We start from the raw sequence: 103,915 nt of genomic DNA on the forward strand, positions 1-103,915 counted from the left end.
CTGGTAGTGAGACGCTTCCTGCCTCAACTCCTCCATGCCATTTCAGAGATTAGATGCTTTCCTACGAAGGTGACTAATGATCTCTAGCAAGGACGCTTTACGGGCCTCAACTTCGGCAAAGGCCTTCTTGACATGCTCCATCGTAGTCTGAAGCCTGAAAATTTTATGGAAGGCCCGTTCGCCGAGACTATACCAAGCGTGGGCCTCGTTCTTCGCCTTAGCCCAACCATCCATAACCTAAGCCAGGAAATCAAGCCCCTGCCAAATGAAACTGTTTAGACAGAAGAAAAAAAGAACTGCTACTATAGATCAAAGAGGAAACAAAAAGCCCTACCAGAGAAATGATGCTCCTGAGTTGATCGGCCACCTCTCATATGGTCGTGGCCCGAGCGAGATGTGGAACGGCCCTCTTGACCTCAAGGTGCCAAGCCACTCAGTGGCCCAAGGGAAAAGGGTTGGGGGTGCTGAACGTTTGTGATGTCGAGGGCCCCTCAAACTTGGGGTCGTTAACTTCCCCACTCCCCGGTTGCAAGAAAGGACTAACGTACAAAATCAACCCACAGGGAAACCTCCTTGAGGGCGGCATCCTGCTTGGAAAACCCATTGGGCGAGAGGAGGAGGCTAAAGACTCATCCTCACTAGTATCACGGAGTCTTCACAAGAAAAGTCGTTGGGGGTGAGAGGCTCCTCACCATCAAAGGTTGTAGCAAGGCTAGAGCCTGAAGAACGAGGTTGTCATTAGCGCTACTCCGGACGATCCCCTTCGTCTGGCAGGAAAGATCCTCAAAAGTCAACGAGTGACGAGCCCCTTAGAGGCGACGAATGCACCATTGGTCTCCTCAAAGTGCTCCACAACAGCAGGCTCCTTGGGCACACTAGGTGTCGAGTGCTACAGGGCCTCAAGGAACGCCGCCTCTAACTCCGCAATGTCTTGGTTGGGACTAGCTGCCATCCCCCGATAGCCTCGTAGGGTGGAATGGATGTCTAGGCCAGCGTTGAGATCCTCTCGATTGGGGGCACCTCCACATTCCTCAGGGAGACTTTTTCTCTACCCCTCCCCCCGACGAGGCATTAGAAGGCCTTTTCAAGCCTATAAGAGAGGGGATCCCTCAAGAAATGGTGGCTCACCACATGAGACCGATTCAATGCCACCAAGAACGGTTGATGTTGGCCCTGGTCAAGAGGGCGTCAGTCCAAACCTCTTCTTGGTGCTTCTGGACCCAAGAATATACCAAATGTATGCGAGCTAGCTCTCGCTCATAATGGTCCACCGTGTTCTTCCTGTCGTTTAGGCGGCAGCTTTGTTGATTGGAAACTCTCATCTTTAGTCCGACAAGAAGAAGAATTTGAAAGTAGATCTAAGGAGCGAAGAAGAGGAAAAGATCTAGGTCGAAAAAGAGGGTGTCGATTGAGAAACTCATAAACTAGAAACAAGGTAAGGGTCGTTCAGAGAATAAGATGAGGATTTAAACAGGGGGAAGGCATCGATTGAGAAGCCCTAATAGGAAGTTGACAGGACGTGTAGACGTGACCGTTGCATCCATTCCCGAGACGTGGGAATATGTAGCAACAATTGAATTTAAGAGGGTGAGTGGAAACGTGCTAAGGCGACAAAATTCCCGCCACGCCCATGTGGCAAAAATTAGTGGGATAACTGGAAATGGGCTTTTGTAACTAGCTAGGCTCGTCCCACTTCATCGCAATTAGAACTAGAAGCTTGTGACTTGGAGAGCCAGGAAGTGAAAGGAATGAGGCTCAACTAGCCTAGGAAGAGAGGAGTAAGGAACGTACTCTTAGACGCGACACATTAATGAGAGAAAGGTTGGTCGAGATCCTGTCCTTGACATGATCAGCCGCATTAAATGTGAAGTCGAATGGCCCACACTAGAGGTTGAGGAATAGTGGGTGATCATTTTAGAGGCAGGAAAGTCAGAGAACTCTCCAGAGATAGGGGTATAAATAAGAGAACGTTGAAAAGTAAAAAAGATTAATCACTATCAGAAAACTCCTAACTCTCTTTATCTTTTGTAAATGCTTGACGGTGTTCGAAGCTGGTGGCTATAAAAACTGCCTTAACAATATTATTTGAAAGTCTCTACATTACACATCATCTATATAATATAATTTGATTTATAAGATTCAAATTATAAGATGATGTGTGATGTAAAAGCTTTAAAATAGAGTTATTCTAAACTTAATTGTGAGTTACACTCTATTTTTACGATTGATCATTGATTTTTTAAGCAAAATACTATTATATTTTTTGTTGTAATAAACTCTATTACTGAAATATGAAATCTTATAGGGTGTAATAAATCCGTATTCTCTTATCTTTTTAAATACTTAAATCTTGTCATTGTAAAGTTAATATCAATACCATATAAAAGTAAGGAAGCTTTGGTTACTAACCCCCTTTGCTTTGACCGATTTGAAATTCATTCGTTAGGCAATCTTATTTTTTATAAATAATAGTTGGTTGTTATTTGTTACTTTGGATCGGATATGTCAACGAAATTAGGGGTGTACAACGACAGGATTTGTTTCCGGTCCGGTCTGAAACCCACAAATTCAGGTGAATCCCTGCGGTTAAAAAAAAATAGAGTTAAAACCTAATGTCGGTTACAATCCAAGTATCCAATATACCTGCCCGGTTTTAAAAATCCGAGTACGGATTCGGATATTTCGGGATATCCAAATCCCTATCCGGATGCATTGCCATAGACAAAATGCTGACGCGGATTGCTACGTGTAGATGAAATTAGATCAAAGGGAGCGTATGCGTGGAAGACCCTATAAAATATCCAAACTGCCCCTTAAAAATATAAACATCACAATTCAAGCCCACCATAGTGCCATACCATGCCTTCCCCTTATTTGAAACCCATTTGGCTCTTCGTCATCTCTTTATTATCAAGAATACCGTCAATGGCAACAACAACAATGACCAGATACACGTTTCGAGGGGTCAATGACATTGTGAAAGCGTTTAGAATACGAGGAAGAGTAATACTACATGTACTTCTAGTTTTAGTTATAATTTTACGTATAAGATTTGGTTTATTAATTTTTTTAATTCAAATTTCATAATTTTTTGTATATTGTTAGTAGACACGCCAATACGTATTATTATGTAAATAAAAATTATAAATACAAATAACATTTTTCTACGAGGAAATAGATGGTATGGCAGATTGGTGGGCTCGGGCTGTGATGTTTAGATTTTTAAAGGTGTAGTTTGGGTATTCTAAATGAAAAATTATCAAATAGTTCCAAAATATAGATAATGTGGCATTCCCAACCTATTATAACATGTCATGACATTAAAAATAATTGCGTAAGCATTAATTTTAATGACATAGCAATTTGTGATAAATAGGAAGTATTATCATGTGTTCGTACTCCGAAATTACCTAATAATTATTTATTTCATAGCTTCTTCCACGCTTACACTACAGTAGCCTAATTCCATCCACATATAACAACCCATGTTAGCACATTGTTAGTCAATAGAAAAAATGACAACGAGTGTTAGTAAAAACAAAAGAAAATTACATATGTAACGAATCTCAAATCGAGCTACACGAGTTAAGGACCAAATCTCACTGAAAAAGTCCAGCTTCTCTATAGAGAAAGAAAGTCCCGCTTCTCTCTAAAAAGAAAAAGAGTATATCCTCCTCTCCGTCTTCTTGTTCCACTATAGAGGAGGATATAGCCTTGGCTCTCCTCCTCCTCTCCGTTCTATTTTTGACACCGACTTGTTTATAAGTTTTTCTTTAAACTTTTTTTGAACATTTTCTCTCCATTTGTTTGGTCTAGGCTTGACCTATAGCTTTCCCTTGACCGATTGTCTACACGCATCCCATCATGCATCTTCTCAGCCACCGGTCTATTGATACAATGCGGAACTGTAGTGAAAATCTTGGCACGTTATTCTCACGCATGGCTTAGCTTGCACGTGACCATTGTACGTTGTCATTTCAAAACACCTCTAACAGCTACACGCGTCGTACAAATAGTTTTGTCATCCCATTATCACCAGTGCATGGCCTCCATGCACCATCATAGGGAGGCCATGCACCATCATAGGCGGGCACAGAGAAAATTACCAACCGGCGGTTTAGGCCCATCGATGTTGTCTATCCTACTATATTTTTACTTTTCCTAATTGAAGATTTTAAAGATGAAGACATCGGTCTCTTCTGTGAACATCTTAAGGCCAACAAACGACCGCCTCTAACGGTGGCACCACAGTTAATACAACGAATTGTAAAAACCATCATTTAAGATAGCGCTACCCTCTTTGTGAGGAATAAGTATAGATTAATTTTTTTGTTCCAAAATCCTATTTATTTTTCTCTTTTGAAGTGCATTTGTTACGAGTGTTTGTTGAGAAACACCGCCACCTCTTTGTGTATCTTAATCTTTTTATATTAATGAAATGCAAGTTTAGAAGGAAAGGGGGCGCGCGGGGGGAGAGACTTATAAATAGGGATGTGCTGCGCATCAGTCAGTAGAGTGTGAAGAAGATTTATTCCTTATAAATAACGCAAGACTCATTTCGTAACCTTATGTTATGCAAAGATCAGTACACAGCGAAAATCATTTATACAAGTCGAGAGCCAAACTAGCGCTAGCCGCTCTTTAGCTTGGGAGAGAGAGAGAGAGAGAGAGAGGGAGAGAGGCTACACTTCCTCAACCCTCATCAGACACCCCGCGCGAGAGGGGAGGTTCGATATTTTGGTCTCTCTCTCTCTCTCTCTCTCTCTCTCTCTCTATATATATATATATAATAATATATTCGTTTGCTTGAGGACGTAACTTCTAGTTCTGTAAGCCCTTTATGCCCGTTCAATTTGGAGTGCGCCTGGTGTTATAGGAATCCTTGGGCTCCGTTTGTCCCGTCCGAAAATTTTCAGCAAATAAATCAGATCAAGTTTTATTTGTAATTCGTTTTTATCTTCGTCAACGTTTTTTGACTGTTGTTCCAAAACGGAGCAAAAAGCCTTGGAGCTACCAAATAGAGCTTCAGTTCTAGGTTAGAGAAAAACTGGTTTAACATATTTACTTTGACTTGGCATTGATTAACGATTTGGGGCTTGGAGATTGCAGTCATAAGTCTTTGTTGGGTGTAATAGTTTTGTGATACAGTTTCTGTCATATCTTGCTCAAAAGCATTTCATTGATTCCCAAATTGTTCGCAAACGTTAGATTTATATCTTGATTAATAATGATAATAAACATAAGATTTTTTGTGGGTACCTAATTAACAAGCTGTCTTCCGAAACTTATCAGTGAAGCAATGACACTATCGGAGGAGGAAATCACTAGGCTTTTCAGGATCCGGAGAACGGTGATGCAAATGCTGAAGGACCGCGGTTATTTTGTTGGGGACTTTGAGATTGACATGACCAAAGAGCAGTTCAAGAATAAATATGGGGAGAGCATGAAAAGGGAAGACCTTGTTATCAATAAATCCAAGCGAAATAATAGCTCTGATCAGGTATGTATTTAATCAATCAATACCTCCATCGATGTTCCTTTCGTATTTGGTGAACTTTTGTGGTTCTTGTGGATACTTGAAGTGAGTTTTCCCATGAGTAGTGCTACGTATACTAACAATTTTACGTACAAAATTGTCATTTTTTTTTAAATTTTAGTTTTTATAATTTTCAGCATATCAATAACTAACACAGAGAAATAAGTTTTTTGTAAGTTTTTTTTAATTACAGTAGCATTTTTCTTTTCCTATTGCAGTAGCGTATTATTAGTTTGATGTGGTTTGTGGTTAAAGTAAATGTGACTGACAAGGTTTTTTTTTTTCAAGGGAAGAAGATGATACTCCAATTTTATTGATATGCTATCGCTTACAGCTGAATAAAACATTGGGTTTAAAAGAAATCCCAAACCAAGACTTCAAAACCTTATTCTATCAAATCAGCTAATTTATTAACAAAAGAGACCAAAATGTATATCTATACAAATACAACCGATGAATGATACAGAAAAATTAACTCCATCTAAAATTTGATACCTGCTTTGTCAACCATCAAAATACCATACAGATTATAAGGCAGATGACAAGATGAGGAAAAAGATAAGTTGTGATCAGCTGCACCAAGGTTTGCAAGTCCATCAGCTACTCCATTACTCGATTTCATCTCACAAGACAAGATTGTTGCCAATTCAAGGATATCCTCCCAAATATCTATAAATTGCCAAGGATGTTTTTGCTGTTGATGAAACCAATTTACTGCAAGTAGAGAGTCTGTTTCTGCTTAAAAGATCATAAATGCCCAGCTGACAACACAATATCAATCCAGCTTTAAATGCAGACAGTTTGCCTGAACATTTGTGCCAACCCCCTAGAAGAGCAAGAATCCATGAATGAGCTGACCGAAGATGATCACGAATTATACCACTTCCAGTGGACCTGGATTGCCCTTAGGGCTCGATCAGTATTAAGTTTCATTTTTCCAATGGGATTAACCACTTGACTAGCTTATGCCTTTTCATTTTTACCTGCAGTATAGGAACGTGCAGTATTTCCCAAGGATGTAATATCATTTGACTTTGATAGAGCCTTTCCAGGCTTAATTATCAAGTTCCACTCTCTCAGCCATCTAAAACCCTTCCAAATGACGAAAGAAGAAGATTTTTGAGCCCCTTCATATCTTGCTGAGTCACGAGCTAACCACAATTCTTAAAGATTTAAGCAAGGTGTTAATTGTGCAAGTAGTATTAATTGGCTTGAACGCTCGAAAAAAGACCACCATGTAGTCAATTTATCCTTCCATCCGAGAGCTGCCAGGTAGGAAACTGGAAACCCCAAAAAGCTGGGCAAAATGAGACCAAACAGATTCAGCAAGAGAGCAACCATTAAAGACATGGCAGTCAGATTCAATTGCATCATGTAAGCAACAACTGCATATTGAGGCCCAAAGAATGCCACATTGCTGCCCATTAAGATCTAAAGCATTACCTCCATTCCACAATTTGCAGATGAAAAATGAAATCTTGGTTGGAAGCACAGAATTCCAAATGAATTTAGCGAAAGGAAATGGAGGAGAACGAGACCTCAAAAAATCCCATGCAGATTTGTAGTGAAATTCCCATCATTTGTGTGCTTCCAAAGTCTAATACCATTTCCAATCTTCAACTTGATATTAGTGTTAAGAGCATCACGCATGAGGCCTAAAGAAACCAAAACTCCAAGCTTTTATGTATGCCAAACATTAGCACTGGAAAGGCTTTGATTTGACATGTCGAGTTTGAAACAAATAAGCCCCTAAAGGCTAGAGAACCATCACCTGTCTAGTTATCAAACCAGAAATTTATGGTGCCTTGTCTAGCTTTCCATAGACTTTCAGATTGTAGAACTAGCAGAAAGTGATAAAGGGATCTCCAAACATAAGAGTGCCATGGTCTGGACTGACAAGGCTTTTTATATAAAGCCCTTCTCCTCTTCACTCAAAGAGGTTTCCTTGTCTTGATACTAGGATTGTGGCTCTATTAGAGTATTCTTGGTTGAATTTGTCTTTCTGATTGTTCTTGTTTTGTTAGTTATGTTTGGGTTTATTGTTGTTCATATCAGTGCCTGTGGCTGACAATTATATCTGTAATAAAGATATAAAAATGTAAGGGAGTGGATCCTTAATATACGTGTTGGCTAGCACTGTTTAAGTTTTTCTTGCTTCTGGTATGGTTTAGATTTTTCTCAGTGCAGAATTTCCTCATATTTACTTTTACTTATTTGTCCGCGTGTGTGTATGCGTGCAGCGTGCACGCATGTTTTCGAATGAGAGTTCTTAGACTGTAAGTCGCCATCTGCTGATTTATTTTTCACTGCATTCTTTTGTTAGTCTTCTTATTCGTTGTTTCTTGTATACCAGATTTATATCTTCTTCCCCGAGGAACCAAAGGTTGGTGTTAAGACAATGAAGACTTATTCCCAGCGCATGAAATCAGAGAATGTCTTTAGAGCAATCTTGGTTGTTCAACAAAATTTGACGCCATTTGCTCGGAGCTCCATAAATGAGATTTCTACAAAATTCCACTTGGAGGTTTTCCAGGTGAGAGATTGCTTTGATGATGTTGTAAGAATTTTGTGGCTTTTGAATTACATCTAGCACCTCGCTTTTTTGTTGTTTCTTGCAAAGGAATCTTAGTACCATAAACATCAGGGCTATTCAATGCCTAATTAAATGTCTCCCAAGGGTCTTTGAGGCTCTGATGGTTTATTGGCTAGGTTCATCTCTCTTTTTGTTTTTTTAATGGGCAATTGATGGTATGGCAGTTGGAATATAGTATGTTACAATAGAAGTTGCACTTGGGATGTTTCTCCAGTAAGTCACCCATTCTTCTAACTTAATGATTGAAGGAAGTTTGTTAAAAGATATCCCAGAAGAAATACTGTATTTGCTGTTACATTTAGTGCAACGCTCCAAAAGAAGGTCCAAGCGACATGGCTTATACTTCAAAAGAACTAGTTAATAACACAATTGGAGCCCCATTAGAACCATTATAAAGAGCAAGAACTTCTCCCTTCCAAGTAATGTGGGATCTCATACGCCATCTACCATTATCACTTATTGAATGAGATATCACATTTAGTCTCCTTTGAACTGATTTATTCTAAAGTTGATGAATTTATATTGGGACATCTTTCTGACACATGAACTGTTGCCGATATGATTTGAGTTGTTTTTTGGTGGCATTCCATTTGGTTGCTATCTACGGCACATATTCAACTACTGCTGGGTGTGGATATTTCCCTGATTCTTATCTGGATCTTACCTTATTATCAACGACAAATTGCATCTATAGTTAATGGCGTGCATTATTTTTTTACTAATTCTATAGTTTATTGGCATGCATTATTCTTTTTCTTTTTTAGTTTCTACTTCTTTTCACTAATAACCAACTCATTTATACAGGAGGCGGAGTTGTTGATAAACATTAAAGAGCATGTACTTGTTCCTGAGCATCAGGTGCTTACAAATGAGGAGAAGAAAACTTTGCTGGAGAGGTACACTGTGAAAGAGACACAGGTCAGTGACTCAGTATGTTTTAACATTGCAGTTCAAATACTTGGAAATGATAAGAGTAACGTTTCTTAGCATCTAAAAGATTAGTTGCTCACACCAGAGGACAAAATATGCCATAACCTACTTATAAAATGCCATGATCTGCCACATAGGTATGCACACTAAAAAAAAATTTTAGTTTGAATATGACTAATGGTATGCAAAATAAATCATTAGCATCAATTTTGTGGAAGGTTCATGCTCCAAATCTAGAAATTCCTGAGAGTCCGATATTAGAAGTAAATATTACATAGTCAACATTTCTGTTACCAAATTAGCATCCATTTTGTGATAGGTTCTTACTCCTGGGTTTGCTTAAAGTTTAAACCCTACACAGGGGGTTCTGTTACCACATTTTAAGCTCAATTTGTTAGGACATGCAAGCCTACATATCTGTTGTAATTCACAGCTTTGTGCTTTTAAGGAGGAAATTAAATAACGAGCAAACAAGGATTTCTAATGATTCAAATGTTTTGCTCTAATGAAGGGCATTCTCACGGTCAGTTACATGGTCCTGAGATATTTTGAACCCTTGTGTTTTGGTGTTAATTATTCATATAATGTGAATCATGAATTATTTCTTCTGTATCTCTAGCTGGACGTCAGTCTTCTGAATGCATACCTTGTTTTGCATCTGTTGCACATCATAATATTCTGATGTTTGCTGTCTTATGTTATGATTATATTGAATTCAGCTGCCTCGTATTCAAGTGACGGATCCTGTTGCGAGATACTATGGGCTGAAGCGTGGACAGGTTGTGAAGATAATCCGACCAAGTGAAACTGCAGGACGATACGTCACTTACCGATACGTAGTATAAATACAAGTTGAAACACGGCTCGAGTTCAAACTGCTCTTTGCCTATGTCGAAATGGCTGGAGAACTCAAATTCTATGACATGATTTATAATGGGGGATATTATCATATAAAGACAACGCTGGAACTCATTTATGCCCTACTGCTCAGTTGTGAATCCCGGTATTTGCTCTGTGGGAGTTGTTTGTATTGCAGTTGGGATGGTAATCTCATGTGTGCTTGTTTGCTGTGTCCATGTCTGGAATGGGGCATACCCATTGGTAGACAGAATTGGAACAACAAATAAATTTCAGAAACTTTTTCTCTGAAGAATTAAGATATTACCATATGGTCAGAAGAATTGTGCTAATATTTAAGCCCCATCGGTCCAAAGAAGAAAATTTGAAGCTGATTCATGTTATGAACAACATTAAAAATTAGCAATGACTAGTTTTCCATAGTTTGGCAGTCATCACTCATCATCATATCTTTATTTCTTCCATACAGTTTTTTAAGCACAAGTAAGCAATTGCTACTTTTGTGGCTTTTTTTAAATTTTTATTTTTAGGCAGGACTATTCAAATCCAATCTAGACGATCTGTTTAGATAATGAGATAAGATAAGATAAGATGATATGAGATTGTTTGTGAGTAATAGTGAGATTATTAATTAAAATTAGATAAGGTCAGACGAGATGAGATGGTTTCATCTCACTTCTATGTTCAAACTGGGCCAGTAAAAGTTGTGGGCTTTTTTGATGGGCTCATTTCTTCTTTTTAAATGAAGGGGAAACTAATTAAAGAGGGACTCAATAGATGAACTGTGGTTTTAAATTTTTAATTGGATACACAATGTGTGGAGATTAAAATAAAAATATTAATAAGGAAAATCTTATTCAGAAGAACTCAACTTTCTTTTTTTCTTTTTCTAAGCAAGCTTGCGTGTTATAAATAGATAAAATTATTACAAACTATTAAGGATGGTCTTTCCACAATATACAAAATAGTAGAAAGAATAATATATAATGAAATACTACCAAACAAAGAGTTTTTAGCTGCCTATTGCTCAACCGAGTGCGCAAATTGATTTTGGAATCGATCAATCTTGTGAAAGCTCCAGTCTGAGTGAGATTTCAAAGAATTTGCAATATCTTCCGAGATATGTGCTATTTGTCAGATCTGTTCTTCTTTATAAATAGAAGAAATCACCAACTGAGAGTCTCCTACTAGAGAGATAAAAGGATGGTTGAGGTGTTTCGCCATTTTGAGAGCTAACTTTGCCGCAAGTGCCTCTGCCATTACCGGGGTCATGGAAAAATTTGTCTCGGTCCAGATTTCGATGACTTCTCCAGTTGAGTTTATGCTTACAGCTGAAGCCAAAGATAAAGAATTTATGACTGCTACATCAAAGGAAATACATATCTGATTCGTGTGAGATTTTTTCCATTCCTTCTCCACTTTGGATTCAAGCTTTTCTTTCCATGCATGAAAATTTTTTTGATAAGAGAGAGATTTAACTATTGTGAAAGATTGTGAAGTAAGAGTTCCTTGCAATTATAGACTTGGTCATTTCGGAGCCTCCAGATGAAATCTAGAATCAGACCAGCAAAAACTTTGAACGGGTGATCTTCTTGGGATGAAAGACCGAGTTTTTTCCAGGGGTATAGTATAATCTAGAACCAATCCTTCATTGAATTTACCGCCAGGGAAGATAGATTTAAGGGTCATCTGCTACAACTCCAGGGAATTCTGGTTATGGGGCATTCAATGAATAGGTACAGGAGAGTCTCTTCTTTTTCATCAAAGAGAGGACAGTTTATGGAATGAATGCTCGGAATGAACCATTTGAGGCGCTCTCTTGTTGGCAAAATATCCCAAAGTATCTTCCATAAAAGGAGTTTGTGCCTGTCATGGATCCTGAGTTTCCAAATTTTCCCCCATGATATATCCAGAATTGCTTCTCTGGGGTAGTTTGCGATATTTGATGCAAGACGGTGGGCACTTTTAACTGAGAAAATCTCATGTTGAGTTTTAGTCCAAATATCACAATCATCAGCTAGATTGGAGATGGGTAAAGGAATTTTAAGGATTTATTTTATGCTTTCTTGTTGGAACAAGGAATTTAGCAATGGGATATTCCAAGATTTATCATTCTGATTAATCAGGTCTGAGACCTTGAGGGTAGTCGAGAGATCAGCTGAGTGGGTGAGGGGAAAAGGTATAAAGTTTTCCATAGTCGGGATCTAGGGATCTAGCCAAGCTCTCACAGACAAACCATTTGCAATTTTGAAACATGTACATTTTTCCAGTATTGGTCTTGTCTTTAGAATTCCTTTCTAAAGACTCGAGTCAGTTACCTTTTTGGTTGCTAATTCGAAGACGCTTGATTTCGAGTATTTCTTGGATAGAAGCTTGTGCCAGATATTGTTGCTTGGTTGGCTCATTTCCCATGCTATCAAGGCTACATTCATATTTTCTATCAGTCTTAATCCCAGCCCACGATCTTTTTTTGGTTGGCAAATAGATTTCCATGATTTTAGACAAAGTTTTTGCTTTTGATCGTTTAATTTTTCCCACCAAAAATTTTTGAAGCTAGAGTTTAGCTTCAGAAGAATTCAATTGGTTTGAAATTTGAATACTATATTTACCTTAGGCGGCCACCAGCAACAACTTATCCACCTCCTCCCTCTGAGTACCCAAGTGACAACAAAACATTCTTAGGCTGTAGATAGTCCAAGAGAGACACAAATGAAAAAATGATAAACTTATAATTAGTCTACGCCTATTTTACTTCTCTACTTAAAATGAAGAGTATCTATGTAAAATTGAAATTATTTTTTAATTAAGTGTCACAACTATATTGGTTGATTTAGAATGAGTTGTAGAATAGTTATAAAAGAGTTGTAAGTATATTGTTACCCGACACAAATTGCGATCGTTTGACCAGTGCATGAGCCACAAGCACACTCATAATATCATATGAGTGTCATGCAAGTGTCGTGATTCTACATCCAATAGCTACACGAGTGATAGTAATGAATTGAGTAATGTTGGATACAATCATAAAGTATGTAAGTTTCACGCACTATTTTTTAAAAAGAATAGAGTCTATTATTAAAAAAATTAATTTTTTATATGAGTCTCATATTTATCTACTTTTTTTAAATGAAGTATGCATAATTTATACATCATTGACGGCAAATATCTCTCATTTGTAAATAAAATCTCGTTCTTTATTTTTTTTTATCTTCTTTCTATTATTGATTGTAAGTCCTCATTTCTTACTCTTATATCTATCTTATATCTATCATTTATTAACTGAGTAATCTTACATGTATTTATATTTATATTTATAATTTTATTTATAAGATAAATTTTACTTGCAAATTTTCATAATTTTCAATGAATTAATAATTAACATGCGAAAACATAATTTTTTTATAAATTTTTCTTAAGTACTTATTTTAATTCATCAATCGTTTTAAAAATAATTAAAATGAGATATTATATATTTCTCATTTTATTTCACAAACTTGAAGAAATAAGAGAATTTTTTCTTGGTTTTTGTATGCTGAGCTCGGTCCCATTAGGGTTCTGAAATTATTTTCGCTTTGGGCTTTGTTTTCGGTTCTGTTGATTGCAGGAGGGTTCACAGATTATTAGAGTGATTCAAAGCAAGTTAGGCTTCGACAAAATAAATTTTAAGAAAGCAGGAGTTAGGTTATGGCGACGGAGTCGTCGGAAGGAGAAGATGAAGGGAAAGTTACAGGTGGGAATCCGGTGCTGATAGTGGAAGACGACCTTAGAGAAATGGGGAAGAAGGCGGCCTGGAGTGTCAGCTCTTGCAAGCCCGGCAATGGTGTCTCTTCTCTCCGCGACGACAACCTCGAAACCTATTGGCAGTAATTAATTACACCCACACCCCCCAAAACCAATCTCTCTGATTTCTTCCTATTTCTATCTTGAAAACCTAACCATTGCGTTTCTTCTTACATTTTTGCGTTTATTCTTACATTTTTGGGTTTCAGATCAGATGGTGCACAACCCCATCTGGTTAATATTCAATTCCAAAAGAAGGTTAAGCTTCAAGTATGTGATATGCAGATTTTGAGCTTAGATTTTGCTTGATTCTTCTTTTTTCTTTTTTGTTAACTAGTAGAAATTAATGGGTTTGTTTTGTTTTGAAGTTAGTTGTTCTTTATTTGGATTTCAAGCTTGATGAGAGCTATACTCCGAGTAAGATATCCATTCGTGCCGGTGATGGCTTCCACAACCTGAAGGTAAGTTCTCTGCTTCGGACTATTGATAATACGCCTGAGTGATTACGTCAATAGTGATTTACATCTTTTGTTTTTAAGTGGAATCTGTTCTCCAAGTCAATTTGGTTAATCTGCTTGTGCTCGCTGAAAATATTTTTAGGAGATAAAAACAATGGAACTTGTCAAGCCAACTGGTTGGGTTTATCTATCCTTGTCTGGAAATGATCCTAGGTAAGTGACTGAAGCCATTTTTACGCGTTCTAGTTTTGCTGTTGTTCTTTCAACCACTCGCATATTGATTATCTTTCCTTCCTGGAAATGATCCAATGTAGCCTTGCATTTGAGAACTTCAGTAAATTCCTATGAAGAAGCTGTAGCTATTGGTTATTATTGATATAAGTCCTCAAGACAAGATAGAATATATGATCAATATGTTCTCTAAAAGATGATGGCCTCTCTACACTTGCCATGCACTTAGATGGGGTTGCTGTAAATGTGCCAGAATAGACAAACGCGTGGTATATTGCCAAAAAGAGGGAGAATTGTAAGGCAATTCCTCTTTTATATTTTGAGATCAGGTTTGATGTTATGCATTTGCACTGGAACTTTGCTGCTGTGGAGTTTCCAAGTGAAAATCGATTACCATGTGATTGAACCATGAGAATGCCTGAGATTAAGGAAATTGATTGGGATTTTTTAATCATGTGTGGTTTGTATTCTTTGTTTACAAGTAAAAATTTATTAATATCAATAGGCGTAACCAAGTACACTGGATGTATACAAGAGAAAACACTAAGCCCATAATGTGTGGTTTGTATTTTTTTGCACTGATTTTTGTATCATGAACTTTATATCCACATTTTCTGCAGGGAAACTTTTGTCAACACTTTTATGTTGCAAATTGCTGTGTTGTCAAACCATCTGAATGGGAGGGATACTCATCTACGCCAGATCAAACTTTATGGACCTCGACCGTGCGTCTTCTTATGGTTTTTATTTTTTTTCAGCAATTACTGATCATTAATATTTTAATGGATAAGATTTTATGCTCCATTGCAGGAACCCTATTCCCCATCAACCATTTCACTTTACTTCGAGGGAGTTCATTACCTACTCTTCTGTGAGATGAGAAAGGTGACACGGCAGAACTTTGTTGAGTTCAGTAGGAGGAAAGCATGCTGCTTACGGTGACCGGATCATTATAAAAACCATGGGGATAAATCTCTAGTTATGTATATTTGTGACATTTTATTTTCTCAATTCTAAAATTAATACAATTTTTGTACGGTCCCTTGTTGCCAGAAATCTTGGTAGTTTGATTTGTGAAGTTTGTGAAGTGGTTGCTTAGTGTAGCTTGAATTTGTGGCGATTCTGCTGTTGCTTTATTTCTTAATTCCTCCTGACGTTTCTGGCATCTTCAGAAAAGACATTGGGAATTTGGTTTTGCTACTTGGCATTCAAGGTTTATGCCAAGCGCAAGAACACCGTACGGGTAATGTTTCCCAGGTTCATTGTGCCTCATAAAGCTTGTTTAGAAGATCTTGGAATAATTCCTTAAATAATGCTTGTTTCATGCTTTTGATCTGAGGAGAGTTGTACCTACTTTGTTTGTTTCTGTTTTTTTCTTGTTTGTTTGTTTGTTTGTTTGTTTAAGTAGAGGGCGGTCATGTAAAATATGAGATTAAGGTACTTTAATATTGCTTGATTGTAAAATAGTTATATGGATATCATTAGTTGTGGCTAATATCATATGCACACAAAATGGAAGAGGACTGCTAGGTTTTCAAAGGTGTCTCATAACTTATAAACTGATATGATTAGATGCAATATATTAAATCTACTTTACAGAAAGAAGAGCTTTATAATTTGATGTACTATAGCAAGTTACATTAGTTTGTGAGATAATTCTGTGAACCAAACATTTCTCAAATGGAAATGCTGCCTGACGATTGTATGTGCAAATAACTTGAGATCTAATTCACAAACTACTTGTTAAATCTTCCTGATGCAGTGTGCGGCATGATGAGACAAGTCTATTTGCTTCTGAAATATGAAAATACCATTTCATTTTTGTAAAGCTTGTACCATAATTCATTGGGAAAGCAATAACAGAAACTTTGAGCATCCCATTAAGTCAGCCACGAGCAAGAAATTATTGTGTTCAGCAGTTTTTTTTATCTAAGACTTGAATCGATGGTTTAAATTATTTTTCTACTTGATTCTTTAAGAATTGGTAGAACTAAGTCCCGGTTAAACATTGGACTTGGCATGTTTGGACAGTCAAAGAATTTTCAAAATTTCTCATAATTTTATTTCTAAATATCACTTAAACACAATATTTTTTCATCAGCTAATACCCACAAATAATAAAAGGATAGTTAATACCCACGAATGATAAAAGAGAATTGTTATATATAGAAAGAAATTATACAAAAGTAAATTTACAAACTAATGCGGATTTAAGTGATACGTTATATCTACTTTACATTAAAAATAATTTTACAATCATGATTAAGGAAGTGTTTTTTAATGTTATGAATTTTTTTATTTTTTAAAAATATTTTAAAAGTGTTAAAAAAATCTATGTAAAAAAAGACACATTAAGAGCAGCAACCCCAGCGGTAGCTCTAGCATTATCCATATATATATATATATATGTATTATATTATTATATTTGGAGAGATGGTATTATTTGCAAGTAAGAATCGAAGTTGTTTTGGAATGGCATAGATTGTGTCACCCAAAGAGGAGCCATATCTTACTTACTTACTACTCAACGCAAATAAAAGATAATATTTGATTACTTCATTCATCGTGTCTTATATCATACTCCAACACCTTGATTTTCATCCCATTATTGCTTTTTTTTTATTATTATTTTAAAGTAATGCCAATTATCATCCTCTCTGCACGCTATATCAAACTATCGAAAATCTATTTTTTATTGTTCACTTAATTGCAACAACTTGTTTGTCAATCCTATATAAATATTTTTAGAGCAATACTAGTTTTCATTCCAAGGGTCCACACAAGATCTCCACTTACTCTCAAAATCTCGGAACGGAATTTAATAAACAAAAAACTTCTAATCATCAACAATTGTCTTCACTTTTAAGCAAGTCCTGAATTCTCAACAAGCAATCAATTGTCTTCCCTTTGTGTCTCTAACATCTCTCATTCAATACGTTGGGATTTTTTTGGTATATACTTTTGCTATTTTGCCATTAATTACTCTTTTTTTAAAATGGGTAGTTTGTTAGTTTAATCGATTGGATTCTTTCGATAGTAAGATATGATAAAATGAGATGAAATGCGATGATTTTAAATAAGTTGAATAAAATATTATTAGAATATTATTTTTTAATATTATTATTATTTTAAGATTTAAAAATATTAAATTATTTATTATGTTTTGTATGAAAATTTAAAAAATTTATAATGATGAAATCATTTCTTTATCCAAACAAGTCCTAATACTTCATCCAAACCATTATATCAACTAAAATGACTTATTAAAAATATAATTTTTGTATATATAGATGATAAATCTTATATTTATTCATTTTTTTAAAAGAATACATAAAACTTACACATCTAAGATTATAAATATTATTTCTAAAAAAGGAATTTAATAATAAATGCATGAACACGGGTAAAGAAAAAAACTAACATTTTCTTTTAATTGATGGTTGTATTTTAAGTAAGTTTTTTTTTTCATTTAAGGAATTGCCCATTTAAACTCGCCATATAAACTGGCAGTGTAACTAAAGATGAGAGATTTCAGTAGTCTTAAGTCGAATATGTACACATAAATAACTTTAAATTATTTTTTAATTTAATTTCAGTAGTGCCAGGTCGATGGAACACCATTCGAGTCAAATTCCCAAGGGAAAAGGAAAAAAAAAATGTGGGAAAAAAGAAACTACAGGCTGCACATGATTCTCAGCTGTGAACGGCCATGCGTGCGGAAGAGCATATTTATATTCCCAAAAATTAGAGAAGAAATTCAGCAAACGGAGAGCACTATCTCCAACCAACATGGGTTTCATTCACAGGCTGGTTTGGTGTCAAAGCTACTCAAGCATACGGCAAAGGCTTGGAAGGCAGAAAGTGGGTAGCGATAATCCATGGTGAAGATGTCTTTTCCAATCTTTCCAAACTGCAAGATTACCTTTTCTTGCTCTGCAGCTGAAACATTGTGGGATGGACCCACGGATGCCACAAGCTGGAAATTCTTAACAGAGGCCACAGTAACACGCCCCCTGAAATTCAAGCACCAGCACTGCAGCTGCTCATGCCATCTAGGAGCCTTGTTCTTAAGGACCAGGGGCTCTCCCAGGCCAGGGATTGATCCCCGTGGCTCTGAAAGGCTTGTGGAGCTGAAATCTGTAATCGAATCCTTTCCTTTCGGACCTGGTAACGGAGAAAGCAGTTCATCAAAGGAGTGCGGGAATGATGTTGGTGTTGGAGCGTTTCCGCCCTCCTCAATAGAAGAGACAGGTATGGAGTTCATGACACAATGCATTCTCCTTGGCCCCCTTGTGCGAAGAACATTGAGCTCGTAGGAGATTGTCCCTACACTATAATTACACGCTGGAACTCGTGGAGACACCTGCTTAGAATGGAATCTTCGACTGGATCGACTATTTAGTTGAACCATGGCTTCACATGGAGGTTGGCTGTCATATATGGTGAACTTTGTACCCAAGAAATTAGACCTGACAAATATTGGTCAATGAATTTTAGAGGAAATGAATGAAGAAGAGAGGGCGAAGGAGCAGGTAGCAAGTTTAAAAGCCAAGACTTGCCTCAGTTTACCAACATATGTACTGCTGGCCCTAGAAAAATCATCCGCAACCAAAGATATAACAAAGTCGGTGCTTGTTGCCCTTCTGATCTTTTTGGCTGCTAACAACAATTTATCACTCTCATCTTCGGCTGTCAATTTAATAAAATCATAAGTGAGAACCACGAAGGAGCTGGTATTTTTTCCCCACCAATGGAGGAAAGAGCTGATATTTTTATGTTAGAATTGTTAACGAAGAAAACACAACCTCAGAAATAATTCATATAAAATTTATCTATTTCCATATTTGGAAAATCAGTAGTAGTGCTACCTTAAGTTCCTCAACTGAATAATTCAGGAATAGGGTTCACGATGAAACAAGCAATAATCTTTTGTGTGTACAACTCTCCAAGCATAATAATATCAAAATCAAGATATGAATGATTTGAAGACCAGAAAAAATGGAGTACAAAATTCTCAAGCAATAAGTCCAGGTTCATTAAAAAAAAACTCAAATTCATTTTTTTTTTATCCGCAGAAATAGCTCAAATTCATTGAGAATGAGAGAAAATAAAATTACTCACAAGGCACTAGACCGTAGTACAGACAATACGTAGAAGTGGCTCTGTCCCTCTTGATAAAGCACTGTATTGGAGACTCGCGAGGCCCCGGCTATTCAAGCACAAAAAGAGTTAATGATGATGGGAAAACACAATCGCCAGAGCGAAAAGAAAAGAAAAGGAAAAAAAAAAAAAAAACAACAGAAAGCAGAAAACAAGAAGGGAGCATAATTACCTGCTTCAATGAGATAGGAAAGGTGAGCCTTCCACATTGCTCAGGAGTTTTGACAATCTCCCTAGTAATTACCCTCCATGACTTACAAACAGAAGCACAACAGACCACGACTGCCCGAGCAGGCCACGATGTCTCGCTCTCTTCTACCCTCCGGATTATGTCCAAGAGCAATTCGGGTGGTAAATTCGACCACCGGCCCTGCTGCTGAATTGATTCGGACGAGGTTGCTGGTGCTTGATCAGGAGCAATATGCGACCTTGTCTTTCTATGCCAAATCTTCCTTTCCCCTCTTCTCCTTGACATGCTTCCAATTCCATCCCTCATCTCCCGCAGCTCACGAACAATGCTTCTAAGGGACATCTTAATATATCATATATTGCCCCTCTCCCTCACTATTCCACTGCAAGCCGATGAAAATAGTATGAGATGCAGCAAAAACCAATAACCAGTTAGACCAATTCCAGAAGTTTTTGAAAAGAAGAAAAAAATCGTAGATGCTATCTGTTTTCTACTGCGTACGCAAATCTAACTTTTTTTTTTTTTTCTTTTGAATGTTCTGCGTATAAAGTCAAGTCAGAATTTACTCATTTAGTTTCAGAATGTGAGCTATAGGACGTATACAAGCCCAGTCCTTTCAACGCAATTAAACCTTACTACGCTAAAATTCAAAGCATTTAATAAGGTTAGGTTAATCACTGTGGAAAAAGACAGAAAATTTCCGTATTTTTCTGGATTTAAGTTTCACAACCAAACTTTTTTGTTCCGAAACCAATCATAGCCCCCAAACTCGTTAAAATCTCAAACGGAATTTTAAAGGGAAAAAAAAAAGAGGAAGAACTATTTGTGAAAGCCATAAACTCCTAAAGATAAGATTTACAAAACGTGAAGAAACTAAATCAATGCAAAATATACGATTTCAAAAACCAGAAAAGCAAAATCAATGCTAAAGAAATGAACAAAGCTTCATAATCCCAAGGGCAAGGGCAATAAGAAATGTGGATCCAAAAAAATCGAAGATCATAAACAACCTGTCCAGAGACACCTCACAACAAAGCACACGGATCGGATCGGATCGGATCGGATCGGATCAGAAATCCAGAACCTTGATTTCTTTCACAAATGTCATTTGGAGGACACAACCGCGGGTCACCGAGAAACCGCTCAAAATGCCGGATCCAGACAGAGAGAGAGAGAGAGAGAGAAATGGTGGAGGCTCCGTCACGGCGTAGCACGCAATCGCAACCACCTGAGCGTTGTTGAGTCGTTGCCTCCGCCACAAAAGCTACGGTGCCGGCTCAATCACCGCAGTGAAGACGAACGACACCACAACCGCAAGGGCTCAGCTTCTTCGTCTGGATTAAAGAACTCCGGCACCCATATCCAAAACTCTCTCTCCCCCTCCCTTAAAAACCGGATCCAAGGCCCCCGACCCCACCCTACCCTTCTTTCCTCTATTTTTTTTTCTTATTTTCTTTTTCTAATTCAGATTTACTCAGAGGGAATCTGTGGTCTGCTTTGCTCGTAACTTAAGTACACGTGTCCATCGTGACTTTTCTTTCTATAAATAAAGTTCTTAAACGTATTACGTCTAATTATATTAATTTATAAATTTCGTTATAAAAAAAATTATAAAATTTATTTTTGTGAAATAAAGAATTTCATTTATCTAAAATTCGAAAAATTTCAATTTAGAATAATTCAATCAATTTTAGATTCCATTTAGATTCAGACTTAATCTCAACTCATTTAATCATTATAATTTTTTTAAATTTTCATACAAAATATAATAAACAATTCAACTTTTTAAAAAATTTTAAGACAATAATAATATTAAAAAAATAATATTATAATAATATTTTATTCGACTTTCATCGCAATTCATTTTATCTTAGTGTATTTTTTGAATAGTTAACCAAACTGCTTCTATAGGCCTATATACGAAGACAGAGTTAAGCTAATTCTAATTAATTCAATACAATATTTATTTATTTAATTTGTATTTGATAATTAAGTTTTTTTCTTTTTATTTCTTGTTACAAAATTAAATATCTATTAACTTTTTTTGTCACTGGATTAAATAAGAATGGTAGAAAAGTAGAAAGATAAATATGTAGTTCCTTATTTTCTTTAATTGAGCAAAAAAAGAATAGGAAATGGTTGAGTATTTTGTATTAATTTTGTGAACGTATACAAAAATACTCTATTAATTAGATAAATGTATTGCTTGATTTATTGAATCGCTTATAACAGTTAGATCTACCAAATTATAGATTTAAATCCGCCCGAACTTAGAGATTAAAGCGAGAGATGGATATACAAAGTGACCCTAACTAATATTAATTGAGCATTTATTTGAGCAAGTAGAAATATTGAAAGGTCCATATTATGTGTCTATCTCTTTTATTTTAAGATCTAAAAGTATGTCTATTTGAAAGTTGGATTGAACTAAAATCAACTCAGTTTAATCTAATTTTAAGTTGAATCTAATATTCAAATACTCAACTCTCCAATTATTAAACTTATATCAACTTAAAATCTCTTTACATGTGGGACTCACAATCTTTTACAACTCAACATCTCTTTATACGTGAGACTCACAACCTTTTTCAACTTCTCACAAATACATTTAAACTCATCTTAACATCTAAACATATTTAAACTCATTTTAAGTGGCTCCGACAAAACTCATTATATTATCTCAATTCATTAATATTCATAAAGAATTCAATTTATCTCAACTCAACATCCAAGCAGACCGAGGATATGGATCCATAATTTTGGTATTACATTGCAAAATGGTTAATTTTGGTGCAAAATGAGTTCTTCCTAATAAAAGTAATAAATGATATTTGTTCCAATAATGGCAATGTGTTTGCGTTTAACTCTTCTTATTGTTTTACATTAACCTTAGTTTTCTTTTATTTTTTCAATTCAGCAATTCATGTAATTAAACTACATAAAGAAAATGACAATTTTGTCATGTCTTTCGAAATAGAAAGTTCTGAATGAGTGCAAGATGTGATCGTCCATCCATGTCAGGATAGTGAACTATAATTATAATTGAAATGAATGAAAATATATATTAGCTAGCAAGATGTCTCACCTATATGATAACTCTTTATAATCTGAATTATTATTGAGTTTATGCAAAGTAAAAATACTCAAATTTACATAAATTATACTTCCAAGCTTATCTAAGCACAAAAAATAAAATAAAATAAATCAGCCATATCAATTGCAAATGGTAATTTAATACGCGAAGAAATTCATAAAATAAATTTAACCAATAGGCACAAGTTAATAAAGGCATTTTTTTTTATTAGAACTTTATTTTAATTGACATAGGCATGTGTGGATAGTGATATGAGATAAGATGAGATGAGATGAGTTAAAATGATTTATGAATAATAATGAGATTATTAGTTAAAATTATATGAAATGAAGTGAAGTAAGATGTTTTAAATAATGTTTGAATAATATTGGGTATTCTTTAATATTTTAGTAATATAAACCTACTAAAAGTTCTTATTTGAAAACTATAGAATATCTATTCTTAAAACTATGGGTGTAAATCGGTCTGATTCGGTTCGGTGATTTCGGTCCATCATTTGTTTTGAATCGATAGATATCGGTTCGATCGGTCTAACCTAATTATTTTATTATCTTTTTTATTTTTTTTCCAAATAAATTAATAAAAAAATTATTTAAATTATTAAATTAAAATTAAGTGAATTATTAATGTGGATTATATATCTAACTCATTAAAAAAGTATTTTACTATAATTATATTTATATTAATGCTGATAGTTACTACTTATTAACGTAGACTTTACTCTTTAGTATGCATAATTATTAATAATGTCATACATTTTATATATGATTAATGAATATCAAATAATTTCATTATATATAGATTATTTATACTTGCTTGCAACTTAAGTATTTAAAAAGAATGACCTAATTATTTTAATTAAGTATAAATAGTAGAGTATGTATGAATATATGATGTATTAACTATTTACATATAATGACATTAATTATCATATGATTTATGATTTATTATTAATTGATAGTATATATTATTTTATATTTTATATGGTTAATGATAATAAATTAGATAAAAATTATATCATTAGCTTATAGAATTAATATATAAAAATAATATATTAAATTATTAAAAATATTTTTAAATGTATATAGGAGTTCGGTCTTGTCCAATTCAAAATTTATAGATTCTGGAATCAGACCGAATTTTATTAGTCCACATATTTTGAGATCGAAACCGATTGATTCAAAATTCGGTCTGTTCCAATCTAGATCGAAAGTTTCGATCCTATCAATTTTGCTGGTCCGGAGTGAATTATTTATAGCCCTACTTAAAACATTGTTACTAAATGAAGATTTAGAGATTAATTTTGAAATTAAATTGAAGGAAAAAATATAAACTTTGTTTCAGTAAAACAAAAAATAAAATGAAAAAGAAGTCCAAGTGTAGGTCAAACTAAGCCACGTGGGGGAAATACGTCAGATTGGACCCAACAGGGGTCACAACTACACGTGATATAACCCAAAATCTCTCTCTAGTGACGTGGAGGGATTGCAACCTTATCCTAACTGTTACTATTCTCTCGTGTTCAAAACTTCAGTTGCAATAATACCGAGTCCCATTTTTTTTTGGATCCGATCTGAAATTCGAAAATTCACAAACGGTTATCCGTCTGAATTGGAACTAGGCGAATGAGATGAAATCGGATTCATTATGGATCCGATTATAAATTTAGTAATGTAATTGGTTATCCGTAACTGGATATTATCTTAAAAACACAAAAAGTAATCCAATCTTTTTAAATTTTAAAATAAAAATAATATATAAAAATAATATTTTAATTTTTTAATATTTTTATTTATTTTTTATCTTCATCTCTCAAAACTCTATAAAATATATTAATTCAAATCATTCATTACTATTCATAAATTATTTCACTACTTTTAACATATCATATCATCTCATTTTATTATTCAAACCAGATAATTTAATCTCAACATCCAAAACCATGACTTAAGATAAAGGTTTTGTTGAAATCTTAACATTAATCATGCATGCATGTAGTACTTTTCTATTTTTTCTTATTCTTTAAAGCTGCATGATATTTAACCTTAGCAAATATACTGTTTTCAGAAGGTGCATTTCACAAATATCTCGAGTACTTATTCTAACATGTCGAAGTTGTATATATACCAACATTAATTAACATGCATGCATGAGTAATTGTCTCATGCAAGACTATTGGAAATTCTCGGCATATTTTTCACTAATTTTATGATAAATTAATGTTTGGAGTAGCATTTCTCACTAGAGTTAATCTTAATTTCTGGTGCTCGATATACATGTCCTTAGTTTATCATCGACCAAGTAATTATTAAGTAAACTGAAACAATCAGTTTGGATAAGTTTATATAGGAGACATATAGCATTGAGTGTTACATCTTGATATTGTTGTGTTGTGTTGTATTATTATTTATTTTGTTCTTTGTAAATTGACATTTTGCATTGTGATGTAAACGACAATGTAATATGTAGTATGGATGCATTGTGTGTGTTTATGTATTATTATCTATTTTGTATAAAAAAATCCTTTTGAATTTTTAAAAATATTTAAAAAAAAACCTTTTAAAAAGTGTTTAAAATATTTTTTTTTAAAAAAAAAAAGTTCTAATAAACACAGATATTTGATTCAGGTTTACATCTGATTATCGCTCGGATTTTTTTCAGACTTTTCCGGATAGATAACCATCCTATTTTTATAACCCAAACCCGAATCCAGTTATGGTCGCATATCTGGATATTCAAATCCGGTTCTACACCCCTAATTATTTGTTGTAGAGTATAAGTGGATTTGAGTTAGGAGGTTTAGGGAATGTTTGGTGACACATATGCTTTTAGATATTTAAAATTTTTTTTTTCTATCTTAATTTCTTGATGGAAGAACTCTTTGATGCAAATTCTTATTTATAAAAAAGAAAAGAATACTTTTGTGTTGATGAAATGAACTTAAATAATATAACCAATGGAATATAGAATCAAGAGATGAAAATTAGGTAGTCCCACATATTCTCAATAATCCCCTCTCGAACCCTCCTCGTCATGTGCACAAAGATATAAGAAATGTACTAAACAACCTTAACAGTATAATATTGGATTGGATCAAAACATCTAAATCAATTTCCACGTGTCGAGTCACTTCGACCTCGAATTAGAGCATAATAAAAAAAACATATTCTTAACACTTTTCAATGTGCTGTGACATTTCATCGCCATGTTTTAATTTAGGATTTGATAGATAATTAATTGTAGGGTAATAATTGAATGTCGAGAGTTCGGTTTGGATATTAAAAATATTTTAAAATATTTAAAAATAATAATAAAATTTTTTTTCACATCATTTTAAGGAGCAAACTCAGAGAATATAATATCATTTTTTTTTATTAATAATCTATTTTATTATTATCCACAAAAAAGAAATGATATGATATATTCTTAAGATCTAAACTAACCTAACTTTGTAGATTGAAAGTACATAAAATGAGTCATGAGTTGGTGAAGCTTGGATTGGCATTCATGGATGTATTGTTGACAGTTACAAAAGAACAAAGACTAGCAGGCTATACCCCTATAGTAGATCCATGCATTTAGAGGGGAGACCAAGGAGATAACATCTGTGAAATCAAACAGGAATTGGTTGGGCGTTCAACGGAGGAGGAGTTGACCATTGTTGTCTAAGCTTAGTTGTCTTTGTTGGTTGACATTGTGGAGCCAGACCCCTAGTCCACGTGTACATCATCCCCTTACTTTTTACGATCGTTAATTGCTCTAAATTTAATTTAAATATTATAAAAACAATCTTATAAATTAATATAATTTTATTTGATTTGATATATTTATTTTATAATAAAAATAATTTTATAATTTAATAAATTATATTAAAATATATCAATTTATGAAATTATTTTTATATGATTTTTTATGTTTAAATTATTTTTCATTTAATTTTGTGATGAATTTTGTTGGGTTGAGGTGGCCAGCAGCTGGAATCCGTTGGAGGCTCCTCGATTATTCTTTTTCGGTTGAGAAAATTGACAGGGCTGGCATGTTCGATGCAATTGGGTACCCATCTCCATCAAAATGTCCTTTCCATTCCTTTGCCAGCCGATAATTCATCATATATATGCCCCACGACCCACTACATGCACTTTACCACTTAATAATTGAAAATTTATATTTATAATTATAAAATATATAAATATCATAATTTAAAAAAAATAAAAAAATAAATACAAGATTCATATGATAAAAAATTTAATTTTTAATAATAGACAAAATTTTTTTACAAAAAAATTACGCAATTCTAGTACACGCTATAACTGTATTTAACATTACTCTTAATCATTGTTGTGTACTCAATTTTCGTAATTTTAAAGGTCATATTATGGGATATTTGTTTTTGTTCTTGGTTTTGATCATTAGTGTATTTTGATTTTTTTTAATATTAAAAAAATAAAAAAACGCATTAGTGATCAAAACAAATCGAGGGACAAGTTTTCCTAATTTTAAAGCTATACTTGAAAAATTAAAAAAAAAAAAAATCATAATTAGATAGGTTGAAAGTGTCACACTAACACGTGGTATATTCAGCGTTAAATTAACAAGCAGAAGAACAAGCTATACTATATTGATGCTACGCGATAATATTCTATGTAAAAAATGGAAGATTAACAAAGATATATATATATATATATATATATATATATATAATTGCGACGTTTTAGATTTTCAAATATTAATATTGTGAAAGTTGCGAACTCAATTCAAATACTTATAATTATGTAATTAATCCTTAATAATTTACTATGGGATTATGGAAGTTGTAGATAGCCATATATGGCGATGTGAATCTTAACGTTAATTATAATAGTAGAGTTTTCATGTTATATCTATCTCTTTTCGTATAATAAAAAGCATGTGGGTGATAAGAAATATTCCTGATATAATTGATCTGGATTTGAGCTAATTTTCCCCCTTTGTTTTCATAATTACTTGGGAAAATTATACATTCCTGACAACAAAATGACCAAAAGCAGAAAAAAATGTATATATATATATTATATATATATATATATATATATCAGAAATTTGTTTGAATCTAATTTCTTGTCGAAGGAAATTTAAATTTTTGTTTTTTGCAGAAAGCAAATATTTCAAACTTTTGTCAGTATCAATTTTAAATCTTGAAGCAAATTTAAATTTAACTTTTTATTCGAAAGGGTTGATAGTAATACCATCCTTATCATAACGAAATGGATATAAAGAAGAAATAAAAAGAATTCTTAATATGACTTTGTCAGACATGTTTTTAATATATAGGCCCAGAAAAGAGCATATACTATTATATAGATTAAAAACTCTATGTGCAATCACTTTTTCATATTATTTTACGTATTATACTAATGTGATTCATGATTACGTCATTTTTTTTAATTTAAAATAACTTTTTTGATCAATCACATCAATAAAATATATAAATAATATATAAAAGTAACTTTATATAACAGAACTCTTCACCACTTCTTTGATATTAACCTCAACACAAAAGGTTAGCTTAATTCCAAACATATGATATTGCTCTCCATTTGAATTATAAAGTAGACGGATCACAAAAAAGTTATAGAAAAAAAACAAAAAGAGTAGTCTGTGATCTTGAGCTTATCTCGAAGAAACATTTTACTTATAATTTTATAATATATTATAATTAAATTTAAAAAAAAAAACTAAAATACTAGACTTTTAATTAACTAAAATGGAGGGACGTCCACACTAGTACTTATGTGCAGCCCCTTAATTCATCTTCAATAGGCAGTAACGGCGCCTGGCCTTATGGTAGTGACGGAAATCTCATGTGCATGTGTGTGTCAGTGTGCATAAATATACATATATATATATATATATGTATATATATATATATGTATGCCTTTCTTATGTTAGCAGCAGTATATATCCATGAATTCAGCACGAGTGACTCAAAAGCACGTATGCATGCATGAGCAAATGCCCCGCCACAAACTGATCATCATGTTGTGCGCCTTGGTTACTTATAATGTACGTGGGAAAAAGAAAAACATCACACGAACAGAAATTATATTAGCAATAATCGTGGAGTACGTAGGTACCGTACAATTATTTTGAAAAAAATAAGTAAATACGAGATCCGTATAAGAAATAACTAATTTTTTAATAATAAACTTCATTATTTTTCAAAACGATTACGTTGTCTTGCGTAATATTTTACGATTATATATAACATTACTGATGTAAGAAACACAGTTGCTATTTTCTAGTCTCACTATAGGAAACAAAGAGTTAGTATTATTTACTATTAGAACAAAGACTTTTGAGGGGTTGGTCTTCTGAAAATTGCTATTTAGCAGACCAATTTGGTAATCCAATATAACTACTCTAGAGATCTTTTTTGACAATTCTTCTCAATTTATCTCATTTAATTATTATAATTTTTTTAAATTCTCATACAAAATATAAAAAAATAATTTAACTTTTTCAAATCTCTAAACAAAAATAATATTTAAAAAAATATTGTAATAATATTTTATTCAACTTTTAATTTTAATCTTAACTCATCTCATCTTATCTGCGAAAACAAACAAGACATAATTGATTGTTACTAAGCAAACATCATCTTAACCTACTATTAAAAGGGAATTAGTAGTCAGACTTAAGAGAAAATTGAGAATTTTAGAGAATCTGATTAGGGAATATTGGCCTCCATCAATCCTATAACAAATATGTATATGATATAGTATTTGCATTCTATATGAGCATATAAGTATATATGCAAGGGCACATTGGATGGTCGTCCTTGCTTTAAGATTGCAATTCCTTCACCAAGCAAAAAGTACTACTTCACCCACATTAGTTATGTAGAGCATTAGTAGTGGGCTCAACAAACTTTGGCCAAAATTTGATTAGAAAATTCATTTTTATAAATTTAACTAGCCACTTTTCAACAATATCAAATAACAGGTTCAATAAATCTATCATTATTCTATTAAAATACTGATTTTAAACTTTTTATTTATTTTAATTTTAATTGTAATTTGAATATTTATTCGTTATTAAAAAACTATACATTAATTTTCTAATGTTCAAATTATTCCTAACGGATATAATTTTCTAACAATTTTTTTTATAAGGGTCATATTCTTTTAATTTATATATTTTTTGAACTTTTTCCAAATCACAATTTACATTAACCTATTAAACCCAATTTCATATTCTTTTTCGAACTTTTTTTTTACAAGTGTTGCAGTTGCACGCTGGAGTTTCAAAGAGAGGAAAGTAGCATAACTTCTTCATCTTTTTTACCTTTTTCACATTTTCTCTTGCGCGGGAGACCAAAGTAATAGTAAGATAAAATTATTTTATTATGAGAATAATATTTAGCCAACCTCTTAGGCTGGCCAAATTTGGCTAGCCAAATAACTTTAGGCAATATTTACTTTTCATTTGTTGAGTTAATTACAGTAGCTTATTGTGCACCTTAGCTAAACATTGGCCAAATTTTAGCTTTGACGAACCCACTACTAGAGAGGAACTGGCACGGTTAGAAAAATGCTTATTTATAGTTAGTTATTTGTTATAAAAATAATAATTTTCTATTAAAATGAGTATATTTTTATCACAAAAAGTCATTCTTTTTGTGAGATGAAAATTTTGTGTTTGTTTTGAAGTTTAAAATATTAAGTTTTAATATTATTATTGTTTTGGAATTTGAAAATGGTGTATTGAGATTTGAAAAAGTTGAATTATTTATTATATTTTATATGAAAATTTGAACAAGATGTAATAATGAGATGAGATGAGATGAAAATTTTGTATTTTGTTTTGTGTCCCAAACCTGCCTTTAAAGTTGGAGTTTAAGACCTCTTCTTTTCATGTTAAATTATCGCTTGTCCTAAAAAGAATATTTCTAACTGCATGATCAGCACCTAAAGAGATCTCAACAACCGATCCTTTTCCCTTCTGATCACCATAGGACAACTTTAATTTGCTAGGAATCTTACCCAGCTTGGATACTATAAAGAATTGCTTGTGCCACTGCCAGTATATATATCGATCGTCTTCCTAAAGCCTATATATTAATCCTTTTGCTTGACGGTAAAGCTCAGGCTTCTGACTTTTAGGGTTCGGTTGGCCTTGTGTAGCCCTCATCCCCAATATATTCAGATGTTTTAAGTTATGAAAGGAAAAAGAAAAAGAAAACAAGTATCCTGACGTTTTGAAATCTTCTTGGTTTAGCAATCTCAGCCTCTACGTCAGTTAATGGCCGGTAGTCTCTTTCAGTATTTTGCTTACAAGCTTTGATGTTCATCAACTCCTTATTCACATTTCCCACCTAATCCTTAACCCCATAATTATTTCTATCCTTTAACAAACTGACAGCCCGCCATTAACTACCTTTATACATTCATATATATACCTCTCAATTCTCATGATCTTTACGGCCCGATTCATGCATGTGATCTCATATCCATACAAACAGTACTTAAAAAGCTTTTCTTTTTTTGACTGGCCGGGATATCCATGGCTAGAGCTGTTCCAGGGTTCACCTTCCTTTTCTTTGGAGTTCTTGGCTTAATCTTTTTTCCAGCTGAAGCTGCCATAAAGAATTACCATTTTGATGTGAGTTTGTTGCAGGATCAGTACTAGTACTTGGATATATGCACAAAGTTGCATTAATGGCCTAGCTGTTCTTTATATTTATCATCTTGGTTTTTGTGTTGATCTGCATGTAATTTTCTCAGATTCAAGTGAAGAATGTGAGCAGATTGTGCCATGCAAAACCCATCGTAACTGTAAACGGGAGGTTCCCAGGGCCGACTATATATGTTAGGGAGGGAGATAGAGTTCTTATCAATGTAACAAACCATGCACAATATAACATGTCTATTCACTGGTAGGATTATTTTCTGATAACGATTGGAGAAAAAAAGACAAACTTGGAAAATTTTCTTTTTGTTTTTCTTCATTGCTTTGGTGATCATTCTTGTAGGCATGGACTGAAGCAATATCGAAATGGCTGGGCGGATGGACCAGCTTACATTACTCAGTGTCCAATCCAGACTGGGAATAGCTACACTTATGACTTCAATGTAACAGGACAAAGGGGAACTTTATGGTGGCATGCACATATTCTTTGGCTGAGGGCTACTGTCCATGGTGCATTTGTCATCATGCCAAAACCAGGAACCCCATTTCCTTTCCCACAGCCGCACCAGGAATTTGAACTTCTGTTTGGTGAGTTTCAAGGAAATTTTACATCAAAAAATTCCCTTGGAAAAGTTAGGCCATTAATTACTTTCTGTAATTGATCTCGTTTTCTTCTGCAGGAGAATGGTGGCACGCGGATGTGGAAGATGTTGTCAAGCAAGGGACGAACATGGGTTTGCCACCAAATATGTCAGATGCACACACAATCAATGGAAAGCCGGGGCCACTCTTTCCATGCTCTGAAAAACGTAAGCATACTTAATTAATATATATGGGCAACATGCATGGCTGAGAAAAGAATCGAGTTATGCATAGATAGTCCTTATAGAATCCTTCATTTATACTTGCTTTAGATACGTTTGCAATCGAGGTGGAATCAGGCAAAACTTACCTGCTGAGGATCATCAACGCTGCCCTCAACGACGAGCTTTTCTTTGCTATTGCTGGACATAACATGACAGTGGTGGAGGTTGATGCAGTTTACACAAAACCATTCAGCACTCAAGCTATACTTATTGCCCCCGGCCAGACCACAAACGTTCTGGTGCAAGCTAACCAAGTCCCAGGGAGATATTTCATGGCTGCTAGGCCTTACATGGATGCTCCGCTTTCCATAGATAACAAAACTGCTGCAGGAATACTGCAGTACAAAGGCATTCCAAACACATTCCTCCCTACTCTTCCCCAGTTGCCCGCACCCAATGACACCGAATTTGCTTTGAGCTACAACAAGAAGCTCAGAAGCTTAAATACTCCACGGTATCCTGCCAAAGTTCCTCTCAAAGTTGATAGAAATCTCTTTTACACAGTTGGTTTTGGCAAGAATTCTTGCCCAACTTGCCTCAATGGAACCAAACTCCTTGCTTCATTGAATAATATCTCTTTCGTGATGCCTCAAGTTGCTCTTCTCCAAGCTCACCACTTCAACATTAAAGGAGTGTATAGAGTTGATTTCCCTGACAGGCCTCCGACTCCTTTCAACTACACCGGTGCTCCACTTACAGCTAATCTTGGTACTGCCACAGGCACAAGGATTGGCAAGATCGCCTTTAATTCCACAGTTGAGCTGGTACTACAAGACACCAATCTTCTAACAGTTGAGTCACATCCATTCCATCTTCATGGCTATAACTTCTTCGTAGTTGGGACGGGTATCGGGAATTTTGATCCTGCTAAAGATCCGGCAAAGTACAACTTGGTTGATCCAGTGGAAAGGAATACAGTCGGAGTTCCCACTGGCGGTTGGACTGCTATTCGATTCAGAGCTGATAATCCCGGTACTTGGTTTAATTTCAGCGAAGTTCAAGCATTTATAAAATTGATTTATACGTACAGTCACTTTTACCTATTTTTTACTATTTTATTAATGTGATTGATTAAATAAATTATTTTATAGCATAATCAATCAAAGTACATAAAAAATATATAAAAATGACTGGGATGTAAAATTTGTGTATAAAATCTAATTATGTAAGCTACTACTCTGCTCCCTAAAGGCTAAAGTGACTAGTCACTTTGACCACTAGTGTAATTCTTTTTAAATATTAAAAAAAACACACTTTTATACTGTTGGTCAAAGTGAGCGGTCACTTTGACTTTGAGAGGGGCAAATAACATTTTCCTTTAATTATAATGCAACCGGTTGCCTTTGAGACGATATATTATATATATATATATATAAACTTTCAAAATTTAACCCTCATTGATGAACTAAATTATGGAGATTTATTTGTTCTAAAATAATTAGAGGCCTTTGCAATTGCACTAATACTCGTAACGTGACTGTCTAGGCGTTTGGTTTTTGCACTGTCATTTGGAGCTCCATACTGGTTGGGGATTGAAAACGGCATTTGTTGTAGAAGATGGACCAGGAGCCGATCAATCTGTTCTGCCTCCGCCAAAGGATCTTCCACCATGCTAGCTGTTTAAGTTTGAAAAAGCTGAGGGGCCCCTTTGTATTTAAAAGCATTTTAAGTTTGCTTCTGTTCTGCAAAAGTTGCAGGCCAGTGTTTCTCGGGAAAAAATGGTTTCAAGATTTTCTTGAAACTCAAATTGTAATATATATATGTTCCAGGAATTTGTAATAAATGCTACTTGTTTGATTCCAGTTTATCACTTCTAATTACTTCTGAAACAAGTTATATCACCCTTTTGAAAAAGTGATACTCTTCGTCCTGAATTTTATCATCCCTAATCACATTGGATGATATGAACCATTTTAAGTGATTTCGTAGATCAAACACTTCAATTAAAAGTTGCATTTCTCTTACTACCGTCGTTTCTTTTGCTTCAAAAGGAACTGCCGCCCTGATGATGACGTAGTGCCAAAGTCGAACTTGAACCACTGATAATTTAAAGAATCCAGGAAACAATGAAAGAGCCAAACCATAGGAATGTTTGTTCATCACAACCAATATTCTATTCAGGCTAACATTATTCAGCAATCAAGACAAGATTATGATCAAAGCCTGACACAATTTGTATAACCTCGCAACCTTGTAAAGAGTCAAGCAAAATTGGCTCAGCTTCATCACTGGAGCTTCCTAACCCAAGCCTGCCATTCTTACCACAGCCCCAAACCCACACCTCTCCCTTAGATGTGAGAACAGCGGAATGTGCACGCCCCCCTGACACAGAGACTGGAATTTCATCAGCTAACCCTTCAACCATCAATGGGATATGCTCTGGTCCTGTCCTTCCAAGCTGAAAGCTCCGATTCCATCCCCACGAAACAATACCCGTAGCATCTTCTATCGTATCCGATGATGAAACCCTGCAAATTGCCAAAGAATGGCCAAGACCTGCCGCTATAGACACAGGAACAAAGGTTATGTCAACTGGCAACATTCCCAAATCTTGATTTACTCTGCCCAGCTGACCATATACGTTACTTCCACAGCTCAACAGGGTGCCATCACCTGAATTAAAGAATTAGAACATAAATGCAGGCATAACTTATATTCCCATATGCATATATTAACGAAGACAACTATTATTACTTACGGTAGAGGACTGTGGAATGATCTAGCCCACACGCAATGTCTGAGACTGCAACACCCTGTAATTGTTCCACTAAACATGGTTCCCAGACAATTGGCATGTTTTCCTCCTCCTTCATTCCTTCTAAAACCAGCTTCTCGGCAGCTTCGAATGCCGAGCTTGAGAGTTGTCCTTTGTTTTCTGGTATACCCACACTCGAATCCAGTCGAGACCTCTCGAAAGATTCCCCAACCTTCCCTATCCTAGCATCAGCTGAATAACCCCAGACAAATAAATTCCCATCCTCAGTTTGTGCAAGTGTATGCCCCCAACCAAATGACACCTATCAAAGGAAGACGCACCTCAAAAATGTTTCCCATCTTATGTAAAGCATAGGCGTTCAAGTGTTGCACACAATGGTCATGCAGATTATAGTTTATACACCATAATGCTTCACAAGAATATAGCAATTGTTTACTAGTAGCCCACCTTGGCTATCTTTTCTCCAGCAAGCGCTTCAACCCTGGAAGGTGCTACAGCCTCAACGATTCCTTTTCCAAGACCAAGCTGTCCACGCTTAGACTTTCCCCAGACCCATAAAGACCCATCATCTCCAATGGCTGCAGAAATTACCCCGGATGCAAATGCAGCGCAAACATTCACTTTATCCAACCCTTGCACTCTCTTCGGCTCATTCCAAGAATCTCTGCCAAAGCTCAAATTTTGACAATCAGTAATGTACCTTCCAAGTAAAATTGGACATGAACCGCCACCCACAATCAGATTCAGAACACATTAAGCAAACCACGTATCCGACGTCAAATCACTCAAAAGCAACACCAATTTTCATCAACATTACAGAAAAAAAAAATGAAAGAGAGAGATAGAGCGAATCAAACCTGGGAGCAAGAAGACCACGGCCGAGCTGGGCTTCGTTGTTTCGACCCCAAGCCCACAGCTGACCTTGGGAAGTTACAGCCAAAGAGTGGTAGTGTCCGGCACTGAGACTGGTAACATCAGAGGGGAGCGCAGGGACCGGCGTGGGCTCATAAGCGTCAACAGCAAGACCCGTCAGAGAGGAAGGCAGTCCGAGAGCCCCCTGGCTCCCATCCCCAAAGCTCAGCACCGCGCTGCTCATCCATCTTCTTCGTAGCCCTTCCCCACAAACCCTAAATTCTCTTAATTTCATCATTTACCTCATACTTATCTCTTCTTCTGCTGTGTCTTGCAAAATCTTTAATCCCATATGAATTTAAGCTGTCCACAAAAATAGGGACTACATACTTTCTCTTTTTTTTAACTCTATTTATTTTTTTGGATTTAGATGTTAAATTGAATTAAATTGAAATGATAAAATATTATTAAAATATTATTTTTTAATATTATTATTATTTTAAAATTTAAAAAAATTATAATGATGAGTTGATATGAATTTACTTATCAAATGAAGCTTAAATTATCGTCTTAAAAATAGATTTCTCACCATTTTATTAAATATTTAATATTATCCCCAAAGATTTACATGATATTAATAAATATTATGTTCTAAAATTTGAGTTATCTCAAAAAAAAAAAAAAAAAAGCTTTCGAAACGCTTTTATTTATTAAAATCTAGATCGAAAAGGAATAGACAAGATCATTCTTAAAACATATTTTCCTAAACTTCCTGTCAAAATCATTGGAAAATATCGATTATATATATATATATATTTATATACATATATTTCATTTTGCCAAAATTCTATTTTAATATGTAATTGTTAAAATTATCTATTATTATAAAGAAAATAATTTGTATAATTTTAGAATAAACAAGTATTACATATTAATTTTTTTAAAAAAAAAATAGATAAACTCGATACACAAAAAATCTAATTTTTAATAATATATCCTATTTTCTTCAAATAAAATAACAGTTTTCCTTCTCTCTCCAGATAATTTTTCTCTCTATCCAAGCAGCCAGCTATCTCAGTCTCTCCACTCGGGAGGGTTGGAGCTTTGGTTCCTCCCTCCCTTCGACTGTATAGCCATTGATGGCAATGTATATCAATTTTTTTTTTCTAATTTTGTTTTTCTAGTTTTTCGGCTATAGCATCAAATGTTTTGATCTACTGCTTATTAGCCTTTTAGGACTGCCACACGCCCCACCATAAGACTCTCCAACTGTCGATCTGTCGGATGGAAGGAGAAAACTATCCAAACAAGTAGCGCGTGTGTCTCATGTGCCACTTACAGGGCAAGTCTTTTACCGCCACGCGCGGCACCATTATAGTTAGCGGTTTTGGATCTCTTAAATCCAAATACTAGCGTATCGGCTCATATTCAGGTTGTTATTTTCTTATGTTCATGTTTTTCCTAACCAAGGATTAAGATAAAAGTGGTCATGAAAGTCTCATTCAGTCAGACTAGACATACAAAATGTAGCACACAACTCTCAACTGTAGCTTTTAATCATAGTTTTATAATTTTTTTTTCCTTCCATCAGATTTATGGGGTGCGCTAGACCGCTTTAAGCAGCTTACCTTAAGGGAAAATGGGTGAGAGTCAAACTTTTAGCTTTAGATCCTGCTTTTTTATTTTCTCTGGTGTTGCTTTTGTTTGTTTTGAGATGATTGTTGAGAACTTTCACCCTATTGAATCTTATATCGTTGTAACCAGTTAGTTAATTGGTTCATCCTATTTAAATTAGCATTGTTTTCAATAAAATCTACTTTCTGATCAATCATATTTAATAGGTGCGCGTATTAGTGCACATAATCGCTTATAATTAAATTTTTACTAGTTAATTTATGACATACTTACCTTGAAATATTTTTTTTGGGGGGGGGGGGACTAACCTTTCTTTTATCCCAATAATTTTATTTGCTCCAATTGAAACTTTTTTTTTTCCTTCCGAGGGCCGAGTTAAAGACGATATTTCGGATAATAAAACCTAATTTTCCTGGAAGAAAATCCTGAGAACGAAAGAATATCCGAATTTTGACGAGCATAGCAAATACCAGTAACGGCATAAACGACCAGAACCATTCCCAAGTAAGTGTGCTATTGGGTTGTGACTGTGAGTGTGTGTGTGTGTGTGTGTGAGAGAGAGAGAGAGAGAGAGAGAGAGAGAGACACCTTGCTTAAAGAAGATGGCGCTGGTTTCTATGGCATTCTCGCTCCCCACCTTATGCCCACCTAATCTTCGCCGAGTCAACAGGTGAGTTTCTCTATTTTCTACTCAATTCGTCGAATCCCATGTTTCAAGGTTGCCATTATTTGATTAAACCCTCGATCGGTCGGGTTTGCATTGAATCGGAGTACGTTTCGAGAAACTAAAAGGAAAATTAAGTTTTCGGAAACAGGTATAATTCTGGCAAGGCTTATGCAACTGTGGGCAAAGAAGCCTCTACTTCGTTGGGTGTGCGAGTCACAGAAGGAGAAGGGAACTTGCCCAAGGTTGTGCTCACATCCGCTACCGGTAGGTTAGTATTCTTAAGCTCATTCCACGCCTCCCTCTCCTTACATTTATATATGTACGTCTGCTATGCAAAAGGTTGCCCATGCCGTTAATTCGAGCAATTACAATTGGGGATTTTAAGTTTCTAATTTGCTCCCATCTCTTCGTTTCCTGATTTAAGATTAACTAATTATTGTAAGAAAAGTAATTTTAGTTCTTTTAATATATAGCATTAGTGTTTTAGGATAATAGATGCATATATAGCCTTCCACGGATGATTGAATTTTCTGTGTGCAGCGAGGCAGATGTGTACTTGTTTGGAGGCTGTGTCACGTCTTGGAAAGTAGCAAATGGCAAGGACCTCCTTTTTGTTCGGCCAGATGCCGTGTTTAATAAGAAAAAACCAATCAGGTTTGTCTTCCTGCCAACCTCATGCCTTGCAATCTGATTTTTTTTTTTTCATTTTTTCTTTAACCTTTCCTACATTTTTGCTCCTTTGCTGAATGTAGTGGTTTGGGTTATGTGGTAGATCTATGAATGATTTGGATATTCATTATTTGGTTTTTATGTTGATGATTATCTTACAGAAATTAAATTTTCACTTTTAAACTGGGTAACTGATACCAACAAGCTGAAGCTCAGTTAGTGTCTATTGAACTTTGCATGTGATCTCCTGGTAGGTGATCAAGATTTAAAGCTAGTTGACATAATTGCAGGTAATATGTTTCAAGAACAATAATTTAATGAATTTTTAGGTGTTCTAAATTTGAAGAATGACTGACAAAACAGAAAGAAAAAAAATGAGATCATAGATAAACTTTATGACAAAGAATTCTCCCATTATATTCTGTTAGTTTCAGCCTCTGGAAAATTACAATGTCTAAAGATGATTGAAATCTTACATTGCCACCACTTAAGGAAATTTTTATAAAGAGGATTTAAATCTTAAATCTCAGTGTTTTAGGGGTCATAAATTTTTCATTCTGCATATGATGCATGTCTTGAATCCTATTATTACTCAAAAACTTAGGATCCTCAAATACTAACACTGCCTCTCTTGGAATAGTGGAGGCCTTCCACATTGTTTCCCGCAGTTTGGACCTGGCCAAATACAGCAGGTACAGCTTTCTACACTTGTTCATACCCCATTACTAGACTCCATACATATCTTTGCATTCTATACTATATGAATTCAAGAACAAAAAATATATATATATTTTATATGAGATCATTTCATTTGATTTCTAGCACTTCACCTTGGAAAAGTCCGTTTTTGGATCTTTCCATAACTTAGTCACTAGTACCTGGGGAGAGATTTTTGGGTTAGAATGGTTAGAATAATTGCTTTATGGAAAAATTTGAAGTTTGTCTTAATACTGATAGAAATTGTAGTCCAACCAAAAGTTATGGATGATTGAGCTCTTCCTGTCCAGTCAATACCTGCATGAGCCAGAAGAGTTTCTCGAGAATTGCCAATGATTACATTTTACTTTATTCTTCATTCCTGTCTTCTAACTATTATTAATTTTCTTTTCCTTTTTTTTTTTTACTGATGGAGGTTTTTATGTAATTTACAGCATGGATTTGCAAGGAACTTGGATTGGTCCATTGTTGATTCTGAAAATGTGGAAGGAAATCCTGTTGTAACTCTAGAACTAAAGGATAGTACTTACAGTCGTTCCATGTGGGATTATAGCTTTCAAGCTTTATACAAGGTCGGGTGGTCACTTATCTCTTATGCATTTGTTTAAGAAGAGTGTACCCCAATTTTATTAAAGAAAAAAAAAAAATCCCTCACTTATGGTGGAGGAAAATCATGGTTACATTCCAAACACCTTCAGGATACAATATTCAATAAAGCACAAAACCCAGGAGTAAAAAAAAACAAACCTTACCACATATTAAGAACTATACAGAAACTTAAACAAATATCTCATTTACAACTGAAGGCAGGGATGTCCAATTTATCTGTTCTCTTGCTTTGCAAGGCAATCAGCAGCTCGATTTATTTCTCTATAAGCATGCTTCAATGAAATAACCATTTGATTTGACAGCAATTTGCTTCTGTCCCAATCTTCCCTTACTTCCTAATGGACACTTCCAAACCCATGCCACCAATCCACAAGAACTTTAGAATATATTTCAGCTTCGATTTGGAACAGATGAAGTCTATCACAAATAACAAGTCCATCTAGCAAAGCTTTTACCTTTGCCATCATATTGTTGCCCCCACTCTCTTATGTAATTAATGTTCAGTTAGGCTTTCTGTATACTTCATGGTCTCAAATTAACTTGTTATTTACTCAATTCTTTGCAGGTCATTCTACATACAAGAAGCCTTTCAACTGAACTAACAATTACAAACACCGACAATAAGCCATTTTCATTTAATACTGCCTTGCACACATACTTCCGTGTAAGTATCATAATTTCCATCAATCATCATGTTCTTAACCAAAATAAAAATTTCTTTTGATGATACTGTTACTGATAGGTAGTGGAAGAACTTACATATTAAAAAAAGGTATTGGAAGAACTTAAGATTAAAATTGGTAGAAAGAAAATATGAGACAATTGGTAGGTGATTTCACGTTGAAAGTCTGAACATGACCAGGATATTTCATCCTTAACTTACATGGTGTTGTGAATTTGATTTAATTACATGATCTTGCAAAAGTAAACACAAATTAATAACATTCATTTCCACCATCATCATGCAGGCTTCTGTGACAGGGGCATCAGTGAAAGGTTTGAAAGGGTGCAAAACTCTGAACAAAGATCCAGATCCTAAGAATCCATTGGAGGGTAAGGAAGAAAGGTATGTCGTGTTTCAAACAATGAATTTCCCATATTCTATCAAGTAGTGAATTCAACTTAACATGTTTTTTCTTTCTCTCTTTAGTCACCGTCTGGGAAATGTCTGCAATATGTATTTTGTTAGCAAAATAAGCAGTTCATTAATTACAACTGTAACAGTGTTGCTTAGTAACATAAGAAAATTTTTAAGCAAGTTTAAGGAGCCTTTCTTTGCATAGGCATCATAAAGAGGGATATTTCAGAAATTTTATAAGACTAGAAATGGGATCCTGCCATTTGGGCCCTGATTGCGTGTGGTGGTCAGACACAAATGGTTTTGTCCCTAATTTGGAAAAAAGGGATGGGATGCATTGCAACAATTCTTTCAGATTTACGGTATTAATTGCCCAGACTTGAAGTGTGATGAAGACATTGCAACAGGGACGGTATGTTGCAGTTGTGAAGTATAACTTATCCAGATGATTCTAACTACTATGTGAAACTGTTGAGGGTAGCATGAGTTCACATAACTCCTCGTGATTCGCACCAATCTCTAAATAGACTTTTCAAAAGACTTTTTGCATCTTCTGACATTTTTAAATCACAGGGATGTGGTCACTTTTCCTGGATTTGTAGATTGCGTCTATCTGGATGTGCCTAATGAATTGCAGCTTGATAATGGCTTGGGTGATACGATATCTGTCAGGAACACTAAGTGAGTTGTAAACCTTATTTTGACGATTTAAATTGGTATCGCTGAGACATCAATATTTGTTTGTTTAACATGCTTATCTTTTTCCTATGCAGTTGGACAGATGCTGTTTTGTGGAACCCTTATCTGCAGATGGAAGCTTGCTACAAAGATTTTGTTTGTGTTGAGAATGCTAAGGTAGTAAATAGTCATTTTCTTTTCTTAACTGTCAAGACTTGATTAAAAACAAAAGTTTCATATTCTTTTGTTGATACTGACCACAGGCTTGATGATGCATCTAAACTTTTTATTTATCCTCTCCAACTTATCAATTATCTGCATAGTGATTTTTCTTTTCCATGCCTAATTCAGATTGGAAACGTCCAACTAGAGCCCGCACAATCTTGGATAGCCACACAGCATCTTAGCATTGACTGAAGTGTAACTCAGCACTGCTGTTGAATTTTGTACAACTTGTACCACTGTCAATTCCAAAGTTTTTATTTGAGTTTTGCAAACCTTCAGCTATAAAAGGTAATAATCTGGCTTGTATCACTGAACTAGCACGCTCGGGCGATGCTCTTGTATATGACCCGTATATTTGGGTTTTTGCCTATTCTTATGATCAATAAAATTTTGTTTACCGATCAAAAAATAAAAAAATAAAAGCAAATAATCTGGTTTGTTCAAAGTTCTTATTCAAATTGACATATCTTTGATAGGTATTTCTATTTTTCGCATTTTAGAGTCTACTGAGTGTGATCCAAGGCATCTCTCTTTCTCACCAATAATCTCTACAAGAACATTTCCCATTCTTGAAATGGTGGAAACGAGTTCTATCCCGAACAATAATATCCCTAGAATAAATCTTTGAGATGAGCTTTGTAACTATGTGGCAGTCCTCACACACCCGAAGATTCTTAACAATCCGGATGGTTGTCTGCGGTCTAGTGCTTATTATCCCGAATGCAATAGCCAGCTTTTCACTATGATACTGGATTGCTCTCTCTTTCTCCTCATCATATAGATCAAGCAGTAAGTCCCCTGTTGCAGGTTTATACCCTTCTTGCCTTAGCTTCTCTGTAATCTGGTTCCACATCCAATAAATCTTTTCCATCTGTGGATGGCACCCATCTCCAGCTGAAAATTCATGGACAATACCATTCAGGCTGATTGAACTACACCCTGGAAGTTTTGAAACTCCTCTGTGTTTCATCTGGCTTCTCACTTCAACTGCTTGGTCCCATTCCCCAGCTGCAGCATGAATTCTTGCCAAGTGAATGTATCGCCCGCCATGCCCAGGGTCAATTTCAAGCAGGATTTTCCCTATCTGTTTCCCTAACTCAAGATGTCCATGAATCCAGCAGGCGTTGAGCAGTGCTCCCCAAATGGCAGCATTCGGCTTTAAAGGCATTTTCTCGATTAAGTCTTTTGCTTCCATAAGCAACCCAGCTCTGCCTAGAAGGTCCACCATGCATCCGTAATGCTCGATTGTTGGGTTCAACCGATAAACTGTAGTCATGCTCTTAAACATTGACTTGCCATCATCAACAAGCCCTGCATGGCTACATGCAGTCAAAATTGCTGTGAATGTGATCAAATTTGGCTTAATTCCTGCTTTGTTCATTTGCACAAACAAATCAAGAGCTTCTTGCGCCTGCCCATGTATTGCAAAACCATTAATTATTGTTGTCCATTCAGAGGTACCTCTCTTCTCAAGTTTTGTGAAGACTTCTAGAGCTTCTTCCATGTCTCCACACTTACCATACATGTCTATAAGAACACAGCCCAGTATACGATCGATTTTGATTCCATTTTTAGCTATATAGGCGTGAATCCATCTGCCTTGATCCAATGCTCCTAGATGTGCACACGCTGAAAGTGAGATTCCAAGGGCTACTTTGTCAGGTTTGACTCCCGCAATCAGCATTTCACAAAAAAGGTTTAGAGCTTCCTTGTTGAGTCCTGCCCCAACAAAGCCAGAAATCATTGCCGTCCATGAGACCACATTCTTTACTGGCATATTTTTGAAAAATTCAAAAGCCATCTCTAACCTGCCAAATTTTGCATACCCATCAATCATTGAGTTCCAAGAAACAATGTCTCGCTCAAGAAGCCGCTCGAAGAGGAGATGTGCAGATTTGATACAACCAGAGATGGCATAAACATGAAGCAATGAATTTGTGGCATAAACATCCAAGCCAAAGCCTGTTTTTATGATGTGGGCGTGGATTTGTTGGGTTTCTTCCAAAGCTGACAGAGTGGAACATGCTTTGAGCAGGAAAGGGAAGGTGTAAGCATTATGTGGGACTGAATGACAAAGCATTTGATGGTACAGAAGCAGGGCTGCTTCTGGCTCATTGCTGTTTGAATATCCTCTAATCATGGTGTTCCACATGAAAGTATTGGGTCTACTAATCTCGTCAAAAACCTTCCGAACATAAGTCAAGCTGCCAAAATCTGGGGAGGCTGTGGAAGCTAGGTGCCTGCTGACTGCGTTAGGTTCTCCAATGAGACCTGTTTTATAAAGTCGAGCATGAATCTGCTTTATTTCCACCATTTTTGAACATCTTTCAAGCAGACGCAGGCTCTGTACTACATTTGATTCTATGGAGGTCTGATTTTGTAGATTCACTGAAATGGGTTCCATGGAATGGTTGATATGTGATAAAATTGGTATAGGTTCATAACGAGAAGAAGAAAAGAAAAATGAGAAAATGTTTCTATGGCTGTGATTTTATTAGAAAGTAGGATAAGGCTCATGATATTGACAGGAATATCTGGGCTGCTTTTTTTTTTTTAATCTTTGGAGGCCACTTTTGGCTGGTCCCTATTTGATCATCGATAAATCTTCATTGAACTCTTGCAAAATGAAGCTATGCAATTGTTTATCTTCTTCCGCCTTTTTTTTTTTTTCCCAGATGGGCAACAAAATTAGCTTCGAATCTTGATTATGGTATTCAGACCATACAAAATCAATGATCCTTCAGAGCATGTTTCTCAGCTCTTGTCCATCTGAAGGCCCAGAAACAGTGCAATTCAGGGAAATTTTCTGTAACTTGTCAAAATATGGAAACTTTTTTCTGTAAATTCTCGAGGCAATAGAATCCACGCTTGCACAGCATGTCCCCCGCCTTTTGTTGGTTGACAACACAAAACATTCAAAAATCAAAATTGACGTCTTGGCCTAGCTTCTGCTGCACTGACGCGTAGGGCTTGCCATTCAAGTCAACACCATTCAAGGATTCAAATGCATTGTTGGCACCTATCGCAGAACTGTAACGTCCCAATCCCACAGGAGTCGGATAGTTACTTCCTATCACTAACACTCACAATTCAACAATATAATTATAGACTCCAAATTTTCAATATCATAAAAAAAATTTCAATTCAAACTAATTTCCTTAATATAACTAATTTTTCAAAATGTCAAGTCTTCGCAACACAATAAAAAAAAATTGTCAATACTCATCGAGAACTTTCTATGCTTAATCCACTACTCTTAAATCATCTCACCTAAAACTTCAGAATCTTGATCCCCAGATGAAATATCTAAAGCCATCTGAAAAGTATTGTGGAGATAAGGGGTGAGTTATCTACAATTCAGTAAGCACAAATCATGTACTAGGATGTAAACATGAGCATTTATAAAATTCGGTATGCAAAATAAAACATTTGCGTTCAGAATGCAGAAACAACAAATTTACTTTCAGAATGCATAAACAAAACTTGGTACAAAATATCAGAGCGAAATTTTCAAAAAAACAAACTTGTTACCAAAAAGAAAATCTCTTGGCATATCCAAACTGAAACATTATATTCATATCATCTCACAGCATCACATTGGGACAAATACCATATTTAACACTCGTGGTAGGGTTATAAACCACCATTATACCCGTGGCTGGGCCGTATACCATGTTTCACCCCCTTGGTAGGATTATAAATCACCATTATACCCGTAGATGGGCCGTATACCATGTTTCACCCCGTGATAGGGTTATAAACCACCATTATACCCGTGGCTGAGTCATATACCATGTTTCACCCCGTGGTAGGGTTATAAACCACCATTATACCCGTGGCTGAGCCTTAGCAGAAACAGAACAAAATATTATCGGAACATATCACATTCAGACATAGAATCAGAACTTCATGCCAAAGTTTCCAGATGACACATCATATCAGAATAAAATACTGAATAACTTCAGATCATTTCACATGTTCAAAATAAACAAACACCAAAACATATTCATTTATTCATAGCAAAAACTTTTAGACTTTCACATTCGCTCTTTTGTATAGTTCAGAAATAAAATGCACAAAAGTAGCTCATGTCTACACCAGTCATGACAGAAAATACTTTCTCTTATATTGAATTCATACATATGCAAAATAAACATCTGATGTAGTTTTCAGAGTTCTTTTCAAAAATAAATATGCTTATTTCAAAGACAACCTCATTTCATTTCTTTTATGGAAAACTAGTATATGAACTCCGCTTACCTGGACTTTTTAGCTTTTCATAAAATCTTCACAATAGTGCCAAACAAATATCAATTGTCACCTATAGAAAATTCATGTAACTTGAATAAATCTCCAATTTGAACAGTTACTTCGTAATTACACCTGAAATATCTATTTTAATACTTCTAGACCTAAAATTCTCATAACCCCAAAAATACCATCGATTCTCAAATTCCTCAATACCCGCTTAATATCTTTGACTAAGATATTAAATACTAATTTATTAATTATTGAAATCAAACTATAAAATTTAATACTAGATAATATAATATAATAAAAGTAATATACTTTAAAAAAACCCAATGTATAACTAGGGGTATTTTGGGAAATATCCAAATAATGCATGGGTTCAAAATAAATAAAAAATTTTCACTTGCTAATCACTTCAAAACTTCATATTTTAGAAAAAATAGTATTACAAATAATATAATTCAAAACTTTATCTATTTTCTTTATAAGCTATATAATTTTTTTAAAAAAAACAATACTAACACAGACTTTGGGTTAATTTAGAACCCATCTAAAGGGACGGTGTTTTAGAAAATACATATAAGATGCATGGGCTTATTGGGAAAAACTATGAAAATGAAAGGAAAACCAAGTTGTGAAATGCTCTAGACCAAAACAATATGCGACTGAGGATTCCAATACTCACCGAGAGAGGAGCCGCGGCGCAAAGAGCAGGGAGGTGGGCGGCGGTAGAAGGTGGTCACGTGATGGCACTGCACTAAGATCAGAGAGAAAGCCATGAGAGAAAGAGGCAACGGAGAAGAGGCCGTGGGGTAAAAGCAATGAGATGTAGTGGTCTCACCTAGAGAAAAAGCAACTGGATGATGAGAGGTGGTCGGCTGTATCTTCTCTGCAAGTGGAGGCGACGTGGATGGCTAGCGACGCCGTTAGACGTCGGTCGTGCAGTGGGCTGAGAGCACAGAATAGTGCTCTGTTTTTAAGCATGCAAACAGGGGCTGCGGCTGCGACTGTTGAGGTGGTCTTCATGCATGGAGGCTGAGGGAAAAACAGGTTGATGATGGTGACTGTGGTGTACGGCGGAAGAGCTGGAGCTCCAGTGAGGGTCAAGTGGAGGTGGCGCACGGCGAGGTGGAGTTGCGATCCGTGGAGATGCAGTGCATGCACGGGTTGAGTCGATTTTGTATGGGGAGGTGGCTTGAGTTTTGGATGGTGTAGCGGCACTCTATTCTAAGTTAGAGATCACTTCCGTCTTCCACGTACGAGTTCTATCTATATATGGGGACGGTTACAGTGAAAAAAAAAAAGAAAGGAAACATGCGTGAGATTGGTGATGCCTGAACGTGGAGGTGTGGAGAAGTTAATCGTGTGGCAGCCCTAGCTTAGGGTAGGAGACGGCAACCCTATTCTAGGCAAGAAGGATGTGTATTTATAAGTGATTAAAATATCAAAAATAAAACCCTAGAGAGACGAGAGAGACGTGGGCGCGGATGAAAGGCTGTGTCGTGTGTGTGCATGGAGTGGACAAGAGGAAGACTTACGGGTAAATAAAAAATATAGACAGAAATGAAAATAAAATAAAATAAACATGCGGGAAAAAAAATTAAAGCGTGAAGAAAAACAAATAAAAATAAAATGAACTAAAATAAATAAATAAACTAAAACGAAATAAATAACAAAGAAAAAAAAATTATACTTGATTGGATCCAGGTGTTACAAGAGTTGTAGCCTGTAGGTTACAAAACCAAAGCCTCTTGATCTACCACTCTCCCTATCATAAACCACTCTTGCTTCAACAACCTTCCCTTGCTCGGAAAACAAACTCTCAAGTGCCAAATCATCAACATCCCAATCAAGGTTACCAACATGAACACGGTGGCCAGCACCAAAACCTGGCCCACCTCTAATGCTTCTAAAGGAGGAATCCTCCCTCCTAGGTGGAGGCCCAGAATTCACCCTCAGTGCCCTTCCCTCGAGTTCATAGCCATTGAACTGTTGAGCAACAGCGTCAACTTCCTCAACTATAGACATGGTTACAAATCCAAATCCTCTGCTTCTTCCAGTCGTCTTGTCATAAATCACCTCGACCATTTCAACATTTCCAGCGCGTTCGAACAAGCCGGCGAGCTGAGCACTGTCAACACTGAAAGGAAGATTACCGACGAAGAGTTTGGGGTCAGGGGAAAAGCCGACCTCGTCGCCATCGCTCTAGACCTCCTCCTCTTGGTTGAACTCGAACGAAATGGCGACGTTCGGGACGAACAGGGAGGGCGGCGAAGAGTGAAGAAACGAAGCGGAAACGGAAATGGGCTTGCAATAAAGGCTGAGAGGAGAAGGGGAGAGAGAGAACAGAGAGAGCGAAGTGGGTTTGGAATTGTAGGGGAATAGGGTTTTAGGGGCGAGAGATGGGAGGGTGACGGAAGACGCGGTGGCAGACATGGTTTCCCTGCTCTTTTTTTGCTTTCTTCTCGCACTCGTGCGTAAAAAATAAGGCCAAAATTGCATCATAATCATGTGCAGTGTCACGCAATCCTAGCATAGCTTTTACTGGAGTGTGTTTAGATGTTAAAATGAATTGAGTTGAGTTGAAATGATAAAATATTATTATTTATTATTATTATTATTTTAAAATTTAAAAAAATTAAATTATTTACTATATTTTATATTAAAATTTGAAAAAATTATAATAATATATTGAGATGATTTTAATTTCCAAACGAACCTGAAACTACCAAGAATATCCTTACGTAGTCTTTATCTTGATTGTGTCATCTTTAATAATGCCGACTGATGTGGCTTATTTTGAGTAGCTTCATAAGCCAACCACTCAAATAAAAACAACTTAAAATGTGACGCATCAATTGGTATATTTGAGGAGTAATGGTACATATAATTGTGGAGTGTACAAATGTAGTACAGTCGATTTGAAAAAAAATATGATCCATTATTAAAAAATTAAAATTTTTTTTTTAATGTGAATTTCGTATTTATTTATTTTTTCAAAATGATTGTACAACGCTTGTGCACTCACGATTGCAACTATCATTTATCATATTTGAGTTTAATAAAATTCAGAATGAAAGAACATTTATCGCACTACTAAAATCTTAAACCGGAGCTCATTAGAAAGCTACTCAATGTCAAGGGTTATCAGGCATATATGAAGGGCACTGACCAAACAAGCGAATCTACTAAAAACATCTTTAATCCAATCAGTTATTTTTATTTGATCCGTTAGATCTATTTTATAATAAAAGTAACTTTATAATCTGACAAATCACATCAAACTACGTCAGTTTATGAGATTGCTTTTGTGGATTACTTTGTGGCTAGAGTATTTCTCTTTATATTGACAAACTTGCCCGTTGAGATTTTCCAGCAGTCAAAAAGAAACTAAATCAAACGGATGATATTATCAGACTCAACTGATTGATTCCCTTAATTTTAATTTCTTGTTTCCTTTTTCCCCTTTAAAACCCCATAACAGCAGTTGATTCAGCCTTTTTTAGCGATCATGTTGAATTTAGCAAATATGGTAGACAAGGAAAACATCTGATAAAAACAAGAGGAACACTTCACTTTAATCAATTCAATTTAGAAAATCTATTTCTCATTAAATCTTGCCACCAGTTAAGCGAACACAACAGCATATCAGACAGGAATCATTCTACCAAAATGGTAAAATGATATCTAACAAGCCAAAATCCATTAAAGCAGCAAAAAGAAAACAACCCCTCTATGAGCTCAGAACAGCTCAATTAGAGATTAATTTAAACAGAAAAACCCCCTCACTTGGGCGTCAGAAACCATGAGCTGCTTTGCAGTCTACAAATGATTTTCTGACCTTTTCCCTTCAAGAAGCTAGCATAGAAATGATGCACACCAACAGAATAATCAGCAGCACAGAACAAACCCAGCAAGCCCATTTCTTGTTCTTCTTCTTCATTTGATTGGCATAGTAAAGACTGTTTGTTCCACCATTGATAAAGCTACCCACATTGGCCAAGTTCTCTTCGATATCATCAATCTTTTCACCTTGTGTCTCAACCAGAACAGCCATGTCAAGGAAGACCTGATGAAGCTTGTTCAAGCTCCTCTGAATATCCATGACAGCCTCATGCCTCTCTTTACTCCTCAAATTCGTCTCGGTTTTCCCTTCAAATAGTTGAACTTTCACAGCCCCTGAAACCATCTTTTCAATAACCTCCTCGCTTGGTAGTTCGCCGGTTGCAGTATAGTACCTCCTCTTGAGATCTTCCTTATGATCTGAAAGAATATTTTCTCTCAAGGATTGGAAATCATTCATCATTTCCTTAAGTTTGACTCTCAAACCATTTGTTACAGATATCCTTGTCCTATCGACAGGACTTCCCTCTTTATATGCTTCTGAGACCTTGCGATTGGTCACATTGGATCGATCAAGCGCTTCTAGCCTTGCCTTGACAATCATGGCTTTTCGGAGAACTGCAACCATGTCTGAGTCAATTCGATCTCTTAGCCCTCGAAGAACTTTAGCACTGTGGGTTGACTTTGTCTCTTCATTCAAGTGTTGAAGATCAAACAAGAGATTGGTTATCTCTTCCATTTCACCCTTAATTACTCCAACTTCTTGAAAGAACTGAGAGAGGTTCTGTTCCTCAGTGTGGTTGAGTTGGCCTGCTTCAATATCAAGATCTGCTTCAAGGTCCTTCTGGGCCTGTTTCTTCAGTTCCACATAACTTAAGAACGATTGTGTCATAAGATCATTCATCTTTGAAAGAATTTGCAGTACCCACCTGCCAAAATGTCAACAAAATCCATTACAGTATGAAATGCATTCAGAGGTTAAAAACAATTTTTAAAAACGGAGTGGATTTTGAAAGAGAAATGCACGAACTTTACCCTTGAAAGATTGAAGTTTTGGAGGGACCTCTGAGGATCCACTGTTTCCCTTTGAATTGCTGCTCCAAGAGAACTAAATCAAACAGGTAAAAAACATGAAATTTGGGACGTAAACAAGAAAACCATCTAGAAAACTACACATTAAGGCCACTAGAAAATATCAGACAATATGGACAAAATGGGAAACCGTTCTTTCACGAACGGCTCTGGCAAGAATGAAAAAGAAACTACTCCATGAATGACTTGCTCAAATCTTCGGTAATTCAAAGTTCAATTACTAAAGAAAAACCATCAAATACGAAACCAAGAAGGAAAAACGATTGTCGTGACCTAAAAAAACCATGGAAATCCAACGAGTTCAAGACAGGGTTATACAAAAGTAGAATGAAAAACCCCGTATATTACCGATGGAATCAACGGCATTACGGAATCCAAAGAATTCCTAAAACTTCTAAAGCCTACGAAAACCAAGAAGGAAAAGAAAGAAACTCAAAAGTGGGTTTCCGTAAAACCTTGGAGAAATCAAAGGCCTTATCTTGCTCTGAGAAAGCTTGTTGAGTTCCGAAGTTCTTCCTTCTCCCGCCGGGTTTATATAACACGACGGAGTTAGGGGTATAGAAGAAGAAGAAACTCTTCAATTGGGGCTTTAGAGAGTGGGAGGAATTGCCATCATTCAGTTTTCCTTGCAGTTATATGTAACTGTCTCGGTGTGGGTGTTTAAAATTCAAAATTCCGTTGAGAATAGAAATAGCCGTTGATTTGCGAGCAGGCAGTGTTGACATCTGTCCAAGTATAAGTCGGTTACGCTCTGTACACCTTAGACACGACAGCGTTTCATATTTTAGTAGTATATAAATGGTGTATGTATGATCAAACAAAAATTCTTTTCATCAGTTACTATTTATCACTCCACATCTTATGAAAAACACTTTCATATTCTATAAAAAACACCCACACACCCTATTAAAAAAACTATAGGTATAGAGTGCGAGAATAAATGTAATTGATGTATATTGATGTATAATAAATCTCATGATTAAAACAATTGTAATTTATCGATAAGTTTTTCACTTTACCTACAAAAATGATCAAAACATACGTATTGGACCTTCAAACTGAAAAAACAAGATGGCACTTTACATACATCCACTGAGATGGATGAAAAATAACTCGCGCCACACATTCTTGACGACTGAAGTTTTAGAGAATACAAAGTATCATTTTATAATAATTTGAGAGTTTAATGTGTCAATTTTGATACTAAATATTGCTAGTTTGATGTGTAAAATGTAAACACTTAATAGTTTGGAAATAGAAAATGTATTTATCCCATAAAATTTTATTCGGAAAAGATCTTTAGAAGTTCATGTAGAGTAAACTCTAAATATTGACTTATTTGATAATTAACTTCTCGAGATCAATCCGTTTGGATTGAGAAACTATCTCAACTCATCTCATCTCATCATTACAACTTTATCAAATTTCTACACAAAATACAATAAACAATTCAACTTTTTTAAATCTCAAAATAATAATAATATTCAAAAATAATATTATAACAATATTTTATCCAACTTTTAACTTTTATCTAAAACCATCTCATCTCATCTCACTATCCAAACGGGAGCAAATTGGTCTCTTAACGTGTTATTGGACATATAGATTGGAGAAGTGCATGTTCTCTTCAAGTCTCAAATTCCCACAAATCTGAGCTAATGCCCACATCCAGCACTAATTTATGTCAACTTATAACATGGTTCACCCAAATAATCCAATCTCGTACTCTATGTCATCTTTCAAAATGTAATATGTTGGTCATATATAATGCAAGTTTAGTGGAATTATATGTTTTGACATGAACTATAGAAACTGCACAATGCTTGTACAAGTAGACTCGCTTAGTAAATGAGCATAAGATTTTGTTTAGACTCGATTCGTTCAATAAATAAGGCGAACTTGAGTCGATATTTTGCTTGTCAAATTTTATCTATTCCTTGTGAGTTCAACTCGTTTAATAAAACTAATGCTGCAAACAATACATGAAGAGGTAGCATGACAAGTGTTTTTTTTTTTTTTTGTATGGGTATGAAGAGGTAACATGACAATTGTATGGGGGGATAATCTGCAGTCGCAGGACTTACAACTGCTCAACTTTAGCAAAACACTCGTTCAGGAGGAAATCATGAAGCTCTGATGAATATATGTTGGGGAAAGTCCTATAATGGTCAACATGCGGTGAAGATCCAAAGTTGAAAGACCTTACTTTTCTCCCCATCCTTCTCTGTTCCTCAATAAAGAACTCTACAGACTGAAATGGAACCACTTTGTCGGCTGTACTATAGAGGTAAAGCTGAGGGAAATAAGACTGGGTTTTTGAGATGTTGGAAACAATCCTTTTTAACCTCCTGCAAAACAAAACAAGCATTAATTGCAATCAAAATTCTGGCCATTCTACTAAGCAACCTTACATCACACACTTGCTGATGTGGGTCTTTATTTTTTATCTTTTTATTTTTTTTCCCACAGCATGTGTGTGGTGTAGGGTGTAGGGGCTGCTGAGTAGAATTTTTCTTTTATCTAAAACAGCCAGCTACTTATCATCTAGGAACAGGAGGATATGCAGTTGTTTGATAATCAATATGACAGCAAAGTTACAACAACTGCAAGATATTTGCAGAGCATTTAGTAAAAGAATATGGTAGCAGTGTTAAAACATGATAACAACACACTTACAGTTCCACGTCAGGCAGTTTTAGAACCACCGAGAAAAACTTCTCTAACGCAGATAGAAGTACTGTTTCAATTAGTGGAGGTTTATTTTCTTGCATCTTTGGCATGTTCATTTTGCTGTTGAATTCATTCAATTCTCCACTGTCAACTACAGGGTATGCTGCAGAGCTGCGTTTCTGCAGTATTGCGGTCGCAAATCCTGCTGCCCACACCTGCCAAGGTTAAGACAAGTTATTATCTAATATCCTTATACTTGATTAAAATGAAGTGTGGATAACATCCTCAAAGAAAAAACTAATTAATAAGGATGAACTTGAAAGGTAAGAGACTCAAATCAATGTCACCGCCAAGGTATTCAGAAGTGTTACCATGGTAATTTTCCACCATGAGTGAGGGTTTATTGATAAGACTATGGGGTTCCGTCCGCTTTTAATTAAAAAAAGAAAAAGAGTCTACAATCAAAATGATGTAACAAAGGACTGAAATTTTATCTTCACTCAGAGCTGGCAAACGTGGTTGAAGAAGATAAACAACAGAGGTTTCTAGTAACTGAAAGTAAAAGGTTTAAGAGGAAAGGACAGGTAATGGATATAAGAGACAAACGAACTCATTGGTGGCCCTACTCTTGGTTTCCATTATGAAAAATCATTCTCCAAGTCCTGGAATAGAAGTAAGACTCTATCCCCATTCAAAACTTGTCAGAAATCAGAATCCTGAAGCCAGTGAGCCAAAATGGCAATTTGATGATATTAGACCCTTGATCTAGGTTGAAACATTTAGTAACAACAGAGATGGACACTTCACTTTTTAATATAATCATCCCACCCCATGCTCACAAATGCAGTTGCTGTGCGTTAAAGCTGATATTGATGATATTTTCTTAAATAATTATCCACAGATGCAACTCTAGTAAAACCACACAGCAGGGTTACGATGTTGAAACAAATCAGGCAAGGTCAATAATGATTCAGTAGAATCTACTTAGGTCACTTCATCGCTATTTAAAAATCTTAGTTTCCAAGTGCCAGAAAACAAAACTTCAGTTCTTGCTTTTGAAGTGTTGCAGCTCACTGCATTCAGTTAGATTCATGGGACTTGGGAGATTTACCTGGTAAGAAAATGCTTCAGAGACGAGAATCGCATTCCAAGAAGATAAGAATTACAGATGAGCGTTAAAGACAAAGTAAGTGGCCAAGGGATACCACCAAGTAAGAGTTAGATGTAAATTGAACACTTTCAAGGCAAAGCACAGAAGTCCCAAGCCCACTAGATACATTACCAGTTTGCTTGAAGATCCGATTTTCGTCTTTTCTTCTTTTTCGCTTTTTGTTAGAATTAATAAATTTCTTTCCTATGTCAATGATGGCTCAATCAATATGAATCAATGAAAGGTGGAAGAAAAACCAGCATATGCATTGCCACTTAGCTGCTTTGACAACTCAGTTATGGACATTAAAAACTCAGGTAGAAAAAACATATAATTGATAGCACTTATAACCATAATTGAACTTGTTCGGTAGTAACTCTAGTTGCGATTGTTAGCAACAAAGTATCACTGAACTAGCTGGGACAGCCTCACAAGACAGATACAGCAGCCCAAGTGCTCAGTCCACTTTTCACACATTCAGACTCCTACCAAACTGGCCCCGGGTGCCGGGGGGGGTGGGTGGGTGGGTGTGGGGCGCGGCAGGGGAGACAGTTATATGCCAGGAGGTTAGGTACGGCATAGGGGTTACCCACAGGAAAAGGATGCCTAAAACTCAACAGAACTTAACAATCAATAAAAATTATAATAATAATAAATAAATAAATAAACCAGAACTTAAAAGCAGCTAAAAACATTACTGATTTCCTTGCACATGTTTTCATTTTCCTATACTTGCTAAAAAAATTGGTATGCCACTCTGACCTGTTCAATGACCATTAATTCATTTTAGCTACGTTATAGTTTATATACTCTAAGGTATGAGGTGAGTTGGGTTTATCAACCTGTAGATTTGAAGGTGATACTTTACTCGACTGATGTTCAGTCCTTTAACATCATCTATATTTTGTCATTAGATAATTAACCAAAAACAAAAACCACAACCGCATACACATAGACAGTTTTCATCTCAGATGTACATAACCAATGCTATGAAACATCTAAAGATCCATGGGCTATCAATGAAAAGATACTAATTCACCCACAGAGTTGGCAAACATATTTTTACTTTGCGAAAGACTTGGAAAACCATTAACAGAATTTCAACCGGGACGACATAAAAACCTGAGGATTAAACTGGTCTCCTCCTCCCGAATCAACAATGCAGCCTTTGATCTTATCCATCAGGTCCTTTCTACCCTGGAAAGCATTAAGAATGGCGCCATAGCTGCAACATGAAAACAATTATAAAAATCGCCAAAACAGCCCACAAACAAGTATATCCAAATGTGTAAAGCAAAAAACCATGAGAGTTTGGCTAATCAACCTAAGCCAACCCGTGTTGCTAAAAGTGTGAAAAACCAAGTACCGTTCTCTACCGTCCTCCTCCCTCTCCGATACCCACGAAACGAGCTCGTCTGCTAACGCCGACATACGCTGCTCGAGCCTTTGGCCCAAATCAAAGCACAGCAGCTCTCTCACTTCAACCACAAAAGTCACCGCGTGAAGGCCCCTGGAGTTGTACCACTCAACGTATCTCTTCAGGTGCTTGGTCTTGGCCCCGAGCCAACCCAACAACACCACCGTCACGACGCGCTCTTTATCACCCAAAACCCCCGCATTACTCCCATTCACAATAGAATTCCCCGGAGAAAGACTCCAGATGGAAATTCCGCCATTTGAACGGGATAGGAATTGGCTAAAAATATCTGTCGGAATTGGTGAGGTAAAGGGCTGGGAGAAGGAAAGAAACGAGAAGGGATTCGGATTGGCAGGGAGGGCCGAAAATGAAGAGTGAGCGGGTGAAAGAGAGAACCGGGGTCTTATCTCTCGACGAGTGACGGAAGAGACTACGAGCGAGGGTAGTCGGTGTCCGGTTCTGGCGAAGACTTGGCGACTGAGAATGGAATGACCGCAGAATAACTTCATCGGAGCTTCCATCGCCGGAACCTTGAAAATTCGTAGTAGATATAAGTAGAAACCAAACAGGCTGAACAGCCGCGACCTAATTCGGTGCTATGGGGTTGTGATATGGAACTTGAATGCAGGAGCAATGGTACAAGCATATAACCATCATTTTCGTACGGAAAAGGGACACCGTTAGCGCCAGACTGAGGGCACACGGCACGCCATTCTCAGTGATTTTGGAGAATTCCCCGCTATTCAAACCCACCTCAGTTCCGGTCCCCCCACAATTTGGTAGCACTAAAAAGTCTGGTTTTCATGGCTACATACTGATCATTAAACTTTCTACAACCATCCAACAATCTTATGTTTTGATCAATAAAAATAAAAACACATCATTTTAATTCATTCAATACTGATAAACGAATGGATAGAATTGTTAAAGAGATAAACTTGCGATTCTGATTACTTTGATAATAATAAAAAAAAAATCCATATTTATTCAGTTTCGTAAAATATTTTTTATAACACAAAATAATAATAATAATATTTTTTTTTTATATTCCTAAAAAATTACATAAAAATAATTTTATAAATTAACGTAATTTCATCTGATCTGTTAAATTTATTTTATAAAAAAATAATTTTATAATCTGACGAATCACATCAAATCATATTAATCTATATGATTATTTTTATGTAATTTCTTTGTGATTAGAATATTTTTATTTTTTAAAAAATTATACATTACTTCTAAAAATTGTTAGAAAGGTTTAACTAATTAGGTTTTTTTTTTATTCTTTTTGAGAAAGTTTTAACTGTTGTAACGATTCTTTTTTTAAATTGCAACGTTGGGTTAAAGCATTAATATAGATTTTTATTTGATTTGCATGACGTTCCAAATTTTCTAATATTAATCTATTTTGTAATTATGGATTGAAAGTCGTTTATAATAAATTTGATTAATTTTGTACTTTACGTATCCATTCAGTAGGATGGCTATTGAGGTTCCAGTTTTCTAGCTATGATTTTAAATTATGTATATTCGTTATTCTTCACCGAAAAATAGCTCCGATTTTAAGAAACTCATCATTACAGATTGATTAAGATTTTCGACCGTTTATTTTTATGATTTAGAGTGGCTGGAATTGAAAGGTGAGTTGAGTTCATTTTATTATTATTTATAAATTTTAACTCATAAATATTATTATTATTTATAAATCATTTTAACTTATATTATTTCATCTCTCAATCTAAACGAGATTAGCTGTTTCAAATTAGGTGCTTTGGTTCAGTCAGACGGATGCATAAAAAAATTCATATTAATTCATTTGATAATTTTTGTGTGATATTCGAGAGATTCCAAATAAAATAGAAGTGTTTCTTTTTATGGAATTTTAGACTCAACTACTTGTTTAGGGTTGGTTTGAGCCATACGCGATAAATTATTGGGCTATCATATCAGAGGAAAAGTCGAGAAAATTTATTGCATCGATATTTAAACATTGTCTACTGCAAAGGTCAGTCTATATTATGTTAGTATGAGATTTTAAATGTCATTTGACAAATTTAAAAAAAAAAAACAAAATTTAACTAATTTAATATCTAACAATCTTATGCCCTAACGAAGTAAGTGTAATGATTTGTATAAATTTCAAATAGATAAGTTTTATGTAAGTTTTTGTAAAAAAATAAATCACGCCTTAAAAGAGTATAAAAAAAATTATTCTTTATTACTAGAATCCATGTTTTTACAAATGATTTATATGAAATTTGTCTGTATAAGACTTATACGTAGTATTACTATACGATACGTTCTTTATTCTAAAATTATTATGAGTTAAAAAATTCTTCTCATCAGTCACTATTTAATACCCCACACCTCACATCTTATGAAAAAATTATAAATGTGAGGTGTAAGAGTGAATAGTAACTAATCCATAACATTCAATTCAATTATATATAGATGTTAAGACAAATGAGAAAGAAGATGTAGTTCATAGCTCATGTACGTAATTATATTTTTCTTTTAACCTTAAATTTTTGGACAAAAACATTTAAGATTTTTGTACAGAACTCATTGCATAATATGGTTCCAAAAAGACACAAACCGAAGCAAGAAAACCGTTACCTTTGATGGCGTTTTTGTGAACTTCCATCCGACATAATGCAAACTGTTTAATAAAAGAAAAGAGTATAACGATACAGCCGCCATAGCACCCTCTTATTATTCCATATATTTAACAAAATTTCTGTCCTATAGCCTAAGAGACAAAGTATATGACAAAGCATCCTCGATGGCGAGCATGGAAATTTCAGGAAAGACAAGACAACATGTTTTTGCAGTTGTAAATACCCTGGAGACGAGCGTTACCCGCTTAAAACCAATCATCTTCATTGTCATCACCGATGTCTCATCTTTGTAACCATCGTATTCTTAAATTTAAGCATCTGATCCGAAATGGGTGCTTTCAATTCCAATCTCTTTGGATACCCTCTTCCGGCTTTTCCTCGATCTTCTCTTTTATCTCTTACGATTATTTGCTTCACCATCGCACAGACTTCTTGGTGTCCTTGTGAATCAAACGCTTAACACATTGTTTGATTCCAAACTCGAGATAGCCGACTGAGTTTTGGTGTTCTGGGAATGGAGGATTCGCAGTGGTATCGCAGGGCTGCCCAGCCAAGTTCTTCAGCTGCGTCGAAGCAGAGGCGGAGTGGGTACGAACCTTCTGATACGGAGACAGACTGGCTTGAAAGTCCATGGCGTGAAACCAGTCATAATAATGGAGATTTGGACTCTGACCAAGGGCCCAAAATCGTGATGCCAAGAAACACCAGCCCACTGAGATTCAGCAGGAGGCATCATTCATCGAGATTTGAACATGAAGTCTCATCTCCTCCTACAAAGGTTACTACTTCAGTGGCCAGCCCTGCTCGAAGGAGACGCAGCAGCAGCAAGTCACCGTACAAGCCAGTACGGATAGACGATGGTGCTGGTGCTGCTCTTTCACCCCCTATGGGTTTTCAATATAAAAGAAATATTAGTCCCATGTCAAGACCAGAGCGCGACAGCCATGTTTCTCCCTATAAACCAAGGTTAGATGAACGCAAACTGGATAGGAATGATTTTGCAGGGTCGACTAGAAAGCAAAATCACAGAACTCTGAGTAGAGACGGAAATGGAGCTCATCCAGTACAGCTTCTTGAAGTTGATAGAGTGGTAGGTGAGAAAACAAACTACAGGCGTAGATCAGCGACTGCTCCAAGACTGAGGAAAAACGATTATGGTAATATGCTGCAGAGAGAAGAGAGTGCCCCCTCGCCATTGCCAAACATGGTTCGTAAACATAAGGAAGCTGTGAATCATGTAAAAACACCTTCAGTAGGTGAACTCAATGAAATGATTGCCAAGGCAAAGCTTTCTGTTGGTCTTCAAGATAATGCACCTGTACTTGAGAGCATTGAATCCATTTCACCAGGTGATATCTTCTTTTCCAGGGATCACACAGCACTGGCGCTGCAGAAGAATGTTCTGCCCAAAAATAATGGTTCTGAGAGGCATTTCGCCCCGAAGCCTAGAATGATTTCCTCAGGAGATGCTGCTGCTCACCAACGATTTAAAGTAAATGATACTTTTGATCTTAACCCCGGGAATACTCCATCCCGAACTGGTTTTTCGCAAACAACTATTTCCTCTAGCTCTGCTATGAGTGGGAAAAATAGCGGTAAACTTAGCAACAAGAGTAGTAAGATGAGTGATACTAGTGGAAGAACCACTGAGAGCATGAGAAAATTCACAGCCAATAGGAGGAAGAGTCAATCAAGTCCATGGTTGGCTTGCATGAGAAAGGGCCCTTGCAGAACATCAAAATCACCTGAACATCGACCATTTGATGAAACTATGTTTATTGACAAGGCATTTGTGGTTGAAAACCTCAGACAGTTTTGGGCGGATAAACATCAGCCTGGTTCATTGAATGGATTCACTTGCCACAAACAAGAGGCTCAACTTCTTAAGCAAATTGTAAGTAATTGCATAATGGAAAACTCTTTACTACTGTAATATCTGTCTCATCTCAATGGTTATGGGTAGAAAGAAAAAGTATATTTGTAGGCCATTGTAGAGCACACTCCCTCCACACTGTTTACAAGACAAAATTGAATTGTAAGAGAAGTTACAAATTCAATCCTGTCATGTCAACGGTATGGAGTGCGTGTCTTCCACGCTAGTTTGCACATAGGACTCTTCCACAAATTCCATCCGGTTTCACTGGCAAGCTGCTATGATTACAATCTTATTCATCTTTGTCGGTATCTTATGTCATTGTCCATTTACATGCACAACTCATACTATTTTGAATTCCTAGGTGTCCCATGACGTCTGTCCCCACATTTTGCTCAAGGGACCAACTGGTTCAGGGAAGAGAGCACTAACAATGGCTCTTCTACGTGAAATATATGGTGATGATTGTTGGAATGTATGTTCCTAGTCATGAAATTCAAGAAAACTTTTTCTAAGTTTTTTTTGTTCTTATACATTATTTATGGATGCCTAAGCTTGCATTATCTAAATCATATGCAGATATCGCATGATCTCAGATGTTTCCAGATTCAGGTATGCTCTACTCTAATAGATATTGAAATATCTTGTCCTTTTAGTGAGAAATTTAGAAATATCACTAAGGCTATATAATCTGGGAGTAGCACTTGAACTTAATTATGTTTTTAAACTAAAGGGATATTTGGAATCTTCTGTGACCTTATATGGTCGCCCGATAAAATTCAAACCCACTAGCTCTAAAAATACTTGACCGAGATGTGCTGAATCCAACTAGCTATTGTCACAACATATTTGCATGACTCTTGTTTTCAAAAGCCAGAAACTCGTCAGATCTTAGATTTTTCATGAAATTTGGGAGATTTAAAACTACGAAATATACATCGATGGAGTTACATGTAACGAAAATTTTTCATCTTTCAAAGTACTTGAATTCTTCTGTTATGTTTTGAGTCTTCATATAGTACTAAGATAAGAGTAATGATATGGAGTTTGTAAGATTTTTTTGTAAACTTTGTATCAAGTTTTTAGCATTTTTCACAAAGACAACATTTTTTATATTAGTGTTAAAAAGTTATTATGACAAAAAAAAAAAAAAATATGCATTGATCTTGCCCTGGAATAAAGGTTGATTTAAAGTTCAGGCAGCTACAAATAAGTTGATATTGATAATGAGTTAGTAGTTATAAAGGTTTACCTCTCAAACAAGTGTTTGGAGTTCATGTTCTATACTGACAGGAAAGAAGGCCAATGCAAGTAGTCGTTCCATTAACATTCAGCACTCACCATGTGGAGCTCAATGTAAACTTGGAAGCAAATGCTAAATATGCATTAATAGGGTTAGTCAAGGAAATAAGCAGTCAATATGCAGTCCCCCCTGAAGTCAGCAATGTCAATTTCAGGCCAGAATATAAAGGTCAATATTTCTAAGTGTCTGCACAATTTCTCTTGATGGTTTAACTAACTAACACACTCTTAGATTTTTTTTTTTTCACATGGTTTCTTGTTGTTTTCAGTGATAGTCCTATATGAGGTTGACAAAGCAGAGCAGAGCACTCAGCATCTGATGAAGTGGATCATGGACTGTTACACAGAGTCTTGCAAACTCATTCTCTGCTGTGAAGATGATGCAGACATCCTTGAATCTGTGAAAACCCGCTGCAAAGTTATGAAGGTTGATGCCCTTGTTACTCATGAAGTAAGTTTCAGATTGATTTCTTATGTCCACTGTATATTGATAGTTATAGGACAAGGAAAATTACACTTTGCACCCTCAAACTACCAAGGTTTTACACTTCAACACTCCAAAGTCCAAACTACACACTTTGCACAGAAATATCAATTTTGATAATTTTGAGTGCAAAGGGCAAAATCCTTACTAGTTTGAGCGTCAAAGTGTGTTTGTCCCTATAAAATATTAGAATGTTTTATTCTTCCGATCTTCTGACTTCTCTCCTAAACTCCATTCAAACCTCCAACTTCCCAGATCATGGAGGTTCTAATGCAGATAGCAAGAAAGGAGGACTTTGATCTACCTACGACCTTTGCCACTAAGATTGCTACTAAATCAAAGCAGAACCTGAGAAAAGCAATCATGGCTTTGGAAGCATGCAAAGCACACAAGTTAGTTCTTGAAGAGAGAATTAAAAAAAAAAATTAATTTCCAACAATGTAACTATATTTACAATTAGGTTGCAATGCCTGTGCAGTTACCCTTTCGATGATGACCAACCAGTTCCAATTGGATGGGAAGAAGTCCTAGACGAACTTGCTGCAGATATCCTAGCTGATCCATCGCCTACGAGGTGAGTTTTTTTTTTTTTTTTTCTTTATTCTTTAACGAGAGATACAGATCACACAACATGTAGACTTCATATGAACAGCATTTAGGCTGCATTTAGATGTTGAGCTGAGCAGAGCTATTCTTTATGAATAGTAATGAGTTGAGTAATGGAGGGAATTATATGAAGCCCATTTAAACTGAGTTTAAAATGTATTTGGATGTTAAGATAAGTTTAATACTTTTTATGAAAAGTTAAAAAAAGTTATAGGTTCTACTTGTAAAGAGCTTTTGAATTGAGATGAATTTAGTAATTTAAGAGTTGGATATTTAGATATTAGACTCAGCTTAAAATTAAACTGAACTCAATTGAATCTTGCAACCAACGCAGCCTTAATGTCACGAGATTTACAGATTGTATCTATATTTCTTTGAACTACAGCATTTATACCTGATGACTAGTCTTGAAAGTTGAAACAGTAAATGACACAGTTCCTGTTTGAGACTTTGAGACAAGTTTGATGCAGTTTACTCAATATCCTGCAAGCCACGTACCCTCTGTCTCTAGCCCTTGAAATGAGAGAGAATCCTCCGGAGGCTGCTTAAATCTGTCATCTGGGTATAAGCAGGAAGAATTTACTCCAACAATTGAATCATAGGCGTAGATCGAAATGAAGCTTTGTTATAAATCCTACTGCAACTAGCATAGTTTTAATGGCATTCCTCATTTCTGTTTTGGTTTTTTCAGATTATCTTATATACGGGAAAAGTTTCAAAAGCTTCTTTTGGATTTTGTACACCCAAAACTCATCCTCCAGGTGATACATTCAAGATGCCTAGAGTCTAGATAAATATGTATCAATTAAGATACTGACTAAGATTTAACGTTTCCAACATGCAGAAGCTCGTGGAACAGTTCCTTAAGCGAGTAGAGACTAGTTCAAAGAGGCAACTTTATTATTGGCATGCTTATTATGTGAGTGCTATTTCTTTTTCTTACTTTGTCTTGTTTAAAAAGGTGATAATAGCTTAGAATGGCGATGCTACTATTCATCCTTAATGCTACTATCTTTATTACACACGTTCATGTGACACATTTTAAGTGATTTTTTAAGTCAACTATTTAAATGATAATTTACTTGAAATATGACGACACGTTGATTGATATAACTGGGATGACAAGATTAATGATGAAAAATAGCATTTCCCTTTCTTTCTTTCTTTTTTTGAATTGGAAATGGGGTTTCGAATTTCAGACCTCCATTTTGGAGGCTGAGGATTATATCAATCAGACCACATGCTGGCAGCATTTCCCGACTTAGAATGAGACTCTTGTCGGTTTTCACTGGCATCTTAGTTGCTATATAGTCATATGCTTGCTCTGTTACATTTGTGTTGTTGAGAAGGTGATTCTAACTCTCTCAAGTTTGTTGTTGACAGAATAAGAAACTCCCAGCAGGAACAAGTGCTATACTGAAATTAGAAGGTAATATAAAAGGCACTGTTTCATGTCATTATTTATAATGATGCATGCATATCAATCACAGGAACAATACTATTTACTCTTTCATCTTAATCTTTTTCATATTCATTACACTGTCTGATATGACATATTTTAAGTGATTTAATAAACAAACCGTGTGAATGAAAAATCACTCAAAATATACTACATTTATCTGCACTTAAGTACAGGAGGATGAAATAACATTATTTCTCATTTCAATTTGTGCAATTTTTTTTTTTTTCTGCAGAATTTGTGGCCAAGTTCATCAGTATATACAGGAAGAGTTCCAGTAATCGTCAGTACATATAGTTAACACCAGACTGGTTTGTATTGTAGGTATCATAGTCATACAGCTGCAGCTGCTACGTGATACTGCAAAAAGCAAAAAAAAAAATTGAATAATTACACGGCTTGTAGGGCTTTCTATGTGGGGTTTGGTTGGCAATGGTTGAGATATAGCACACAAAACTGCTGCTCTCCAAAACCTCAAATCCCTTATTAAGGTTTGCCGGTGGAGTAATGAATGGCTTTTATATTTATTTGAGTTTCCACCAGCTTTTACTTTTAATAAAAGAATCATCCAAAAATGGACCTCTAAAGCCATCCATGTTCATCCTCAAATTTCTTGTATATATATATAAAAAAAAAAGAAAAAAAAAATCTTCTAATCAGCCACTATCACTACCCCACATTCTATGAAAAATACTCTCACAACTGTACGAGAAATATCCCTATACCGGATTCCCTATAAAAAAGCTGTAGATATGGAGTGTGAAAGTAAATAGTTACTGATGAGTAGAATTGCTCAAAAAATAAATAACGGAGGTCCAAAAAAGCTCCCCCGTCAATATCCATTTATATAAATGTATATAAATTAATAAATAGCTTCGCTCTTCATTATGAAATAAAATTACTTGTATTTTTTTTTTATGGAATGTATATATATAAACCTCACGTATGGGTTACATCTCAACCAAACCGTAAAACCTTATCACCCACCAACTAATTATTTACATCGAAGAATTTAAATTACGAATTTCTATTTAAATTAGTAGAATTTATTATTTTTATTTCCTAAAACTCATTGTCTGTTGACACTTTCACAGCCAATATCTTTCACAAATATAATAAAGCTAAAAGGAATTTAAAAGTTCTATTAATTATGGCTCGTGGTGACCATAATTATTCTAATACACTAGAGCATTTATTCTCCCTCTTCAATTATACCCACTACAACAAGGAATGAACTCCACTGCAAGGAATAAGAACAGAACCACACACACACATAGGTGCATAATCAGCTGTCCCATCAAATTACAACAGCACTTCATTTTATTTTATTTTTTTATGTCGAAAGCCTCTCAAAGGCAGGACACTTCGGATCCACCCTGCAGAATAAATCTCGCTCTTACGAGGTGTTGAACCTTAAACCTTGAAATGAGTGATACTCCAAGATGCCTTCACCACTTAGGCCAACCCCTTGGGGTTACAACAGCACTCAAATATTTCAGTGATCACATTCAACTCTTAACGAAATTGGTTTATAGCAGTTGAAAAACAGAAACTAAATTCCATGGAAACCCATTGTGTTACTTCTTCAGTCAAGATGATCGATCATACACACCATCTAAAATGATACTGCTGCTAAGCCTAAGGCAGGTTTGGTAACCAAAACAAAATACAAAATACAAAATTCTCATCTCATCTCATCATTACACCTTTTTCAAATCTCTATACAAAATATAATAAACAATTCAACTTTTTCAAATCCCAATACACATTTTTCAAATTCCAAAACAATAATAATATTAAAACATAATATTTTAAACTTCAAAACAAAACACAAAATTCTCATCTCACCCCCCAAACCTGCCCTAATTCTCAGTTTTTATTTCCTTCACAAGCGTAAATAAGAGAATTCTAAATCAACCTTGACTTGCAGATTGCAATGCAGGATGAGGCTCAATAGCATATCAAAAAGATTAAAAATATATACTAATTCAACAAGAATGGGTCGTACAACTGACCCAAGATTGGTTTTTGCTTAACTACAGAAGATGCAAAAGCTATAAGAGACCCTTCTGCCTGAAAATGAGTTCTCAAACCCAATTATTCATAGTGATGTACGTGTTTCCTACGAACGTGAAAATATATACAAGCATGTTCAAAGTACGAATTTCCCATTCCACCCTAATAATATTACAGGTCTTCAGCATCTCTTTTCCTCTTTTTTTCTGGACTCAACGCCTTTATAGCTTTTAATCTCTTCTTAAACCCCTACTTGTTCCAGCTGATTTCTTACCAGTATACCTCTGTCACAAAATGAAACATATTGCAAAGAACAAACATATAAGGGACGAATGGCTTAAAAGGACAGGCCACCAGAAAAAGGGGGGGAGGGAGTGATACAGAACAAGTTAACTCACCTGTTTTCCGATATCAAATGGGACGTATTTGTACTTGATCATGTGTAGGATTTGTCGCTTCATTGTGAGCAAAAATAGTACAATCCAGTAGCAAAGCAATATTGGCCAGAACACAGGCACATCCAATACAGGAAAGAAGGTCAGGACAAATGCAACAAGAAATGCCTTTGTAATAGAATACCTGAAATAATTGACCAGGAGGAAGCTAATTGAAAATCCAAACTGCTCTTAAAGAATGATGTGAGTAAAACAATGATGTGTGTGGGACGTAAACAAAGTATGGAAATGTAAATCAGGGAAGTTTTCCGGTCGCCGTATTGAAGAATGAAACTTGAATATGAAAATTAACCATGACTAACATATCAAAAGCCTAAACTAGCTCACCAGATTGACAAATCACCATTAAAGCCACAAAACTAGGAAATTCGCTTACAACACTTGTAGAACTAAAACATTATTGTATATAAGGTATAAAACAAGTATCGAAATATAAAAACATACTTTTCACTTACCAAATTGTTAACATACATGGAGGAATGAAATTTAAATACAAAAAACTAATTGCCAGCATATCAAAAGGCACTAAACTAAGTCACTAGATTGACAACATCAAAGCCATGCAACTCAACTTCTAATCTTAAAATTACGAAAGCAGCACAAGAAAAAAATTGTAGCACAAGGTTCTACCAGGGGAATTCTTTTTTTGATGACATGAAACATCATTAAGGTGGGACCCTTTAGACCCACACTAGGGGGGCAAACCATACCTGCTGAAACTGTGTATCATTTAATCTTGAGGGAACCTTGAGTGTACATCTTATCCCAAGCTATCCTTTAACCACTAGGCTACACCCTGATGAGTATTACTGGAGGAATTAATTTTCTATGATATAGTATTGGAAAGAACGTGTAACGATCCAAGGAAGACCCAAACCGCATCTAGGCCCATACTAAAAAAAGATTAGTTAAGGTTACAACTGGTGCCCCTTTGAATCATTACAAAGGACTTAAACTTCTCCCTCCCAAGCAATGTTCCTATTCGCCACCCTACTATACACAATTACACAATTCAGGGTATTACAATCTTCCCCCCTTTAATTCCTGACTTCCTCTACGGACCATTCCATCATAGGTGACATAGCTCAAGTCCCACACTCCTTGTTGGATTTGGCTAAGATACCATTTGTAACAACCCAATTGAAACAACCCAAGGAAGGCCCAAGACACCTCTGGGCACATAAACCAAAATGAGTAGTCAAGTTCACAATTGAAGCCCCTTGAAATTGTTATAAAGGGCATGAACTTCTCCCTCCCAAGCAACGTGGGATCATATTCCCCACCTTCCTATACACAACCACATAATCCTGAGTATTACAAAACATATTAGAACAGAAAAACACAATTTGAAGACATGAACATAAAAAAAATCAGTCACAACAAGGTAGTACAGGCAAAACAAAACTTTACACACGTTGAGTTAAAAAATATAACCACCAAAAGCATCAGCCTGTTACTTTACAATTGATATGCAGTAAAGGTGACCACTGCAATGTTCAAGGGTAAAATATACGGGCCAACCATGTCCTGGCTAACATGGTTAACTCTTTGCTAAACTGCAGTATTGTTGGCGAAATAGTAATGCTTCTGCAAGGGAACCTCCATTAGCCAACTCGCTAAAATGCAGTTTACAATTTGTGAAAGTAAGCAAAGCACACTCTTGCTCGGAAGTTGGAAATAATAAAGTTTAACAAAAAATAAGTAAAATGCCTTCTAGTTATGTTACAACTAGAATTTGAAGTTCAAAATGAAAAGGCTAACGTATAAGCCTGCATTAAAATACTAACATTCAACCATCTATAAACTTCTCCCACTAAAAGAGAAAATAAAATCATACAAGGTAAGAGAACGGAATGTAGAAAAGTATTGAAACATGATGGTTTACATAATACAGGAGATCATCCCTCCAATATGAACTAATGACGACAACGACTACCAACCCAACAAATAAAACAATGCTCAAGCTCAAGCGGGCCTATAAATTGCTTCTCCTGATGCATTTCTTAAAACAAAAGGTGAATATCCAGCCTTAAACCAATCAAACTAGAAACAGTGCAGTTACTAAACTACCAAAACATGGTACTGCCTCAGGAAAATAGAGTTTGAAAAAAACATTATCAACGGGTGAATTTGCAGAACCTTAGAGGCTAAGAAAACTGATAAAAGTGAGGAATAAATTACCAGAAGTTGAATTCTGGAAGGCGGCGCATGAAAGGTTTAAATTCATCAGAACCTTTTGTTGGCAGAGAAGCCCCATCCAAAGCCTGGAGCTCTGGATCAATCTTTGGTGACAAAAAACCAATCAAGAGATTCAAGACATAGATCCCCACACCATAGGAAATAACATAAAACCCTTTTACAGAGTAAACACGCAAAACGTAAACCATTGCCACTGCAAGTGTTCCTAGCCACCTCTGAAGCGGGTGAGGTGTCGATCGGTCCAGAAAGTACTGAAAAGTCCTCGAAAAATCACTTCTCCACTTGGCAAAAGGCGCAGCAGCGGTCATATCACTTCCCCCTCCCTCCATGAAAAGCTGAGTTGTAATTGTACAGCTTAACTGTAGAAAACCCATAAATAAGTAAATACATCCATATAATACCTTATATCACTCTGAAATTACATGTCATAAGAGAATTAGAATAAAATATAACTAAACCAGTAAGACAATAAATTTTTATTTCAGAGCCTGGGCCTGAGACATACACCCTTTTCGGATCAATCAAGTTTTTCAAATCTCTATTCAGCATTATAGTAATAGGGAGCAGACCACTCAAACTTTTATTCTTCTTTCCTTTCCTCCGTTCACAGCGCTTTACAAAGAGGTAAATTAGGGAAAAAAAAAAGTTCTGAGCCAATTCATGGCCGGCTCGGTTATTCGATTCACAAGTGTAATGAGCCAAAAAATTCCAACCCTAATGCACAAACACGGTTGTAGAAGGAATTCCTTCTCAAGCACCTTATTTCTTTCCTCTCAAGTTTTTCCAGCAACCAGACAGGAGAATTTGAAAGAAATACGATAGAAAATACTAACATTAAAGCATCATCGAGGTTCCTGAGCGAACTAGGTTTTGTAACGAGGTAATCAAGAAAAGAACAGCAAAAAATTATGAATAAGAAGACATAAACCAGAAAATTACCGGGAGATCTGAGGGACTGTAAGCCGAAGGAGGAAGATATTGAAAATTACAATTTAAACCATTCAGTGAGCGATCTCTGAGCTTCTCCTCGTTGAGAATGGAATATGACACAGGAGATTCGAGGCTTTGAACTTTGGAAGAGCATAGCTGTAACTGCACCATCGATATAAATTTATGGAAAAAACTATTTTATCTGCCAAGTTGCACTACCGTTCGGAAAATATTTATTTATTTTTTATTTAATGATTAAAGAAGTAATTTTAAGTATATTGATATATTTTTTTATTTTTTAAAAATATTTAAATATATTAAAAAATATGAATAAAAAAATTTTAAAAAAAAGTTGCAAACACAACTAACGATCAAAGTGAGCGCCCTATAAAGTCGGGCTACTCTGCTGTCCAGAGTAGCCTATTCAAGTTAACCGATTATTACTTTTTGAGTTTTTTTTTCACATTTTTTTAATATATTTAAATATTTAAAAATATATATATATCAATATACTTAAAATTACTTTCTTAATCACTAAGTAAAAAAACAAAAAAACGAATTTTCTTGTCAAGCAATCAAATTGAGCGATACAACTTGAGAGACAAAGTAGTTTTTTCCAAATTTATAATGGTGAGGCACTTTTATAATTTTTAATTTTAAAATGGATTTTCTCTATAAATATTTAATATTTTATCAAAATAAAAACAAATCCCTCTATAAATATTTGATATCTTATCAAAATAAAAATAAAAAATCCATTCAAAATAAAATGGAAAATTTTTTGTTGATAAAAACATTTAACTTCTTATTGTGTTATGTTAAATTGTAAATCTTTATTATTATAAAGTGGATCTAACATATCATAATTAATCTTAGTATTTTTCTTAGATTTTTTTTAGAACCTAGCACTTCTCAAAACAATATTATCAAATATCAGTTGTGGGACTATTTCTAATAAATATTAGCCGTATCAACACGATTAGTCATGAAAATTTTGAATCGATTATTTCAATATTAATAAAAAGTGTTAAAATTCATATATAATGCAAATCAAGTATTTTATATAATGTCCAAAAAAGTATAAAATATAAATTGATTGATCATTTTTAATAAAAATATTATATGAACCTAAATAGTTTCACTAAATACATAATTTATGTGTTTAATCTCAATTATCAACATTTTTTTACCTCATATAGAAAAAGATAGAGACCATAAAATTATAAGCACGTGACAAATGTAGTATGTTATGCACGACCACAAATTTATAGAAAATACTTATTCATCTCATTTTTTTCAAGTAAAAAAATAAAAAACTATATGTTTTATCTTTCAATTTTTTTGTTATTCTTATCGAATACAATGATGAAAAATTAATATATGTTTAGTTCTATCATAGTTTTCTTTGTTAAAAAAAAAAAAAAAACTCAATTGTTAGACAACATAAAAATAAATACAATTTTGAATCGATTCAAATCGGTCTAAATCAGTCGATTGAGGTGGTTCAGTAAACGATTTAAAAAAATACACTAAAATCAATTTGGTTTCTTAGTGATTCAATCTGAATTGGCCTACATCGAACTGTTTTTTCGAATATTGATTAAACACAACTTGTGAATCCAATGAAATAGGAATCTCTATCTCTCAAGTATCTCTATCTCTCAAGTATAACTTCGCACAAAGCTGCAAACCATCCAAAATAACTCTTGCCTCCCTCATGGTAGTAGTACCTTCACTATAAACTATAATATGAGTAAAGCTAGCTACAAAGTTCTTTTAGCATCTCTAATCACTCCATCCACTCCACAAATCCCTCTTTCTCAAAACAACTTCCATGGTCACAATCCTCTGCTTAGTACATTTTCAATTTGAGTCTTTCATCCATTTTACTCTAGACATTTGAATTTTTCCTTGTTTTAGGCCTAGTTTGGGTGTCAAGGTATTCTATCATTATTTTATTTTTTATCTTTTTACTATTATTCACAGAATACTTCAAAATACCTCACTATCCAAATACACACGGTTTTATATTAGCCTAAGGCCAATACTAATAGAAGAGTGTTACAGCTACAAAAAGATTATACAAAAATGAACTTACAAACTGACGTGGTTTCATGCAATCTGTCAAATCTATTTTACAATAAAAATAGATTTACAATCTAACAAATCATAGCAAGTCACGTCAGTTTGTGTGATTATTTTTATGTAATTATTTTGTGATTAAAGTATTTCTCATATTAATAATCTCCACGTATAAACAAGACCCACTTCTTCCAACATTGAGGTAACATTAATCTAAACGCCAAAAAATCAACAAATTACCTCCAAACAGGAGATCAAGCTAATTCACGGGAACAAAGTATATGATCTAAGGATGTCACATCTTGGACCATGCAGCAAACACATTCTGAGACTAGCTGGGTTTTAGCCTATTCATGTATTCTTCTATTAAAAGGCTTAAAAAAAAAACCCTTACCATATAAAGACAGAAGTTCTGGTAGGCACAAAGTCTACCCCCACACCCATCTACTCCAATTCAATCGTTATGGTAGAGTGGTATGTATTAAAATATAAAATTAATAATAAAATATATATATATCTTTTTATTAGAGTAGAAGTCTTGAATTTAAATTCTAACTTTATATTTTATTTTATTTAATTAAATATTTCACGTATTGAATTATTCATTAAGAGAGAGTCTGATTCATACGTGAGAGAATGTATTAATATATAAAATAAATAATAAAATCTTTCTACTCCTATCAATTTAAAATTTTAAAATAAATATTAATTTCACGTGATAAAGTGTCACTGTTAACTTTGAGATCAACATTTCAATGATCTCTTCCCCCTACTAGTTCAGGGCCTTGTTTGTTTTGGAAAAACATCTAATCTAATCTAATCTAATCTAATCTAATCTAATCATTACAACTTTCTTAACTTTTAATATAAAATAAAATAAATAATTCAATTTTTTCAAATCTTAAAATAAAAATAATATTAAAAAATATACTTTAACAATATTTTATTTAATTTTTTAATTTTAATCTCATCTCATCTCATCTCATTTCTATAATCAAATTATACTGGAATTAAACAATGACACTTGAGAATGGTACCAGAAAGAGTAAATTCTCACATTTATAATGGAATCGTGTAAAAGTTGTAAAAGTTATATATATATATATATATATATATATATATATAAGTTCAAAAGGAAAAGGTTGCATAGAGACATCCAGAATATTACGACTGGTGTTGTAATGACTCAAATGATGGCTGTTTTGGCATTATCCTACACGGATGCTTGGCAAGAAAAGGGTTCTAAATCGACGACTAGTATTTAGAAATTCTGGACGCTTGGCTTGTCCTTACCGGACCACGTACCGCTTTTATGACACGCTTCCTCTTAATAGCACTCTCATTAGAATAGTTAAATTAAAGTATGAGAAAATATACTTACAACCGTGAATTGCGTAACCGTCGCGTAATCACTTTGAAAAAAATGAATAAAACATGAGACCCACATGAAAAAAATTAATTTTTTAATAGTGGACTCCACTCTTTTTCAAAGCGATTACGCGGCGATTACGCACTTTACGATTGTATGTAGAATTACTCTTAAAGTATATTTTTTATAAATGTAAAATGAATTTAACTTTTAGCTATTTCATTTATATAAATCTCCATATTGGAATAGCCATTTTTTCATTATATGACAATAAAATAATATAAGATAAATTTAATTTTAATTATTCACATCAAATTCCCAAATTGAATTATCTATTTATTCATTATATAGTAATGAGTAATTAATAATTTTGAAAATTTTTTAATTTTTTTAATTATGAATTTATTTTATTTTATCATATTTTACTATTTATAATATTATATATTAATTTGTAATTGTATTCTAATTATATTTTTTCAATTGTCATTTAAAATGAAGAGAGAAATAATTAATATTAAAAGGAGAGAGAAATAAATAATATAAAAATGATTTGATGAATGAATAGTGTGTTCTAAATTTAGAAATTAGTTTAGATATTACTGTAGCTATATTCCAAATATTTGGAATATAGCTAATTCAATGTGAGCAATTTATCCACATAATATCTAAATTCTCATTGGATTTAGCTTTATGGATTAGCTCTAAGAGCACTCTCATTGGAATAGCTAAATTAAAGTACATTTTTGATGAATATAAGATGAATTTAACTTTTAGCTATTCCATTTATATAAATCTCCACATTAGAATAGCTATTTTTTCATTATATGACAATAAAATAATATAAGATGAATTTAATTTTAACTATTCACATCAAATCTCCAAATTGAATTATCCATTTATTCATTATATAGTAATGAGTAATTAATAATTTTGAAAATTTTTTAATTTTTTTAATTATAAATTTATTTTATTTTATCATATTTTACTATTCATAATATTATATATTAATTTGTAATTGTATTCTAATTATATTTTTTTAATTGTCATTAAAATGGAGAGAGAAATAATTAATATTAAAAGGAGAGAGAAAGAAATAATATAAAAAGAATTTGATGAATTAATAGTGTGTTCCAAATTTAGAAATTAGTTTGGATATTACTGTAGCTGGTATTTGGAATATAGCTAATTCAATGTGAGCAATTTATTGACCTAATAGCTAAATTCTCATTGGATTTAACTTTTAGCTAATCCAACGAGAATGCTCTAAGGGGGTTACCATTTGGATAGCGAATCAAGCTCTGACACATATCCGCACACACAGCCGTTCAGATTATCTCCACTCGGATCGGACGACTGTTATGGACTTATGACTGACCGTTGTGTGTTGACGGGGAGAAATGACAGCGCTGTCTTCTCTCCTCCGTCCCTTAATAAGTAAGCTCAGTGCTCCCATTATACGTATAAACTATATATATAAGCTTGCCATTTTCACCCATAAACCAAAGCTTTGGGTTTACGATTTTTCAGTGGCTATCTGTGACTGTGAGTGCTCCTTATCCCTTTCTAGATGCCATATAGAACTCTTCTATTTTCTTGTGTTTTTGAACTTATTCGATTCTTTTCTTTATTTCTGGTTAGTGTATTTTAGCTGTATGTGTTTTGCTTGATTTGGGAGAGCAATTTTTGGTGGGTTACCCATTGATGAACAGCCTTTTAAAGAGACTGAATCTGAACGTAATTTACTGTACCAGTCCATTTCGGTAATGGGGTTTCTTTCTATTTTCTATATCCGTATATTTTATGGTTTGCATGAGCTTTTGTTCTACTAATCGGATCGTTTGAGAAGTAATTGTTATCGAAAAGATTCTGGGTTCGTTTTTTTTTCCTTAAGTTGTGTTTATTGCGGCTGTTTTCTTTATTGTTTGGCTTGGATATGAAACTCCCTTCGGATGTTTAATCTACGGAAAGTATGTTTAACAGATCGTGAAGTTGGTTAATCTGCTGTGCAAGATTACTCTTGCGTTTGGGTGTGTGTGCATGCTCGTTTCGTACAGTTTTAATTTGTTGTAAGTCGTTATTTTACTCTGCTTTGTTCAACTTGTTCTTGTAGTTTGTTTTGTGTGATTTGTCCCTTATTTTTTGAAGTGAGTTCTTCCTTGTTATGTACTAGTTCTTTTTTTTTCCTGCAATTGTAGATGCTTTTTAGTCCTTTTGCTTGTTTTATTCCCAAGTGAAATATATTTATAATGAATTTTGAAGGCAAATATGGCTAATCATTCTGGAGAAGTGAGTTCGAAAAGTTCGTCAGGATTCCCAACAGTGGTTCTCAATGAGAGAATCCTTTCTTCAATGTCTCGAAGATCTGTTGCTGCTCATCCCTGGCATGATTTGGAGATTGGTAAACTTTCGATGCCTCTTTGTCTAATTTTACTTTGTATGAATGCTAATGCCAATATGAGAACCATCGGTGGTTCTCGGAGAGATAATCCTTTCTTTAATGATTCGAAGATTTGTTGCTGCTCATTCCTGGCATGACTTTGGTGCTCAACGAATCGCTCAGATCGAGCACACTTGTAGTAATGTCTTTTTTAGACTCTGAAATACCTCTCATATTGCAATTCTACGTTGGGTAATAATGCTGGATATCTAATCTATGCAGGACCAGGTGCTCCATCAGTTTTTAACTGTGTAAGCTTTGTTTTCTTAAATCTTCATTTTAGAGAACCTTTGAAAGAAGCTACGGGGGGGACCCCCTGCTTTTTAACATGAAACCAATAAACCAGAAGAAGATATGTGAACTTTTGAAAGTAAACCAAATAAACAGTGTTATTCACCTACGGGGGACCCTGATTTTTAACAAGAGATTCTGAACAGAAGTCTATGGTGACCTTGTTGGATTTAAATTAATCTATCGAAAAAATCTTACTGTCTTCCAAATCAAAAAGTTAATTTATGTGGCAGGTCGTTGAAATTGGAAAAGGCAGCAAGGTTAAGTACGAGCTTGACAAGACAAGTGGCCTTATAAAAGTAAGAGTTTCTTCCTCTTTTGACCTTTCCTTAAGCCGTCTAGTACTTATCCTGTATATTCCTGTTCAGAGGCATTGTCCATTGTAGCAAGCTTGCTTTGTGTTTATTTAGGTTAGTCTCAAAATACTTGTATGCCTTGACATCTTTAAATTAAGTCTTCAATGCCATGAGAATTCTAGCCTAGCCTAAATCAAGCATGTAAAGATTATGGTGAAACTCATATAATCCTTATCCATAACAAAGCACTTGAAAGCTAAACCAATAATGCCGCTTTCCCTACACATGAAATCCTGTGCTTGAACAATTGTAGTTGGATTTCATTATATAGTGCTCTTGCTGTATGCACTTTTATGTTGCTATCATGGTGTTGCTAGGATGTTTTCATGTTATGTGAAATTTTTACGTGCTACTTGAAGAAGATAACTATAGCATATGAGTTCTTAAAACAGGTTGATCGTGTTCTCTACTCATCGGTTGTTTATCCACACAACTATGGTTTCATTCCACGAACCATTTGTGAAGATAGTGATCCAATGGATGTCCTGATACTGATGCAGGTAGAATCCTTTAGACAGATGTGGTGATTGTCACAAAAGAAAAGAAGAATAATAACAACATAAGATCTTTTAATTTTGTAACTTAAACATTTTATTCTTGGACTTTCTTCTTGTGTAGGAGCCTGTGCTACCTGGTTCTTTCCTTCGTGCTCGTGCTATTGGATTAATGCCTATGATTGACCAGGTAAAATTTTTTTTTCCCCTGCTTACCTATGTGACTGAGGGGCTGACCGAGGATGTTACTGGACAAAGTTTCTCACTTTTGCATTGTGTCGTGAGACTCTATTTTTGGAATGTTTTATTTAGCCCAACATGTTCCATAAACAAATATTTTTTTCATTTTTCTTACGATATGACAATAAATCTGGGTTTTTGAAATTTTCCAACAAAACGTCCATCTAGTTGCTTGAGTTATCTAGTTTTGGATTGAATTTGAGGTTCACCCGGTGTTATATACATTGGAGCCTTTCATTTTTTTTTTATAGGTAATTAAAGATAATATATTCATAAAAATAGGCATAGCCCAGGTACATAGGAAGTATACATGAAAACACGCCTAGCTAGAGGGTACACAATAGAAAGAAGAAGATCATGGACACTACGTCCGTTACAAACTATAGCCCCTGCCCATAGGAACAATGTCTTAAAAAAGAAAACTTTAAGCTCGTCCCTTGTTCTCTCTTGATCATCAAAACATCTAGCATTTCTCTCCCTCCAAATGCACCAACACAAGCATATTGGTACGAATCTCCAAATTGCTGCTACCTGAGAATTTCCGTGTAGTCCTATCCAGTTTGCAAGGAAATCCACCAATCTCCAAGGCATAACCCAAGACAATCCGACTCTCGAGAATAAATCATCCCATACAGCCTTAGCCACCTCGCAGTGTAAAAGCAGATGATTAACAGACTCTCCATGCTTCTTACACATACAACACCAATCTAGGACAATGACCCGTCGTTTCCTCAAATTATCTATATTGAGAATCTTGTCCAAAGACGTTGTCCAGACAAAGAAAGTTGTTTTTGAAGGAGCTTTCGTCTTCCATATACTCTTCCACGGGAATATAGACAAACCGGAGTTTGTGAACTTTTGATAAAAAGAATTGACCGAGAAGATACCTTTCTTAGAATGATTCCAATGCAACTTGTCTCCAGTGCCCCCTGGAATACTTGCACGGAATATAAAGCCGCAAAGAACTTCGTAAAAGACTCAAATTCCCAATCATGGGCTGCCCTAATGAAGTCAATATTCTATTGAGGGGTGCCATTTACTGAAGAATGAAGATAGGCAATCGATGCTTCCTTTACTCTTGCAAGTGCAAAGATGGCAGGAAAGGTATCTCGTAGACAATAGTTACCACACCATATATCAAACCAAAAAAGGACATGCGAACCGTCGCCTTCAACAAAATGTTCATGTTCTCGAAAGGTCCCCCAAAGACTCCTAATGTTTTCCATAAACTCATTCCATATGTGTCTCGTACCTCATTCGAGCACCATCCTCCCCAAGTTTCTCTCTAAACTGAGAATCTATAACCGCCCTCCAAAAGGCCTCCATTTCATTTTGGTATCTCCACAACCAATTACCCAAGAAAGCTTGATTGAATTTCAGCAAGTGGCGAATCTCCAAACCTCTCCCAGATACTGGGGTACAAACTGTAGACCAATTAACCAGGTGGAATTTGAACTCTTCCTCCAATCCACTCTATAAGAAATCCTTTTGTAACTTCTCAATTCGGTTAGCCACCTTTGTGGGAAGTGGGAACAAAGATAAGAAATAGATGGGTAAGTTAGAAAGAGTGCTTTTAATCAAAGTCAACCTACCATCTTTCGACAAGTAAAGCCTCTTCCAAGCAGCCAATCTGCACTCCACTCTTTCGACTATATCATTCCAAACTCTTTCAGATTTAAAAGAGGCACTCAACGGTAAACCAAGATACTTCATAGGAAGTAAAAATATCTTGCATCCCAAGGTAGTAGCAAAAATCTCCACATCGGGGGTGGCCCCCACTGGCACTATTTCCGACTCAACGAGGTTAATACTCAATCCTGACACAACCACAAAACAAAGGAGTAGCGCCCTCAAGTCTTGGACTTGACCAAGGTGTGCACCACAAAAAATAAATGTGTCGTTAGCAAATAACAAGTGAGAAATGTTAAGATCACCATTCCCCACCGAAAAACGAGTAACTCACTATCCACCATCCTCTTAATCATCTTGCTGAGAGCTTCCATGACAAATAAGAAAAGTAGAGAAGAGAGCGGATCTCCCTGTCTCAAGCCATGAGAGGAGTTGAAGAAACCCACCGGTGAGCCATTTACCAAGATGGAGAAACGAGCTGAAGAGATACAAAATTCTACCCATTTCTGCCATTTTCTCCCAAAACCACATCTTTCAAGTAAATAAAAAAGGAACTTCCACTACCCGTATATCCTCAGTGACCTATCAAATTATTTCTTTCCTACAACCTTTGCTACAACCGATCAGGTGTAATATGACCAATTAAATGCTGCTTGTTGGAAAATCAGAAATGCTTAAAAAGAATACGATACCCTTGTCTCATTCTTCGGGGGAGGTTGGTGATATTTAAAACAGTACAAGGTTGCCAGTGAGGTAGCCAAGGAAATTTATGTCGTTTACCCTATGGTTTATCAGATAGCTTCCAAGATTTTGAAATTGCCCGTGTTTTCTACTTCCTTCTAGGAATCTGATTAGGACAAATTCTCAGGAGGCATTATCATTTGTAACAATTCTGATGCAGGGTGAAAGGGATGACAAAATCATAGCTGTATGTGCTGATGCCCCAGAGTTCCGCCACTACAAGGACATCAAGGAGATTCCTCCACATCGGCTTGCTGAAATCCGTCGCTTCTTTGAGGACTGTATCCGCTCTCATTTACTATGAAACTTTCTCTTAGACTTTTTTTTTATTATTTTCTATTCTTTCTTTCGCTCTTTCTTTTTTGTTGGGGGGTGGCGGTTGTGTTACCATGTCAAAGGTTGACATATTTCAAAACTGTAGGCATGCACCCCTTTCATGATTTGTAGGTTGACATTATTTTTGAACTGTGGTCAACCTGTAATATCCTTCACCTGTAACAAATGATAGACAAAAAGAATGAGAACAAGAAAGTTGATGTGGAAGACTTCCTGCCAGCTGAGGCCGCCATTGAAGCCATCAAGTACTCGATGTGAGTTTCTGGGGACTTTCCTTTTATATGCAATCAAAATTCGATAATTTCCTTTTTTGATTTTCTGTTTATGGATTGCTATTTTTGTGACATTAAAAATTGTAATTCTAAGGGGTGTGATCACCGAACAGTATACCCTTAGAATGACACCCTCTCCGTGGTGATGGTTCCCAACGGGGGGGTGATGGTTGAGGAATTGTCTAGAGACACGACCTTTTGATTTAGTCAAAAAGTTGTGTCACTCGTTAATGGTTGTGCCCTTTGCCAACCATTATCTTACCAATAGTTGTGCTCCTTGCCAACCAGTGCCTTTTGCCAACTATTATCTTACCAATGGTTGTGTTACTTGCTAACCAGTGTCTCATGATCTATAAATAGTGGCCATTTGTGTACAATAGAGGCACTTGATTCCTTTTTGTTCATCACCAACTAGTGGGACAAATACTCTCACGGGAGTGTTACCATATTGTCGAAGATTTATTCAATTTTCGTTGTTCTTTGTTCTCCATATCTTTACAAAAATGTAATTCCTGTGGTTTTTGATCCATCATTGTTTCCTCTCAAATGAATGTTTTCTGTTGCAGGGACCTGTATGCATCTTACATAGTTGAAAGCTTGAGGCAGTAACTAATCTGGGAACTTTGTCCAGTGTCTGTTCCCCGAAATTGTTTATTGGCTGATGGACATCTTGCTGCATGCCTGTTTACAAATGTTATTTTATCACTTTAAGTACAATGATCTTGGTATCAATGGTACCGATGCAGTAACTTATGAAATACTTATAATATTATAAATTTCTCCATATATATTGTCTATTTTCCGTATCAAATAAAGGTTGTGTTGTCAGTCACTTTAAGTACAGTAATCTTGGTATCAAGGTGTTGTGAACATAATAAGGTTAGAGCATTTTTATTAGGTTTTTTTATAAAATTCTCTATAATTTAACTATAAAAATCACATTCACTAAAAGTTTTTTCTAAATTTTATTCATCTTTTAAAAATCTCCTACATCTCATTCTCCATCTCTATCTCTATTTTATTAAATAATATTTCTCTATTATTTTTTTATTACTTTTTTTTCTCACTTCCATTTACAATTTTAACTACTAACTCTTTTGTCTTATTATCTTCTTTTCAAATATCATATTCTACTAAATACTTATACGATTTTGACTACCGGATACATTGTTATTTTTCAAACCGAAATTCCTATTATAAAAATAGTAATTTTTTTTAATATGTGCATTTTCTAACGTGATAATATTTTTTAATATCTACTCTTTATTAGTTTCTCTAATAGTAATACCTAGCCACGTATTGGTGATAAAAAATTTTGTCATTTCTATTAGGGCTGTACAAGAACCGGTTGGACCGATCGTCTCCAACGTGGATTGGCCGCCAGATTCAGGAATTGGTCGAAACTGTTGAAGAATCGGTCGGTGAGTGAGAGGATTTGAGGAAAAACTAACATCGACGGTTCAGCGCTGGTTTGAACCCCTAAGAAATTGCTGAACTGGCCGATCCTTTCTTTGTATAAAACGGCGTCGTTTCACTTAAATGAGTGAAACAACGTTGTTTTTAAAAGTGGAAGTTTAAAAAAAAACATATAGAACTGCAACGTTTATCTTTAAACCAAACTGCGCCGTTTTGAATTAGGTTTCATTAACCCCTCATCTTCTTCTTCTTCTTCCTCCCGCGTCTTCTCCTTCCTCTGCAACCTTAAACCCTAAGCTTCTACTCTCACTTGACAAAGGACGCAGCATCCCTCCTCATTCACAGAGACGCCGACAACAGACCGAAGAATTGAACCGCGCCACGTCGAGACCGATAATAGCAATTTCTCTCCCCAATCGAGCGGTTTCGATCGGTGCTAAGCTATCATGGCAGACGTTGGTGGGGTCTCGGTTTTGCGTCAAAATCGATGCCGAAACCATTGGTGTACACCCCTAATTTCTGTAACGATAACATTTTTTCTCATTTCTTTAACAGTAAGATTTTGAGAACTTTTTCAAACGGTAACATTTTGAACTCTTACCTCCAACGGTAACATTTTTTGTCCTATATGTAACGGTAACTTTTTTCATTTATAAATATGCATTCTGCTTTCTTTCACATTCTCACTATCTCAAGTCTCATTTGATCTAAAGAACCGAAATTCAATAGTCTCCCCTGATCTCCCACTTCCTTCATCAAATGGCTCGTATCTTCTTTCTCAAATTGCTCATATATTTATCATCTGAAGATGAGTTGGATGTTGTTCTTAATGACAAGGCCGATGGACAATCATCGAGACATCATGGCAATCGCCAACGCCATAAGTTTATTCGGTGTGATCATATTTAAGGGCACGAGCGTCTATTTCATGATTATTTTGTAGAAAATCCAATATATCACTCGAATCTATTTCAAATGAAATTTCGGATGAGCCATCCCCTATTTCTTTGTATTCTAAATGAGGTAGAATCTTACAAGTTGTATTTCATCCAGAGAAGAGATAATGCCGAACGACTCGATTTATCTTCTATGCAAAAGATAATCGCAACATTTAGAATGCTGGCATATGGGGTTACTGGAGATTTTATGGATGAATACATATGTATTGGTGAAAGCACTGCAATGGAGATCCTTAAAAAATTCTCTAAGACAATAGTAAGTGTTTGTTTAGATGAATATTTGCGATCTCTAAATGCCAATAATATTGCTTGATTGCTTGCGGTTGATGAACAACGAAGATTTCCAGGAATGCTGGAAAGCATTGACTGCATGCATTGGAAGTGGAAAAATTGTCCCGCAGCCTGAAAATGTATGTACTCTGGCCATATTCGTGAACCAATTATTATTTTAGAAGTAGTTGCTTCATATGATCTCTGTATATGACATGCATTTTTTGGTATGTCTGGTTCACATAACAACATTAATGTGCTAGAGAGATCTTCTATTTTCACGGAACTTGCCCAAGGGCGTGCTCCTCCAATCAATTACACAATCAATGACAACCACTACCAGATGGGGTATTACCTTGCGGATCATATTTATCCCAAGTGGCAAACTTTTGTGAAGACAATTCCATCACTACAAGTGAATAAGAATAAAAGTTTTGTAAAAGCACAAAAATCAGCAAGAAAATATGTCAAGCGTGCATTCAGGGTACTTCAACCAATGTTTTGAATACCATACCGGATGTCGTACCGATTAAGACATTGGAATGAAATATTTCGGTACCGACATCATTTCGGGATAGTCGATATATGAATAAATTATATATATTATATTCCTAAATAATAGTCTATATATGAATAAATTATATATAAATACATATATATAAATTATAAATAGTCTAGTTTGAATTGGAGGTCAAAAAATAAACTTGTAGTTTGAAAAAAAAAATTAAAGACAGAAATATTAGCTGGTACAGGCTGAAATATAGGCCGATATGGCCGGTATTTGGGCCAGTATGAAACATATATGATATCTATACCGGCCCAGTAGCCGGTACGACAAATACCAACCGGTACGGTACGAGATTAAAAGCAATGACTTCAACAACGATTTGCAATCATTCGTGGACCTTCCCGAATGTTCAAAGTCAATGAACTAACAAATATAATGAAGGCATATGTTATTCTACGTAATATGATCATTGAAAACGAGCCTGATGATGGTGAGAGTCTAAACATTGAGTATGATCAACTTGATAATGAAGTCCCGGAACTATCGCGCAATCATACAATTGAGCTTACAGACTTCATACAGTGTCATCATCATATTAGAGACAGCTTGGCACATCATCAGCTCCAAGCATATCTAATTGAAAATCAATGGCTATTATATTCCAAACAGTAGACATGTCGCATAATTGATTGATATTTCCTTCATGTTATAGTGACTATATTTGAGTTAATCAAATTTCAATTCGTATTTTCTTATTATTAGTATAAACCATATTTAAGTTAATTAAATTTCCTTTCGTATTTCCTTCATGTTAATAATGACTATATTCGAGGTAATATGTAATAGTTTATGAAATTTTAATGGCCAATTTTCTTATTTCAAAAATCAATTTACACAATCCAAATAAAAATTAAACTGTCTTAATATCAATAATATTGTCATCCATCATTGTCGAAAATAGAAAATAAAGAAATAAAGTTTTTTACAGAAAAAGTTAATCAATCCAAATGTGCTGTAGCATTGCGTCTCATCATGATTTTCCTTTGCAGTTCCTGAAAATATAACTGTTACAATCCTAGCATGGCCCTCACGTCCATCATCATAATGCGCTGATCCGCTTTCTTCTTGGCGAGCTCTAGTTTCTCTACCTCCAACCTTAGTCTTTCGTCCTCTTGACGGATTTTATTTAACTCTTTTTCCTTGTCATTTTCTATCTTCTCGGTGTGCAACCTCAGTCTTTCATCCTTGAAACGGATGAAATTTAACTCTATTTCCTTATCATACTCCATCTTTTCAGCCTTAAGACGAAAATACTCTTTCTCCTGAGCACGTGACTCCTCCAAAATCGTATACTTCAGCTTGCTAAGTACAACAATCTCCTGTGCTGACATGCCTTGGGCATTTCATTTTCCTTTCTTAGCTTTCCTTCCCATTGGTTAGTCTAATTCGATCACGTCATTACCTATCACATTATCTGCCTCGAGATAAAAAAACTAAATCCACCGTAGAGCCTGAACATCAAGTCGGGGTCGGGGACGAGGACATCGTTTTCCTTCGCTTTGGATCCTCCTTTGTGGGACACCAAATCCATTTAGGTTGGTCATGCAACAAGTGCCAACAATGCTTGAACTGGAAGGCGCATTTCTCTATCAATTGGTACATAACCATGGCCTTGTCAAACTTGAATGTAAATAAAAAATTTTATGTTAAACCAATGTATAAAAAAATTAATTATTCGTAAAACAAGTAAGAGTTCGATCATGCCACTTTGATTTAACCATTCAACCTGGGCTAGTTTCGCACAAATTTTGTTTGTCACATTTTGAATAACCGACCACCGATGTATTAAATACTTTATGGTCCGGTCATTTGTGGTTTCTTTAAATTGCTCGAAGTATTCAAAATTTTTTTCCCAAAGTTGTGAGTGTTTTTAGTCTGTTCCCTGGATGGCATCAGGACTACAATTAAGTCATGCGGAGACAAGTAACTTGTCTTCTTCGGAGGTGAAGTTTGCACTCCTGACTGATTTCCTAACGCTGATAAGATTGTTATGGGATAGGGGTGGAGAGTTATCAACAGTCATAGGAGAGTTTGTAATTTGCCCACCATAAGTGGGGTCTAGTTGAAGATCTTCACGTAGGAGGTTTGGTGAAATACATATGTCTAAGGTCTTGTCAATCTATCTCTAAAAATGCATTGAAATGTTAAACACGTAACTATAAAGTTTGAGGTTTTTCCATTGCCAGCTCAGGAACCGAATGATAACATCTATGAAATTTGGCCACCCTCTCATGGCTGCAACAACCGGTTGACACTACTTGTTAGCCGTCCGAGTTACCTAGCCATTGAGGAAATGATCATAAATTTCCTGTATCCCCACCAGACTTTGTCATCATTACAACCGAGGGGGTTTAATTTACACATTACTTCTCTATCACAACATAACACAAAGCAATGATACAGCAAAAAACAATGTAACAAAACTGATCAATTCACATATTCACACAAAACAACCACCAAACAGCATGCAAATCACAATAATGCTAAATAAGAGCATTATCATCCAGTGCATTTATATCGAATATATAAATAAACGGGGCTCAGAATTGTGGAAATATTGACAGCATGCTTAAGCAAGGAGCCATTTACATCGAATGGCTGCAAAACCCCACTCGAACGTCCATTGCCTTTTCTGGAAAGTACCACAAACTGTAATATGGCAATCCAGATGAGAATTCCCCTGCCATATCAATGGAGCCCTATTAACACTTGTGAATTAACCCGCACTATAACACCATCATCATAGCCTAATAACAACCCCTCCATCGAGAGATACAAAACACTGCAAAGGACCTAACAACATAGAACCAATTACCCATGGAAAGAGCAATGAAACTGAATTGGTTTAAGGAATTGATTATGCATTTTTTGGATATAAAAAAAAGCAATGCAAGCAATAAATTCACCCAACACAGCCAAAAATATACGGACAAACTTAATGAATGGATAACCACAAACAATGATTCGCCCATTCCATAACCACAAACTCCATCAAATTCTCCTCAAGAAAAACAATTGGACAACAATGAGAGAAACAGATTAAAAAAAAAAATCCTTGTGAAATTGCTCATCACTTTCTCGACAGCCAAACAATCAACACAACCAAAAACCCAACGCAGATCATCCTAAAAAATCCACAATCTCAAGCCTAAATGAATGGATCGATAAAAAAAAAATGATTGGACAACAATGAGAGAAACATAGTAATTAAAAAAAATAGTTTCAAAGTATCATCACTTTCTCGGCTGCCAAACAAACCAAAAAAATATAGACAAATAAATGGCAATGCAAGCAAAAATGAGAAGCGGTTTCCTCAAACAAAACCCAAAATCAAAATTCTAAACGAGAGTGACAAAAAAAATATGAAGTTGGTAAAAGTATCTCAACTTTCTTAGAAACCAAACAGCAAAGAAATTGCCGACGTAGAGAGAGTTGTAGGCTCTCCATCGCATACTTATACCTTGATCATGGCGTCGAGAGGAAGAAAAAGAGGAAGAGAGAAACAGAGAATGAGAGAGATAGGAAAAGAAAAATACAAGAAAATGAGGGAAGAGAGAAACGGTAACGATTTTGAAGAAACTGAAATTAAACTTACAAATATTGTTGATAGAGAGGGGCTGCAATCGTTGGTATTGCGAGGGAGGGGCCAACCAAGAGAGAAGAAGATGCAGGACGAAGGCTAAACCATATGCGATGGGATGTACACCGTAAACCCTAACCGGAAAATGGAGATTGGGATGGGGAGGGGTTTTTCTTCAAAACTCTAAATTTTTTCCTAAATTATAGGGATAGAGGAGATATGGGAACCCAATGGGAATCCTTTTATCTCTTTCCAATATGACAAAACTTCCCTATAATCTAATTTGTCTTTGCAGCTTTGCATAACTTAAACAAAATCTTCATTTCATTAAAGAGAACATAATAATATATAGATATATGTACTATGTCCAATCAAATCCGAAACTTTGAGAAACACATATGAAATAAATCCCATCTAAAGTGTTTAAATCCATTTTGTATTAAACAGTGATCAAAGCAAAATAGTTTTAATAGGATCAAAGTTCATTTGAGAATTATAAGAAACTGAAGGAAGAATTTTCATATACAATAGACCAATTATTTTTTCTTTTCTTTTCTTTTTTGCATAATTTAAAAAATAAATAGATTGTATCTTAAACTTTTGAAGATAAATTGTAATTTTGATGTGGCCAGACTTTTTTTTTAATTATATATACATCTAATTTATATATATGAATAATTTTATTCAAAAAAATCAAAACTAAAAGGGGTCATGGCTTGGGTCTGTTTGGATAGTGAAATGTTTCATATCATCTAATCTCATTATTACAATTTTTCTAAATTTTCATAATAAATATAATAAACAATTCAAATTTTCAAAACAATAATAATATTAAAAAATAATATTCTAATAATATTTTATTCAACTTTCAATTTTTATCTAAAACTATCTCATCTTATCACATTATCCAAACCGCACATTTGTTGCTCTAGCTAGTGCTATACATGATGTTGTTAATGGATTAGAGTTCGAAGGAGGAAATGGGGAAATCCGTCTTGGGCCTCTTGGCCTTAATGCCTCGAGCCTTGGAAGTGGTAGTGTCGTAGTCACACATGACATTCAGGCTGTGTTTGACTTTTGAGACCATTTCTGACTGTTTTACTATTATTTATAAGAGAAAATCTTCATACCGACCCATCTAATAAGCTCCAAACAACAACCTTCCAATGGGTGAATGACAACTAGACTTCCCATTTTAGTTCTCATGTGCCTGTAGACTAGAAGAAACCCCACGGAACCCACCCCTCTCCCCCATCTCCCATCCTCTCGCATGAAACCCACCTTCGTCCTAGACTAGACCAGATGAAGCCATCGCCGCCGAATATTTATTTAAGTAGTGACACTTAGAGGACGGGATGACGACGACGTAACCCTCCAATTTTGGATATGGGACAAGGCCTTCAATGGCCTCCAATTCCAAATGGACGTCTTTTCTTTTCATGAGGGATCCTCCTCATCTGATATAAACTTCAACTGGGGATCTGGTAAGTGGGTTTTTCTAGAAGACTTGGACCGAGTGTCGGCTCTAGAAATCAAACTCCTAGATGGGTTTTTTCCCAGGAATAAGGCTTTTCTTATATTTTCAATCTCATTCAGTAGCTTTCGATTACCTAAATCATCACCAACCTTCTTCCCAACTTCAACTTTTAACAACATCATCTTTTGCCCTGAAAATTCAACAAAAAAAAAAAAAAAGACTAAAAAAAAATCTAAATTCAAGAAAAAATCAAATTTCCAAATCTTGACAATTCGAACGTATTAGGTAAGTCTCCGTTGGACTTGAATGCAAATTACTTCAATATTTTACAAGTCTATTGAACTTAGCATCAATTACCGGACAGAGATAGATGGGAACAAAACTCTCCAATGAAGAAGAATTCTCCAAAACCCTAAGAATACCCAATTGAAATCATAGCTTCTCCATCTGAAAAATTCAAGCCTTGAACATTAAGAAATACATGAGTGGAATCCAAAAGAAAACTCAAATACACATAAAAGAAGGAAAAATGAAATAAAGCAGAAAAAATCTTGATATTGCAGAAAGATTTACAATTTATGAGGCGCGTTTGTCTCTCTTTCCCGCACCCCCGGAAATCTCTCTTTCTCGGCCTGGGAATTGCCGCTACAATTTGTGGTTGGCGGAACATGTGGCAAAGAAACATGTAACGCCCCGGTCCTGTAGGGATCGAAGAGTTACTCCCTACAACTCAAAACTCACAATTCATCAATAAATTTATAGACTCCAAAATATAACGTCATCAGAATACTACAAAGTCTCTTAATAAAATCCGCCACTTCTCAGAAATCTTTTATGAGTAATCCACTATGCTTAAAGAATCCGCCCCGGTCCTGCAGGGATCGAAGAGTTACTCCCTACAACTCAAAACTCACAATTCATCAATAAATTTATAGACTCCAAAATATAACGTCATCAGAATACTACAAAGTCTCTTAATGAAATCCGCCACTTCTCAGAAATTTTCTATGAGTAATCTACTATGCTTAAATAATCATCTCACTGATACTCCATAATCCTGATCCTTAGCTGGTCTATTCAAAAATCATCTGAAAAATGAATGGAGATAAGGGGTGAGTTATCAACAACTCAGTAAGCAGAGGACATATACTAGTATGTAAACATGAGCATTTTCACAGAGTTCAGAATGCAGAAACAAAACATTTCAGTATCAATATGCAAATCTCAAAAAATACAAATTATCAGAAAATCAGAGCGACTTCTCAAATATTTCATATTCAGAAACCAATTTTTTTTATTCAAAGACTCCTTTGGCACAACATGACTGAACATATTCGTCTTATCATATCATATCAGAACATCATAACAGAACAGAGATCATGTTTAACCCCCGTGGTAGGGTTGTGCATCCTGCGGAAAGTCAAGCAGAACATAAATCACCATGTTACCAAAGCGATTGCACTCAGAACAAAAAAACCACTATTATCTCCCGTGACAGGACCAGAGGTCACTATTGTATCCCGTGATAGGACCAGAGGTCACTATTATATCCCGTGACAGGGCCACATATCAGAGCAAAACAGAATCAGAATCACCATATCAGAGTCAGAATCAGAGTCAGAAAGTCATGCCAAAGGTTTTTCAGATGCCACATCATAACAGAGTACAGAACAGAACAGAATCAGATAACAAAACATACTTTATGCACAAAATTTCATATTCGCTCTCTTTTTCAAAGTTCAGAAACAAAATGTCAAAAATAAGCTCATGTCTACTCCAGTCATGACAGAAAATACTTTCGTCTTAAACAGAATCTCATGAGTAATGCAGAACAATTATCTGAGGTTGTTTTCAGATTTCTCTTCATAACAAAACATGCACATTTTCTAAAAAGGACCTCAGTTCATTTTATTTTAATGCAAAGTCGAGCATAGGAACCCCGCTTACCTAAACTTCTTAGCTTTTCAGAATTTTCCTAAAAAATGCCGAACAAATATTAATCGTCACCTATAAAATAATCGCCTAACTTCCATAAATTTCCAACCAACCACGTATTTCGATATTAAAACTTAAAAATGCTAAAAGAACCTATTTTAAGAACCTCAAACCTAAAATTCTCATAATACCTAAAATACCAATATTTTCTAAGACCATCAATATCCACTTAATAGAATTCATACTGGAGAAGAAAATTTATCGAATAAGTATTATGATAATTATAGAACTCAACAAAAATTAATATTTAAAATATCTAAAATACCAACAATATTTTATAACTAAAAAGAATACACTGGTTAATAAACTTTTCCTAAAATAATTCATGAAAAAATTCACCTCTTAAGAAAAATAGATTTACTTACTTTAACTAACAATATTATTAAAATACAATACAATATTTATTGAAACTTAAAACAAAATTCTATTTAAATATAAACTCAACACAAAAATACTTCTCAGCCGAAAATCCATATCAACTCATCTCATCATTACAACTTTCTCAAATTTTCACACAAAATATAATAAATAATTCAACTTTTTCAAATCCCATAACAATTTTCTCAAATTCCACACAAAATATAATAATTAATTCAACTTTTATTCTCCTATTCACAAACCATCTTAACACATCTCAACTCATCTCTAAATCCAAACCACTCCTAAGTTTCTTTATGACTTGAAGCAAGTCTCGAGACAATGGTTTAGCAAATTCTCAAGAACTTTGATTAGACATGGCTTTATCCAATCTGATGCAGACCACTCACTTTTTACTAAGGTCACGGGTTCATCTTTTATAGCTCTACTTATATATGTAGATGACATTTTGATAGCTTCCAATGACATGCTGTTGAAAAACTTAAATTATTTCTAAACAACAAATTCAAATTAAAGGACTTAGGACCTTTAATATTTTCTGGGTATTGAGATAGCTAGATCAGTTAGTGGAATTGTACTTAGTCAAAGAAAGTATGCACTAGAGATTCTCGAGGACAATGGAGTCTTAAGGAGTAAAGTGCAAAATTTTCAATAGAGCAAAATTTGAAACTCAGTAAAACAAAGGGAAATTTGCTTGATGATCCAACACCATATAGGAGGTTAATTGGTCGATGAATATACGTAACCATTACAAGGCCTCTCTTAATTCATGGACAAACCCACACACACACACACACACCCACCTTGCATTAGCAAATAGAGTACTTAAATACATCAAGGGTACTCCTGGACTCTTTCTGTCTTCAAAATCAAAATTACATTGAATGTTATTGTAGATGCAGACTGGGCAGGCTGTGTAGACACTAGGAGAAGTGTTACTGGTTTTTGCATTTTCCTTGGAGAATCATTAATTTCTTGGAGATCTAAGAAACAATCAACTGTCTCTAAAAGCTCTGCAGAGGTAGAATACAGATTTATGGCATCAACAGTTTGTGAATTAATGTGGTTGTTCCAATTACTCAAAGACCTAAATGTCCTTCACTCACATCCAACCTTGTTATTTTGTGACAACCAAGCGGCATTGTATGTAGCATCTAACTCTGTCTTCCATGAGAGGACAAAGCACATTGATATTTGTAAATGTTATGTCAATACATTTATTTATATGTTATTTTTAATCTCTGATCCTCTTTCTTATTTGGCATTTGAATGGTGGACAAGTGGTTGATTTTGAAACCTTTGGAGATTAATGCACTGAGCTGGTTGATCATGTGACCTGCATGTGACTCGTAAGTTGCATCAAAGAAGGAACAAACTCGAGCCGCAGGATCATGACACATGTTGGCATCTGTTTCATCCTATATATTCATTGCTAACTCGATATGTGTAACTTTAATTCATTGTGTTTTCATTCTAATTTTGAGAGGTTTCGAGAGAGAGAGAACAGAAAGGGAAGAACCTAAGGTTTTGCTTAGGGTTTCACTTTAAGGAAAAAATATGTGCGAGTTTTTGTTGTGAGATGAGGGCTTTGTAAATATATGTGGTTCTGAGGCTTTTCTGTGAAGGACATCGATTATCAATAAAGCTCTGAGGCCATTCCTGCCATAGACGTAGACCATTAGGGTTGAACCACGTAAATCGGTTTATGTTGATTATTTATTTTCTTATTCCTTTCATTTCTTTGATTATTGCTCTTGATATTGTTCTGTTTCTTTATATTTCTGGTTCTATTCTGAGATTTGTATTATTTCGAATGTTGCTAATTCTGTCAGTGTATTTTGATATCAATCTTTTCTATTTTGTGAGTTCTGTACAAACGAGACTGTTGAATAAATTCTTACAATATAGATTGTCATATAGTGAGAGAGAAGCTTCAAGCAGGTTTGATCAAGACATTACATGTTAAAAGCAATATGCAATTAGTAGACATATTCACCAAGGCTCTAGGGCATCAACAGTTCAAGGCTCTAATTTCCAAGATGAGACTATTGAATATATATAATCCATCTTAGGGGGAGTGTTTAGAAGTTATTCTTGTATATTCTTTATTTTTCATGTATGTACATTTTAGCTTTATACACAATAGGTTTGTTATGATTCTTTTTTTGTCTTTTTGCTACTCTGACAGCCTAGAGCATAGGCCTCAAATGTATATAGTGGCCACTACAATCACTTTTCATTCCATTCCATTGTATTCTCAATTTTAGTAAAGAATATTCTTTACAACAACCTTTCATTTTTGTCATTTTTAAAATTTTAAATAAAATATAAAAAATAATTTAATTTTTTTAAATTTTGAAACAAAAAATATTTAAATACTTTTTAATTTTATAATATTTTTTTAAAATTTTTCTTTTCAAAATTTAATTAAATATTTTAATTAAAACTATTTTACTATTATTCACAGAATTCTCGTTTTGTCTCATTATTCAAATATGTCCTAAATCTTTGAATTAATATATAGAAATACTTTAGTCATAAAAGGATTATATAAAAGTAAATCTACAAATTAACATTACTTGATGCAGTACGTCAAATTATAAAATTATTTTTATTGTAAAATAAATCTAATAAATCACGTAAAAGCACATCAATTTATAAATTTACTTTTATATAATCTTTGTGTCCGTAACTCTGTAGCAATTCTCATTAATATAAGATATATAAAGGCTTGACATTAAGTACTTGAAATACTTATTAACATCCACGTAACTGTTGATGCATTTTCTTATAATAATTCAAGATCGATTAGATCCTCGTGAGAAATGTTATAGGTAGTTTTAGGGTGTATAATTCGAGCATAAATACTTTTAAAAAAAATCGAAAAATATAAACACACAAGAAAAAAAATATTTTTTAATAATATATTCATTTGAAAAAAAAAATACAAAGAACTTATATGATTGTATTCAATATTACTCAATTCTCATTATATATTCAAAGAGAAATGATATTTAGTCATAAAGTATCTAAGCGTTATGCACTTCTTTTAAAAATAAATAAATATGATATTTATATAAAAAGAAAAATTAATTTTTTATTAATAAATCACATTCTATTTTTTCTTAAAAAAATAGATAATTTTTAGCTTCGGTTTGAATTGAAAACTATTCTCATCTAATCATTACAACTTTTTAAATTCTCGCATAAAATATAAAAAAAAAAATTTAAAAATTTTTTTAAAATAATAATAATATTAAAAAATAATATTTAATAATATTTTATTTATCTCAACTAAAATTATCTGAGTTCATCCTTAAGGGTGAGTTTGGATGTTGAAATGAGTTGAGTTGAGATGATAAAATATTGTTAGAATATTATTTTTTAATATTATTATTATTTTAATATTTATAAAAGTTGAATTATTTATTATATTTTATATTGAGATTTAAAAAAATTATAAGAATGAATTGAAATGGATTGAGAATAGTTATGATCCAAACGAAACCTAAATCGAGACTTCTTAACACATGTATTCAGCACGTTAATCTTCATCCGAAATTCTGAGCGGTGGATTACAATTGCTCGGTAATAGTAATTGTAGGAACAGTTAACCGTAGAAAAGACGTCTCAGCCAGCCAAAGTGCCAAGTTTGCACTGGCTGGCTGCCATGGAAGTCTGAGCGTTCATTCCCACACCTTTCCTCTCACTCTGTGGTTTGCTTTCTTAGCTTGTACAAACACAACAAAATTAAGCAATTTGAGGTAGGACAAGAAGAAGAGAGAGAACGATGGGAACGTTGGGGAAGGCAATCTACACCGTCGGGTTCTGGATCCGCGAGACCGGCCAAGCCCTCGATCGCCTCGGCGGCCGCCTCCAAGGCAACTACTACTTCCAAGAACAACGTAGGTCCCTCAGACTCTTTTTTTTTTTTTTTTTTCCTTCTAGTCCACTCTTCTCCTAAATCCCCGAAATCATATAAATCGTTTCGATTATTCATCGGTTGTAACAAACGGATCATTGAAGCTCAAAGTAATTAATGCAACCCGAGGCTTTGAGAAACGAAATGGGACTGTTTTATCCCATTTCTTCATTCCGTTGGTCGAAGATTGTTGATTATTGTGTATTTGGTGGGGGTGGTTGTGTTTTGCATCGACCTTAAAAACTAAATTTTTTAGCTAAACGTGCTATAAAAAGATTGACCTTTGTGCTTAATGTGGTGTTTATGGTCGGAAAGGAATGATAGGTGTTTTAACAAGAAGGAGCGTGCAGTGTGGAAATCTGGAATTTATTTGTCTTCTCTCTTTTACAGTGGTTTTCTGCTATTGCATTGAAGGGTGGGAATGTCCATGAGTTTCTATCTTCTTTTCAGCTCTCTAGAATTTAATCAGGTGTCACTTTGTATGCTTCCTGTGTACTTGGGCATTGCTTAGTTTCATTCTATTCAATAAAGATTCTTACTTATCAAAAAAAAAAAAAAAAGATGGGCTGCTCAGAAGATGGGAAAATGTATTCGGGATATTCATTTTCAAAAGTAAAATGGGGAAAGATATGTTTAGGATATTACTCTCATATATGGTTGAAAAGGCTATATGATGTTGCATTATTTTTACAAATAATTGGAACATGATCATGGCTTGGAATAACAATTAGAAAAGATAAGTTATTAAGCAATATGATAATTTGAGTCTTTTTTGTACAACTTCCCATATATGTCTGCATAAATAAGGAGTTATGTGGATTTAGTTCAATTTAGGAGTTTTTCCAAGTCATTGTTAGATTGGAAAACTTGTTAAAATCCTTGTATGGATTTCAATGCCAATCGAAATCCCTAAAGCTGTTAGATGTTGCTTTTAACAGTTAATAGTTTTGCTTGCCCTTTTGCTTGCTTCTTCTTTGGAGCTTGATTTGTCTTATGTTCATTCTGTTGGTACCTGGTTGTTTATGACTTCACTTTCTTCGAAAGGAAAGCCTGAGCTGATATTGATTTATGTTGGAAAACCAGGCCATTATGGGTTCTTTATTTTTTCCTTTTTCCTTAAAACCGTGTTCTATGTGAACTAAATCCTTGGAGTTATTAATTTTCCCAACGAAATAGATTGCTTCTTTTTTCATTATGGGTTTCAGAATTCTAGGATATAGTCATGTAGTCAAATGCTTTGCTGCAATTATGTTGGTCAGAACTCAGCATCTGAATGTCCATGCACAAAGGTCTTTATAAAAAATGAAATATGATGTTATAGTTTTTATTCCTCTAAGCTTTGCATGCCCTCCTAAAATTATTAACTTGGATTTTAATAATCATGTTTATATTTCTCTTTATGTAGTGTCTAGACATAGGACACTCATGAACATATTTGACAAGGCTCCCGTGGTTGATAAGGATGCATTTGTGGCCCCCAGTGCATCTATTATTGGCAATGTTCAGGTGGGACGAGGTTCTTCGATCTGGTATGGATGCGTATTGAGAGGTATGTATGCTGCACCAATGAAGCTTGAATATGTTTTGGCTGCATAAATCCGTAAACCAGAGGCGCTTAAATCTTGAAATTCTTTCTGCTTTCCTTTCGAACTGGCATTTAGATAGTAAAAGAGCAGAGTTGCAGAGTCAATGTACATTTCTAAATTCATATTTTTTGTGGCATAATTTTCTGATTTTAATTTCTAGTGCTCTACAATAGTGCTTGTTAATGTTAAGAGTTACTGTTGTAGTTGTGTTCAAAGGACTGACTACATGTGCCATGGTGGATATTGTAGTATATTCTTATGTTGTGGCAAAGAGGGAAAAATATTAGGCCAAGTTATTTCAGTAGAAATTCTCTATTTATCTTATTTTAGCATGGTCGATATTAAATATAGAAGTGAAGGGTTGCTATCACCATTTACCTGTCAATAAAAGGAAAGAGTATTTGAAGGAAAGATATAACAGAAAAAAAAAAAAAAAAAAAGATATCTACTTATTCCAAACACATTTTTTTACTGGATGTTCATAACATTCTTGATCATTGAGCTTAAAAGATGGTGTTACTGGATAAAACATTGCATCACAACCGCCAGATTCTCGGTTTTAGTAAATGGCACTCCTGAAGGTTTCTTCAATAGCTCTCGAGGCTTGAGACAAGGGGACCCTCTATCTCATTTTTTGTTCGTTTTGGTAATAGATGTGTTGAGTAGAATGTTGAAGGCGGCGGCAGATAGGGGCATCATCTCGTTCAAGGTGGGTGGCTCTTCGAACGGTTGCTTAAATGTATCTCACCTTCTCTTCGCTGATGACACGTTGATCCTTTGTGAGCTGGACCCCAATCAGATTTGCTCTTTTTGAGGGCTCTTTTGCTTTGTTTTGTAGCTGTCTTCAGACTTAAGGTGAATCTATCGAAATCTGAAATGGTTCATGTTGGCTTGGTTCATAACTTAGGTGAATTGGCTGCTATCTTGGGCTGCAAGGTGTCATCCTTGCTGATGAAGTATCTTGGTCTTCCCTTGGGGGCTCCTCTTAAATCCAAGGCAATGTGGGATGGGATTGTTGAAAGATTGAATGTAGATTGGCTGGCTGGAAGAGGATTTATCTGTCCAAAGATGGTAGAACCACATTAATTAAATGCACGTTATCTAACCTCCCAATATACTTTTTATCTTTATTTCCCTTGCCTGCAGGGGTGGCGAATAGACTGTAGAAGGTTTTTCATGATTTCTTGTGGGGAGGCTTAGAGGATGAGAAAAAATTCCACTTGATTAAGTGGCATAAGATCTGCACCCCTTTATCTTGTGGTGGTTTGGGGGTTAGAAGTTGAGAACCTTCAGTATTGCACTACTAGGGAAGTGGTTATGGCGGTACCATTGGGAAGGGGATGCTCTTTGGAGGAATGTTATTGATGTCAAACATGGGAGTATTTGGGGAGGTAGGTGCTCAAATGAAGTAGGAGGGACATATGGTGTGGGAGTTTGGAAATTTATCTGCAATGGATGGGAAGATTTCTTTAACAATTTGAGATTTGAGGTGGGAAGGGGAACACGAATCAGATCCTGGTACAGCACTTGGTGTGGTGAAGTTGCCTTGATGAATGCTTCCCCTTCTCTTTACAGGATTGCATTGGACAAGGATGCTTCAGTGGCCGATAACATGGACATTTCTTCTAGTTCTCATCAATGGTCTGTGAGGTTCATTAGAGCTGCCCATGATTGGGAGATGGGAGATATTACTGAATTTTATAGTGCTTTATATGAGCTGAATTTAAAAGTTGGAGGGGAGGACAGGTTGCTTTGGATTCATTCGAGGAACAAGAACTTCTCGGTAAAATCCTTTTATAAGGTTATGTCGATCCATTCTACCATTGTCTTCCCTTGGAAGAGCATTTGGAGGAGTAATGTTCCCCTCAAGATTGCTTTCTTTGGCTGGTTGGCCTTCCATGAGAAAATATTGACTACTGCTAAGCTAAGAAAGCATGGTATTGTTATAAAAGATTGGTGTTTTATGTGCAAATAAATGGTGAATAGGCGGATCATCTTCTTCTTCACTACGACGTGGTTAAAGCTTTATGGGATGAAATCTTTACTAGGCTTAGTATTGCTTGGGTCCTAGGAGGGTGGTAGATTTACTGTCATGTTGGAGAGGTATTCAGGGCAATCGCCAAATAGCGGCTATATGGAAGATGGTGCCTCTATGTCTAATGTGGTGCACTTGGAACAAAAGGAATAGTCGTTGTTTTGATAACAGGGAACGTTTGATGGGAGGGTTCGGGGACTTTTTCTTTCATACGCTGTTACTTTGGGCTTTGGCTATTGTATTCAATGTGATTAGTTTTAATGACTTTTATGCTGTTTTCCACGGCAGTTAGCTTGTAATTAGGTTCATCTCTTGTATACTTCCTGTGTACCTGGGCAGCCAAATTATGTGGATCAATAAGTTCTTCTTACTTATAAAAAAATAAAAAAAATAAAAAATTACTGGACACAAGCACGTCTTACGTAGATTGCACTACGCTCTTCTTGCTACATGCAATGCACAAAACTGAAAATGCTGAACCCATGATGCATTAGCAGCATAAATTTGAAATGAAGCTGAGGAAATTAGAGCACAGTGTCTCTCAGTGACAGCAAGCTGCTATATGCTGTACAACTCAATCAAAAACTTTGCAGCTTCTCAGTTTTTCTTTGGCATTTTTTGAATGATTAAGGTTACTCTCTTGAAACTATAAATGAGTATTAAGTTTGTTCATTGATTTTCTTCTCTCTTTATTCATGACATAAGTTCCTTATTCTCATCTGATTGTGATTTATTGTTCAAAGGTGATGTAAACAGCATCAGCATCGGGTCTGGAACCAATATCCAAGACAACTCTCTTGTTCATGTGGCAAAATCTAATTTGAGTGGGAAGGTTTTACCAACTATCATTGGTGACAATGTTACTGTGGGTGAGTAACATGCAGAATCATGTTGCAAATGATATCAAGAAGTTGCAAGATACTGATTTGGGTTTCATATGGATTTTGCGTTATGGTTTCCATTAATAACTTGGCAGGTCACAGTGCTGTCTTACAAGGATGTCCTGTTGAGGATGAGGCATTTGTAGGTATGGGTGCAAGTCTACTTGATGGGGTTTATGTTGAGAGACACGCCATGGTTGCTGCTGGAGCCCTTGTCAGGCAGAACACAAGGATCCCATGTGGAGAGGTTTGTCAACTTTTCCTTCATATGTTGGAAATTTCCACAGTTTTTGTATCTAGTAATCTTCACTGATCTTGAAATCTTATATTAAAGTTTAAATATGAAGTTTAGCCACATGAACAACACTATTAGGGTTTGAGCCCACTGTAACTAAGAGCGACCAGCGATATTTTAAGCCCAAAGCTCAGGGAGGCTCAACATTTGGCATCCTAGGGTGCCCCAGTAACAAACTCTATTGATGCCGTTTCTTTCTTTTTATAATTTTTTAATGATAGATCTTAGAATTTAGAACCCTTCTAGTGGGCAAAAGATATTGGAGTCCATTTCTACTAACCCTAGACTGCTCCATTTTCGTTTTGTCATTTATAATGGTTATGATATTGTGGTTTTGATGCATTGGATGTACCTTTATTTTTATTTATTTGATAACACCATGTGCTGGAGTAATAAATATTTTGTCATGCACTTGTAAGTTGAAGTACGGTATATGTCAGCTTTTTTATATTTTATTTTTTTGATAAGTAATAAGAAGTTTTATTGAAACAAATAAATAGGATAGTTCAAGTACACAAGAAGTATACAAGCAAAATACCTAAAACAGCATTTTTATTAACGGCATCATTCCATATATTTGAGGCCTCTCTCTCTCTCTCAGCAATCTATTGATTTTTATATTATCAGACTTGCACTTAGTTCTCTCTTGCTGCTCCGTAGTCTGCTGTTAGTCTTAGGAGTTCATAGCATTTATGCATCTGCTGAGTTTGTGCTTCATATTCTTTTGTAAAATGTGGTTTTATTCCTAAAAGGCTTTGAAATTGTTACTGCAGGTGTGGGGAGGTAATCCAGCAAAGTTCCTCAGGAAACTCACAGAAGACGAGATGACCTTCATTTCCCAGTCAGCCATAAATTATTCCAATTTGGCACAGGTTCATGCAGCTGAAAATGCCAAGAGCTTTGATGAGATTGAATTTGAGAAGATACTTCGCAAGAAGTTTGCTCGCCGTGATGAGGAGTATGACTCGATGCTGGGTGTTGTTCGTGAAACTCCTCCAGAGCTAATCCTTCCCGACAATATTCTGCCAGATAAAGTACAAAAGGCTACTTAAAAGTGCGATTATCCTGCAGAAGTTAACTTGACAAGGGGTTTTTTGTTGGTGGATGGTTTTTGTTATGTGCGGATTTATGAAGGACTGCTGCTTTCATTTCCAATAATTTTTTGGCACCTGGTCCTGAGTGTCTAGGTAAGATCATGGTTTACATTTCTGACATACGGCTCTTCCAGCCTCTCTGGCTGATCAGAATCTTCATTTTATATTGCCTGTGAAAAATGCTACTATGCAACATGTATCTTGATGCTTAAGTCATCCATGAAGCCCTCAAGGGTCTGTTCTTGTAGAGTTAAATTGCTTTGGACATGGATTTTCGAATAAAGAAAATTGAATCAGGTATACTGGAGCATCCTATGTTTTCAAGACAGCTCTTATAATATGTTACCTCAATTTTTTTAGCTGGTTGATCGATGCATGACTCTTCTTGGGTCCATCCACAGATAGCTGCGAGAACAGCGTCGACATCCGTTCTGTGGACATTTCCACGTCTGGCCGAAAGGACCTATGTCCCCCTGTTCAACTTCATTCAATCTCCACAGTCCATATTATGTGACAGCAGGGTCACGAAAGTAGTTAACCCGTCTGTTTTTGTATATGTTAATGGTTATGTCTTCAAGAGCCATAACCATCAACATCAGCTGGTATCTTCTTTATAGGAAATACTTTAGATACAAAGAGATTACACAAAAATAAATTCACAAACTGATGTGGCCTAATATGGTACGTCAAATTGTAAAATTACTTTTATTGTAAAATAGATTTAATGGATCATATTGAACCACATCTCTTTGTGTATGTAGCAGTTCTCGTACCTAGACTCATCTTTAGCAGAGTTGTCTCCCTTGGGTGGTCAGATTAGGCATCAAGTGGATAGGCATAGGATAGAAACTAGATATAGTAATTTGAGCCCCCAAATAGGCGAAATTGTGTTGAATGGATCATAAAAGAAGCACATGGATCAAGTCAAATTTGTTTGGATGAAGGTAAGATTCAATCCAAGCACTTAATTCAGCCGAATTCCAGGTACATCTTTGGCCCCAATTCCGAAATTGGTTTAGGCAGAATGTTATCATCATTGGTTTTTCCTGGATCCCAACCGAGCCTGACCTTATGAATGATTCCAACATCATATCATACTCAATAATGACACATTCTCGATACCATTTACCTTAAACCTACCTAACATGCAAAAATAAGCTTAAGAGAGAATGCAAAAGGAATTAAGGGGATTATGCCAATTATAGTACTTTATATTGGTTTTATTTTTGCTATTAATACCATTATTATTGTTGTTGTCATCGTTATTATTCTTATAATTATTCTTATTACTACTGTCATCATAATAGAAAAAAATAATGCAGAAAAAATAAATAATAAAAAATAATGAGTGGATGATAGGCCCTACTTAATTAGTACTTACTATAGATTTTCATGAATTTGTTTCTTGAACTTGTGGATGAATAATCATGGTAGCCATGAAGATTGACATGATCTCTTATTATTTAGTAGTGGGCGGATTTTGAGGGTGCCTATATATAGTCGAGAAGTTTTCTTCCATCACGGGTGAGGGTTGGTTAATAAAATAAATTTTGTAAAAAGTATATAGTCAAATAACTTTTATAAGATTGACATGCGTTTCACACGATTCCCGAGTCGAATTTGTAGTATTTTATTTTATTTTCTCCTTTAATTAAACAGTTCTTTAAGCTTTTAATATACCATGCAGAAAGATAATTATATAATATTATATACAGCATGGACATGTTAATTAATTTAGTCTGGGGGTATATTCAACTATATATATATATGTGCCATCCACTAAGCATGCCAGCGAAGAATTTCAATAATTTGATCCATAATTTACATGTCAATCCCATGCAATGGGTCATGATGCCATACATGATGGTGTTGACCATCCACATTAGTGGGCATCTGCTGCAATATGAGACATGACATCACTTGCAGTAGTAGTAGTGGTGCTTCGACATCGCTATGGCATGCATGCATACAATCATTAATAGTTTACGTAATTAAAAAAGAAAAAAAAAAAAAAAGATTATTATACGTAGGCAGAAATAATTAATGGATTTTCCAAGAAATTGCAACGTTTTAATAGTGAGATGATATGGAGTGGCCAACACAAGGGCCCCCCCATAAGAGCCTCCACTTTTGTGTTATTGACAAATTGTACGAGGCTTGTAGAAGGGCCTACATGGGATTACAAAAAGATATATATGTTCCTACTTTTGCTTTCCTACTTGCTAAATTACACACACACACACGTATATATATATATATATATATATATATATATACATACACATATATAATAACGTTATATATAATTGTGAAGTATATAAATATCATACAGTTACTTTAAAAAATAGTAGAGTCTACTATTAAAAAAAAATTATCTGAATTTTATATTTATTCATTTTTTTCAAAATGATTGCACGACGCTTACGTACTTACGATTGTAATTATCATTTCTCATATATATATATATATATATATATATATATATATATTGCAAATATGTATAACAATATTGTTATTATTCCTTCTGAAATTGTTAGCTTTAATTACACAAGTTGATATGGTACAATTTAAGTGATTTTGCATCTCAATAATTTAAATAAAAAATTATTTAAAATATGTCATATCGATTAGTATGATC

General features: G+C 35.0%; 13 protein-coding genes and 1 pseudogene across 23 annotated transcripts; 7 read left to right on the forward strand and 7 right to left on the reverse strand.

Annotated features, from left to right (window-relative positions):
- Positions 1-4,569: 4,569 nt before the first annotated feature.
- Positions 4,570-10,249, forward strand: LOC108997575 (DNA-directed RNA polymerases II and IV subunit 5A-like). 3 transcript variants are annotated; one of them, XM_018973918.2, is made up of 5 exons: positions 4,570-4,740; positions 5,293-5,500; positions 7,890-8,069; positions 8,934-9,047; positions 9,779-10,249. In XM_018973918.2, the coding sequence occupies exons 2-5, from the start codon at positions 5,300-5,302 to the stop codon at positions 9,902-9,904; spliced, it is 621 nt and encodes a 206-aa protein (XP_018829463.1). In that variant the 5' UTR covers positions 4,570-4,740; positions 5,293-5,299; the 3' UTR covers positions 9,905-10,249. The 3 variants fall into 3 exon arrangements, with proteins under 3 accessions (XP_018829463.1, XP_018829461.1, XP_018829464.1); XM_018973916.2 differs by having other exon boundaries at positions 4,570-4,727; XM_018973919.2 differs by lacking the exon at positions 4,570-4,740 and adding an exon at positions 4,812-5,035.
- Positions 10,250-13,413: 3,164 nt separating this feature from the next.
- Positions 13,414-15,716, forward strand: LOC108997584 (anaphase-promoting complex subunit 10). The gene is made up of 6 exons (XM_018973936.2): positions 13,414-13,780; positions 13,907-13,967; positions 14,066-14,158; positions 14,298-14,368; positions 15,007-15,111; positions 15,197-15,716. Exons 1-6 carry the CDS (start codon positions 13,602-13,604, stop codon positions 15,264-15,266), a joined length of 579 nt encoding a protein of 192 aa, XP_018829481.1. The 5' UTR covers positions 13,414-13,601; the 3' UTR covers positions 15,267-15,716.
- Positions 15,717-17,938: 2,222 nt separating this feature from the next.
- Positions 17,939-21,145, reverse strand: LOC108997558 (tubby-like F-box protein 5). The gene is made up of 5 exons (XM_018973890.2): positions 20,747-21,145; positions 19,719-20,118; positions 19,508-19,595; positions 18,946-19,075; positions 17,939-18,855 (listed from the first exon to the last, which is right to left on the reverse strand). Exons 2-5 carry the CDS (start codon positions 20,076-20,078, stop codon positions 18,183-18,185), a joined length of 1,251 nt encoding a protein of 416 aa, XP_018829435.1. The 5' UTR covers positions 20,079-20,118; positions 20,747-21,145; the 3' UTR covers positions 17,939-18,182.
- Positions 21,146-31,304: 10,159 nt separating this feature from the next.
- Positions 31,305-34,152, forward strand: LOC108997567 (laccase-11-like). Its single transcript, XM_018973904.2, has 6 exons — positions 31,305-31,470; positions 31,593-31,744; positions 31,841-32,085; positions 32,178-32,306; positions 32,412-33,335; positions 33,849-34,152. Exons 1-6 carry the CDS (start codon positions 31,372-31,374, stop codon positions 33,977-33,979), a joined length of 1,680 nt encoding a protein of 559 aa, XP_018829449.1. The 5' UTR covers positions 31,305-31,371; the 3' UTR covers positions 33,980-34,152.
- Positions 34,153-34,435: 283 nt separating this feature from the next.
- On the reverse strand, positions 34,436-36,278 carry LOC108997568 (secretion-regulating guanine nucleotide exchange factor). Its single transcript, XM_018973905.2, has 4 exons — positions 35,937-36,278; positions 35,527-35,743; positions 35,062-35,380; positions 34,436-34,976 (listed from the first exon to the last, which is right to left on the reverse strand). The coding sequence occupies exons 1-4, from the start codon at positions 36,227-36,229 to the stop codon at positions 34,492-34,494; spliced, it is 1,314 nt and encodes a 437-aa protein (XP_018829450.1). The 5' UTR covers positions 36,230-36,278; the 3' UTR covers positions 34,436-34,491.
- Positions 36,279-37,925: 1,647 nt separating this feature from the next.
- Positions 37,926-42,649, forward strand: LOC108997562 (putative glucose-6-phosphate 1-epimerase). The gene is made up of 10 exons (XM_018973896.2): positions 37,926-38,236; positions 38,382-38,501; positions 38,774-38,887; positions 39,543-39,594; positions 40,054-40,191; positions 40,794-40,892; positions 41,197-41,294; positions 41,880-41,987; positions 42,080-42,161; positions 42,336-42,649. The coding sequence occupies exons 1-10, from the start codon at positions 38,169-38,171 to the stop codon at positions 42,399-42,401; spliced, it is 945 nt and encodes a 314-aa protein (XP_018829441.1). The 5' UTR covers positions 37,926-38,168; the 3' UTR covers positions 42,402-42,649.
- Positions 42,647-44,666, reverse strand: LOC108997561 (pentatricopeptide repeat-containing protein At5g66520). The gene has a single exon (XM_018973895.2). It carries the CDS (start codon positions 44,611-44,613, stop codon positions 42,745-42,747), a length of 1,869 nt encoding a protein of 622 aa, XP_018829440.1. The 5' UTR covers positions 44,614-44,666; the 3' UTR covers positions 42,647-42,744.
- Positions 44,667-45,079: 413 nt separating this feature from the next.
- Positions 45,080-48,904, reverse strand: LOC108997533 (annotated as a pseudogene).
- Positions 48,905-50,013: 1,109 nt separating this feature from the next.
- Positions 50,014-52,133, reverse strand: LOC108997509 (syntaxin-112). Of its 2 annotated transcripts, XM_018973826.2 has the most exons (3): positions 51,851-52,133; positions 51,339-51,411; positions 50,014-51,232 (listed from the first exon to the last, which is right to left on the reverse strand). In XM_018973826.2, exon 3 carries the CDS (start codon positions 51,205-51,207, stop codon positions 50,311-50,313), a length of 897 nt encoding a protein of 298 aa, XP_018829371.1. In that variant the 5' UTR covers positions 51,208-51,232; positions 51,339-51,411; positions 51,851-52,133; the 3' UTR covers positions 50,014-50,310. The 2 variants fall into 2 exon arrangements, with proteins under 2 accessions (XP_018829371.1, XP_018829372.1); XM_018973827.2 differs by lacking the exon at positions 51,851-52,133 and having other exon boundaries at positions 51,339-51,566.
- A 1,172-nt stretch (positions 52,134-53,305) lies between these two features.
- Positions 53,306-57,492, reverse strand: LOC108997581 (transmembrane protein 53). 2 transcript variants are annotated; one of them, XM_018973933.2, is made up of 4 exons: positions 56,582-57,492; positions 56,338-56,440; positions 54,072-54,280; positions 53,306-53,743 (listed from the first exon to the last, which is right to left on the reverse strand). In XM_018973933.2, exons 1-4 carry the CDS (start codon positions 57,151-57,153, stop codon positions 53,476-53,478), a joined length of 1,152 nt encoding a protein of 383 aa, XP_018829478.1. In that variant the 5' UTR covers positions 57,154-57,492; the 3' UTR covers positions 53,306-53,475. The 2 variants fall into 2 exon arrangements, with proteins under 2 accessions (XP_018829478.1, XP_018829477.1); XM_018973932.2 differs by having other exon boundaries at positions 56,540-57,481.
- A 2,631-nt stretch (positions 57,493-60,123) lies between these two features.
- On the forward strand, positions 60,124-65,467 carry LOC108997538 (replication factor C subunit 5-like). The gene is made up of 11 exons (XM_018973852.2): positions 60,124-61,144; positions 61,488-61,598; positions 61,703-61,735; positions 62,417-62,594; positions 62,695-62,876; positions 63,165-63,301; positions 63,388-63,483; positions 64,207-64,276; positions 64,360-64,434; positions 64,899-64,944; positions 65,210-65,467. Exons 1-11 carry the CDS (start codon positions 60,137-60,139, stop codon positions 65,269-65,271), a joined length of 1,998 nt encoding a protein of 665 aa, XP_018829397.2. The 5' UTR covers positions 60,124-60,136; the 3' UTR covers positions 65,272-65,467.
- Positions 65,468-66,898: 1,431 nt separating this feature from the next.
- On the reverse strand, positions 66,899-70,751 carry LOC108997549 (protein RER1B-like). Its single transcript, XM_018973870.2, has 4 exons — positions 70,584-70,751; positions 69,627-70,003; positions 67,389-67,569; positions 66,899-67,274 (listed from the first exon to the last, which is right to left on the reverse strand). Exons 1-4 carry the CDS (start codon positions 70,743-70,745, stop codon positions 67,221-67,223), a joined length of 774 nt encoding a protein of 257 aa, XP_018829415.1. The 5' UTR covers positions 70,746-70,751; the 3' UTR covers positions 66,899-67,220.
- A 4,720-nt stretch (positions 70,752-75,471) lies between these two features.
- LOC108997550 (soluble inorganic pyrophosphatase-like) lies at positions 75,472-81,653 on the forward strand. 7 transcript variants are annotated; one of them, XM_035683359.1, is made up of 10 exons: positions 75,510-75,567; positions 76,006-76,091; positions 76,285-76,423; positions 76,685-76,713; positions 76,987-77,052; positions 77,502-77,609; positions 77,728-77,793; positions 80,374-80,494; positions 80,722-80,803; positions 81,388-81,625. In XM_035683359.1, exons 3-10 carry the CDS (start codon positions 76,291-76,293, stop codon positions 81,428-81,430), a joined length of 648 nt encoding a protein of 215 aa, XP_035539252.1. In that variant the 5' UTR covers positions 75,510-75,567; positions 76,006-76,091; positions 76,285-76,290; the 3' UTR covers positions 81,431-81,625. The 7 variants fall into 7 exon arrangements, with proteins under 7 accessions (XP_035539251.1, XP_035539252.1, XP_018829416.1 ...); XM_018973874.2 differs by lacking the exon at positions 75,510-75,567 and adding an exon at positions 75,801-75,895; XM_035683358.1 differs by lacking the exon at positions 76,006-76,091 and having other exon boundaries at positions 75,472-75,567; positions 81,388-81,653.
- Positions 81,654-94,994: 13,341 nt separating this feature from the next.
- LOC108997563 (gamma carbonic anhydrase 1, mitochondrial-like) lies at positions 94,995-101,587 on the forward strand. Its single transcript, XM_018973898.2, has 5 exons — positions 94,995-95,369; positions 96,792-96,935; positions 99,751-99,876; positions 99,984-100,135; positions 100,957-101,587. Exons 1-5 carry the CDS (start codon positions 95,255-95,257, stop codon positions 101,233-101,235), a joined length of 816 nt encoding a protein of 271 aa, XP_018829443.1. The 5' UTR covers positions 94,995-95,254; the 3' UTR covers positions 101,236-101,587.
- Positions 101,588-103,915: the final 2,328 nt, after the last annotated feature.

Source organism: Juglans regia, chromosome 12 (assembly GCF_001411555.2).
Source record: "Juglans regia cultivar Chandler chromosome 12, Walnut 2.0, whole genome shotgun sequence".
Lineage (NCBI taxonomy): Eukaryota > Viridiplantae > Streptophyta > Magnoliopsida > Fagales > Juglandaceae > Juglans > Juglans regia.

What these genes read in the sequence shown, in the direction of transcription:
- LOC108997575 (XM_018973918.2), top strand. Translation starts at nt 5,300, where the DNA reads ATGACACTATCGGAGGAGGAAATCACTAGGCTTTTCAGGATCCGGAGA. An exon ending in GAAATAATAGCTCTGATCAG is followed by an intron (nt 5,501 to 7,889) that starts GTATGTATTTAA and finishes CTTGTATACCAG; the next exon opens with ATTTATATCTTCTTCCCCGA. An exon ending in TCCACTTGGAGGTTTTCCAG is followed by an intron (nt 8,070 to 8,933) that starts GTGAGAGATTGC and finishes TCATTTATACAG; the next exon opens with GAGGCGGAGTTGTTGATAAA.
- LOC108997584 (XM_018973936.2), top strand. Translation starts at nt 13,602, where the DNA reads ATGGCGACGGAGTCGTCGGAAGGAGAAGATGAAGGGAAAGTTACAGGT. An exon ending in ATGGCTTCCACAACCTGAAG is followed by an intron (nt 14,159 to 14,297) that starts GTAAGTTCTCTG and finishes AAATATTTTTAG; the next exon opens with GAGATAAAAACAATGGAACT. An exon ending in AAACTTTATGGACCTCGACC is followed by an intron (nt 15,112 to 15,196) that starts GTGCGTCTTCTT and finishes GCTCCATTGCAG; the next exon opens with GAACCCTATTCCCCATCAAC.
- LOC108997558 (XM_018973890.2), bottom strand. Translation starts at nt 20,078, where the DNA reads ATGTCCCTTAGAAGCATTGTTCGTGAGCTGCGGGAGATGAGGGATGGA. An exon ending in GTACTACGGTCTAGTGCCTT is followed by an intron (nt 19,076 to 19,507) that starts GTGAGTAATTTT and finishes TTAAATTGACAG; the next exon opens with CCGAAGATGAGAGTGATAAA. An exon ending in ACATATGTTGGTAAACTGAG is followed by an intron (nt 18,856 to 18,945) that starts GCAAGTCTTGGC and finishes AATATTTGTCAG; the next exon opens with GTCTAATTTCTTGGGTACAA.
- LOC108997567 (XM_018973904.2), top strand. Translation starts at nt 31,372, where the DNA reads ATGGCTAGAGCTGTTCCAGGGTTCACCTTCCTTTTCTTTGGAGTTCTT. An exon ending in TAAAGAATTACCATTTTGAT is followed by an intron (nt 31,471 to 31,592) that starts GTGAGTTTGTTG and finishes TAATTTTCTCAG; the next exon opens with ATTCAAGTGAAGAATGTGAG. An exon ending in ATTCAGAGCTGATAATCCCG is followed by an intron (nt 33,336 to 33,848) that starts GTACTTGGTTTA and finishes GTGACTGTCTAG; the next exon opens with GCGTTTGGTTTTTGCACTGT.
- LOC108997568 (XM_018973905.2), bottom strand. Translation starts at nt 36,229, where the DNA reads ATGATGAAATTAAGAGAATTTAGGGTTTGTGGGGAAGGGCTACGAAGA. An exon ending in CGTGGTCTTCTTGCTCCCAG is followed by an intron (nt 35,744 to 35,936) that starts GTTTGATTCGCT and finishes GAGCTTTGGCAG; the next exon opens with AGATTCTTGGAATGAGCCGA. An exon ending in TCATTCCACAGTCCTCTACC is followed by an intron (nt 34,977 to 35,061) that starts GTAAGTAATAAT and finishes TCTTTAATTCAG; the next exon opens with GTGATGGCACCCTGTTGAGC.
- LOC108997562 (XM_018973896.2), top strand. Translation starts at nt 38,169, where the DNA reads ATGGCGCTGGTTTCTATGGCATTCTCGCTCCCCACCTTATGCCCACCT. An exon ending in TTGGAGGGTAAGGAAGAAAG is followed by an intron (nt 41,295 to 41,879) that starts GTATGTCGTGTT and finishes TTTAAATCACAG; the next exon opens with GGATGTGGTCACTTTTCCTG. An exon ending in TTTGTGTTGAGAATGCTAAG is followed by an intron (nt 42,162 to 42,335) that starts GTAGTAAATAGT and finishes TGCCTAATTCAG; the next exon opens with ATTGGAAACGTCCAACTAGA.
- LOC108997561 (XM_018973895.2), bottom strand. Translation starts at nt 44,613, where the DNA reads ATGGAACCCATTTCAGTGAATCTACAAAATCAGACCTCCATAGAATCA.
- LOC108997509 (XM_018973826.2), bottom strand. Translation starts at nt 51,207, where the DNA reads ATGAATGATCTTATGACACAATCGTTCTTAAGTTATGTGGAACTGAAG.
- LOC108997581 (XM_018973932.2), bottom strand. Translation starts at nt 57,153, where the DNA reads ATGGAAGCTCCGATGAAGTTATTCTGCGGTCATTCCATTCTCAGTCGC. An exon ending in GAGACCAGTTTAATCCTCAG is followed by an intron (nt 54,281 to 56,337) that starts GTTTTTATGTCG and finishes TAACCTTGGCAG; the next exon opens with GTGTGGGCAGCAGGATTTGC. An exon ending in AAACTGCCTGACGTGGAACT is followed by an intron (nt 53,744 to 54,071) that starts GTAAGTGTGTTG and finishes TTTGTTTTGCAG; the next exon opens with GAGGTTAAAAAGGATTGTTT.
- LOC108997538 (XM_018973852.2), top strand. Translation starts at nt 60,137, where the DNA reads ATGGGTTTTCAATATAAAAGAAATATTAGTCCCATGTCAAGACCAGAG. An exon ending in TTTCAGGCCAGAATATAAAG is followed by an intron (nt 62,595 to 62,694) that starts GTCAATATTTCT and finishes TGTTGTTTTCAG; the next exon opens with TGATAGTCCTATATGAGGTT. An exon ending in ATGCCCTTGTTACTCATGAA is followed by an intron (nt 62,877 to 63,164) that starts GTAAGTTTCAGA and finishes CCAACTTCCCAG; the next exon opens with ATCATGGAGGTTCTAATGCA.
- LOC108997549 (XM_018973870.2), bottom strand. Translation starts at nt 70,745, where the DNA reads ATGGTGCAGTTACAGCTATGCTCTTCCAAAGTTCAAAGCCTCGAATCT. An exon ending in ACAGTCCCTCAGATCTCCCG is followed by an intron (nt 70,004 to 70,583) that starts GTAATTTTCTGG and finishes GGTTTTCTACAG; the next exon opens with TTAAGCTGTACAATTACAAC. An exon ending in CTTCCAGAATTCAACTTCTG is followed by an intron (nt 67,570 to 69,626) that starts GTAATTTATTCC and finishes CAATTATTTCAG; the next exon opens with GTATTCTATTACAAAGGCAT.
- LOC108997550 (XM_018973871.2), top strand. Translation starts at nt 75,727, where the DNA reads ATGAACAGCCTTTTAAAGAGACTGAATCTGAAC. An exon ending in CTCCATCAGTTTTTAACTGT is followed by an intron (nt 76,714 to 76,986) that starts GTAAGCTTTGTT and finishes TTTATGTGGCAG; the next exon opens with GTCGTTGAAATTGGAAAAGG. An exon ending in AGACAAGTGGCCTTATAAAA is followed by an intron (nt 77,053 to 77,501) that starts GTAAGAGTTTCT and finishes TTCTTAAAACAG; the next exon opens with GTTGATCGTGTTCTCTACTC.
- LOC108997563 (XM_018973898.2), top strand. Translation starts at nt 95,255, where the DNA reads ATGGGAACGTTGGGGAAGGCAATCTACACCGTCGGGTTCTGGATCCGC. An exon ending in CTACTACTTCCAAGAACAAC is followed by an intron (nt 95,370 to 96,791) that starts GTAGGTCCCTCA and finishes CTCTTTATGTAG; the next exon opens with TGTCTAGACATAGGACACTC. An exon ending in GTATGGATGCGTATTGAGAG is followed by an intron (nt 96,936 to 99,750) that starts GTATGTATGCTG and finishes TATTGTTCAAAG; the next exon opens with GTGATGTAAACAGCATCAGC.